At 45.6% G+C, this 108,899-nt stretch overlaps 2 protein-coding genes across 44 annotated transcripts; one reads left to right on the forward strand and one right to left on the reverse strand.

The window, feature by feature from the left end:
- The first annotated feature begins 38,145 nt into the window (after positions 1-38,145).
- Positions 38,146-68,656, forward strand: INTS10 (integrator complex subunit 10). 21 transcript variants are annotated; one of them, XM_081519112.1, is made up of 18 exons: positions 38,146-38,243; positions 39,937-40,004; positions 41,383-41,486; positions 42,242-42,381; positions 44,316-44,397; positions 44,859-44,999; positions 45,568-45,739; positions 46,806-46,975; positions 47,743-47,876; positions 53,541-53,694; positions 55,035-55,117; positions 55,979-56,131; positions 57,469-57,577; positions 61,071-61,150; positions 62,463-62,625; positions 63,496-63,589; positions 66,230-66,307; positions 68,277-68,656. In XM_081519112.1, exons 2-18 carry the CDS (start codon positions 39,943-39,945, stop codon positions 68,431-68,433), a joined length of 2,076 nt encoding a protein of 691 aa, XP_081375238.1. In that variant the 5' UTR covers positions 38,146-38,243; positions 39,937-39,942; the 3' UTR covers positions 68,434-68,656. The 21 variants fall into 21 exon arrangements, 20 of the variants coding, with proteins under 20 accessions (XP_081375238.1, XP_081375239.1, XP_081375237.1 ...); XR_014061886.1 differs by lacking the exon at positions 38,146-38,243 and adding an exon at positions 38,551-38,695 and having other exon boundaries at positions 62,463-62,596; XM_081519101.1 differs by lacking the exon at positions 38,146-38,243 and adding an exon at positions 38,551-38,695 and having other exon boundaries at positions 53,538-53,694.
- Positions 68,657-71,705: 3,049 nt separating this feature from the next.
- HGSNAT (heparan-alpha-glucosaminide N-acetyltransferase) lies at positions 71,706-107,622 on the reverse strand. Of its 23 annotated transcripts, none has more exons than XM_081519121.1 (18): positions 107,417-107,622; positions 101,084-101,199; positions 96,348-96,484; positions 96,013-96,134; positions 93,492-93,561; positions 89,214-89,283; positions 88,452-88,549; positions 86,621-86,697; positions 85,964-85,994; positions 84,670-84,830; positions 83,417-83,532; positions 81,282-81,403; positions 80,779-80,905; positions 79,756-79,842; positions 78,035-78,112; positions 77,115-77,185; positions 76,910-77,022; positions 75,116-76,253 (listed from the first exon to the last, which is right to left on the reverse strand). In XM_081519121.1, the coding sequence occupies exons 1-18, from the start codon at positions 107,619-107,621 to the stop codon at positions 76,072-76,074; spliced, it is 1,983 nt and encodes a 660-aa protein (XP_081375247.1). In that variant the 5' UTR covers position 107,622; the 3' UTR covers positions 75,116-76,071. The 23 variants fall into 23 exon arrangements, with proteins under 23 accessions (XP_081375254.1, XP_081375247.1, XP_081375249.1 ...); XM_081519123.1 differs by having other exon boundaries at positions 75,116-76,344; XM_081519133.1 differs by having other exon boundaries at positions 96,344-96,484.
- Positions 107,623-108,899: the final 1,277 nt, after the last annotated feature.

Consider the following 108,899-nt stretch of genomic DNA (forward strand, 5'->3'; position numbering starts at 1 on the left):
AATATTTGAGAATAATGTCCAGGAGAGAGCGGTGAAATGTTACTTATTGCTGTGCATATGATTCGGTGTTTTGTCTTTTTTTTCCCCAGAGTCATATGGTGCTACAAATAAAATGGGAAAAGAAATAACAATACCACGCTGCAGCTGAATTTCATCACAAGGGAACTGGGCACTCGTCCATTGATTTTAGGAGTTTGCACGTGTGGCCTCTTTCCTGGGGCAGGAAGGGCTGTGGGGCCAAGTCTTCCTGGGGGATCTCCATGAGGCTCAGACAGGCTCATCGCTCTTCCCCGGCTGCCTCTGAGCAGTCTGCCCAGAGGAAAACTCGGAAATAACACTGCAGTTGAGGTGGTGAAGAAGCCGTCACATTTACACAAGAAAGCGTCCACTAGTCAGGGCTCCCTGTGGCCACTTCCTTTCAGAAACTGACACAGCCCTGAATGTCTAGATACAGTTAACAGGAGGCACAATGTTTTTAGATGGGGGTTCGCAAAATTTATTTGTATAATAATCACATACCTAGTCTTAGCTTTCAGGTTGTCTTTCTTCACAGGGACCCCTCAGAGCCAGGTAGACTGAGGCGCCAGCCAGGCAGCTTCTCGGAGCAACAATCTATGAAACTAACGTGTCACTGAAAGGAATCAGAGCTACAGCCCCCGTTAGCCCGAGTAAACCATCACTGGTCTCACTACTCTGGAAATATTAATAGATGACATTCTGGAGTGGGAAACACCACACACACACACACACACACACACACACACACACACACCCCTTTATCTATGTTGAGTATGTTGTCAGCGTATATGTGCTAAATATTAATTAGTTGCCTTCAGCTAAAATTCTGAAATCAAAGAATGTATAGCATAATGCTTACTGAAGTGAGTGAGTTGTTTGTTACCCCCAAATTTTAAACCTTTTAATATACCTCCTAAGATGTTGTCTGGTTCAGAATATCGCAAAAGGAAATCGAAGGGCAAACAAGAACGGCAGAGAAATGGAAAACAGATTCGAACAAATGTATCATCAGCCAATGAAGTGAATTAAATAAGCATCTCAAGCTCCATACAGTGTTCATTGCTATAAACTAGTTTCTTCCCACTCCTACGGATTCAAGACTACATAATTATTTAAAGCACATGAATTACTGTGTAATTGCATTACTGGCTTGCTCAGGATGTTCACATGAAAATCTCAAGCCAATGTCAGAACCACTCATGCTTTTTTCACCACACAAAAAAAGAAAAAAATGACCTCTGACACTTTGAAAAACGGTGTGTCAATCTCTTAAAAAATTACATACACATCAACCAGGTTATTCAGCCATTTCACTCCTAGCTATTTACGCATAAGAAACTCAAATGTATGTCCAAAGATTTACACTCAAATGCTCATAGCAATGTTATTTGTAATCAGCAAAAATGGAAGCAATCCAGATGTTCATCAGCATTGAATGAATACAGAAATTGTGTTGATTCCGTACTATGGAACACTACTCAGAATAAAAAGAAGCGAACTATTCAGACAGCAACATAGATGAAACGCAAAACAGTTGTGCTAAGTGAACAAAGCCAAACCCAAAAGTGCACATTCTGTAAGAAAATCCCAATGGACCTTTAGTGACATAAAGCAGATCAGTGATGCCTGGGTGTGAGGTGGCCAGGAGAGGTGGGGGGGAGGATCGTAAAAGGGCAGGAGAGACGTCTTCGGGAACAGATTCATTCACAGTCTTGATTAATGCTCCCGATCTTTATGTTCAACGGCTAAAACAGAGGTTCTCCAAGTTCAGGAGGCATAAGAATACCAAACACGCTAGTTTAAAATGCAGATTCCTGAATTTCACCCAGAAACGTGCTAGAAAATATTTATCAATTAGCTCTCCAAAAAAGCAAAAAAAGAAAACAATGTAGGCGCTCTACAATACGATGTAGGCAATATACAAAAGTATATTGTTTATCTTGCTGGTAAAAAGAGGCATAACACAATTTACAATTAATGATACAATGTTTTTATGGTAAATTTCATACTGCTAATTGATTCCTACAGAATACTTTTTTTTGTTGCAAAACTCTTCTATCTATAGCCAACTTGTAGTGGCAATTGATGAATAAGTGTACTTCCAACATGAATGTGGGTTGATATTTTTGTTAAGATTAATAAGTAAAAGAAAAGTGAAGTATCAACTATTAATGATGTGAGAGACTGCTGAAATGTAATTGTTTTTTGACTATTGGAAGAATATTTTAATCATACTTTGTACTATTCAAAATGTGATGGCCATAGACATGACACACTTTTAATTTCAATCTGCATTATTAACATTTTTCTCCATTACCCTCTTAGGTCTAAATAATCAACAAAACCATAAACCAAGCCTAGTTTATTTTTGTCTACTTCCATGTGTAAATGCTCTCACCTGGCTGATTTCAAGCCTCCACTGAGTACGCCGAGGGAACCAGACGTCCAGCAGCACACGTATTTCCACCAGCCAGACACAACGTGTATAGCCTGGAGAGCACAGATCATAGGGGAGTGTAGTAAAGTCCAAGAAGTGATGAGTTTTAAATATTTGTTACCTTTGTTTCTAATTTACAGTATTTAACTGTTGGCACATATAATTTAATTTTTAATGATTTTTAGTCATTGGCTCATTAAATTCCATAAAATTTAATAGTTGGCTCTTAAGAACCAGGATAAGTTGGCTCCAACAAATGACTGGCTCCATCTCAACCTAAGGAATTAGATTCTCTGGGGTCAGGGCTCAGGAATTTACATTTTTAATATCTCCCAAGATGGCTGCAATATAAGATACTCATGGAGAATCTAATTGCAGAGTTCCTTTTTTTTTTCTTTTTATCAGAAACCAGGTTATCTTTAGAGGCAACATTTTTATGGGGAAACAATATGGGATCAAATATTAAGAACACTAAAATTCTCACTCTGATTCTGCCACTAACTACCTGGCTTTGGACAAATCACTAACCCTCTTAATTTCCTAATCTAATAAGGAGAGAGTGAGACAAAGAATTAATAGATGTAATTTTAAAGGATTTACTTACATACTGAAGTATTTATGGGTTTAATGATCCCATATCTATGGTTTGCTTTAAAAGGCTTCGAGAAACATAGAAAAAAAGTTGGGCTGGGAGGTAGATAAAACAAGATTGGCACACTGGTTTAGCGATGAGAATATGGGAATTTGTTATTATACTATTCTCTCTACATTTGACTATGTTTGAAACTTTACAAAATAAAAATTTTTTTTAAAAGCCACCATGAAACTACCCGGATCACTTCCACCTTTAAAAATAATATTACACATCATCCTTGTGTTTCTAAACTCTTTAATGGGACGGGGGATGGGGGTGGGAATTAGCATGTCGCAGGCAATGCTTTAAAAGTGAATGTCGCTCTGTCGTGTCCGACTCTTTTGCGACCCCACAGAATGGTAGCCCGCCAGGTTCCTCTGTCCAGAGGATTTCCCAGGCAAGAATCCTGGAGTGGGTTGCCATTTCCTTCTCCAGGGGATCTTCCCAACCCAGGGATCGAACTCACTTCTCCTGAGTCTGTTGCATTGCAGGCAGATCTTTACCAAAGAGTCCCCGTGAAGCCCTAGTCAAAATACATCCCTCTTCTAATTACATGCAAAACTGGGGGCAAATATTACCATGGGCAATTAAAAAGCCAGTCACAAAGAATCCTCTAAGCAGGTTCTGAGTTGTTAAGAAACTGCTTGTACTACTTCCATTTACTCACACAAAAAAAACAGAATATTTTCTGTTTCAGTCAGGCTGGCACCTGATACAGAGTTTAGCAAATTGTAGATATTCAATAAATGCATTTGGTGGAATCTAGGTAACCTTAAACGTTTTTAGGTATTGATGCTAAATGGTCATAGGCAACATTTACCACTTTTATATTTTAGATTCATTTAGTAATTTTTGATTCATCCAACTATTAATAAATTGTTATATAAACAATGCTACTGTTTTTCAATTATAAAATTAAAAAAAAAAAAAACAATGCTACTGAAATTTTCCAGTTTGGGAATCTTTAGGCCCTTCTTAGGCTTCCCTTATAGCTCAGATAGTAAAGAATCCACCTGCAATGCGGGAGGCCTGGGTTCAATCCCTGGGTTAGGAAGATCCCCTGGAGAAGGAGAAGGCTACCCACTCCAGTATTTTTGTCTGGAGAATCTCATGGACTGAGGAGCCTGGCAGGCTACAGCCCATAGCGTTTCAAAGAGTCAGACACGACTGAAATGACACAGGATTTCCACTGCGGGAGACATAGGTTTGATCCCTGGTTGGGGAACTAAGATCCCCCATGCCACATAGCAGGCCCCCAAAATAAAATAGAAATAAATAAAAGCATCAGTGAAAGACAAATCCTTATATTAAAATAATAAAAAAAGCAAGACTCAATTACATGCTGTCTATGAGAACCAACTTTAAATATAAAGAGATAAGCTAAAATTAAGAGGATGGGGAAAGATATACCATGTAAACTCTAACCAGAAGAAAGCTGGAGCAGCTATGTAAGTGTTAGACAAGATAGGCTTCAGAACAGGGACTATGACCCTGAATGTAGAGGACATTACACAGCAACAAAGGGGTCAGTTCACCAAGAAGACAGAACAATCCGAAATGCGTGTGCACCTAGCAACAGAAGTTCAAAGTACAGGAAGAGAAAATGCATAGAAGTGAACGTAAAATAGTGAAAGGTAAAATCCACAATTCCTGAACTCACCGCAGGCTCTGAGAGCTAAACCTCAGAGTCTCACATTTCGCTGGTCTTCTGAGGGCACCCCTGGCACACATCAGAGGATAAAACAAATTCTTCCTAAAGAGAGCATCCTGGACTTAGGCTCTCAGAATTCCAACGGATTAAAAGCAACCAAATCTGATCTCACAGTACAAGATCACCAAACACATAAGGAAGTCAGCTACCATGACCAAAAGTCCAGAAGCAGGGAACAATAAACTTGGAACGCCAAGAACCTGAGTACTGAAGTTATCAGAGACAGAATACCAAATAAATTTCTATGAAGAGGGAAAAATGTGGAAAAGAGCGATAAGGAAGTAACAAAACCTAGAATGAGCCAATAATTTTTTTCAAAGAACCACATAGATCTTTAAAATAGAATAATTGACACTCAGTGTCTGGGTGAAATGGCAGATGAGGTGTACCCGAGAGACAATCGGCAAACTTGGGGGCAGGTTAGAAGAACAGCACAGATTCCTGCAAACAGGAGAGTAAGCAGCGTGCCACGCACGCGGGGAGGGGCAGGAATGACAATAAACCTAAGTCGAGACACATTTTATGAAACTGAAGACCATGCAAGAGAAAAAGAAGGTCTTGAGCACAACGGTTGCCATGTTGTTGGACAATGCTGTTTCTTGTCCAAACAGGGACATTTTTTTGGAGTCAAAGAGGCATTCTTCATCACTGACCTAACGCAACAGTCTTAATTATACTGGGCTCTCTGGGCATATGCAAGGTCACCCTGTTAGAGCAGCCGGTGAGACGAGATCACCTCCTCAGAATGACAATGAAGACTGCTGACACCTAAAAGTGCTCAGAGCTGACTACGAGCCCAGAAAGGCTGCGTGTCAGGAATCAAGCTGAAATAAAGACATTTTCAGAAGGAAAGTAATTTTTCAGTCTTTGTTTCCAGTGCGACTCCACTAGAGACATTTATAAAAGAACTTCCGAGGGGGAAAACACAAAAATGAAAACCAAACCTGCTTCAGGAACAAAGTGTGAGATGGAAGGAAGAATGCAGAACAAAACAATACAGGGAATGGCATGTGTGTGTGCGTGTGTGTGTCTAAAGCAAATACAATCTGTATAAAATGGTAACGTCTCAAAGGAATCCTTAAAAAGACGAAATGCTGGACAACAACAGCATAAAGATTGGGAAAGAGTGATCCCAAGCATGTGTTCCAAAGCTCTTTTATGATCTTCAGAGAGAAAATCCCTGATTAACATTAGATTAGATGTGCATGATATAATGCTGAGAGTAACCACTAACATAAAAGAAATAAAGTATATGACTGCCAAACCAATGGAAAAGGTAACATAGGACAAGAAGAAAATTCAATTAAAAAAAGAAAAAGAACAATAACAGGTCTGACAATAGCAAATGTTGACAAGATTGTGGAATTATGAGAATTTTTTACATGCTTTGGAAATATATTTGGCATCATCTTAAAGTGAGATGTGTTCCCTGTACATTTTGCTCCAGTGCGCACAGTAAAAAAACTCACATACACGTGTACAGGAACAGGATGTTTTTAGCAATATACATTATACATATATGTATAATACATATATATGCCTTCCCTCATGGCTAAGTGGTAAAGAATCTGCCCGCCAATGCAGGAGGCATAGGTTTGATCCCTGGGTTGGGAAGATCCCTTGGAGAAGGAAATGGCAACCCACTCCAGTAGTCTTCCCTGGAGAATCCCAAGAATAGAGGAGCCTGGTGGGCTACAGTCCATGGGGTCGCAAAAGAGTCAGACAAGACTTAGTGACTAAACAACAACAAATCTATATATATACTTGCTAGGGCTGTCATGACAAGATATCTTGGGATGGCTTAAACAACCAGGTTTATTTTCTTGCAGCTTTGGAGGCTGGAAGTCAGAGATCGGGTTTGACTTCTCCCAAGGCCACTTTCTTCTTGGCTTGTGGATGGCTGGCTGCCTTCTTGCAGCGTCTTTACACGGTCTTTCCTCAGTTCACGTCTATCTCTAGCGTCTTTGTGTGTGTCCAAATCTCCTCTTTTTTTTCTTTTACACTTAACAACTAATTTATTGCAAAATAGACAAACTATTGTTAACTGTAGAAATAGTAACATAACAATTTCAAATGTACAGTTTCAACCAATACAAAAAGCAATAAAGCACTATCTGAAGACTTATGTAAGAAATCTCAATACAGGCTCTCTGAAGTTCCTTAAATTCTGACACTAATTTTAACATGAACTTATTAGCAAAAGACCCAGCAATGTGATAAACCCTTGACCTAAGAGCTAACTGATTTGTATGATATTCATGCAAAAATGAAAGAGCAAATGAGATCAAGCTTTCTAGTGCCAGTGTTATAAAGATAACTGTCAAAAAATAAGTTTGCAAATTAATTGAGCACAAAGTAAAAATTTTTTTTCTAACAAATAAGATCATATTTTTCTCCTCTTTTTGTCAGGATACCGGTCAGGTTGGATTAGGGTTCATCCCAAGGGCCTTGTTTTAACTTAACATCATTTTACTTTAAAGTAAACCATTACTTTACTTAAAATTCTCCAAATCCAGTCTCATTCTGAAGTGCTGGGAGTCAGGCCGTCAACTTAGGAGTTTGGGGAAACACAAGTCAGCCCATAAAAATCCCAAGTATATGTCAATAGGAAAAGAGATACATTTTGGAATAATCAAATATTATACAGCAGTAACATGGATAAAGTAAAAGGACATGTGAGAAAATGGATAATTTGAACATCAAAAGCAAGTCACAAAAGATGACCTCCATTATAATACCATTTGTATATAGAAAAAGCAAGATTTAAAAAGTATATAATTTAGGGAGGTATGCACATGCTATCATTATTCTTAAAAGGCAAAGGAATGATAAATATAAAATTGAAGATGGTGAATTCTGGAATTCTTCTTGGGAAGAAGCAGGAGGTGGAACTTGTGAGGAGCCCACATTACTGATAATGTTTTAATTCATAAGTTGGGTGGTGGGCTTGTGGGAATTCATTTAATGCATTGTTACTTGTACTGTAATCTGTATCATCATATATATAATATTCACACATATAAATGTACATAATCACCTATACATATTCTTTCAGTTCAGTTCAGTTCAGTTGCTCAGTCGTGTCCGACTCTTTGGGACCCCATGGACTGCAGCACGCCAGGCCTCCCTGTCCATCACCATCCCCCAGAGCTTGCTCAAACTCATGTCCATTGAGTTGATGATGCCATCAAACCATCTCTTCTTCTGTGGTCCCCTTCTCCTCCTGCCTTCAATCTTTCCCAGCATCAGGGTCTTTTCAAATGAGTCAGTTCTTCACAGCAGGTGGCCAAAGTATTAGAGTTTCAGCTTCAGCATCAGTCCTTCCAATGAATATTCAGGACTGATCTCCTTTAGGATGTACTGGTTGGATCTCCTCGCAATCCAAGGGACTCTCAAGAGTCTTCTCCAACACCACAGTTTAAAAGCACCAATTCTTCGGCGCTCAGCTTTCTTCACCATCCAACTCTCACATCCATACATGACTACTGGAAAAACGATAGCTTTGACTAAACAGACCTTTACTGGCAAAGTAATGTATCTGCTTTTTAATATGCTATCTAGGTTGGTCATAACTTTTCTTCCAAGGAACAAGTGTCCTTTAACTTCAAGGCTGCAATCACCATCTGCAGTGATTTTGGAGCCCAAAAGAATAAAATCTCTCACTGTTTCCACTGTTTCCCCATCTATTTGCCATGAAGTGATGGGACCCGATGCCATGATCTTAGTTTTCTGAACGTTGAGTTTTAAGCCAACTTTTTACTCTCCTCTTTCACTTTCATCAAGAGGCTCTTTAGTTCTTCTTCGCTTTCTGGCATAAGGGTGGTATCGTCTGCATATCTGAGATTATTCTTTTGTATATGTCAAATATTATCTAATAATACTAAGTATTAAAAATACCTCTTGCATGCTAAGTCCCTTCAGTCATGTCTGACTCTTTGTGACCCTATGGACTGTAGCCTGCCAGGGATTGTAGTCCATGGGATTCTCCAGGCAAGAATACTGGAGTGGATTGCCATTTCCTGTGCCAGGGGATCTTCCCAACCCAGGAGTCGAACCCTAGTCTCCTGCATTGCAGGCAGATTGTTTACCAGCTACAAGGGAAGACCCTTGCAGAGTACTGAGCAGCATCTCCAGCTTTCACCGCTAGATGTCAGTAGCGTCTCCCATCCCCTGTCCCCCACCCCCAGTCAGGAGAAAAATGTCTCCAAACATTGCCAACGGTCCCTTGGGACACAATCCTCCTGGTTCAGAACCACTGTTCTAGAGCATTCCTGATGTAAAGGACACATAAACCACACTGGAAATACCATTTTCGTCCCTTACTCCACTGTTCTGTCTTGCCAATAAATCCGTTTTGTTCCTTAACATAAGATCTTACTTAGCCACCCAGTGTTGACCACATTATCACATTGAGACACTGGATTATTTTTTTTTAAATGTTTCACTTCACAAAAGAACTGTGGGTGCAAGTGAAGAGAAGGTGTCTGAAGTTCTCTGTGTTGTCCTGGTAGCAAACTGAGACTTTAACCTTCCATAGCTGTGGACAAATCCACGCTCTGGCTTAACCTTTTCCAATCATGTCACAGAATGTAAAATACAATGCAGAAACTTTTCTGCCTCTTCATAAAACTATTTATATATTTAAGATAAGTCCATTCCTTGGAATGGATAAATCATTCTTCAAATAAAATTACTGGCTCAAGGTTATGAACAGCTTTAGAGCTCTTGAATGTAATAACAAAGGACTGTACCATTTTGTACCATCATGTCTGGTTTGAAACAATACCATTGACTGGAGGACTCTACTAAGACAGTAAGACTTTTTCCATCCCTCTTGAGGCTTTTGGCTTTCTCAATTCTTTGAAATGGTTTCCAATTTCTAGAAGCTTAATTCTAGAAGCCTAATTTCTAGACAGAAATTTCTTCAGCATGATGAAGGCAATACACAAAAACCCACAGGAAACATCACATTCAATAATGAAAGACTGAAAGCTTGCCCCCTAATAAGGAGCAAAACAAGCATGCCTACTTTTGCCACATTTATTTAACGTAGTCCTAGAAGGCCTCACCAGAGCAGTTAGGCAAGAAAAAGAAATAAAAATTTGACAGAAGTGAAACCATCTGTTAGCACGTGACATGATCATCTCCGTAGAAAACTAAAGATTCCACACACAAAAAAACAGGTTAGAGACTTCCCTGGTGGTCCAGTGGTTAAGAATCCACCTACTAATGCAAGGGATGTGGGTTTGATCCCTGATCCAGGAAATTTCACATGCCAAGGGGCAATTAAGTCCCTGCACCATGACTACTGAAGCCTGCATGCCCTAGACCCTGCGCTCTGCAGCAAGAGAAAACTCGCCAGTAACAAAGACCCAGCGTAGCCATAATAAATAATTAGATTTTTAATCAAAAAAAATAAAAAACAAGCAAACAAGCAAAAAAAAATGTCCTGCCACATATTATACTAGCTGGAGAATGGGAGTGGTATGTGCCACCCTGAAAATCAAATCGAATAAATTTTTTAAAAAACAGTTAGAGCGAATAAGTGAATTCAACAAAGCTGTAGAATACAAAGTCAACACATGAACATCAATTCAGTTTCTATGCACCAGCAATGAACAATTTGAAAAGGAAATTTAGAAAAAAAATTTTCAATTACCATAGCATTAAAAAGAATAAACACTTAGAAATAAATGTAACTAAGGAGGCAAAAAATTGTATGCTGAAACTACAAAACATTCCTTAAAGAAATTAAAGAAGATGTAAATAAATCGAAAGACAGCCTGTGTTACTGGAATGGAAAATTTAATATTTTAAAGTTGACAGTTGTGTCTAGGGTGATCCACAGATTCAGTGTAATCCCTACTAAACTCCCTAACTCCCAGTACTGTGTTTCGAAAAAATAAAAATAATCCAACTTAAAATCTGTATGGAATCTCAATGGACCCCAAATAGACAAAACTTTAAGAAAAGAACAAAGTAGGAAGTTTTCATACTTTCCGATTTGGAAACTTACCACAAAACATCAGTAATCAAAACAGTGAAGTACTGGCATAAGGGTGGGCATATAAACCAATAGATTAGAACACAAAGCCCCCAAAATGAGCTCTCACATGTATGGTCTGTTGATTCTTAACAAAGGTGCCAAGACAATACGATGAGGAAAGAATGATCTTTTCAAAAGATGGTGCTGGGAAAACTGGATATCCTCATACCACACACAAAACTTGAATCAAAAGTTAACCAAAAAAATCAAAGAACTAAACTTGTAAGATAAAACCATAAAACGTTTAGAATGAAACATAAGAGAATACCTTCATAACTTGAATCGGATGATGATTTCTTGGATATGACACCAGAAGCAGAGGCAACAGAAGAAAAAATAGATGAAATAGGCTTCATCAAAATTTAAATCTTTTGCACATCAAAGGACACCACTGAGAGTAAAAAGACAAGCTCAGCAGGTAAAAAATCCACCGGCAACGCGGGAGGCCTGGGCTCGATCCCTGGGTGTGGAAGATCCCCTGGAGAAGGGAAAGGCTGCCCACTCCAGTATTCTGGCCTGGAGAATTCCATAGACTGTAGAGTCCATGGGGTCGCAAAGAGTCGGACTGGACTGAGTGACTTCCACTTTCATAATGGGAGAAAATATTTATATTCGCAAATCTAATAAGAGATCAGTATCCAGAATATATAAAGAATTCCAAGTCAACAACAAAATACAAGCAACTTGATTCCCAAATGGGCAAAGGACTTAAATAGACTTTTCTCCAAGAAAGAGCTGCAACAGCCAATAAACATGTGAAAAGATGCTCAACATCGTGAATCATTAGGGAAATGCGAACCAAAATCACAATGTGCTATTACACAACAGGGTGACTATTATTAAAAAAAAAAAAAAAAAGGAAAAAGCAAGCATTGGCCAGGATATGAAAAATTGGAACCCTTGTTCATTGTAGTGGGAATTTTAAATGGTGAGGATGTGGCAGAAAGCATTTTAGCAGTTTCTCAAAAAGTTAAACGTAGAATTATCATATGACTGAGCAAATCTACTTCTAGGCATATACCTAAAATAATTGAAAGCAAAACTCAAACAGATACAGATATTTGTACACCAGTGTTCACTGCAGCGGAGAAGGCAATGGCACCCCACTCCAGTACTCTTGCCTGGAAAATCCCATGGACGGAGGAGCCTGGTAGGCTACGTCCATGGGGTCGCTAAGAGTCCCACTGCAGCATTATTCAGAATAGCCAGAGGCAGAAACATCTTTGTGTCCATCAATAGGTAAATGGATAAACAAAATTTTACTGCATGGATGAACCTGGAAAACATTATGCTAAGTGAAATAAGTCAGGCACCAAGGGGCAGATATTTTATGATTCCACTTATGTGAAATTCACAGGCGAGGAAAATTCAGAGACAGAAAGTAGTATAGAAGTTACCACGGGTAGGAGAAGGGGGAGGGAGGTACCCATTACAGTTTAATGGGTACAGAGTCTCTGCTCAAGGTGATGAAAAAGTTCCAGAAATGGACATATGGTAATGGTTGCACATCACGAATATAATGCCACTGAAGTGAACACTTAAAATGATTAAAATGGTATTAACAAATTTTATATTGTATAAATTTATATTTATACAGTAGGAAAAATAAAGAATGAACAGATAGTTTGAGAAGTCAGCTGCCCAATTAGGCAAAATCGAAATAGAAATCACGGGGAAACATTAAAATTGTTTTAATTGATAAACCAAAATTTGAAAATCTACTCACCAATAGTTCAGCTGACTGTAGTTAAGCCCTGGTCTTACATGATCTGGCCATGATCCATCACCCCAAGTTCTTTTAAAACCTTTAGATGGCAAAAATCTAGGCATTGACTAATCTTTAAAAGAAAAAAGATGTGATTCTTCATTAGGAAACAAGAGAACCTAACTCTTTTTGAAAGAAGCATTTAAGATTACCCTGGTGGTCCAGTGGTTGGGAAGTTGCCTGCCAACGCAGAAGACATGGGTTCGACCTCTGGTCCAGAAAGATCTCACACGTTATGGAGCGATTAAGCCCGTGCACCACAATTCCTGAGCCTGTGCTCTAGAGCCTGGGCACCACGCCCACTGAGCCCACATCCCACAACTACTGAGGCCCATGGGCCCGGAGCCCACGCCCCAGGACAAGAGAAGCCTCCACAGTGAGAGGCCCGCTCACGTCAACTGGACAGTAGCCCCTGCTCCCTAGAGAAAAGCCCACACAGCAACAAAGACCCAGCACGGCCAAAAATCAAGAAATAAAGCTATTTAAAAAAAGAAAGGCTAATGAACAGAATGTACTGCTAGCAAGTACAAAAGACAAAGGGGAATATCTTTGCTTCACAAAGAACACCTATCAAATTCATCTCCCTCCCACCCAACACTGCGAACGAAAAGAACAACTCCTGAATCTTAGATAAAGGTCTGAGGATGCACCTGGCCAACGGTCCTGCAGGAGTGAGATGAAGCAGATGGGGAAGAAGTATCTGCTCTTAATTGCATTCTATACTGTTTTAATTTTACAGTAAGTATATAGGACTCGTGATTTAAAAAGACATTACAGTTTTGAGGATAAAATGCAACATCACGACAGGTAATTCATTAAAAAAGGGAATGATACTGTTAAATCATTAAACTCGGTCATAATCAAAGAGAAACTAATTAAACACAGTCTATTATTTTGCTTCTCTCAAACTAGAAAAGAACAAGAAACCTCCTGGTATTGTTATATAATGAGGATGCCAACATGAGTAAGCACAATCTTTTGGTAAAGCAATTTGAAAACACATTTCAGAGGTCTAAAACTACCCTTAATTTGAGCCAATAATTTAATTTCTGATAGATTCATCCTAAGAAATCATCTATTCTAAGAAATAACATAAAAAGAGCATTATATGAAAAAGTTAAAATAATGTGTCCAACAACATGGAAATAGTTAAATTAATTGTTTACATGCCTTCAATGAAATAGTAAACAACCAGTAAAAGGGCATTTTTATAACACTATCTGATAACATACTATGAAAGTGACAGCAAAGAAAATGGAGCATCACAGAAAAGAATTGTTATAAAAAAACAGAATTCAAAACTGTTTATACAGTACAATTAAAACTACATAATTTTTTAGATGTCTATATACAGAAGGAAAGAAAGGATCAAAAATTAACAATAACATTTCAAATGTTACTCAAAAAATGGTTGTGTTTTCCTGCGTGTAAGCTAAGACCACAGGCTGGTGTATAGGGAACATTCAATAAAGACCAGCTGTTATTATTGTCCTTATTGTCATTATTAATGAGACTAAGTATTTTTTTACTTAATGAACATGCGTCACTTTAACGTAAAATTTAATTCTTTTGAAAAGCATTAAAAATTAATATATAATTGGTGATTTCAGGGTAGTGAAATTGTGGGTAATTTATTCTTCTTTGCCTGTTTTTTCTGAATTTCAAAGAAGTACATATTGTTTATATAAATTTTAAAGAGTTTTAAAAAGTTTATTTTTAACACATTTAACGTGGTTTTTTATTAATTTTAATATACTGTTGTTCTAAAATTCACTCTAAGTCAATTTACTGAATCACATTCACTTTGATATGTTGATATCAGTCAAGATAAGCATCTTGGATATCGAGACTTAGACTTTTTATGCGTGTGTGTGTGCATATGTGTTCACTTGCTCTGTCGTGTCCGATTCTTTATGACCCCATGGACTGTAGCTCTCCAGGATCCTCTGTCCATGGGATTCTCCAGGGAAAAATACTGCAGTGGGTTGCCATTTCCTACTCTAGGGGATCTTCCCAACCCAGGGATGGAACCAACGTCTCATGCATTTCCTGCATTGGCAGGCAGATTATTTTACCACTAGTGCCACCTGGGAAGCCCTTTTTACCCCCAGATACTTCCAAAAAGTTTCATGTTCTTAAATTTAACATGTACAAATTACCTGTGTATCTTTAAAATAATTTAAAATAAAACATGATGATACAACAAAAACTGCTTTGTTCTCTAATAATCAGGGCAAGTAATACTCTTGCTAAAAAATTAATTCATTAAATACTCAAGTAGTAATCTCAAACAGATACACAGCTTTTAGGATGAAGATTACTGTATTTGGAAGGTAGTTCAGAGAAACAGAGAAAAGCCAGTTATTTTTTTGGTTTGTTGTCTTGGTAACTAAGGCAGCTGTATGACCTGTTTTCTATTATTTTCCAATCCTGTCACAGAGAGAAAATTTTCAAATGGGAAAGCAGATGTGCCAAGGGTATAATTAATCTCCCTGAAAACGGCCCATTAAAATAAGTCAATAAATAAATATGTCAGTGGACACGAGGATAAAAATGAATCCCAACAGAAGAACTAGAAAAATAAAAGCCTAAAAACACGGAGTGTCACACATTTAGTTCCCTTTACACCGTAGTATGAAAGAGTTTGCAACTGGCCAAAAATCTCTACAGCTGGACTCTAAGGAGGCCCGGGCAAGCGCGCTCAGAAAGCAGGCAGGGTGGGAAAAAGCATCCCGCAGCCAAAGTCACTAATACAAAGGAATAAAACGCTCACTGGCGAAAGTGCCAAAGGGGAAAGAGGATGATTTCATGGGATAAGTCCATCTAAAGAGAGTCTGTTTTCAACAGCCACAAGTAAAATGAGAAATTAATTCTACCAGAAGTAGCTCAATTAGGAAAACAAACCTGGGACAACTGTATGCAATTAACATTCCAAGGCTGTATTATCGGTACAAGGATACATCACAAGGCACGTACCTGTACATGCGGGCTCAGTCATGTCCAGCTCTTTGCAACCCCATAGACTGTATCCTGCCAGGCTCCTCTGTCCATGGGATTCTCCAGGCAAGAATACTGGAGTGGGTTGGCATTTCCTCCTCCAGGGGATTTTCCTGATCCAGGGAGCGAACCCGTATCTCCTGCATTGGCAGGCAGGTTCTTTACCTCTGCGCCGCCTGGGAAGCCCACGTACCTGTACACAGTGCCCTAAAACAGATCAATTATAATCAGCTGCATAGATTCCACCGAGGTCTGTGAAGTCGAAATTTACACAGAGATGGATTGCTCTTAGTTAGGCTTGATTTTTGGCTACTTTCAAGTCAGCTGAACTTGATGCAACTGGAAATGTTAACAAGTTTTTACTAGACTTTGAGAGTGTAAAAAAGATCAGGGACCTTATTTTCCACTTTTTTTTTTTGCTCTCCACTTTGCCCAGCACAGATGGATGATCTCTCTTTTACTGCATCAACAAACCAGCTGGGGAAATGTCAGCAATCTTAGAGACAGAAATCCTCAGACTCAAGCAGAGAGCAGATTAAATCAGTTGTACTATCATCTGGAAAAGTTAGTTTCAAAACAATTTTTTAAATTAAAAGAAAACTCAGGTCATCCTGAGAACTATACTTTTTGAATTACTCTCTACCCAGGAAGAAAAAACTTTGAGTTTAATTATAAGCTTTTAAAAAAAATGAAGTCTCCAGAGGATGTTCACTAGATTTATTGTAGTGATCACTTTGCAATATATACAAATATCAAAGTTTTATGTTGTACACCTGAAACTAACTATATCTCAAAAATAACAAATTAATTTTTAAAAATGAAGTTTCCAATTGTTTTTCTTGTTGCAAAAAGTAAAGTATGCTCATCGGCCTCCCCTCCCAAAGAAGAAAAGGCGGAAGAGGAGGAGGAAGAGGAGCAGAAAAGAAAAGTGAGACAAGAAAAAGCAAAAAGAGAAAAGGTCACCGATCTGGGCAGGGGTCCCAGCGGCAATCACCCGGGGGACCCTCCTGCCGCGGGCGCGCCCAGGTTCTTTACCTCGTGTATACAAATTTTCCCTCAAATCATATTAATTCACAAGTTTTTGCACTTAAACATGTATGTCGTGTTTCCTCCTCTCCCTTTTCTTGCCCCTGTTTGGCAGGCTGGGCCACGAGTCCTCACATCATGATGTGGGGCTCAGCAAGGCACGCGGTGGGGGTGGGGGTGAGGGCGGGGGGCAGGGAGCGGGTCTGACCCGGGAGGAGTGGACGGCTCGGGGAGGACACGGGCAGCCCTGAAAGTCGTCGGAGGCCACGTGGGCGAGGGGGCTGCAGCGGGGGAGCAGCCTGATCGCAGGGGTCCTGGCGGAGTGGCAAGGGCAGCTGCCAGGGGTGGCTGAGCTGGAGGGGAGCGTGTCTGCACACAGACTCCAGTGTGCTGAGGGTGTCGGGAACCAGATGTCTTGCTGTCAGGGAGGCGAGATCCTACTGTGGGAATGGAGAAGAGTAGACTGGAATGGGGGTATCAGTGTGAATTTCTGACTTTTTAAATACACGTTTATGAATGTGTGTGAATTTATGTCTTCCTTAGCTCTGGGAACAGGGGTCTCCAGATAACCATGAGCACACCCGGCGCTCGGATGTTGGTTTCTATACCGTTCTGCACTGAAAGAAGCCAGGGCTCCTGCAGAAGTGACTAATTCTGGGCCATTTCTAGTGCAAGGCAAGGACATTGCGTTCATTTCTGAGGCCGCTCTAACCAATGACCACAGACCTTGTGGCTTCAAACAATAGAAATGTTTCCTCCTGTGACTCTGGGGTTCATCTTTCAGTGCCGTATCTTCTTGCCTTTTCATACTGTCCATGGGGTTCTCAAGGCAACAATACTGAAGTGGTTTGCCATTCCCTTCTCCAGTGGACCAGGCTTTGTCAGATCTCTCCACCAAGATCTGGAGCCGGAAGTCCAACCCCAAGATGTGGGCAGGGCTATTCGGCCATGGGAGCCTCCAGGGAAGAATCCATCCTCACCTCTGCCCCTTCCCTGCTCCAGGCATTTCCTGTAGCTGCATCGCTCTAGTTTCTGCCTCTGTCTTCAGAGGCCTTCTCTGTCTGTGATTTCTCCTTTTCTGTCTCCGGTAAGGACACTTGAGATTAGCCTTAGGGCCCACCAGATAATCCAGGATGCTCTCCTTACCTCAAGATCTTTAATTTAATCACATCTACAAAAAATCATTTTTCAAAAAAGTGTTAACTTTTAAACTCACTGAATCTGGGGATTTGGACATGGATAGATCTTTGGAGAGGGTTACCATTCAACTTGCTCTAAACCTAATGATTCTGGAATATCTATTGTGCCAGAAAGTAAAAAAGAACCCAAAGAATGATGGTGATGTGTCAAAAGAGCACAGATGACTTGAAAATGTTCTCCCTGCTCAAATATGGGACTAATTGAACACCTAATAAACAATGAGAGACAGATTGCAAAGCAGGGAATGAAATAGGAATCCCTGTATCCATGTAGACATAAGTGAACAAATTGGGAGTTTGATAAAGAATGAGAGTTTACATACTCTCAATGGACCTCTGCACACAATACTTATCAATTACACAGTGAAAAAAAGAGTAACTTTACAGTGGAGAAGACTGAGAAGATTAATCTGGGAAAAGACTGAGCAGATTAATCAAGTGTCCCAGGAATGAGACAACTGATACGGAAAGCAGCAAGAATCATCACTTCTGAGACCTTCTTGCCAAAGATTCACGTGGCAGTGATGGTGCTCAGTCGTGTCTGACTCTCTGTGACCCCGTGGACTGTAGCCCCCAGGCTCCTCTGTCCATGGGATTTCCCAGGCAAGAGTACTGGAGTGGGTTGCCATTTCCTTCTCCAGGGGATCTTCCCGACCCAAGGATGGAACCCTTGTCTCCTACAACTCCTGCAAAGAAAAAGACTGACTACTCTTTGCTGCAAGTTTGAGATTATTTCAAAATGAAAAAAAAAATTTTAACTCAAAAGTGCAGCTTTTAAAAGTATATTTAAATACTCTTCACATTCACAGATGCTTTCCTATAACATCACTTTAAATAGTTTCATATACTGCAAGTATTGAATGGGCTTCCCTGGTGGCTCTCAGGTGGCTCAGTGGTAGAGAATCCGCCTGCCAAGCAGGAGACCCGGGTTCAATCTGTGGGTTGGGAAAATCCCCTGGAGAAGGAAATGGCAACCCACTCCAGTATTCTTGCCTGAAGAATCCCATGAGTGAGTGAGTGAAGTCGCTCAGTCATGTCCGACTCTTTGCGACCCCATGGACTGCAGCCCACCAGGCTCCTCAGTCCATGGAATTTTCCAGGCAAGAGTACTGGAGTGGGTTGCCATTTCCTTCTCCACGTGATCTTCCCAACCCAGGGATCAAACCTGGGTCTCCAGCATTGCAGGCAGACGCTTTACCGTCTGAGCCACCAGGGAAGCCCAGAGGAATCTGGCAGGCTATAGTTCATAAGGTCGAAAAAGAGTTGGATACCACTTAGCGACTGAAACAACAATAACTTTGCTTATTTAACCAAACCTTCCATTATCAGACACTTATTCTTTCCAACTTTGCATTATTCCAAACTATGATCATTGAGTATTATCACAGTGATCTGTTTGAATATAGTCTTAATTATTTTCTTAAGACAAATATGTGAAAGTGGAGTTTCTGGGTCAAAGGCATTCACTTGATACTTTTGCTCACATAAATTGCCAAACTGCCTTCTGAAATGCCAAATTCCCTCGCCACCCACAAACATAGAATTACTATGAGTAAAATGATCACCACTGTTCAGTCAGACACTATTGACCTACTAAACACCAACAACAAACCTCATTTGGGGAGTCAGCAATCCATACTTTGGAACCAATCTTGCCTCTTGAGGAAAGGAGATAAATGATTACACTTTTCTAATCAAAAAGAGAGGATATATGTATACATATGCCTGATTCACTTCATTGTACAGCGGAAACTAACACTATTATAAAGCAGCTATGTGTTGTTTAGATGCTAAGTCATGTCCAACTAAAACTTCCTGGTGGCTCAGATGGTAAAGCATCTGTTTACAATGTGGGAGACCCGGGTTCGATCCCTGGGTTGAGAAGATCCCCTGGAGAAGGGAATGGCAACCCACTCCAGTACTATTGCCTGGAAAATCCTATGGACAGAGGAGCCTGGTAGGCTACAGTCCATGGGGTCGCAAAGACTCGGACACGACTGAGCGACTTCACTTTCATGTCCAACTCTTTGCAACCCCATGGACTACAGACAGCAGCCAGGCTCCTCTGTTCTCCACTATCCCCCAGAACTTGCTCAAATTCATATCCATTGAGTCGGTGATGCCATTTAACCATCTCATCCTCTGCTGCTCCTTTCTCCTCCTACCCTCAGTCCTTCTGAGCATCAGGGTCTTTTCCAATGAGTTAGTTCTTCACATCAGGTGGCCAAAGTATTGGAGCTTCAGTTTCAGCAACAGTCCTTCCAATGAATAGTTAAGGTTCATCTCCTCTAGGATTGACTGGTTTGATCTCCTTGTAGTCCAAAGGACTCTTAAGAGTCTTCTCCAGCACCACTATTCCAAAGCATCAATTCTTCGACACTCAGCCTTCTTTATGGTCCAACTCTCATATCTGTACGTGGCTAATGAAAAAATCATAGCTTTGATTATACGGACTTTTGTTGGCAAAGTGATGTCTCTGCTTTTTAATATACTGTATAGATTTGTCTTATCTTTCCTTTAAGGGTGCAAGCAACTATATCCCCAATGAAAATAAATAAATAAATTCCTTACACACACACACACACACACAGACTGTTGGCCTGAGATGGGCAAATGATTATTGTCTAGCATAAAAATTACAAAATTTAAAGTCATATTTATTTGTGTTTATGCCTGTTTTCTGAGCTTCCCAGGTGGCGCTAGCGGTAAAGAACTCACCTGCCAATGCAGGAGACATAAAAGATTCAGGTTCCGTCCCTGGATTGGGAAGATCCCCTGAGAGAGGGCATTGGCAACCCACTCCAGTATTCTTGCCTGGAGAATCCCTGGGACAGAGGAGCCTGGCAGGCTACAGTCCATACGGTCGCAAGGAGTCGGACACGACTGAAGTGATTTAACATGCATGCTCGGCAAAAGGGCCATGTGTTCACTCAGGCTTGTGTGATGATACCATTGCTTAACATCTGTTAGCATCTGCTCTGAACTCAAGTCCACCCTGTGACTGCCAGAGGACCTGGAATCAGTAAATAGTTCAATTGATTTCTCTCTGTCAGTAAAAGCATGGGTCACTGCGTGGTGGAATGGATTGGGACGGCCAGGGACCAGGGGTGATGGGCCCATCGGGTGGGCTCTGTCCTGTGTCCTCTGTGCTCTGAGAAATCTGGCAAAACAAGCCTTCAGATAGATATTTTCAGGAGAAGACTTTATGAGCCCAATTTCTTGCATCTTCTCATATCTAGAGAATCATTAACAGAGGTACCTGCTCCTCATGAGTAGTATCAACCATCTGCCAAAATGTGTACTTGATTACATTTGTACCCCCTTCACCAAAATCATGTGTATCCTGAGCTACTCCCCTACCTCTTCAGGACAGTTCCTCAGAGCTGTCTGAGCAGCTGTCTCCCAGGCTACAGCCCTCATTGTCCCAAAGAAAACTTAACTCACAACTCTCACATGGTGACTTTTTTCAGTCGACAATGCAGATACAAGCAGAGGAAGACAAACCACCAACAACCACAATACCTGCGTGGGCTTCCCAGGTGGCTCTAAAGAACCTGCCTACCCTTGGAGAAAGACATAAAGGATATGGGTGGGTTCGATCCCTGGACTGGGAAGATCCCCTGAAAGAGGGCCTGCACCCTACTCTAGTATTCTTGCCTGGAGAATTGGACAGAGGAGCATGGTGGGCTACAGTCCAAGGGGTCACACAGAGTCGGACACGACAGAAACAATTTAGCATGCACTCATTAGCATCTTTGCAGGAGGAAGCAGAGGGAAGTCATGAGGCATCTCACAGATCTGAGAACCGCAACATCATAAAACAGCCAATAGATATTCACTGTAAACGCCAGCAGATCTCCATGGGAACAAAGGCTGACTCTGAAGGGATTTCATACAGTCCAGTGTAGGTGAGAGTGAGAATCCATGTTTAGGTCTGAAAGGGCTAGATCTTTCCAGACCCTTTGTGCTCTCAAAACTGACCAGCAGGTACTCCCTTCCAGAACTGGAAAGTGAAAAGTGAAAGTGAAGTCGTTCGGTCGTGTCCGACTCTGTGACCCCGTGGACTGTAGCCCGCCAGCCTCCTCCATCCCTGGAATTCTCCAGGCCAGAATACTGGAGTGGGTAGCCATTTCCTTCTCCAGGGGATCTTCCTGACCCAGGGATCGAACCCTGGTCTCCTGCACTGCAGGCAGACTCTCTACCAGCTGGGCCACAGGGGAGGCACAAACTGGACTACATGCTAAAAAGAAATGATTGGACAGAGAATCAAACTGAGTGCGAGAAGGACAACATAGGCGAAGGGAAATCAAGGCACAAATAAAATGGGAGGGAGAACAAAGCCAGGCAACTTCAGAAGGTGAACTGTCATACTTTGTCAATACGACACAGAAAACACGGAAGAGGGAGCCCTGTGAAGTTAGAAAAACTTGACTGAATCACTTCTCCTCCAAAAAGTTCAGGAAAACTAATTTCACAAGAAAATGAGCAGCTGACAATGATTAAGGTTAAAGCCCATGTAAAATCTCAAATGAAAATAAGGGACAGAATAACAGCAATGAAAGCATTCCAGGAAGACGTGCCCACAAAACACACCAAGACTCTTGCCTGTTGCTTCATAATAAGTGAAAAATGTAAAAACTCTTTGGAAATCTGGGCAATTGAGCCACTGACTAAATAACGAAGGTAAGAAAGTTAGATTTTTATCACGACACTTCTTTTTCATCATCACACTTTTTGAAAGCAACACTTTTTAGTAGAAGTAAATTTAAGACCCTCAAGGAAGGAAAAGGTGAACCAAAAATTTCAAACCCGGTAAACTTTTAAGTACAAAAACTTAGAAAGAGTATTCTCAAAACATACAAGAACTTGGGGAATGTTTTTTCAGAAATATCTACTAGAAAATAAAGTTCAAATAAATACTTGAGAGACATTGACATAAGAATTGGTCATACAATCTAGGACACAACTGAGGTGACTTGCAGGCATTCACGCCTAAAACCTAGAGGGGTGGGATGGGGGGAAGGTGTGAGGGGGCATATGTATACCTGTGGCTAATTCATGTTGATGTGTGGCAGAAACCAACACAATATAGTAAAGTAATTATCCTTCAATTAAAATAAATAAATTAATAAAAAAATAAATAAATAAAAATAATTAGTCTTGAGCATTAAATGCATGGCTACTTTTAAACTAAGTCTAAATGGGGGTAAAAAACCTAAGTTTAGTATTTAAAGGCTATATTAACAAGGTAAAAATTGGGATACTCAATGCAGAAGAAAGAAAATACAGCCATATAGATGAGATCAAGTAAAAATTTTAATTTTGTAAATAGTTTCAAGTGGAACATAGTTTACAAACAGATAAACAAATAGGTGTAATTCCTAGATCTGTCCATTGAAAAGGTTTATAAACAATAACCATCCCGGTGGCAGTGGGAATCCATCAAACCCAGATTGTCTTCTCAAAGCACCATTTCCCACTAAATCACAGCATGAGACAAAACAAATAAAACCCCAAGGCTTCTTAAAGTAAGGGCTGAAGATGTAGAAGATAACGCTGGAGCATCTTGACATGCCAGGTAAAAAGGAAGCTGTCACAACATTGAATAGGTTGGACCTTGTTTCCAGTCCCAGGTGGTGACACAGGAGGCCGCTGAGCCCACCTGCTGCTGAGGACACAGCTCTGTGTACAGCAGTTTCCTCTGAAAGAAAGCAGGACCCTGAGTGAGTCACTGATACACACTGACTGAATGAGGAAGGACTCACATCCAAACGGGTAGGAGAGGGTAAGATGCAATCCCACCTTAGACCCCATCTCTGGCATAACAGCATGCAATCAGGAGAAACTCACAACTCTCTTTATCCTTTAAAATTATTTATTCATTTATTTATTTATCGGGGTGACCTCCTGAAGGGTCTTCTCAGCAGCAACTTCTCACAAGCTGTCTATTTCACACGTGGTAGTGTATTTACATCAATCCTAACCTCCCGGTTCATCTCACCCTCCCCTTCCCGCCCTGCCATGTGCACGTGTCCACTCTCCACGTCTGTGTCTCTTTTCCTGCCCTGCAAATAGGCTCATCCATACCATCTTTCTAGATTCTGCAAAAGTGCATCCATATATGAGATTTCTTTTTCTCTTTCTGACTTGCTTCACTCTGTATGACGGACTCTCAGTCCGTACACATCACTACAAAAGACCCAGTTTTGTTCCTCTCCATGGCTGAGTAATATTCCACTGTGTATATGGACCATATCTTCCTTACCCATTCATCTGTTGATGGATATTTTGGTGGCTTCTACGTCCTAGCTATTGTAAATAGTGCTGCAATGAACACTGGAGTATGTGCATCTCTTTGAATTATGGATTTCTCAGGGTATGGATATGCCCAGGAGTGGGATTGCTGGATCACATGGTAGCCCTGTTTTTAGTTTTATAAGGACCCCCCATACTGTTCTCCACAGTGGTTCACAACTGTCTTTAAAGAACCCATTTCAAAAGGGTTTGTGAGGGTTCCCAGCTTTCCCCCCAGGCCTCAGAGCAGAGACAGCACACGGCAGTGCCCAGGCTTTCCCTGAAAAAGGTGTCTCTGTGTGTCTTGAAAGCTGCAGCCCGTCTCAGGCCTCTAATTTAGCACAAGATGAGGGGCTAGCTGCTACCCCACCCACCCGCAGAGACCAGGGGGGCCGGCGGGTCCCCCCTTTGTGCCTCCCCGTGCCCGGATCTATGTCCTAAGCGTCTCCCTAGAAGGAGCTTATGCACACGTCTGGTGCCCCAGCTGGTGTGCCGCCGCCCAGGGGACATGCTCCTTCACTGCCTGTCATCTGGTTGCTGGCAGAACTTGTACTCTCAGATCCCACAGGCCCAGATGAGACAGAGAAAGCGTTCCTACGAGCCAATCCCCCCAAGGCTCAGTGCAGAGGCGCCAATGGGAAACGCCCAACCTCCAGGCTTTCTCTGAAAAAGGCCTATTTGCTTATCCTAAACAGTCTGAGAGTCAGGCTTCTAATTCAACACACATCTCGAGACCAAGGACGACGCTTCGTGGAGACTGGGGAGGCCAGCAGGAGCAGTTTCCACACCGTCTCTGCCCCGTTCCCGGTCGACCATGCCCGGGATGCAGCAGAGAAGAGCTGGTGCACATACCTGGCACCTCCCCCCATAGCCTGCTTCTGATGGCCAGGGAGGCTTGTGTCCATGGGTTCAACCGGACTGCAGCAAACAAAGAAACAGTTCTTCACTGACTATGCTCTCAGAGGTCGCTGCAGAAGGAGCACAGAAAATTCTTCCCTGTCTTTTTCCCATAAGAGGTCTATTTCCATATGTTACAAGCTGCTGCCTGAAGGTCTAGCTTTTTTTTTGGGGGGGGGGGTCCTTTTTAAAATTTTTAAATGTATTTATTTATTTATTTCTGGCTATGCTGGGTCTTCATTGCTGCGGGGGCTTTTCTCTAGTTGCAGTGACTGGGGGCTACTCTCTAGTTGCGGTATGGGGCTTCTCATTGTGATGGCTTCTCTCGTTGGGAACACAGGCTCCGGGGCTCGGGAGCTTCAGTAGCTGCGGCCCGTGAGCTCAGTAGTTGTGACTACCAGGCTCTAGAGCACAGGCTCCGTAGCTGTAGTACATGGGCCTAGTTGCTCCGAGGCATGCGGGATCTTCCCGACCCAGGGATAGAACCCATGTCTCCTGCACTGACGGGCAGATTCTTTACCACTGAGCCCCCAGGGAGGCCTGATCCGGCTTTCACTCAGCCTGAATCTAGGCGTTAACTGAGATCCTCTCCTTTGGGACACCGACAGGTCTTGGCTCAGCCTCAACTACTGGAAGCCACCAGAACAAAGTAGTCTGCTTAGACAATCACCAAGATTGGGAGACAACCTAGAGTGAGGACCGGCTTGAGGACTAAGCTTCATTTCCTGCAGGAGGCCACTCCCCCCGAACTGGGCGAGCTGGCTGTTTCATGAACGCACAGAAACCAGCAGAGGGAGTCAAGGAAAACTTTTCAAAAATAGAAGACTATGTTCCAAATGAAAGAACAGGGTAAAACCCCACAAATGGGTCTTAATGAAACTAAAATAATTTATTTACCCCATAAGGAGTTCAAAATAATGGTCCTAAAGATGCTAACCAAGATCAAGAGGACAATGCATGAAGAAAGTGAGAATTTCAATGAAGAGATAGAAAATAGAGTGAAAGTGAAAGTCGCTCAGTCGTGTCCAACTCTTTGTGCGACCCCATGGACTATATAGTCCTTGGAATTCTCCAAGTCAGGATACTGGAGAGGGTAGCCGTTCCTCTTCTCCAGGGGACCTTCCCAACCCAGGGAGGGAACCCAAGAAAATAGAGTACCAAGCAGAAATCACAGAGCTGAAGAATACAATAGCTGAACTGAAAAATTCAACAGCAAACTAGGTGTAGCAAAGAAAGAATCAGTGAATTTGAAGACAGCAGTGGAAGTCATTCAACAAAAAGAGCAAAGAGAGAAAAGAATGAAAAAGTGTGAGGAGAGCTTAAGGAATCTATGGGACACTGTCAAGAGGACCAAAAATCGCATTACTGAGGTCTCAGAAGGAGAAGAGAGAGAAAGAGGCAGAAAGCTATTCAAAGAAATAATGGCTAAGAACTTCCCTAACATGGGGAAATAGACATGTAGATCTGGGAAACCTAGAGAGTTCTAGATAAGATGATTCCAAAGGGGCACATTCCAAGACACAATATAATTTAATTGCCAAAAGTTAAAGACAGAGAATTTTGAAAGTAGCAAGAGAAAAACAACTTGCCACATACAAAGAAAACTCAGTAGACTATGACCAGATTTTTCAGAGGAACTGTGCAGGCCATAATGAAATGGTAAGATATATTCAAATGCTAAAAGAGAAAAAAAGAAAAAACCTGCCGGCAAGAATACTCTACTTGGAAAAGCTGTTCTTCAGAAGTGAAGTAGAGATAAAGAGTTTTCCAAACAAGCAAAAGCTGAGAGTTTATCACCACTAGACCAACCTTACATGAAATGTTAAAGTGACTTCTTCAAGGTGAAACAAAGGACACCAATTAGTCACAGGAAAACATATGAAAGTATAAATTTTGCTGGTAAAAGTAAATATATATTAAGTGCAGAATACTCATGTAATGGAATGTGTAAATCACTTTTAAATTTAGTATAAAGGTTAAAAGGCAAAATTAGCAAAAACAACTATAACTACAGTGATTTTCCTGGTGACTCAGATGGTAAGGAATCTGTGAACCTGCCCACAATACAGGAGACCTGGGTTCAATGCCTGGGTTGGGAAGATCCCTGGAGAAGGGAATGGCAACCCACTCCAATATTCTTGCCTGGACAATCCCATGGACAGAGGAGCCCGGCAGACTACAGTCCCTGGGGTTGCAAAGAGTTGGACACGACTGAACAACTAACACACACTTTCACACACAGTGATTTGTAAATGGATGAGCAAGATAAAAAGATATAAACTTTGGCATCAAAAACATAAAATGTTTTAACAAAAAGAGTACAAATGTAGAGATTTAGTATAGATCCAAAGTTAGTTGTTATTAGTTTAAAATAGGCTGTTATAAATAAGATGTTTTGTGTAAGCCTCATGCTAACCACAAAGGAAAACCTTAAGTAGATTCACAAAAGATAAAGAGAAAGGAATCTAAGTACACCACTACCTAAAAATCAGCAAACATGAAGACAGCAAGAGAGGAAAAAAGAAACCAAGGAATGACAAAGCACCGGAAAACAATTTTCAAATGGCAATAGAAAGTGCATACCTGCCAATATTTACTTTAAATTCAAATAGACGAAATTCTCCACAAAAGACATAGAGCGGCTAAATGGATAAACAAAACAAGACCCAACTATATGCTCTCACAAGAGACTCACTTCAGCTTCAAGGACACACACAGACTGAAAGCATAGGGATGGGAAATAATAGTCCACGCAAAAGGAAACGTAAAAAAGTTGAATCTTGTATCCGACAAAATAGATTTTAAACCAAAGACTGTATATAATAAGAGATACAGAAGGTTATTGGGTATTAATAAAGGGATCAGTCCAATAAGATACTGTAATATTTATAAAACTTATGCACCCAACATAGGAACACAAATATAAAGGAAATATTAACAATACTTTTGTTTGTTTTAAACATTTTTATTGTTCACTATAACATAAGAAAGTTTATCGATGGCTCAGGCAGTAAAGAATCCACCTGTAATGCAGGAGGCTCGGTTCAATCCCTAGGTGGAGAAGATCTCCTGGAAGAGAAAATGGCAATCCACTCCAGTGTTCTTACTTAGAGAATCCCCGTGGACAGAGGAGCCTGGCGGGCTACAGGCCATGGGGTAGCAGAGAGTCAGACATGACTGAGCATGCACGCATGCACATGAGAAACACATACACTGACTTGTCACAAAATGAGTATCTTGCAACCACCACCTGGGTCCAGAAATGTTGAGTTGACCTAAAATTTCTTTTGTGTTTTTCGTAACATCTTGCAGAACAATCTGAACAAACTTTTTTTCCAACCCAATATATAGAAAGGTTCAAGCATCCCAGAGTCCTCCCGCCACCTCCCAGCTTTCACCCCTCCCTTCTCCCTGAATGAACACATAAGTGTAATTACTCCCTTACTTTCCTTTGTAGATTTACCACTTGTGTATATATCTATAAACATTTTGTTTTACTTTAATCTGTTTTCAAACGTTATGTAAATGGAATTACACTTTACATCTGGCCTCTTCCACTTCCCACATTGCATGAAATAACTGTTTTTCATTGCTGTGTATCGGATGGAGAAAGCCTTTCTAAGTTCTTGCGTGAATAGACCATGACATTTTTATTCATTCTGCTCTTGAAGGACACTTGGGGCTACTATGGATAATACTCCTATGAACATGCTTCTACATGCCTTTTATTCCGTAGGAGCACACATTCTGTTCAGCAAATATTTAGCAGTGGGATTGCTAAGTCAATGATACGTGAATCTTCGGTTTTAGTTCAGTTCAGTTCAGTTCATTTCATTTCAGTCGCTCAGTCGTGTCCGACTCCTTTGTGACCCCATGGACTGCAGCACACCAGGCCTCCCTGTCCATCGCCAGCTCCTAGAGTTTACTCAGACTCATGTCCATTGAATCGGTGATGCCATCCAACCATCTCATCCTCTGTGGTCCCCTTCTCCTCTTGCCCTCCATCTTTCCCTGCATCAGGGTCTTTTCAAATGAGTCAGCTCTTCGCATCAGGGAGCCAAAGTATTGGAGTTTCAGCTTCAGCATCAGTCCTTCCAATGAGTATTCAGGACTGATTTCCTTTAGGATTGACTGGTTGGATCTCTTTGCTGTCCAAGGGACCCTCAGGAGTCTTTTCCAACACCACAGTTCAAAAGCATCAATTCTTCGGTGCTCAGCTTTCTTTATAGTCCAACTCTCACATCCATAAGACTACTGGAAAAACCATAGCCTTGACTAGACAGACCTTTGTTGGCAAAGTAATGTCTCTGCTTTTTAATATGCTGTCTAGGTCGGTCATAACTTTTCTTCCAAGGAGCAAGCGTCTTTTAATTTCATGGCTGCAGTCACCATCTGCAGTGATTCTGGAACGCCAAAAAATAAAATCTGTCACTGTTTCCATTGTTTCCCCATCTATTTGCCATGAAATTTTAGTAGACAATGTCAGTTTTCCTAATTTCCTGCAACTGTTTGACATATCAGCAGTGCAAAAGTTTCCATCGTTTCACGTCCTTAAATAACACTGGGTATCACCAGTCTTTCTTCATTTTCATAGTTGTATGGTTACAGAGCAGTATCTCGTGATTGTACTTTGCATTTTTCTTATTTCTCATGGATTTATTGGCCATTTACACATAGTCTTGTATGATGGGTCTGTTCTAACCACTTGCCCATTTTTTTCTATTGGATTATTTATGTTTTTCTTTAATAAAATGCAAGTGGAAAAAACTAATGACTGCATAGATCTTGGTAAGATCAGTTATTTCTGAGTGATGGAATTACGAGTGGTTCACATTTTCTTCCTTGTGCTTTTCTGCCCTTTTCTAATTTCCTATAACAATTATATATTATTTTCAGAACACTTAGTGTTTCTCAATCCTAATGAATAAAAACAATGGCTTTTACAAAAGATGTTATCTAGGGAATACATTGTGAATGTTAACTGTTAAATTTATGGGATATTTGGATGATTTATGGTAGTGATTCTTCACCATTCCAAGGTGTTCTACAGCTAAACTTGAATAATTGTGTTCTCTTCCAATTTGCAATGGTCTCATTTATTTTGTTTAATGCCTACAACCAAATTTAATATATCAAGCTATCCATCTATATACACATCAATGAATTATTAATATTCCAAATAGGATTCAGCAGCAAAAAAAAAGTTATGAGAGAAGTTTAAGCCAAAATTAGGAAATCACAGTCCTTTATCAAGAAGAATTTCTGCTTTCACTCCCATCAGAACTCCTATTAATGTAGCTACTTCCAAAATAAAATTACTTGGTTCCCAAATCACACATGAAAAGGCCTTAGATGGCTCTGAAAAATTAAGTATAAAGTAGTAATTGAATAACAACTGTTCCCAGTACTGTGTAGCATTAAAAAGAATGAAAGCATAATGCCTGACCTCAAAAACCTAGCCATCTAATTGGAGAAATAAATCAAACCCTTATGAAAAAAACAAAATGCATGATGATGTATAAATGATGTAGTGAGTCAAGGAAAAATTTAAAAGTAGGATGAAGCCTTAAGAGAATGCCTAATATGAGAGGAACATGACTGTGGGTAAGAATTATTTCATCACTGCTACTCTGCCTGAGACCTGCAAAATATGTTGTTGTTTAGTCGCTAAGTCATGTCTGACTCTTTTGTGACCCCATGGGCTGTAGCCCACCAGGCTCCTCTGTCTGTGGAATTTCCCAGGCAAGAATACCGGAATGGGTTGCCATTTCCTTCTCCAGGGGATTTTCCTGACCCAGGGAATGAACCCATGTCTCCTGCATTGGCAGGTGGATTCTTTACCACTGAGCCACCTGGGAAGCCCATAAAAGATGTTAACGCACAGCAGTGTGAGATTTTTTTAATCTAAATTTATGCTACCTTCTTACTGTTATCATAATGGACAACAAGATGGTTTTAGGATAGTCTCTAAGCCCAGGATCCCAATCCTTTCTCTACTGCTTTGCTATGCTCTACATCCTATTCATATACATAAATGTGCTTTCTTTTGGCCAAGTGCCAAGTATGCCTTTGCATAATCTGCAGTATATCGTGAAGAAGACCTTAAAATCTGTGTACAAATTAATTTCCAGCTATCATTCTCAATAATTTTGAATTCCACTTGGCAACCTGAAGTCAGTTTCATATATTTTCTCTTTTTTTGGCTGTGCCAGGTCTTCATTGCAGCATGCAAACTCTTATTTGCGGCATGTGGGATCTAGTTCCCTGACCAGGGTTCGAACCTGGGTTCCCTGCATTGGGAGCATGAAGTCTTAGCCACTGGACCTCCAGGGAAGTCCATGAAGTCAGCTCTTATAACAGTTAAATGAGAGAGTTGACACTGGGAATTTAAAATGCACTTTACAGAATGGAAGACGAAGTAAGCCTGGGAGGGCAGGGAAGATGGCGGTGTAGGAAGTGCTAGGAATTTGTCTCCCCACCTGCACAACGTGGAATTGGCCAAGTCTGTCTTCTGTAATTATTTTAGAATTTCAGAGTCTATTCAAAGGCTTGCAGCTTCCAGGGGGAAGACGAGCCTGGTGGGGGGAAGACGAGCCTGGTGAATTGTGCTTAATTTTGGTCAGTTTCAGCCTCCTGCGACAGGCGATCTGCATCCTCCCGCGCCCCAGCCCACGGCCACCAGCTGGACCAGCGCTCTTAGAGGGGCTTGCAGGAGCCAGAGTGGTGATAAGGACTTCGTCCTCCAAATAAGGGGTCTGGGTTTTGATCAGCAACAGCTGCCTCTGTCATGGAGGGGCAGACACAGAGACGGGCATGCAGCTGCATTTTCCACCATCATTGTTTCATGCTCCTCTACCTGAAGCACCTTCCAGGGGATTTAAAGAGACAGTGGCTATTTTATGTCCTTTATTTTTCCATTTTCCCCCTTTTGGGTTATCTAAGGATTAGTTACACATACGGGGAAATTTAGAAAGTTACCACTCATGCCCAGTGTGCAGGCTTTCCTTAGATCTGAGAAAACCTTAAGTTCATATACTTTCAAGCTGATCCCTAACACAGAGACACCTACACACACACACACACACACACAAAATTTTTTTTAAAAAAGAACAAGAAATTCTAAAATTTGCATGGAACCACAAAGGACTTCGAATAGCCCAAGCAATTTTGAGAAAGAGGAACAAAGCTGGAGGCATCACACTTTCTGATTTCAAACTATATTACGAAGCACTAGTAATCAAAACACTGTGATACTGGCATAGAAACAGACATATAGATCAACGGAACAGAATAGTGAGCTCAGAAATAAACCCATGCATATATGTTCAATTAATTTACAACAAGTTTACTATTAGGAAAGGACAGTCTCTCTTCAGTAAATGGTGCTGGGGAAACAAGCCACATGGAGAAGAAGAAAACTGAACCGTGATCGTACACCAAACAGTTACACAAAACTTACTCAAAATAGATTAAAGACTTGACCATAAGATTAAAGACTTGGAACCATAAAAATCCTAGAAGAAAACATAGGCAGTAAACTCCTTGACCTTGGTCTCAGTGATGACTTTTTGGATTTGACACCAAAGCAAAGGCAACAAAAGTGGGACTATATAAAACTAAAAAGCTTCTGCACAGCAAAAAATAAGAAATCACCAATGCAATGAAAAGGCAGCATACTGAGTGGAAGAAAATATTTACAAACATATACCTGATGAAGGGTTAATACTCAAAATAAAGAAACTCAAGCAACTCAATAGGATTAAAAATGGGCAGAGGAAGTGTGTAGACATTTCTCCAAAGAAGACATGCTGATGACCAGTAGGTACATGAAATTTGCTCGACATCACTAACCATCAGGGAAATACAAATCAATACCACCATAAGTTATCATCTCACATCTGTTAGACTGGCTATTATCAAAAAGACAAGGGCTTACAAGTGTTGGTGGGGATGAAGGAACCACTGTGCATTGTTGGTGGGGATGTAAATTGGTACAGTCGCTATGGGAAACAACATGGAGTTTCCTCAAAAAATTAAAAATAGAATTACCATATGATCCAGCTATCCCGCTTCTGGGTATTTATCCTAAGGAAACAAAAACACTAACTCAAAAAGACATCGGCAACTCCAGGTTCATTACAGCATTACTTACAATGGCTAAAACATGAAAAAACAGTATCAGTGTCTATCAATGTATGAATGTATAAGGAAAATGATCATATATATAGAATGGGACACAACAGAAGAGAAAGGATTAGTAAACTTGAAGAGAGCTCAAAATAAATCATTTGAACTGAAACACAAAGAGTAAAATATTAGCAGAGAAAAAAGAACGAAGCCTCAGTGGGCCTGTGGGTCTAATACAAGTGTGGTCAGGATTCCAGAAGAAGGGAGACGGAAAATGAAGTTGGAATAATATTTGAAGAAACTTTAATTAAAATTCCAAATTTGATCAAAAAAGAAACCCACAGACAGGAAAATCAGTGAATCCCAACCCAAAAAGAAAAGACACCAACAAAGAAAATCACACCTACACACATCATAGTCAAACTGCTGAAAACCAAAGACAAAGGTAAAATCTTAAAGGTGCAGGGTCTTGAGAGATACAGATTCCTATTAGTATTGTATCCATCAGTGGGTGAGTAAAAAAGCAAAACGTGGTGATGGAATATTATTCAGCCTTAAAAAGCAAGGGAAATCATAACACATGATACAACATGGATACATTTTTAGGACATTAATCTAACTTAAATAAGCCAATCACAAAAAGATAAATATGGCTTGATTTCACTTAAGGGAGGAACCTAGAGTAGTGAAACTCATAAAAACAGCAAGTAGAAGGTTGGCTGCAGGGGCTGGGAGAATGGGAAAAGGGAATTGTTTAATGGACACAGAATTTGTTTTGAAAGATGAGAAACTTTTGGAGCCTGGCTATATAATGTGGAAAATACTTAACACTAATGAACTCCACACTTAAAAATTGTTAAAATGGGGTCTTCCCTGGTGGTCCAGTGGTTAGGAATCTGCCTTCCAAAGCAGGGGATGTGGGTTTGATCCCTGGTCAGGGTTCCCTAGTGGCTCAGACAGTAAAGAATCTGCCTGCAAAGCAGGAGACCCGGGTTCGATCCCTGGGTTGGGACGACCCCCTGGAGGAGGGCAAGCCAACCCACTCTTGTATTCTTGCCTGGAGAATCCCATGGACAGAGGAGCCTGGAGGGCTACAGTCCAGGGTATCAGAAAGAGTCAGACATGACTGAGCACTCCTAGACTTATTGGACATGTTGAATCTAGAATTCTTGGTAAGTGCATCCACATTGATAGATCTGGTCCCATCTAGTTTTGTAATTTGTCCTGTTTGGTCAATGCCCTTGTTATCCATTCCAGGCATCTTGTGTACGTGAGTTGGTAGAATCCTGCAATTCTTTTGGGATATACTTTTTCTCTTCCTGGAGTAGGTTTTGTGATTCACTCTAGGCCATGTAGAAATTTCTTTTTAAAAAATGTTTTATTTGGAAATATTTTCAAACTTACAGAAAAACTACAAGAATAAAAATAAAAATTATCTCAATACCTGTTAGGAGTAGAATTGTGTCCCCCCAAAACAGACATAGAATGCCTGAACAACTATGGATGGAGGTTCATGACATCATACAGGAGACAGGGATCAAGACCATCCCCAAGAAAAAGAAATGCAACAAGGCAAAATGGTTGTCTGAGGAGGCCTTACAAATAGCTGAGAAAAGGATAGAAGCCAAAGGCAAAGGAGAAAAGGAAAGATACACCCATTTGAATGCAGAGTTCCAAAGAATAGCAAGGAGAGATAAGAAAGCCTTCCTCAGCGATCAATGCAAAGAAATAGAGGAAAACAATAGAATGGGAAAGTCTAGAGATCTCTTCAAGAAAATTAGAGATACCAAGGGAACATTTCATGCACATGGGCACAATAAAGGACAGAAATGGTAAGGACCTAACAGAAGCAGAAGATATTAAGAAGAGGTGGCAAGAATATACGGAAGAACTATCCAAAAAAGATCTTCACGACCCAGATAACCACGATGGTGTGATCACTCACCTAGAGCCAGACATTGTGGAATTCGAGGTCAAGTGGGCCTTAGGAAGCATCACTATGAACAAAGCTAGTGGAGGTGATGGAATTCCAGTTGAGCTATTTCCAATTGTAAAAGATGGTGCTGTGAAAGTGCTGCACTCAATATGCCAGCAAATTTGGAAAACTCAGTAGTGGCCACAGGACTGGAAAAGGTCAGTTTTCATTCCAATCCTAAAGAAAGGCAATGCCAAAGAGTGTTCAAACTACCGCACAATTGCACTCACCCCACATGCTAAAAAAGTAATTATCAAAATCCTCCAAGCCAGGCTTCAACAAAATGTGAACCGTGAACTTCCAGATGTTTAAGCAGGATTTAGAAAAGGCAGCAGAACCAGAGGTCAGATTGCCAACATCCGTTGGATCACTGAAAAAGCAAGAGAGTTCCAGAAAAACATCTACTTCTGCTGTATTGACTATGCCAAAGCCTTTGACTGTGGATCACAACAAACTGTGGAAAATTCTTAAAGAGATGGGAATATCAGACCACCTGACCTTCCTCCTGAGAGCTGACTCATTGGAAAAGACCCTGATGCTGGGAAGGATTGAAGGCGGGAAGAGAAGGGGACAACAGAGGATGAGATGGTTGGATGGCATCACTAACACAATGGACATGAGTTTGAGTAAACTCTGGGAGTTGGTGATGGACAGGGAGGACTAGTGTGCTGCAGTCCATGGGGTCGCAAAGAGTCGTACACGACTGAGCAACTGAACTGAAGACAAATACTGGATTGGCCAAGAAATTTGTTCAGCTTTTTCTGCTACATCTTATGGAAAAACCTGAATGAACGTATTGGTTAACCCAGTATTTAGTTGAAGACCTTTCAAAATTAGTAAGTTGGCTGGAAAATGGCCAGAAATCTTATGTTAAACTGGCAAAAAGTCAGCGGCAATCTAAATTAATTGGCATCTAAATTATAGCCAGAGTTCCTTTATTTAGCCCCTAGCTTTCACTAGAGAACTGAAGACTCAAGAACAGGTACACAGTTTTGTTTTGGTTTCTGTTTTGTAATCCCAAACCCAAAACATAATGTTTAATGATTAAAGTTTAAGCAGTCATTTTTGCCATATGCTTCCCTTGTGGCTCAGCTGGTTAAGAATCCACCTGCAATGCAGGAGACCTGCGTTCCATCCCTGGGTTGGGAAGATCCTCTGGAGAAGGGAACGGCTACCCACTCCAGTATTCTGGCCTGGAGAATTCCATGGACTGTATAGTCCATGGGGTTGCAAAGAGTTGGACATGACTGAGCGACTTTCACTTCACTTTGCCATTTGAAAACCTTATACAATTTATACATGCAAATCAATGAAATAATGAAAAAATGTTCAAGCCCTCAATTTTTTTTTGATCTTCACTTTATAAGATAAAAATTATCAATTCCGTACCTTCTTTTTTTCTATAAAGCCAACAGAATTCTATCACCAAGCGATCCATCCCAGCCTACAGAGTGCACAGGGAATCAGGCCGTTCCTATGCATAATCACAGGACATGAGACAGCTTTAGGAGCCATAATGCTTTCTAAAGCACTAGTACAGTTCATGTATGGAGGAGCTGAGGGGAAAGCAGTGGCTCTTACTTAAAGATATCACTAAGGATGGTAATGAAACAAAATCAAGTTTTTAAAATTTGGGGTAGGACTTCCTTGGTGGCGCATTGATTGAAAAAAAAAAAAAAAGTACACCTGCCAATGCAGGGCACACAGGTTCAATCCCTGGTCCTGAAAGATTCCACACGCCAGGAAGTAACTAAGTCTCTGCACTGTAACTACTGAGTCTGCAAGCCTAGAGCCAGGGCTCCGCAGTGAGAGAGGAGCCCCCGCTCCTGGCAACTAGAGAAAGCCCAGCGCAGCAACGAAGACCCAGCGCAACCAAAAAGAAATAATTTTTAAAAATTAGGGGTAAGTGGGAAGATATTAAAGTTGCCGTTTGTAGAATGGTACCGATGAGCAACGTAGCAAAACAGAATCCGAACCTTGACAGATTTGGTAAGGCTGGCGCCTTACATGGTGCTGCAAGGCCTGCTCCTCTTGGTACTTCCCTCTAAAACTAGCTTGGTAATTCACCACTAACTTTACAAGCGTTTTTCAATTATTACGATTAGGAAGTATCTATATTAGGCTTCACACACAACCATAGCATTGCCTGAAGATAAACACACAACCTGAATTTGCTAGTTACATTTTATTCAGGGAACTTATTGGGGACCACAGCCCAGGAGACAGCCTCTAGATCTGCAGAACTGCTCCAAAGAGCTAAGGGAGGAATCAGGATATTTGGGAGTTTTTGCTGAAAACAAAACAAAAAAACAAAACACATTGTTAGATGCAAGACTCTGGGCTCATTGAAATACCCTTTAGATACGCATCTTTAGTTGGGCCAGTATGCTTTTTTTCTCCATCCTAAATGCCCCTCCTGGGACACTAATGTAAGTCGGGCTGAGGGTGCTGGCAGGCAACATTCATTGTTTATTGGAATGGCAGGCGGCATCTTTTGTCCACAATAGTGACGCATATATTCACATTTATTTAACATGTCTGTAACTTTTCCAAGTATGAAGTGTATAGTAATTTTTTTCCAGAGAGATCAGTTTTGTATCCCTAACCTTGGTTTTAAATCCAAGATATCAGTGGTACTAGAACTTGCTTAAACTTTTGTATATAGACCCTGGATTGAAAACCAAAGGAAGGTTCACAACCCACATTTTGGAACATTCTTCCTGTTTCGGCAAATAAATACTGCTTCCTCTGGTTGCTAAGTGGGGCCTCCCTTCCCGAGAGCAGGGGAGACTGTTTAGTTTTCATCTGGCGAAAACGACATGGATCCCGGTTGGAAAGGATAATTACAACAGCTACTTTCTGCAGGTCACAGGTCCCTAACACTGTAAACCCGGGGCGCCAACAGGTATACACGACTCAGTAGCTCCCAGCCCGCAGCCAGCACTGGCAAAGCGTTCACGCTGCAATCGCTCAAGAAACGCTCGCGGGAGAAACGAGAGAATAAAGGCGCGGCGGCAGTGACACGTGGCCGAGCGGAAGGTCCGAACAGCAGCTCGATCGCCGGCGGCGCTGCGGGCCCAGAAACCGCGCAGAGCTTTCGGAACGTCCACTCCGCGGGTGAGCCCCGGCCTAGGGGCTCCCGGCACCGCCCCGGGCCCAGCCCCGCCTCTCCGGCGTCCTGGGGCCGCCCAGGCGGCGCGCGCGCAGGCTCCTCGGCGGCACAGCGGTCGCGCCCTGAGCCCGCGGACGAGCGTCCGCTGCTCCGCGGCCTCGGAGATCTGGACGCTCCCCGGCCGAGGCCCCCGCCGGGCGCAGGCGCCGAGGCCGCCCGCAAACCCGGAAGCGCTCGGCGCGGCCCGCGCCTGCGCAGTAGCGGCCCCGGCGGCGGCCAGGCCCGCCGCGTCCCCCCGCCCCGAGGTCCGGCGAGCTCGGGCGGCGTCATGTCCGCCCAGGGCGACTGCGAGTTTCTGGTGCAGCGAGCCCGCGAGCTGGTGCCGCAGGACCTGTGGGCCGCCAAGGCGTGGCTCATCACGGCGCGCAGCCTCTACCCGGCCGACTTCAACATCCAGGTGAGGCCGGGCGGGCGCGCGGGGGGCGCGGCTCCCACTGCCCTGCGCCCCCCGCCCCAGCCTCCCCAGCCTCCCCGAGAAGCCGGCCTGGGGACTCCGGGTCCGGCCGCCCGGGCCGGGGCCACGGGAGCGTCAGCCGCCCTGCGGCCGGGCCCGCGCCGGGTGCCGCGGGGGCAGAGGCGGGATGGGGGTGTCCTGGGTGCCTGCGCGGGCGAGCTGGGGTGCGGGGTGCTGAGCACAGGAGCCCACCTGGGCGGTGGCTGTGTAAAGGGGGGAATGCCGCGTGTCTGCAGTCACCGCCGCCGTGCGTAAAGGTATCAGAGCCGCGGAACACTTCACACCGTTCCCGGCAACCACACAGGGCGCCGGCGACCTGGGAGCCGGGCCTGCACTAACCTGGTCCCCGGGCTGTGAGCGACCGAGTCCTGAGGCTTCATTAACCGGGTGGTGCCCGACCCCAGGACCTCCAGGGGCGGGGACGCGGGGCGGGCTCTGGTGGTCTGGGTCACCAGGTGGTGCCAGACCATAGGACCTCCAGGGATGGGGTTAGGGGGCGGGCTCTGATGGTCTGTGTTGCCAGGTGATGCTCGACCTTAGGGCCTCCAGGGACGGGGCGGAGTGTCAGGGTGGGGGCCTCTGATGGTCTGTGTCACCAGGTAATGCTCCACCTTAGGACCTCCAGGGACGGGGTGGAGTGTTGGGGTGGGGGGCTCTGGTGGTCTGGGTCACCAGGTGGTGCTCGACCTTAGGGCCTCCAGGGATGGGGTGGGGTTGGGGGCTCTGATGCTCTGGGTCACCAGGTGATGCTCCACCTTAGGACCTCCAGGCATGGGGTGGAGTGTTGGGGTGGGGGACTCTGGTGGTCAGGGTCACCAGGTGGTGCTCGACCTTAGGGCCTCCAGGGATGGGCTTGGGGGGCGGGCTCTCATGGTCTGTAACCAACTGATACTCCACCTTAGGGCCTCCAGCAATGGGGCGGAGTGGGGGGCCTCTGATGGTCTGTGTCACCAGGTGATGCTCCACCTTAGGGCCTCCAGTGATGGGCTTGGGGGGCAGGCTCTGATGGTCTGTGTCACCGGGTGATGCTCCACCTTAGGGCCTCCAGCAGTGGGGCGGAGTGGGGGGGCTCTGATGGTCTGGGCTACCAGATGGTGCCAGATTCTCGGACCTCCATGGGTGGGGACGGTGGAGGAGCAGGCCGGGCGGGCAGAGGACCTGACCGCACCCCGGCTGTGTTGCAGTATGAGATGTACACCATCGAGCGGAATGCAGAGCGGACGGCCACCGCCGGCAGGCTGCTCTACGACATGTGAGTGGGGAGCTGACCCGACCTCTTGGGGTGGGGAACTGATTTCTGTCTGTAGAAGAGGGAGTTGGGCGGAGGTCTGAAGTTCTGGGGGTCAGGTACCTAAAGCGTATTTTTTCATGGATCTAGGCCTTCCGTTATCTGCAGAGAAGTCTAACTAGGTCTTGTTAAAACTCTTCTGTTCAGTCATTTATTTTATTTTGGAAATAATACACGGTCTTCTCAGAAGTTTAGACAGTACTGAAGCATAGAGAATAATAAGTGGAAGTCCCTCCTGGCCTCAACCAGAGTTGTGTGTGTATGTGTACACACAGTACACATCAGTAGGTTCTGGGGGAGGGCTTGCAGCAGTGAGCGTTACTGCTCACCCACGGTGATGGACCCCTTTCCAGGTCAACATGTAAAGATCTGTTTAGTTCTTTTTCACATCTACATAGCATTTCACCCTTCTTTTATTGGGGGACATTTAGGGAGCTTCCAGTTGATTGAGATTATATTCAAGAGTGTCAGAAAGTAATTCTGTACTCAGGTTTTGGTGTTTTTCTTTAGATTCTTCAACATAGGTTTGCACAGTCAAAGGGTGCATGCGTTTTAAATTTTGATGCACTATCAAACTGCTTTCCAAAAAGTGCTGTTCCTGTTTACATCTCCATGGCTGGTGTGTAAGAGTGTTGCTTTCCCATAGCGTTGCCAGCACTTGGATATTATCAGCCTTCCCATCAGCTGTTAATTTTCACCAGTGCCACAGGAGAAAGGGCTTCCCAGGTGGCTCAGCAGTAAAGAATCCACCCGCAATGCCAGAGATGTGGGTTCGATCCCTGGGTCAAGAAGATCCCTGGAGAAGGGAATGGCAACCCACTCCAGTATTCTTGCCTGGAGAATCCCATGGACAGGGGAGCCTGGTGGGCTACAGTCTATAGGGTTGCAAAGAGTTGGCCGCAACTGAAGCATCCAAGCACTCATGCACAGGAGAAAACAATATCTTGCTATTTTTAAAAACTTGTGTTCAATGTATTACTAGTAAGACTGAGTATCTTTTCTAAAGATATTTGGCTATTTGTATTTTTTCTATGATTTGCCTTTGCCCATTTTTTCTTTTGGGAGGTCTCTTTTTTCTTCCTTGTTTGCTTTTCGGGAGTGCTTTACATATTATGATCATTTGTCTTTTCACTTATTAAAAAAGCTTAAGTCTATTGTAAGGACCCTTATTTTTCTTAGTTTTTATTTTTATATCTTTATTTTCATTTGTTTTGGTTTATCTATGTTTTCATTTGGGATAAAGAAAAATGTGTTTTTCTCAGATGCTACTGTTTTTACTTTCTTTTTTGGATGCTATGTAGAATCTGACATTTTAATTTAATGCATTCATTTTTAAAAATAGGTTTGTGAATTTCCCAGATCAGCCAGTGGTGTGGAGAGAGATCAGCATTATTACCTCAGCATTAAGAAACGATTCACAGGATAAACAAACCCAATTCTTAAGAAGTAAGAACAAAGTGATAACGTAATAGTGTACAAACTACTACTTCCAGAATGTCAAATTCTTTGTAATAATTTCACACAAAAAAGTCACATCTGTGTTATTGGTACCCATGTATGTGTTTTGTTCTTGTCAGCCGAAGCCTGTACAAATGTCACTTGGTCCCTTGAGCATTTGCTTAGAACCCTTTAAATTTTCTTAAAGGATGTGGATATTAGCATGGGGAACTGAATATATTTTAACAGGTTCTGCAATAATCAGAAAGCAACTGTAGATTATGCAGACCTCCACAGGACAGAAGAGAAACTTTTAGTAATTTATGAACTTTCTCATTAACCTTCATTCTGTGTTGGGTGCTATAGCCAATGCAATATTTCAGATTCTGGACAAAAAAGGAAGTAGATGGTTCATGCCATTTCAGCTTACGTGCATGCTTTTTATCTTAGCCAGCAGCAAGCACTGTTGTGACCCTTCCCAGACATCCTTCTTCTCTTCTAGACCCAGTGAGGCCTCCAGATATTTCACAGTCATTCCTCAAACATCTTATACCCAGTACCCTGACCTGGAAGCCTTCCAGGTTGTGAGTTTGCAATTGCGGTTCTTTTACTTAGTGAATACTAAGTATACTTCACTTACATGCTAAGTGAAGTGGTTCTTCATTCAGTATATCCCATTCTGTGCCCGATGATGCCTTTTTTCCTCTTTCGCTTCTATATTTTCTTTCTGAAAGACTTCAAAAAGTGAAATGTGTTGTATACAGGTTTATTTGAAACTCTTCCTGGACGGGTCCAGTGTGAAATGTTACTGAAGGTTACGGAACAATGCTTCAACACTTTGGAACGTTCAGAAATGCTGCTTCTACTTCTGAGACGCTTCCCAGAAACCGTTGTGCAACATGGGGTAAGATAAAATTGATCAATGGAGTCACAGTATGTTTAAGAGTTAGAGTGTGTATATTATTCTAAAGCAGATTATTCTCATTCTGAGGAGCACCAGAAAAGGTTGAACTCAAAGGAATCCTTGTCGGTAAAGCTAGAAGGATGTCACTGTTACCAGACTCTGAATTTCCAGTAGAAATTGTCTTACCGGTATAAGGAAATTAGCACCAAGCTATGACAGTGCTTTTGTTGTTGTTGCTATCATTCAGTCGCTCGGTCGAGTCCGACTCTTTGCGACCCCATGGACTGCAGCACGCCAGGCTTCCCTGTCCTTCACCATCTCCCAGAGCTTGCTCAAACTCATGTCCACTGAGTCGGTGGTGCCATCCCACCATCTCATCCTCTGTCGTCCCCTTTTCCTCCCACCTTCAATCTTTCCCAGCATCAGGGTCTTTTCCAGTGAGTCTGCTCTCACATCAGGTGGCCAAAGTGCTACTTACTTTCAATTTGTAAAGTACAGTAAAATTTTTAAAGATAACCTATTTCATAGTTTTCAACTCTGTGTTGGAATTTAAAGGAGAGCCATAGCTGGTGGTATGAACGGGCACGTTTTTCACGTGCTTCTGCCGTGTGCTCACTGTTCTTCCTCTGCTCCGCCCTTTCCTCACACATCCGATCGTTACCGAGTGTTGCTGGCAAGTGCTAGTCAGTGTGTGGTCGCTCCTGGAGGTGGGCAGCATCCTGCTTTGCAGCTGTGTTCATCACTTCCCATCGCCAGTAATGGAGAGCTGGGCTTCTGATCATTAACTCTTAATTCAGACCCTTTGGCTTATTCTTTCTGGCTCCATTTTCATGGCTGCTGCCCCCGTTAACCGTCGCTGTATCTCCGTGTGTTAGTTTCAAGGGGCTGCTGTAACAAAGTGCCAGAACCTGGGTGCCTTAAAACAATAGAAGTTTATTCTCTCACAGCCCAAAAGCAAGGTATGGCCAGGGCCGTGCTCCCCATGAGGGCTCAGGGAGGACTCCTGTCCACCTCTTCCTGGCCCCTGGGGCACCAGCGATCCTCGTCATTCCTTGGGTTGTGGCTTCATCTTTCAGTTTCCGCCTCTGTTGTCACCTGGCCCGTCTTTCTGTGTTGTCCCTATGTCTGTACATGACCTTATAAAAACACCAGTCACTGGATTACGACCCACCCTGATCCCGAATGACTTCATCTTAACTAATTACATCTATGAAGACTTTTCTATAAGCTAAATATGTGAGGTCACATCCTGACGTCCTGAGTGGACATAAATTTTTGGAGGGGACAGTGTTCAACCTACTGTCCTTCCTGACTTTAACTTTCAGCCTCATGTAATCATTCACATGGTAACCCCTCCTCTCATCCCCTGTATCACCAGGTGGTTGCAAGGAAGACAATGCAGAGGTTTTGGTGGGTTTGTACAAGCCAGCTTTCCACTGGGCTAGGACATCAGAATAGGAGGGTGGCCTGAAGACCCAAACAGTTCTGTCCTACCTAGTCCAGGCTGTGTGACTGGCTCCTCCTGGAAACTCTTGAAAGTGCGAAGTTTTGTCTATATAATGCATCTTGATGTAGAGAATCAAGTCAGTTTCCGAATTTCTTAGAAAAACCTCTACATCTCTGTTATCATTCTGTCTAGCTCCAGTGCCTCCATTAAGGTTTTTAGACATTTGATTGACCTTTTAATTGTACTGGTTCAGAGGAGAATAAGACGACAGTGGTCTGTGGTCAGATGAACGTGGGATTCCCTTCTGGGCAGGGTTGCTGATGTATTCTTTTGTTTTCTAGCCTTGAAAGTGAGAATTCTTGTTTCTCAGGGAAGTTTGAATATACGAACTATGTGGTAAATCAGTAAATCAGATGCACTGTTTCTTCATGTAATTCGGACATCTGAAACGTAACACATTTAAATGATGAGGTGTGTTTTGAAACAGGTTGGCCTTGGGGAGGCACTCTTAGAGGCTGAGACTATTGAGGAACAAGAATCTCCTGTCAACTGCTTTAGAAAATTATTCGGTAAGAAAAATTGCATCTCGTATTAATTCCTTAGGGTCAGTAGAATGTGCTGGGGGTATCATTTCAGAAATAAGTTCATTTATAGAAAGCAAAGGAATTCTTCACATTATGGGATTTAAATCCTTGTTTTTTTTTTCGATTCAGACAGCATTTTAAGCAACTTCTAAATTTTTGTTATGTAATGGCTAATACCTCTGAAAGAATACATGTAACTGTGTATTTGGGTGTGAAGCGCAGTGGTAAACACCTGTCACTCATGATGCTTCGTCTTCGTCTCTTTGCTGACTCTGTCCACTAGCGTCCCTCTACATCGCAGTTTCTAAATAACTGGGCCATAAGGGTGTTCTTTGCTTCCTGTCTACTCTTGGCCAAGTGCACTAAAAACTAAACTTTGTTTTTGCCAGAACCCAAGAGAAGCCAAACAACTTAATCAGTTTTTCCTCGTTTTCCCTTCTGAACAGTGTGTGATGTCCTTCCTCTAATAATTAACAACCACGACGTCCGGTTGCCTGCCAATTTGCTCTATAAGTACTTGAACAAAGCAGCCGAATTTTACATAAATTATGTCACTAGATCGACTCAAATAGAGAATCAGCATCAAGGTAAGTGGGAATAGCTGGCAATTTATTTTAATTTGTTGTATTTTTTCATTTTGTAAAATTTCCAGCTCAGAAATCCCTCAGTGTTTTGATTATTCTCCTCTGGATATGTACCAGTTTGACAGTCTTGAGGGTTCCTAGAAAAAAACACTACACTTAAGAGATCAGACTTTTCTGGAACCAGTGTTACCCCTCGATTGAAACAGGGAAGCTGCTAAACCGTAAGGTTAGCTTCGTACGTGGACCGCAGCTCACAGGTCCCTTCCTGCTCCGCCAGGGGTGGACACAAGCATGTTGAGATTCTGTGTTCTTGCCTTTTGCATGGGAAGTCAGACCTTTTTTTTCTCTATTAAGTACCAACCACATAAATCGTAAGTCCTGGGGCATCCATGGCGGCCCAGTGGTCAAGACTCAGCACTTCCGGTACAGGGGGTGCAGGTCTGATACCCGGTCGGGGAACTGAGGTCCCACATGCTGCAGGGCATGGCCAAAAATATGTAGTAAAAGCATTTTTTAAAAATAAGTAGTCATGTTAATTAATTATAAACTACTTTTTCCCCCCACATCTCAGGTGCTCAGGAAACATCTGATTTAATGTCACCGAGCAAACGTAGCTCTCAGAAGTACGTTATAGAAGGACTGACAGAAAAATCGTCCCAGATTGTGGACCCTTGGGAGAGATTATTTAAGATTTTAAATGTTGTTGGAATGAGATGTGACTGGCAGATGGATAAAGGAAGACGGTAAAAATGCATTCATTTCCTAGACTGCACAACAAATCATTTGATAGCATAATCTCTAAAAAACAAAATACTTTTTTTTTAGAACTATATAATATATGGGTACACCTCTGCCTAGGACAGATTCTGTAACTGTCAGTATTTATGCAGGGGTGTAGTTTTTCACTTCATTTAAAGATTCCCAGCAGGAGCATGAACTCTTCAGATGCTGTTGAGTTTGAAGCTCTCCTTGATGCTTCAGTTCAGTTCATGTCCGATTCTTTGCGACCCCATGGACCGCAGCACTCCAGGCCTCCCTGTCCATCACCAACTCCTAGAGTTTACTCAGACTCATGTCCATTGAGTTGGTGATGCCATCCAACCATCTCATCTTCTGTTGTCCCCTTCTCCTCCTGCCCCCAATCTTTCCCAGCATCAGGGTCTTTTCAAATGGGTCAGCTCTTCGCATCAGGTGGCCAAAGTATTGGAGTTTTAGCTTCAGCATCAGTCCTTCCAATGAATATTCAGGACTGATCTCCTTTAGGATTGATTGGTTGGATCTCCTTGCCGTCCAAGGGACTCTCAAGAGTCTTCCCCAACACCACAGTTCAAAAGCATCAATTCTTTGGCACTCAGCTTTCTTTATAGCCCAACTCGCACATCCATACATGACTACTAGAAAAACCATAGCTTTGACTAGACGGACCTTTGTTGGCAAAGTAATGTCTCTGCTTTTTAATATGCTGTCTGGGTTGGTCATAACTTTTCTTCCAAGGAGCAAGCATCTTTTAATTTCATGGCTGCAGTCACCATCTGCAGTGATTTTGGAGCCCAAAAAAAGTGCTTAGAGGAAAGAGAACCTACTTGGCACATTTGTGTCAGGAGCTCTTGTCCTGACGCTGCTCTGATTCAGAAGGGGAATCTGCCTCCATCTGCAGACAGTGGAGAGTAATTTTACCTGCCCAGAGCCACATGTGGTAGTTGTCATGGTTCAGTAGTTGTAGTGGTCCTATGGGCGCTTTTCTCCTGTAGACGTTTTGCTGACAAGCTCAGAGTAATTAGATAATTTTTATTGTCCTTCATCTTTCAGAAGCTATGGTGATATTTTGCATAGAATGAAGGATCTCTGCAGATACATGAACAACTTTGATAATGAAGCTCATGCAAAATATAAAAACCAAGTGGTTTACTCCACCATGCTGGTCTTCTTTAAGAACGCGTTCCAGTATGTCAGCAGCATACAGCCGTCTCTCTTCCAAGGTTGGTGGAAGAACTGTGGAGTGTCCCAGAACCCTGGCCTAATTGAGGGTGGTGAGGACAATGAAAATGTTCACCTTCACATTGTTCTTGGGTCCAAATAACTGCCCGTGCTTTTATGAGTTGATGGTTTTTGTGTACGTTTTCACTAAAAACTTCTGTATCAAAGGATCAGTGGTATTCTGAAACTAAATACAGATACTGAATGCCTCTTTTACAAAGCAGCAGATGTAGCTGAGTATTGACGTAGATTTCACAGTAAATTCTCAATAGACAAAGATTTTTTAAATAACATGTATGCATATAAATGCTAGAGGATGTGAAAAATAGAAATATCACAAGATGAACTACCCACAATACTTACAGTATAACGTAGCTCTCTTTTTTTTGCATATTATCTATAGTATTTCATATACTTAGATTATCTCATATATTAGATTATCATATATTTAAATAATGTATGTGTATCCTTGTCGTTTTTCTGTTTTGTTGGTAATTCTGTACTTTGTGATCATTGTAAGAAATTGGTAGATAACATAAGAACAAACACAAAGAAGGAACTTGGCCGTTGTCCATCAAGAGAGACGTTTATTGACAGTTGGGTGTGTATCTGCACAGTTTTTATTTCTGTATGCGTGTGCTTATTTGTTGAGCTCATTGGGACGATACTGGACATGTTTTCACGCGGTGCTTGAGCAGGTCCCCACCTGGTGTTAAGGACTCTTTTCCTCACCACATTGTGAGTGTCGTTCTGTTCGCTCCATCCACAGGTCCCAACGCCCCGAGCCAAGTCCCGCTGGTTCTCCTGGAGGACGTATCGAACGTGTATGGAGATGTCGAGATCGATCGCAGTAAACACGTACATAAGAAGAGGAAACTGGCCGAGGGGAGAGAAAAAACCATGGTACTTCTTTCCCATATAATTATCAGCGGATGATATGTCCGCGGTTTGCTGGAAACGGGTCACCTGGGTCACCGCCCGCTCCCTGCTCCCACTCTGGCTCCCACAGCCTCTTCTCTTTTTATAACGTGAATTAGACATCGCTTTGGTCACTGACAGCTTCCCACCACTTGCAGAATAAAGTCCGAACTCTCTTCTTTGGCTCCAGAGCAGGCACGAGCAGGCCCCTGTGCTGCGGACCCTCCGGCCCTTCCCAGGCTCAGCCCAGCTCACGGCCACCCCCTGGGTCCCGCCACTCAGCGCTCAGCCCGGGTGTTCTTCCTCCCCGAGGCTGCCTCCAGATGGCCCTCGGTTTTCTCTCTCTGTTCCTGTAGTTTAATTGCGTGTGGCCCTTAGTGAGGTCTGTTCTTAAATCTTTCCTGGTTGGTTGTCTTGCCGTCTGTGTCCCTTCACCGGAGCACAAGGTCTTCGGGGCCGCCAGCAGCATCTGTCTCATTCACCCCATGTCCTGGGCATCCGTCCGACGGCGCCTGCGCCCCCACGGGCCTTTGGTGCCGGAGGGGCTCTGCTGTGCCCTCCCCGGGGTGGGTCCAGGCGCGGGACAGCTGTTGAGCGTCCTAGCCGTCCCCTGTCGTGTGCGTCCGGCAGGCTCTGCTCTCACGCTCCGTCCCCCCGTCTGCCCCGCCTGATGTGGGTCCAGCCAGCTCTGTCCCGCTGTGGCAGGGGACATACAGATTATATGTTTATATGTTAAGGGCCCTGGAGGCCCGTGAGCTCAGCTCACATGTCTTGTTTTACTCACAGTGTTTGGTTTTTAGTAACCCAGCATCTAAAACGTGGGCGCTTTCTCATCACAATCCAGATGGACTTCCCTTTACTAACTGATGTCTTATAACTGATGCTGGTCCCTGGTGGAGGCCACCCCTGGAGCCGGGTAGACGTTCTGCCCAAAGCCTAAGTGCCTGCTCAGGTGACCGGCCAGGCGACTGGAGGTGGGGGGGTGGGGAGGGTCCTCCCTGTGGGCAGTGTTCCCGCCCACACACGCCCTGTACTTGCCCTGTGGTCAGGACTCCGGCCTCAGAGTCTCCTCTCAGAATGTGCTTTTGTGTTCCTGTAAATTCTGCAGACCGTCTGGAACTCCGTACCAACCCCCTGCATCGGAGGTCCCTTCCTGATCTCATTTTGAGGCAGGAATGTATTCCATAAGCTGCCACAGCAATGAACACACCACTCCTATTTCTGTATCTCACTAGACTGCCCACCTGTGACTGGGAGATGGCCCTGGAGAGTCAGGATGCCTGAGAGATTGAGGAGCGTGTCATCACCAAGGGGATAAGGAGATGAAGCTAAACAGGGTGGGGCGGGGAGGGTCCCTGGATGTCAAGGAATGGGGAGAAAGGTGGGGAGTAGGAGGGAAGTGCCTTTTCTTTCTGAGATTAGCTTCAGGAGTAGAACTCTGTTTTTTTTAACGCTAGTTGATTTACAATGTTAGTTTCAGTGGTACAGCTTTAGATTCTTTTCCATCCCAGGGTTTTATAAGGTACTGAATACAGTTTCCTGTGCTATATGGTGGGTCCTTGTTGGTTAGCTGTTTTACATATGGTAGTGTGCATATGTCAACCCCATACTTCTACTTTATCTCCCCTACCCCTTCTCCCCCACTTTCCCCTTGGTAATCATAAGTTTTCTGTGTCTGTGAGTCTGTCTTGTAAATAACTTGGTGTCATTTTTTAGACTCCACATACACGTGATATCTTACAGTATTTGTCTTTCTCTGACTTCACTTGGTATAATAATCTGTTGGTCCCTCCACATTGATGCAGATAGCATTATTTCATTCTTTGTGGCTGAGTAATATCCTACTATGTATACGTATAGTAATATTCCACTGTGTGTATATACCACATCTTGATGTTTTCATCTGTTGACGGACACTTAGGTTGCTTCCATGTCTTGGCTGTTGTGAACAGTGTTGCAGTGAACGTTGGGGTGCATATATCTTTTCAAATAGAGTTTTCTCCAGATCAGTACCCAGGAGGGGGATTGCTGGATCATACGGCAGTTCAGTTTGTAGTCTTTTAAAGGAACCTCCATATTGATCTCCATAGTGGGTGCACCAATTTGCATTTCCACCAACAGTGTAGGAGGGTTCCCTTTTCTCCACACCCTCTCCAGCATTTATTGTTGTAGACTTTTTGATGATGGCCATTCCGACTGATGTGAGGTGATACCTCATTGTCATTTTGGTTTGCATTTCTCTAATAATTAGCATTGTTGAGCATCTTTTCATGCGCCTGTGGGCCACCTGTATGTCTTCTTTGGGAAAATATCTTTTTAAGTCTTCTGCCCGTTTTTTGATTGGGTTGTCTGTTTCTCTGTTATGAATTATATGAACTATCTGTGTATTTTGGAAATTAATCCTTTATTGGTCCCATTGTATACGGGTACTTGCTCCCAGTCCATTGGTTACCTGTGTGTTCTGTTTATGGTTTCCTTTGCTGCACAAAAGTTTATAAGTTTGATTTGGCGCCATTTATTTATTTTTGCTTTTATTTCTTTTGCCTTGGGAGACTGGTCTAAGAAAATATTACTGTGATTAATGTCCGAGAATGTTTTGCTTATATTCTCTGATAGGAGTTTATGGCGTCATGTGTTATATACATAAGTTTTTAGGCCGTTTAGAGTTTATTTTTGTCTATGGTTCAAGGGAGAGTTCTAATTTCATGGATTTACATGTACCTGTCGAGTTTTTCCAACACCATTTGCTGAGGAGATTGTCTTTTCTCCACTATATATTCTTACTGCCTTTGTTGAAGATTAATTGGCTGGGGGCATGTGGGTTTATTTCTGGGCTCTCTGTTCGCTTTCATTGACCTGTGTGTCTGTTTGTGTGCCAGTACCAGGCTGTTTTGTACTACAGCTTTGTAATATTGTCTGAAGCCTGGGAGGTTATGCTTTATTCTTTTTCCTCAAAATTGCTTTAGCAATTCTAGGTGTTTTGTGGTTCCATATAAGTTTTAGGATTATTTGTTTTAGCTCTGTGAAAAATATCATAGGTAATTTGATAGAGATCACATTAAATCTTTAGATAGCTTTGGGTATGGCAATTTTAACAATATTAATTCTTCCATTCCAAGAACATGGGATATTTTTCCATTTCTTTGAATCATCTTCAGTTTTTATCAGAGTTCCCAACATACAGGTCTTTCACCTCCGTTGTAGGCTTATTCCTAGGTTGTTGGGGGTTTTGTTCATTTGTTTTTGATATGATTTTAAATGAGATTCTTTTTTTAACTTCCTTTTCTGATATTTCACTGTTAGTGTAAAGAAATGCAACAGATTTCTAGCTACTTATCTTGTATCCTGCTACCTCGCTGAATTCGTTAATTAATAGTTTTTGTGTGGAGTCCTTAGGGTTTTCTTTATAGAGTATCATGTCATCCACATACAATGACAGTTCTACCTCTTCCATTCCAATTTGGATACCTTTTATTTCTCTTTCTTGTCTGATTTTTATAGTTAGAATTTCCAATGTTGAATAGGTGTGGTGAGAATGTTCCAAATTGTCTTGTTCCAAATATTAGTGGGAAAACTTTCAGTTTTTCACCTGGAGTATTATGTTGGCCGCGGGTTTGTTGTAAATGACTTTTATTACATTTGAGATATGTTCCCTCTATACCCACTTTGGTGAGAGTTTTCATCAAGAATGGATGTTGAGTTTTATCACATGCTTTTTCTGCATCTGTTGAGATGATCATGTGGCTTTTGTCTTTTCTTTTGCTAATGTGTATATTACATTGATTGATTTGCATATGTTGAATCATCCTGTGACCCTGGGATGCATCCAACTTGGTCATGGTGTATGATCCTTAATATGTGTTGTTGCATTCGGTTTGCTAGTATTTTGTTGAGGATCTTTGCGTCTGTATTCATCAAAGATACTGACTTGTAATGTCTTTTTTTTACAGTGTCTTTGTCTGGTTTGGTATCAGGGTGTTGGTGGCTTCCTAGAGTGACTTTGGGAGTGTTGCCTCCTCCTCAGTGTTTTGGAGGAGTTTGAGAAGGATCAGTATAAGTTCTTTTTTGTATGTTTGGTAGAATTCCAGAGTGAAGTCATATGGTCCTGGACTTTTGTCTGCAGGGAGTTTTTTTTATTACAGATTCTATTTCACTTCTAGTGATCGGTCTGTTCAAATTGTGTTTCTTCCTGACTCAGTTTTGACGATCTGTATGTTTCTGGAGACGTGCCCATTTCTGCCAGGTTGTGCAGTTTGTTGATGTGTATTCATGCCAACAAAATGTCTTCATAGTATGTTCTTAGGATTTTTTTGTCTTTCTACTGTACTGGTTGATATTTCTCCTCCTTCATTTCTTGTTTATTTGGGTACTCTTTTTTTCTTTTTAGTGAGCCTGACTGAGCTTTGTTCTTTTTTTTAATGAGGATTGGATATATTTAGCTGAAATATAGGTACTTTTTTTTTATTGAAATATAGTTGATTTACAATGTTGGATTAATTTCTGCTGTACAGCAAATTGATTCAGTTATAGATATTTTTTTTTTCAGATTCTTTTCCATTATGGCTTATCACAGGATATTGAATAGAGTTCCCTGTGCTACACAGTAGGACCTTGTTGTTTATCTGTCTCCTGTATATAATATGCATCTGTTAATCCCAAACTCCACTCCTTCCTTCCCCAACCTCTCCCCCCAACAACCACAAGTCTGTTTTTGTTTCATAGATATGTTTATTTCTACATATTTTTAAAATGATCTTAGGGGGGTAAAAATCTACAGGGAGAATTTAATTTGGGTCATTGAATTAATAAAAATGACTTTGGTGGAATAAAAGATTCAAGAAATTTTCAGGAAAATTGAGTGGAGCTGTTTTACCTTTACTTGTTCTCAGCAGAAAGTCTGACCATCTCAGTGGCATTTACAATAGTTGCCTTTCCCTGAGACCCTCTGGTTTCTTCAACTTTATATTATCTGAGATGAAAAGCAAATTACAAATCTTTATTATTAAATAAAGTGGGTAAGTGCAGACAAATGGACTCCTAGCCAGACACCTTGCATTGGGTGACTGTTGGAGAAGGTACACGCAGTGAACAAAAGTTCACTTTTAATAATTCAGTTTCTCTCAATTATTTCTCAGAGGACTCAGGCTTTAATTTTTATTCCACTACACAGCAAACTGTTTTTTGGAAGCAAATTAAATAATGTCATGTATTGGAAAAAAGTAAACTATAAAATAGGTACTACTTAATTAAGCTGTATCCCTAAACATAAAGATGTAAGTTTTGGCTTTTATAGCATTAATATGTTTTTAAGTTATTAGAAGTTTTAACTCTGTAGCTTTACTTTGAGGCTGCCATAACCTTCGTATTTTATCCTTAGTATTTATTTAGCCTTATAATTTTATAATCAGAAAACCGTAATTTTAAAAATAAAAATTGAAAGGATGAAAATTTTATACTATCTTTTAATATTGTTATTTTATATTGTCTTTTAAAATTGTTAAATTCAAAATCTTTTAGTATACTCATGGTCGTATCATTTGATATAAAATTCATGCAGTAATCAGAATTGACATCAGCAATAAACATAATAATGTTCAAGTAGTGAGTATTTCTGTAACTTTAATCATGTTCTTCACATTCTCTAAGCAGAGTTCGGACGACGAAGACTGTTCAGCAAAAGGAAGGAACCGTCACATTGTTATCAACAAGGCAGAACTTGCTAACTCGATCGAGGTGTTGGACAGCTTCAAGCTGGCCAGGGAGAGCTGGGAGCTGCTCTGTTCCCTGGAATTCCTGGACAAGGGTAAGGCGTCCTTGTCCTGTTGGGATAGTTCAGTTTTTATATGGAATCATCACACCAAAAGAGACTCATTATTCTACTCGAAATGTCAAGTCACTAATAGCTAAGTAAACTGATTATGGTAGTTCACACATTTTAGGATCATTTTTGAGCAAGAAGTCCACAATCAGTTACAAATATTCAAATGACCATTTTCCTCTTAACTGCTGCACTGGCTATTGTATTATAATCAGAGTTGGGGTGGAGTTGGAGGGAGAGTTTTTGGTCTTTTAAATTTATATTGCTGGCCCTTTGCTTGCTGGGTTTGTTCTGTGCTTCCCGTTGTTCAGTCCACCTGCATCGTATCTTCCTCCAGCCACATGTACTGAGGTTACAGGAGGTAGTGCTGCTCTGTCTGCAATGATTCCATTGCCTGAGAGTGAAAAGCTCAAACTCCAAACACTGCGGGAAGACTGTTTTGAGTATAGATGTCAATAAGAGGGAGTTTCTCTGTGTAATATTTACACTAGTGAGTATTTCAACGTTACTTAGAAATGACTAGCACTTGGCTAACCAGCATACTTGGGATCAAGGCCCTGACTTTCCTTTTGGCCAGTGGACATTGGTCCCTGGCCTGCTTCTGTCATGTGCCTCTACAGTTGCTTTGTCTAGTTTGTCGTCATGTTTTCTAGTAAACGTCGCGTTACCCGATTTGTCCTTATCACATCTAGAGTTGTGAATAGGTTTGTGACTTGGGGAGGGGATTTTTTTTCTTTTGTTATAGGTCGGCTTTTAAAAAAATGAATAAAACTCTTGGTGTCATGTGTTGATTATTTTAACTAGGTGAAAGCAAAGTAGCTTAAAAGATAAATGAAGTAATGAGTGAAAAGCACTTTGAACAGCTCTTAGCACGATGTGCTTAGTGAGTGTCAGCGCCTAATAAGAATATTTCTTACGTATTACTGGTAAGTATTCTTTCTCAGTGGGTAAAGAATCCACCTGCCAATGCACGAGATGCAGGAGACCCAGGTTCGATCCCTGGGTCGGGAGGATCCCCTGGAGCAGGGAATGGCTACCCACTCCAGTGTTCCTGCCTGGAGCATCCCAGGGACAGAGGATTCTGGCGGGCTACAGTCCATGGGGTCACAGAGTCTGACACAACTGAGCGACTGGCATTGTCACTTCCATTCTGCCCTAACTTTACCCTCTGATTAAAAGTTCCGACCATTGTTTTAGGAATCAAAGTCTAAAGTTACATCCGTGTTTTGATAATTTGTCTCTCTGACTGTTGTTCTCTTGGTGGGTATATCAGATGCTTCTGTGTTACATATCTTTGATAAATGTGTTTTTGAATTCTTGCTCAGAATTTACAAGAATTTGTTTGGCGTGGAAGACGGATACTTGGCTCTGGCTGAGAATCTTCCTCAATGATATGATCATCTATCAGGTATTGTATGTTTATAAGTACCTGTGTCCACACAGGTCCATGATTTCCTGAGAACATTTTGAACGTGAAGGTGTGCGTGTCCCCTCCTGTTCGGAAGACGAGGGTTCTGTCTTCACTGGCGGGGGGACTCTGCTCCACCGCCATCTCGGAACAGCTCCCACCGACGGGCCTATATCTCCTGTGTTACGTGTGGTGTGTCCGGTCACACCTCTCTGTAGACGTCAGAGTTTACTTTTCAATGAAAGACGAGCCCTGCTCAGCCCCCTCTGCTCTGGCGGAGCCCTGCCGCCCAGCTCCGCTGTCCTTGGCCGGGACCTGCCCAGAGGGGAGAGAGGACTCAGTCCCGAGACAGGCTTTGGGCCTACATTGTGGAAATGGGCAGGTTGCTGCTTCCAGCCTTCACGAAGGAGGAATAGTGAAATATTTATCAAGAAATGGCATACCCAAAATGTACTTTTATCAGAGAGCTTGTGTTATTTTATTTCCTCAAGAATTAAGACCAGAAAGAAGAATCTTTGTGTTTGTAAGGTACCTCCATAAAGATCCTCCACTGGCTTTAACCAAGTGGGTTTGATACTGTTGCTAAGTCTCCTTCCCCTTCTCACTTTGCTCAGCAGAGGTACCTGATTTGGAGTTGCTTGCTATTATTATTACTATTATTATTAATTTATTTGTTCTTATTCATTTATTATTTTATTTTGTATTCTTAAGAGGATGTATGAAGATTGTTTGCGAAGATACATATCGTAAAAGAGTCCTTTCTCAGGACAGTTCATGAAGGCACATAGAATATAGGAGCAAAAAGGAAGGGTTTTTTTTGATGGCCTTGTTTTTCCCTCCTTGCTGTTGTGACTTTCTCAGGGTCAATATAAGAAGGCCATCGCCAGCCTGCATCACTTGGCAGCTCTCCAGGGATCACTTCCTCAGCCACAGATCTCGGGGCAGGGCACCTTGGAGCATCAGAGGGCACTCATCCAGCTGGCCACCTGCCACTTTGCTCTGGGGGAGTACAGAGTGAGTCCTGGGTGCCCGCATGGGGACCGTCCAGCGTGCCCTCAGCAACCCTGGGGCTTCCTCTCTTTCCTGGAGTAGTGTTTTAATTCCAGGCATATTTACTTGAAACTTGCTCTTTCTGCCTGGATTTTACTACCTGATCTGCTGGTGAGAAAGCTCAGTGACTGTTTTACTTTGTTTCTGACTTTCCGTCACGTACCTGAAGTCAGGAGATGGGTGCTGAGGAATGGCGGCATTTGATTCTGCGTTCACTCTTGGCCCCACCACTTAACTGGCTCGCTCTCTGCCTCCAGAGTTTTAAGTTTTTAACTGCCCAGCTGCCCATCTCTCGACGCTGGAGCCTCATGACCCTGTGGCCATGGGTGGTTCTGGATGTGCCGGAATGCCAGCCCCTCAGCCCAGGCAGTTAGCTAGGGCTTGGGCAGCTGAGCCCCGGTGTCATCTGCTTCCAGCTCTGAGCAGCCTTACAAGTATTTTCTGGACGTGCCAAGATAGGAAAAAGGCCAGGAAGCAGGGATTTAAGATTGCACTTCCTCGTCTATAAAATGAAGGTCATAGGAGGGTTGTGCCTGACACACAGGAAATGCTCTCTGCACGACCCTGTCACTCCTGGAGTTTGATGGGTGGACCAAGGGTGATGCCCTGCTCTCTGTGGGTCGAGACCACCTGCTCAGTAGGGCGCGGGGGCCGCCTCTCCTCCACTGGTGTGTCCTCTGTCCAGTTTCACACCTGTTTTCTAAACCACACCCTTAGGTGGCTCTCCAAAGCCAGTGCATAGCCCTGCCCTCATCTTCCTCTCCTCTGAAAACCCTTTCTTCTCTTTTCTACATATCAAAACCCTCCCTGCTTTAAGGCTTACATCAGGGTAACCATCCTGCCTAAAACTTGTCCTGGTAGTTTATTATCCTGTGTGTGTTTCTACTTTATTTTAAATTATGCTCCTTTACCGTCTGTCCCATTTTGTTAATTTCTCTACGCAGTGAGTTAGTAAATGTCTTTAAGACAGGGGTGTACTTCTTTTGGACTCCACGGTGCTGTCAAACACTTTAGTAGTTCAGTTAGTACTCGATTAGTTTTTAAGTTTTGTTCTTTTGTTGTTTAACAGCAGAGAGTGGGTTCCATGTTCCCTGAAAGGTCTAGTGCATGGATTTAATCTTAGTTCTTTTTCCGCGTTCACTATCAGGCAAACAGCAGTGACCACGTGGGGTCCTGGGCCCACCAGTGCTCCCCAGCCTCTGTGCCCAGGCGGCCTGCGTGTGCTGCAGAGGCTTTAGTTATGGAGATGAGGTTTCCGTCAGAAGCTTACAGCTAGTTCCTTCTGGTCTCGTCTTCTCCAGATGACGTGTGAGAAGGTCCTCGATTTGATGTGCTACATGGTCCTCCCCCTCCAGGACGGAGGCAAGGCCCAGGAGGAACCCTCCAAAATAAAGCCCAAGTTTAGAAAAGGTACAGTGGCAAATCCTATTTTTATTTTCTAGAAATAGCTTTAGGGCCCACCGCTGGGAGTTTTTTTTTTTAATAGTTCCTACAATTCCTGACAAGGTGATGCCATGAGGTCTGCGGAGCCTGGCAGGTTGTGTAAGAAGCAGAGTGCTCGCCAGGCTTCTCTGGGCTCTGGGTTCACGAGCAGCCATGCGTCTGTCCTCCTTCTGACAGTCTCTTCCCTTCCTGAATGTGCTCTTTTCGAAGAATATCAGTGAACTCCTGTTCCTGTCTTTACCAATTCCAGGAAGCTTTTTGATGATTAGTGGAGAAGGATCGCTCAGCGTATCTCAGGCTGCTTTGAGCTTCACTCCAAGTCTCTCATTTGTTGAAAAATTACATAAGTTGAGCCGTGACGCTTCACAGGGAAGGAAGAGGGCCCCACTGTCCGGATCTCGGTTCCATCTTAGAGGTGGAAAAAGATGCCGTCAAACCCCAGCCAAGTAGAAGACAGGGAGTGATAAAGACAAGAGTAGAAATCAATGAAATAGGGAAAAAAAGAAGAAAAAAACAGAAGGAAATTAATAAAGCCAAAAGTTAATGAAACTGATGAACCCCTAACAAGACTGACCAGAAAGACAGTGGTTACAGATGACCAATATCAGGAACGGAAGAGGGAACATCACCCCAGATCCTGCTGAAATCAGAAGGACAGTAAGAGCATAGGTTGTGAATAACTTTATGCCAATAAATTCAACAATTTAGATGAAATGGAAAAATTCCTTCAAAAACGCAGCTTACCAAAAGGGACATGAAATAGAAAATCAGAATATTTTATATCTATCAAATTAAATTTGTCATCAAAAACTTTCCCACAAAGAAAATTCCAGGTCCAGTTGGCTTCACTGTGAATCCTGTCAAGCATTTAGGAAGAAATGACTTCAATCCTATACATAGTTTTTGAGAAAATAGAGAAAGAGAGAACACTTACCCCTTCAGTTTTTAAGACCAGCATTAACCCTGACAGCAAAACCAAACAAGAGCCTCACAGGAGAAGAACATTAAAGGCCAGTGTCTGTCACGATCACAGATGCCAGAATTCTTAATACGAGCAAATACAGCAGCATATAAGAAAGATAAGACATAACAGCTGAGTGACTGCAGACGTGGTTTAACCCAGGAAAGCAAGTCACCACAGTTCACCACATTTGCTGATTAAAGGAGAAAAATCGTAAGATTGTCTTAATAGACGCAGACAGAATTCAATTATGTCTGCATTTATCATTCACAATTAAAAACAAAAAAACCAAACAACTCAGTAAACTAGAAAAAGGAGGAAACTTCCCCGACATCATTCTTAGCTATGAAATACTGAGTGCTTTCCCCAAGACCAGCAGCAACGCAGAGGTGTCTGCCCCCAGCACCTCCGTGCAACATCCTGGGGATTCTCGCCAACATAATAGGCAAGAAAAAGGAAGGTCAGAAAGGAACCGTCTTTATCCACAGCTACATATTTAGCCATGTAGAAAAGCCTAAGGATTCTCTAGATTGAATAACATCAAAACCCATAAAATACTTAGAGATAAATTCAATGAAATATTGCCCAAAACTACTTGGAAAGATTCTCCACCTACTATTAGTACAGGAAATTCAGGTTAAAACAATAAGCTGTCATTTTACATCAGGATGCAGAGAGTAAAGGGTGGCTGTGTTGACCATCAGGACGTGAAGATCCACATCACCCATGTGCTTCTGGAAGGCGCATAGATTCATGCGGTTGGTTTGGAGACCAGCTTAGCAGACCAGGTCACACATCTCACTGCCTGGGTATGTACCCCTTCTGGATACAGACCTATCAGTGATTTCCAAATGTGGGCCCTCACCTCCTGGGTCGTGGATTTTCAACTAGAAATTTTCTCTTTTAGTGAGACAGGCTGTAAATATATTATTAAAATGAATGTATCTCCAGTAAAATGGATAAATTTTATTTCACGAACCTTCTGTTTTAGGTATACAGTTGACCCTTGAACAATGCAGGAGTTAACCCAAGGGCTCTGACCCCCTCCCCCCGCCCCCAGTACTAAAAAATTCAGGTACTTTTCTCTCTCTGCCTTAAAACCCAGAATTGACAAATGACTTATCCCCAGGGCAGGAAGCTGAAACAGTTTGGACAGAATCAGGGCTCAAACCCTAGTTCTTTTGATTACACACGCTGTGATCTGTAATCCCGCAGTTAGTTCATAGAGATCTGTAAAGTGAAAATGCCGGTACTGTGTCTATTGAAAAATGCACATACACGTGGCCCCATGCCGTTCAAACCTGTGCTGGTCCAGGGCCAGCGGTGTGAACGTGTGGAAGTGCGTGTGCACGGGACCACACGAAAGCAGTGCCTCTGTTTCCTGCTGCTGCTTGCCCTTGGGGTAGAGAAGGATTTAGGATGTAAGGAGCACACACCATAAAGGAAAGAACTAAGGTCTTGGTTTGAAAAACAGCCACTGCTTTTTCTACAAGTATACAAGAAAATATATATAAGCATGTTGCAGCATTGTTTGTAATAGTGAAAAATGGGAAATCCCAGTGTTCGCTGGAAAAGAATGGATAAATCAGTTGCGATCTGTGTTACCAACAGAACATTACGTAACATGGAAAACCAAGAAGCTGGAGTCACAGGTGTCGGTACTGCAAACAGCGGAGGGATGCGCAGGCTGAGACACCATTTATACAGCAGACTGGAAACAGGAGGAACTTGCCTCTGAGGTGTATGGATACAGATTCCTGTGTGACGAGCACGCAGTGTGTGTAGGAATGCTGAGCCCCTCATTCAGAAAAGCACTTACCTCCACGGCTTCCCTCATAGCTCAGTTGGTAAAGAATCCACCCGCAGTGCAGGAGACCCTGGTTCGATTCCTGGGTTGGGAAGATCCGCTGCAGAAGGGATAGGCTACCCACTCCAGTATTCTTGGGCTTCTCTTATGGCTCAGCTGATAAAGAATCCACCTTCAATGCGGGAGACCTGGGCTGGGAAGATCCCCTGGTGAAGGGAAAGGCTACCCACTCTGGTGTTCTTGCCTGGAGAATTCCATGAACTGCATAGTCTATGGGGTCGCAAAGAATCGGACACAACTGAGTGCCTTTCACCTTCACTTTCTTTCCAGGGAGGGAGGCGGGGAGCAGAAGAGGCTCACAGAAGGTGAACTGAATTTGTGATGCTGTATATGAGAATCTAAAAACTAAACCAGTGTCAACATTCTCTAAAACTTGAGTTATAAAGCACACTGGTGTTTGTGATAATGTCTTGTCATTTTCTATATATTTCAAAGGTTTCATAATAAAAAGTATTTAAGCAATTTGAGAAATTTAGATTGAGACATGAAATCCAGAGACTATTCAAAAACCAATTTCATGTTCACTAAATGTAACTGTGGTTTAACTGTGTCTGAGACCCTTTTTGTGTTAAGGAAAGCCCCTTATCGTTTGCCCCTCTAAGCTCTCTCTGCCTGTTGTGGACTTTTCTTAGGTTCGGATCTGAAGCTTCTGCCTTGTACCAGCAAGGCCATCATGCCCTACTGCCTGCACTTAGTGTTGGCTTGCTTTAAGGTAAGCTTCACGTTGATCAGCCTGTCACTGTTACTGTTCAGTCACTCAGTCATGTCCGACTCTTGGCGACCCCATGGACTGCAGTAGCCAGGCCCCTCTGTCCTCCACTATCTCCCAGAGTGTGCTCAGACTTACGCCACTGAGTCAGGGATGCCATCCAACCATCTCATCCTCTCTGCCCACTTCTCCTTTTGCCCTCAGTCTTTCCCAGCATCAGTCTTTTCCAATCAGTAGTATCTTTGCATCAGGTGGCCAAAGTATTGGAGCCTCGGCATCAGTCCCTTCCAGTGAATATTCACAGTTGATTTACAGGATTGATTGCTGTGATCTCTTTGCAGTTCAGGGGACTCTCAAGAGTCTTCTCCAGCACCACAGTCCGAAAGCATCCATTCTTCAGTGCTCAGCTTTCTTTATGGTCCAACTCTCACGTCCATACGTGACGGCTAGTAAAACCACAGCTTTGACTCTGCAGACCCTAGATGGCAAAGTGATGTCTCTGCTTTTTAATACACTATCTAGGTTTGTTACAGATTTTCTTCTAAGTAGCAAGCATCTTTTAATTTCATGACTGCAGTTACCATCCGCAGTGATTTTGGAGCCCAAGAAAATAAAGTGGAAGTCACTGCTGCCACTGTTTCATGATTAGCATGAAAGGAATTTAATTCAGAGGATTGTTCTGATGATCTGGAGTGACTCAAGTTAACAGCCTTGAGCACACGTTAGTTTAGTCTTTTGACAGCACATTGGTATAGCGAGGGAAGCAGTGGGAGGAATAAACAAATATTTATTAAATGTCAGCTGCACTAGGCAGAGAAGAGTAGGAAATAACCCCCGTCCTTGAGACGCAATATTACGTATTACTCCAGGTACCAGTGGGGCAGACACGCATGTAGCCTTGCCTGTCGTGGTGTCCCGTGTTTTATGAATTAGCCTGCAAGTCAGGATGTACTCGCTGCAGCAGATGGGAGCACAGGTGCTGTTGGGCTCAGAGAGGGCTGTGAGTTTATCATCCTAGAGTGAGGGCCCCGGGATGACCGCGTGCAGAGCCCCCCAGAGCTGAGGAGTCTCAGGAGGGTTGTCGGAACGCAGGGCTGGCGTGGCTGGGGGTGGACAGGCTGAACCGCCCCACGGCGGCTCCTGAGCAGACGTCTCTGCCTCAGGGTGCGGATTGCCAGCCCTCGCTGTGCCGTCTGCCACGTGGGCCTGTCCTCTGCTGTCCCTCCCCACGCGGGCGACCTCCGTCAGGCGCTTTGCCAGGGCAGTGTGTTTGGGGGGTCTCGGTCACCCCTCACCCCCGCCCCCGTGTCCGCAGCTGAGAGCCTTCACGGACAGCAGGGACGACATGGCGCTGGGCCACGTGATCGTGCTGCTGCAGCACGAGTGGCCGCGGGGGGAGACGCTCTTCCTGAAGGCCGTCAGTAAGATCTGCCAGCAGGGAAACTTCCAGTACGAGAACTTCTTCAACTACGTCACAAGTATCCTTCCCCTTGTCTGAGCAGAAGAAGCTCTTTTTCTTTGAAAGGATAAATGCATGGGACAAAAATGAGTGAACCCTTTGGGGGAGAAATAGTGGTGTCAGTGATGTGGGGGAGAAAGGAGGAGTGGTGATCTGAAGTGGGATCGTGGCAGTCGGTCGTGGGGAAGTCAGGAGAGACCTCAGAGAGGAGTCGGGAATGTCGGCAGCCCTGGTCCATTTTCCACTTGGAGCGACTTCTTCCGAAGGTACCCGGATCCCTGAAGGGCCCCCAATGGCGGATGGGCCACAGGACGTAGTCGTCCACTGGCCTCCACCCGGGGAGGGGCCCCGGGGTCCGTGGTCACAGGCGTCACAGGTGCGCTGAGCACCCGCCAGAGATGCTGCCCCACCAAGCACCTGCTTTCAGGACAGGGAGCGCTGGACTCGGTACTGCTGGTCAGGGAGAAGCCACCCTAGAATCCAAGCTCTGGTGTTCACACTTGATTCTCTTACATGCTAGTTTTCACTTGCAAGGAGTCTGACATCCCTGTCCAGGTGCCTAGAGCAGGATCCTTAACCTTTGGGTAGAGGTAGAGGGGTGGAAATAACACCCCTACCACCCCCTTCTTTTTTTTTTTCATTTCTGATCAAGAAAGCAAAAGGTATTGTTTTTACGACCATATAGACTGTTTAACCATTGATATGAAAACCATAATTCTCTTTAGGAGGGAGTTTGGTTGGCATAGGAATCGTTGGTTTGGACTCATACAGGCCCAGGTTGCCGGTGGGGTGGCCGTGGGCCAGTTACCCAGGCGCTGCGAGCCCATGTTGGCCTCCGAGAGAGCAGGGCTCCTGGCTCTCACACGTGGTTCCCTGACTCTGGTCTCAGATATCGACATGCTGGAGGAGTTCGCCTACCTGAGAACTCAGGAAGGTGGGAAGATCCATCTGGAACTGCTGCCCAATCAAGGAATGCTGATCAAGTAAGCCCCCCCGTCTCCCACTCTGTGTGCGTGTCGGAAATGTTTGCAAGTTTCTGTAGCTTTCAGACATTCAGTAGGGAGGAATCCAAACCTAGTCTGTTTTTAAGGTTTGACTCCAGGGATCCTTTTGAACTTGGCATTCCCTTAACTACATTTCTGATGGAAGCGTGTTTAAATTGGGGTAGTTCTGTCACTTTTGATACTTTTTTCACCAGACAAAAGTCTCATTCATGGAATCTTTTTCCTTTCTAAAACGTAGACTGATCCTATAATTTCTGATTAGAACACTTTTCATTAAGAAAAGCCAGGCTTCATCACAGTTGTGCTGGACTTGGAAGACAACTGCAGACTTGATTTACACACTGCACTTGGGTTTCGGTGGTGAGTCAGGCCCTCCCCAGCCAGCCGCCCGCCCACTCACATCAGGTGCCTCCCCAACCTCTGCAGCGAGGCTGGCGCTTGGTCTGGGCAAGTCCCCCTACACCTGATGAAGTCAGTGACCATGTATGATTTTTAAATAGCTCACGACCCCCGCTTCTGCCCTCCAGTCCTCATTGCGGTGTGGACAGGACATCCTCTTCGCTGTAGACGGCCACGCATGGTGTGACGCGCAGTCCCCCTCCGCGTCCTGCACAGTCCGCGTGTGCAAGTCAGGGTCTCTGCAGGAGACCGAGACCCGAGGGAAAGAAAGTGCTGCTGAGGCTCAGACCACCTCCTTTTCCTCCCTCGGACAAGTTTTCAGTTGAAAGCAGGAATTTGCATCTTGTTCCATCCATGGAGGGTGTTAGAAATGTCAGGAGAGGGAAGTGAGAGGTGTTCTTTCTGGATTCCCTAAACCTCAGGGTTGGGCACAGCTCGCATGGCGTCCTGTCAGGAATGGGAAGATGGGGGCCGGGGGGGTGCTTGTCCTTCATCTTGCAGATGTCGTTAAATATTCTGAGGATATAACAGGCAGACACAAGACCTGTATACGTTAGGTGGCTTAGGCAAGTGCACCAGACACGCTTATCTTCCTGCTCCGTTAGCTTCCCTCAAACGTGGGGAAGATAACTGCCTGGTTCAAAATATTAATGGTGTTTGAGAACAAAGATGGCTTTTTGACACGGGAACCTATGGTAACCCGTTTTGTGTTGTGACTGCCCGGTTTTGAGGCTGGATTCACAAACATAACTTTGAATAACTTTTCCTTTAATTCCCATGAACACACACCATACAAACTGTCATAATACAGAGACAGCTTCAGTTGGATCAACTCCATTTAGTTAAGGTTAAGCCTAAGTTGAACAATCCTCCCACCACTAAGCCGATGCTCAGCTGTGGAACGTGAGAGACAGGGTTGTCAGACAATCAGGACTGACCCTTCCTTCTTCGGTCAGTTTTATTGAGCTGCTCAAGACATGGGGACGTGCAGACCAGCTCTCGGACGGGGTGAGGGCGGGCGTGTTGGACAGCCAGCGTGACTGACTGGTGTTCAGGGTGAGGCAGAGACACAGCAGGCATTTCTAGGCTTTTGAGGATGAATTGTGCCCCCCCCCCCATGGTTAGTATAACCCTTAGTCTCTTCTAACGCCCTACGCCCTGTAGAAGACCACTCAGCTTCTTAGGAAACCTGCTCTTCCGTTGGTCTGGAAGCAGGCCTGGGGGCTCCTGCTTAGTGAGCTGACTGTGAGTCTCAGAGATCGCTTGAAACCTGCCTGTCAAATTTCTGATGAGAAACTCCCGCAGAGAAGCGGGCTGCCTGAGCCAGTCGAGGCACAGTTAGAATCTCGAGTAAAACTATCCCATTCCTCTTCCTTTTGGTTCGCAAACAAATCATCCTCAGCCGTTACAGATCTTCTGGGGGGGCCCACAGCTGAGTGCAGAGGTGCGGGGAGCAGAGTCCAGTCCCTCCTTGCCCCAGGCCTGGGCGAGGGCGCCCGTCCGTCCTGGTGTGGGGCCAGTGCGCCGGGGCACCGGGGCCTGATGGCAGGAGGGACCAGCTCAGTTCTGCGCTCCGCGGGCTGCCCTCTCGTATCTGAAGGAGAGAAACGCTTCCCCGCGGATGCTGGCCGTGCCCTGGAGGCGCTCGGCTGAGCGACCCAGGACGCTCTGTCCCCCTGTGTGCTCTTCAGAGGTGACCCCAGCCAATGTGCTTGTCTCTGTTGTCACAGCACCCCGCGGAGCCGCGGCCCAGACTCACGTTGTCCCCCCTCCCATTCCTCTTCTCGCTCCTTTGTGAACTTGAAACTCAACCTTCACCAGAAACACGGCCAGTCCCGTCAGTCTTCTCTGAAGGGCCTCTTTCAGGTGGGGCTTCAGTCCCATCAGAGATGGTTCAGAAACGTCGCCAGGTTTCTCTGTGGGACTGGCGTGGTCATGACAGGCATGGAGCACGCAGGGGCTGCGTCTGAGCCCTGCCCCTCCGTGGCCATCCCGGGGCACCGCACCAGCCTCTTCCCCAGCGCCCCTTCTACCCCGGATCTCAGTGGGCTGAGCCGGGGACTGGGCCTCCATCCTCCCCAAGCTGCCGCGCGGAGCCTGGGGCTGCCGGTCGTGTGCAGCCGGCCCCGCGTCTCATGCATTTTCTCTGGAGTGTTGTTTTTTAAGTGCAGGCTGAGTCGGTGTGGGTGTTTGAATGCCGCTGTTTGCTGTTTTTTAAAGGCCTTCTAGCCCTCCCATGGGGTTGCTGCAGCAGGAATTCTTCCCTGTGCTTCAGCCCAGCATACAGACTGCCGACAGGTACCACGCGGACACGCCTGCTCACACTGTGCTGTTTGTCAACATGTCTTACCGCCCATGGTTTTCAGCTCTTCGTTCCTCGGTGCCCTTTTTTCATGCTTTATTTAATTTTTTAATTTGTTCCGCATTCCTTGGCAAGCCATTTGGTTGTAATATTGTTAACATTTCTTATTTTTTTCCATAAGTTGCCAGTGTTTTTGTGTTCAATTTAAAAATCATTATGGATCTGGAAATAAGTCAACATTATATGAAAGTGTGTCAGATTAAGCACACATCAGATCAGGCACTGAACTACGGTTCTCTTTTCATAAAACATAAGGCATTTGGTGATAAATGTTTAAGGATAGCAAAACTTAGAGGAAAATTTTTATCCTCGGATTTCCAAATTCGTGCCCAGGGTTGAGGTTTCGGCCTCAGTGGGCTTTCTTTAGCAGAGTTATTTTCCTGACACTGACCTCACCTTTCTGAATTGAAAATAACTGGTAGGCAGGACACCAGTTTTATTAACTGGTTTATTCTGGTCTTAAACCACAAAAGCTCATTCATTCTCTTCTTCATCCAAACTTACCAGAGCGATAAAAACTCTGATAGAAATATAATTGAGTTGTACTGCTCTTCGTGTGTGGGAACAGTCTGGCCTTGGGCCCACGCCCAGCGGGACACGGCATTTTGTGATTACCAGCATGAAGGGGAGCCTTTGGTTGGACGCACCCATGCCGTGCACTCAGGGTCTGCAAACACCAGTGTCTTTCACTGGGTCAGAGAGCGGCCTCTCATTTGGGGCCGCAGGCTGGGTCCCCCAAGAGCCGTATCTCAGGGCAGCACAAAGGGGCTGCTTGTGCTCCCAGTGGGGCTCACTGCCCCTGTGTCCTCACTGCCGAGGTCAGCAGCCGGACCCAGCTAGAAGTGTCCACCGAGACCCGAGTTTTGGTCCGTGGCTGCGCTGGTAAACGCTGTGTGGTTCTATAAACCGCCCACGGCACGTAGAGTGTCCTGTAGTATAGCACTGTTCTAACCAAGCCTGGGGTGTTTTTCCCCTTCTGTTACATTGCAACTTTTCACTTCTGTTGTTCTTACTTTATATGATTCAGGTTTTAAAAACAGAAACATTTTGAGAGTGGACTCAAACCTTTTAATTTTGGCCAGTACCTCCAAGTCTAGTTTTAAATCCCTGTGCCTGTCTGAGGGGAGTTAGGCAGAGGGCTGGGGCTGGAGGTGCCTTGTGTTGTTGGCCTGAATCCACCCCATCACTGAGTGGGTGGTTACAATGCCTTTCCTCTGACTTGAACCCAGTGAACTTTGCTAGGTGTTTCTTTTCCTCCCTTCACGTTGGTGTCCGGGGTTCCCTCTGTGACCCCCTTCCCTGAAGCACACCCTCCAGGGCGCCCTGAGCGACCCGCCTGTGCTCCCCCAACCGGGGGCTCCCGGGCCCCCCCAGACCTCGAGGAGGCTCTTCAGCGACTGCTCCCCTGTGTCCGTGCCAGACCCTCGTCTCAGGACCCCAGCTGTGCCCGCTTCCCGCACGCAGGCCTGGCATCGCGGGGAGCAGAATCGTGTTGGTGACCCAGGCTGTGTGGGGACCCCGGCCGCAGCCCCGCTCGCTCGGGCAACCTGCCCCCCGAGGCCGGCCTGGCTGGGCCCGAGAGCCGTGTGGCCTGAGCGGTGAGCCCCGCGTGCGAGTCACAGGGGAGCCCAGCGTCAGAGCCGCAGGAGTCAGAGCCACGCAGGCGGCGTCTCGCCGGACCTGCCCAGGCGTGTGGAAAAGCCTTGTCCCGAGTGGGGAAGGTGACGCTCCAGTTCTCAGTCTTTCCGAGAAGGACCGGGCAGGTGGGGCTATTTGGTCAGGGCATTTTTCTTTCCAAAGCTTTCCGCTAGGTTTGAGGCAGGCTGTTCTCCTGCCCCGGGACCGCGGACCCGTGCGGCCGTGCTAACCAACCGTGCGTTTGTCTCCCTGTCGCCGCCCCGCCAGGCACCACACGGTCACCCGGGGCATCACCAAGGGCGTGAAGGAGGACTTCCGCCTGGCCATGGAGCGCCAGGTGTCCCGCTGTGGGGAGAACCTCATGCTGGTGCTGCACAGGTTCTGCGTCAACGAGAAGATCCTGCTGCTCCAGACCCTGGCCTGAGCAGCCTCCTGCCGGGGCGGCCGGGGCCCCGCACTTGGACGGACGCGGTCACGGTCACTGCGCTTCAGGAGAAAAGGGGGCCTCCGGGTTCTGACTCCTTGGTTACTTAGAAGTAGTTCCCAAGAGTCTGAGAAGCTATTTCTATTTTTGTCATTTTCTTGGGTAATTTTTGTAAAACAAAAGAACTTGTTTTGTAAATAAATTGGGAGGTTTTCGTTTTGTTTCTACTTTTTAATTCTTATAAGTGTCCAAACAAGAGTGTCCTTTATTTAGAAAGACATTTCCTTCCACGATCTCAAGATTTTCTTTTGCACAGTTGGTTTAGGCTTTGGTGAATATTAGGTGTCAACACCTAGACCTTTTCCTTCAACAAGTTTTAATACCAAAAACCTTCATGCCAAAATGAATGAGTGAACTTCCGCTGAAGGTGCCGTGGGGGGCCAGGGTGGGGTCCTGCCCAGAGGCCAGGAAGGCTGTGGAGGTCGCCTCCCTGGCCCTGCAGCCCCCAGGCCACTGTTGCCTGGAGCCAGAGGGCCTACCTACCAGCCCAGCTCCACCCGGCTTCTCCTTTCCGAGTACCAAGGAGGAGTTCCTGCCTCTGCCTCAGGCATGTCATGAGAGCAGGCACTGGCTCTTCCCCCCAGGTGGTTGTAAAGATGGAGAGAGACATGCCTGGGACCAGGGCCTCCCACCTCTAAGTCCAGCACTGGTGTCAGGGGCCAGGTTGGTTTCTCTCGCTGTTCCTGAAATATCTTAAGTAAGCAACACACGAACAGTTGTTTCTCGGGAGCCTAAAGAATGAAAGAGCTAAGAAGTTCAGTCACTGCTGGTGAAGCGGGTCCACTGGCTGGACGTGCAGCGGTTTGCAGCCAAGTGAGGAGGCAGGAGAACAAGTCTCGGAGCCGCCCGCAGAGGGTGAGGGGCACATGTGGTGTGAGCAGGGGGGCCGCAGGCACGGGGACGGATGAGGTGATGGCTCTTCTGTGCGGGGGCACCTGGGTTCCTGCCTCTGCACATTCACACCTGAGGCCCCGAACGTGTCTGAGGGTGGAGGCTTCTGATGGCAGAAGGCCAATCACAGGAATCCCACACGGCCCACTTTCAGGGAAGGGTCCCAACTAGGCTTAGCCACCTTGTGCTGGGCAGGAGCTAACTCCAGGCTCCTGGGCTGCGAGAAGCCAGGAGGCTGTGTATTTAGAGGAAGAACAGAAAACAACCAAAGTGAGCTTGTTGAGTGAAAACAGGCCACAGGTGGAGCGGTTTTAACCTGTTCCTTCACTGGAATTCTGAGAGAAGCTCAGGAACTTTGTTAGTCACCGGTTTTGGTCAACCCTCTGGAGCATGGCTTCATTACTTTGCATGAGCAGTTTATATAAAGGGACTTCCCTGGTGGTCTAGTGGTTAAGAATTCACCTTGCGATGCTCGGGGACACAGGTTCAAGCCCTGGTTGGGGAATTAATAGCCCACATGCCACAGGACAACTAAGCCTACTCACCACATGAGCCCAAGTAAGACCTAACACAGCCAAACAAATACATGTTTTTAAAAATATTTTTAAAAAATTAACCATACTGCTCAAGACAATTTACAGATTCAGTGCAATCTCTATCAAATTACCAATGGCACTTTTCCACAAAACTAGAACAAAAGCTTTGAAAACTTGTATGGAAACACACAAGACCCCACCCAAATAAGCCAAAGCAACCATAAGAAACAAAAACAGCTAGAGGAATCAGGTTCCCTGACTTGAGACTATACTGCAAAGCTACAGTGGTCAAAACAGCATGGTACTGGCAAAGAAACACACACATAGATCAATGGTACAGGACAGAAAGCCCAGAAATAAGCCCATGCACCTATGGTTAATCTATAACCAAGAAGGCAAGAATATGAAATGTAAAAAAGGCAGTCTCTTCAATAAGTGGTGCTGGAAAAACTGGACAGCTACATGTAAAAGAACAAATCCAGAACATTCTTAACATCATATACAAAGATCAACTCAAAATAGATTAAAGATCTAAATGTAAGACCAGATACTATAAAACTCTCAGAGGGAAATATAGGTAGAACAGTCTTTGCCATAAATTATAGTAATATCTTTTGGATCTATATCCTGGAGTAACAAAAACAAATGAGACCTAATTAAATTTAAAACCTTTTATACAGAAAAGGAAACCATAGACAGGATGAAAAGATAACCCAGAGAACACATTTGCAAATGATAACAACTGACAATCTTCAAAATACAGAGACACCTCACACAACTCAAATCAAATAACCCAGTCAAAAACGACAGAAGACTTAAATACATTTCTCTGAAGATGACTGATGGCCAAGAAGCACATGGAAAAAATATTCAATATAACATATCAGGGAAATGCAAATCAAAACTACAATGAGGTATCACCTCACACCAGTCAGAATGGCCATCATCAAAAAGTCTACATATAAATGCTGGAGAGGGTGAGGAGAAAAGGGAACCCTCCTCCCTGTTGGTAGGAATGTAAATTAGTGCAACCACTATGAAGAACAGGGTGGAGGCTCCTTAAAAAACTAACGATAGAGCTACCATATGACCCAGCAATCCCCATGGAGCCACTGAGCCCACATGTCACCACCACTGAGCCTGTGCTCTAGAGCCCGGCAGTCACAAGAGAAGCCGTCACAAGGAGCAGCCCAAGCACTGCAGCCAAGAGTAGCCCCTACGCAAAAAAGAAAGGGCGGTAATAAAGACCCAGCACAGCCAAAACCAAACAAAATAATTTAAAAAAACATCATCCTGTTGTTTTCACCACCGTGTGTATTGCCCCTAGCAACTTTCACAGTAAACACTTGACACATTTTGGTTTCATAATCCCTTCCTCAGATCAGTGTTTGGGGGCAGCGCACATCAGAACAAGACCTTCTAACACCCACAAGTGTGGGTACCAGATAAAAAGGGACCGGTCATCTTTTTTTTTTTTAATTCAGTGGTGCCTGGGGTTTGTTAAACTGACGTGAGCTGCCTCCTAGGCAGGCAGGATTTGGTACCACTTTACAGGGCTTCCCAGGTGGCACTAGTGGTAAAGAACCTGCCTGCTGAGGCAGAAAGACATGAGACGTGGGCGGGTTCCATCCCTGGGTCACGAAGATCCCCTGGAGGAGGGCACGGCAACCCACTCCAGCATTCTTGCCTGGAGAATCCCATGGACAGAGGAGCCTGGCAGGATATAGTCCATAGGGTTGCACAGTCAGACACGACTGAAGGGACTTGGCACGCACACACCACTTAACAAGCCAAACAACATATGGAGTTTAATCGGAAGAAAATTTCTAACGTATCAAAGTGGAAAGGTGTGACCACTGGCAAGATAAAATGCAACAATGAACAGTCATGAAAGGTGAGAAAAACAAAAAAAGAACTGACCTCTGTAGAGAAAGTCCTGGAGATCAGGACAGAATCCCACTGGACCTGAGATGGTAACAGACACTGTGGGAAGCCATGTGCTCAGCCCTGCGGGACGGAGGCCGGCTGTCCTGACAGCTGTGCTCAGGATGGATTCTGCCAAGGAGAGCCGGGGGGAGGCTGGCTGCTTCTGCATGTCTGCACATCCGCAATTAAATCAGGCGTTAGAGAGTCGGAGGCATCTTATGACACGATGCAAACATGTAGCATGTCTAATCAACTTTGAATTTGGAAATGCATTTAGCCTGGAGAAAAACAATGTTTGGGAATTAATGCCCAAGAAAAACTGATTATCAGGAGAAAAATGTTGGCTCGCCTCATCCGTGAAAACAGGTTACACAAACACACAACGGAAGACCACCACTGGCAGTGCGTTTTCCTGCTTAATTTCAAACTCTAAACAAAAGGTGTGTTTAAAACCCGAACTGCATTGTTCTAGGGTTGTGGCTCTACTGCTTGGGAATTTTTCTAAAGCTCTACCCCTGGATTTTTACAATTGATGGAAACCTCTTCTGAAAGGCAGTTCGAGATGCTGACAAAATTTCTCAAAGTCCTTTTGCCACCCCTATTTATCTGGGACTACATTAAAGGAAAAATAAAAGCTAGTATGTTGACTTTTATTTAAGCTGATAGTGGGTGACACAAACTCAATTACTGTGCATTCATGGAAGAGGCCTTTTATGGGCCAGAGTGAAAGTAGTAAAGTGTAAGAGCAGCAACTTACTGACTTCATTATAAAGAGGAATTAGGGATACACGTGCGCAAATGAAGACACGATGTTAGGTTACGAGAGCCCCGCGATAGAACAGCACGTTTTGCTTTGTTACTCAAGGATTCCACCCGACTTCCCCCAGAGGCCCCGTGACCGGTGTTTTCTGTGGCAGGCACCGCCCGGGTGCGTCCCCACCCCTCCCCAGGGAGATGCCAGCTGTCCTCGCTCAGCCCGGGCCCAGCCAGGCCAAGCTCCCTGTCATGGCTGGTCTTGCACACTCTGGGGAGGGTTTTCCGGCCAATAACATTACCAGGCACCGCGGGAACGCCTGCTCCCTCTGGCGTGGGGCTGAGTGTGTGCGGCCTTCCTGATGCTGATGGGGCAGCATCTGGGCCTCGAGGTTGAACTGGGGCCTGTTTGCCCCAGGACTACTTCCAGGTGATGCTCCCAGGACTACTTCCGGGTGAGGCTCTCCTGCTAACCCAGCTGGAGCTGGAGTTCCTGCTCTTTCAAGCTCAAGACACCCTAACCGGCGTTCTCCCCAGCTGGGTGCACTGCCTCTGCTGAGAGGTGTGCCTCAGCCACACCTGCTGAGATTCGGGGGGACACAGCCGTGACCACCTACGAAGGTGCCCTGCCAGAGAGGGGCTTCCTCAGAGAGGGCCACCCCTCACTCCTGTGTGCGCACACGTGCACTCCAGGTAGACGCTAAATTTTATCAGCACTTAAATTAAGAACACACCCACCACCGCTGCTTTGCTTTCATGAATGTTTATTTGGTGTCTGCTCCACATGGGCACAGGGCACAGGGCACTGCGTCTGCCCTTGAAGACCGTGCAGACGGGCGAGGCCTCACCCTCCGCGAGCTCACAGTCAGCGCAGGAGGCCGGTCCAGTACCCAGATAGCTGTCATGCAGGGCAGAAAGTGATAAATGCCGCAAGATTGACCCCAGTCACGTAGTAGAGGACCCAGAGAAAAAAAAATACTACTTTGGGACAAGATTAAGAGATGAGAGAAGGTGCCCTAGAGGCAGGGGGCGAATGTGATAGCTCAGATGTCGACAGGAGAGAATGAAGAGGAAAAAGCAGAACAGGACAACTAGTCACCGTCAGAGGCCAGAGGCCCGGCTCCCTGAAGAGGTGGGAAGTGGACCCGGAACTGGGAAGTGGACCCAAGGGCCGGGAGGAAGCCAGGAAGGTGCTCTGGGCTCAGCCAGGGACGGTTCTGTCTGCCCACAGCGCTGTTCCAGCTCCGGGGGAAGTTCTCATAAGGAGGGCATTTGATCTGAGAGCTTCCCCCATGACTCAATCCGCCTGCCAGTGCAGGAGACACAGGAGACACGGGTTCGATCCCTGGGTCGGGAGGATCCCCTGGAGGAGGGCTTGGCCACCCACTCCAGTATTCTTGCCTGGAGAATCCCATGGACAGAGGAGCCTGGTGGGCTACAGTCCACAGGATCACAAAGAGTCAGACACAACTGAGCAGCTAAGGACAGCAACACTGCTTTATGAAGTATAATCCGTTTCCCCCACCCCCAACCACAAAAGGCTTTTATTGTTGGAAAATTAAAGCAATCACAGCTACATGAACTAACCGATCAGGCCTTGTGAAAAAAGAAGGTACGTCAACTCTGAAAACAGGTCATCTAAGTGCCTCAGTTTCTGAATTTCTACCACCCGGGGCTGACAGTTGTCTATACCCCAAAGGGTAACAGAAACCTAGTTCTGATACTGGGGGAACAGATACGGTAAACAGGATTGAGGGGCAGCCCTGGGTTTACAAGGAGGGGGACACTAAATAATGGCAGTTTCCCACCTACACTGCTAACGTTTTCCTTCTAACAAGTTGTCCACCTCCTCACAGGTGCTGCCTGGGCCTCTCCAACAGTGAGATGCAGCCCAGCCAGGGGCAGTGGACAGTGACTTTGCAGGAGGGACCCAGGGAGAGCGGCCATTTGAAAGATGATTCTAAGAGTCTGGGCAAGAGTAGTGGGTGGTGACCGTGAGGATGAGGACTTCTGAGTGGGAGGCAGAGACAGAACTGAGGAGACTCTGCAACGACTAAACGCGGGAAAGGGGCGGAGAGGAAGGAAGGTGGGTGAGGCCGAGAGATGGAGGGTCAGCTGTGTGCAGAGCTGGGGCAGCCCGAGCTGGAAGGTTCTGCAGAAGACGGGGCGGGGAGGTGCCCAGATGCTGGCCGTCATGCAGGTGGAGGCGTCCTCGGGCAGGTACAAGTTGGGATGTGAGCTGGGGCACAGACGGGGTAGCTGGAAAACACGTCATCCATGCGGGGCGACAGCTGACGCCAGGGGACGGGCTGAGGTGAGCGCACCTCATTATGCAAGGACGCTCTGAAGCGCGACCTTTCTGCCACAGAGAAGCCCTGGACGCGGGACAGTGCACCACGCGAGTGCTGGTCCTCTATGTTCTTGCCCAACAAACGATTCTCTAGTTTGGTGATTCCAAGCAGGCAAGCTGCCTCTGCTGTGGAGGGTCATTCGAAAGGAGTCACTCCAATGAGAGCTTTTTAAACTTATCATTTATTTTGAAGCGTTTTCTGTAACAAAATGATCTCTTCTAAGGATTTCAGGAAAGCCACTGATGTCTCCCACCCCACTGGGTCTCAGGGCTGGAGGGGACCTGCCCAGCGAGGATGGCAGAGCAGGGGCCTGGCCGAATGCGTGGGCTCCTCTCTTCCTAGAGACAGAGGATGGCTCTGGGGACCCCTCCCCACCATATGCACAAACAGGACGGGTGGGAGGTGGGTGGGCACAGAGACGGGGAGCTGATGGGCTCAAGGAGGTGCCTAAGCAGGTAACTGTTGGCGAGGGTGGCCAGGAATCACACGTCTACAGTTTCACTTACTTTGCAAGTGGGAAAATGCAGAACATGGCTTCTGAGGGAAAGGCATTTTTTTGGACCCACCTATACCTTACGGATCTGAAAGGAAATTACTTGGACTTTCTTGGAATATTAAACTGTACGTAACCAAAATATAGTAGACTATGTTACTGTACACGACACCCAATGAGCTTCCTAGACAAAGACATGACAGCGATGGTGGCATCTTGGTCTCTGTGGACATGCGTGAACAGACAAGTCTGCAGGAACCAAGGTCAGTGAGAGCAGACCTGGGTGGCTTTATCCGTCACAGAAGCAAAGTGGCCTGGCCATTCCCTTGTGAAAAATTCAACCACACATCCTTAGAATGAAGTTCCAGAGGCATCCGTTCACACAGCAGATGGAGAGAAAAGACAATTAGGGTTCAGATGTTTGAGTTCCGCGTACACAGGCAGAGTTGGACGAGCCGTGTCCCAGTCAACCAGCCTGAGCATGTCCGCATCGCCCCCTTAACCGGGAGACACACAGCATCGCCCCCTTAACCGGGAGACACACAGCCTATCTGTTTCATAAGCAAGGACTCCTGTCAGTGATCCCTGGGGCCCAGTCTTCTGCCAGAAGCACATCTCGGCTGGGGCCTCAGATTTTCCAAAACACCTTCTTCTTATAGAGGACGTAGGCGATGAGCACCCACAGGGCGGTGGCGACCGTGTTCTGCACGAGGTGCTCCTTGTGCGACTGCTGGTCCCCCAGCTTCCACTGGAAGGGGAAGTAGTTGGCGAAGACCTCGTGGCCCACGTACACCAGGATCGAGTTCATCCCTGGGGAGACACAGCTGGTCATCCACCTAACTCTGGACGTCTGACTTTGGTTCAGTGGAAAGAGAGAAAAAGCACCCACTTCTGCTATCGGCTATGGCCAAAAAAATAAGGGATGGGTATGTTAAGAGATGTGAGTGTAAATTACATCCAAAAATTAGAAAATACTCCTTTTGTTAAGTGTGACTCTGGAATACTAAACCTGAAAGTCAGAAATATTAACTTATCTTCTCTACCCAGGAAACCCAAGCACCAGAGAGAGTAACTGCTACTGGACTCGGGGCTGAAACAAGTCACTGAAATCGCCTGCCGCCTCTCGTCTTGGGCAGAAGCGCGTCTAAACCGCCCCGAGCATCCCCTCCACGTAGCATCACTCACGCATCGTCTACAGCGTGCGTGTGTGTGTGTGGGGGGGTGTTCCATGAGAAGGCACGACCCCTTTTCTGAAGCGCCCGGAACCAATGACCTGCCTGAGGAGGCCAGTTGGGTGCATTTACGACTCCACAAGCTAAATGGTAAAATGGGGGGGGGCTGCCGGGAATGGGGCCAGCAATGCCCTGCCTGGGGCCCCCGGGACACACTCAGCACCGGCCACTCGCGGCCTCCAGCCTGTCCTCTGGGTGCCTTCCTCCGCGCGGCCTGGGGTGGGGGGCGCTCACCCGGGTAGAAGAATGGGGCTCCCGTCCATAGCCCCTTGACATCCACCACGGGGTACAGGGCCAGCAGGATGAGGAAGGCCAAGGCGCTCAGCGTGGTGACGTAGGAGATGGACCTGGGGGACAGCGGGCGTCTCAGGGCTCCGGGGAGCTCGACGGGACACCCGCCCCACCCCGGGTGTGACTGCGACGGGGCTTCTGCACCTACCAGAGGTTTTTGTTTACTGGAATAAAGCCTTCATTTTCAGACGCTTTCGTCAGAGCCACAGAAACAAGCCCCTGGAGGCAGGGGTGGGGTGGGGAGAAAGATGTTAAAAGCTTTTTCTATCATCTCCAGAAACAACGGTGGTTCCAAACGGAAAACCAGGAGTGGCTTCCTTGCTTAGGGAAAGCTGAAAAGTGTGCCCTCCGTTTTATTCTTTTAACTAGAAAAACATTTTTAAGATGTATCAGTATGGGCTCCCCTGGTGGTCCAGTGGTTACGAATCCACCTTGCAATGCAGGGAACACAGGTTCGATCCCTGGTCCGGGAAGAGTCCACACGCTGCAGAGCAACTAAGCCCGTGTACCACAGCGACTGAGCCTGCGCACCCTAGAGCCAGTGCTCTGCAACGAGAAGCCCCGCGATGAGAAGCCCATGCAACACAGCTAGAGCAGCCCCACCCCCCACACCTAGAGAAAGGCCTGAGCGCAGCAATGAAAGCCCAGCACAGCCAAAACAGAAATAATAGTTACATAAATAAAACAAGATACATAGCCAACAACACTCTCCACAAAGTTCTTTTCAGCCTTGCCCTGAGTTGAAGGTTAACAAGCTGATGACCGCAGGGTCAGAGGGGAGAGGAACGGACAGGCTTCTCTTCTGCCCCCTGCCAACCTGCTATGGGGGGCCAGGTCCTGCTGGCAAAGGACCCCCTAGAATCCACACCTCTGCTCCATTTCCTCACAGATTCACTGACTTCCTTAAAGAGACTTCTAAGAAAAACCAACCTGAGCATTTAGGCGTCAAGATGATGAAGTTAAGAATGTTCTAATGCAACAGCTGCGACCCCAGGGCTAAATGTTTTCTTTCTTTGAAACGTGAATGTGTGAAGAGAAGGAACTTCAGTGAGGGAGGGGGGTACTTACAAGAAGACAACCCCAGGCAGCGAATCTGATCAGGATGCCTCTGGTCTGGTCCTTGTAATACAGGAGTATCTTCCCTGCCTGGGGAAGAAAATGCAGTGTGACCAAGAGAACCAGCTGGGGGGGGCGGAGTTCTTATTTCACATTCACTCAGTCTCCAGACTCCCGTTCCAGACAGACTTGCCTGTAGGCACTGAGGTTACCAGGGAATGAATGGTCCCCCTGCCCTTGGCTAGTGGGGGAAAGAGGAGCAGGGACCACTGGGGAGGGAGGGAGGGAGGGAGGGGGGAGGGGGACACACAGTGGATGTGCTGCTGGGCTGAGGACATGAGCGTGAAGCAGGAACAGTGTTGGGCAGCATGGAACAGCATGCTCACAGCATGTCACAGGGGTGAAAACACACGGTCGCCCTACTGGGCTGCAGGTAGTTCAGAAAGGCCAAGGGCGTCAGAGGTGGGAAGGAGGGGGCAGGTGGCACGAGCTTTCGCTCACAGGCGATGGGAGCCAAGGAAAGTCACTCCCCCTGCCATGTCACCAGGGACCAGCTCAGGCTGGGCTATTGGATGGCCCCCTCTGTCAGGGGTACAGAAGGGGGAGAGGGACAGTGTGGACCCAGAGGCAGGGAACACTTTAAAAACAGAAAAGTCTGCACTTTGCATAAACCACCCCCAAATTAGGATTTTCTGAAAACACTGAAGAAAGTGTTAACAATAATTTATAAGAGCTAAAACTTATGAATGTCCTGTTCTTGCAGCCTTATGTGAATTAACTTATTTAGGTGCTATTAACTTATATAAATGCTATTGAAGCACACGGGGTACAGAAACACTCCCCGGATGGCCCAGTGGGTGCGCAGGGTCCAGGCACGGGGGGCGGTCAGCACTCCTTACCGGAGTTAGGGCACGCACAGATTTACCTGGAGAGCATACGGGGGATTAAATGCATTTATGAATAAAAGCACCAGTGTAAACTCTACGGTGCTGCAGACAGAAAGGCAGCATCTCTACCCAGGAAATTAATCACCAGAATGTATGCTGTAGACCTGCACTGTCCCACACGGGAACCGCTGGCCACCTGTGACGATTCAAGTGTAAATTTAAATGAAATAAAAAAACCAGTTCCTCCTTCAGACCAGCCACATCTGGAGGACTCGGCAGCCACATGCAGAATAGTTTCAGGGTCACAGAGGTCCCCCAGGAAGGGGCACGTGGTCTTTCCCCTCCCAGTCATCTCCTCTCAAATAACGGTTTCCAACACCAAACTGGGAGAATTTCAGGAAGGAAAATCTGGGCTGCTCAGAATCTTAACATAATTGCCTGTGAGAAAAACGGAGAGCCACCAGTACTGGCTTGGGCATAGTGTACGCATAATCCGAAACTGTGTGATGTGCACACGAAAGAGAGGTGACAGGTGACCTTCCAGACACGGTCCAGCCCAGCGGGGACACCTCTCGCCCTGGGGCTGCTGTTCCCACCGCCGAGATGAGCCATATGAGTAACAACTTCTGAGACTACCGTGATGACACCTAATTATATGAATGCGCTAACTTTTAGCATCCTCTAGTTTTGACGATCTGTCAAACAGAAGCAGAATTTATTAGGCCTGAACTACACAGAAGATTGTGCTTCCAATGACTTCTTTTAGTCAAACGGGCATGTGGATGAGTGATGAATCAATAGTCACAAACTGTCAGGAACACGCATTCTCATGAAATGAACAAATACCTGAACTCCCAAAAATGCCATCACGATGGAGTTGATGGTCCCCAGGATGCCTTCTGGGTCATAGGCCACCTCGGTGTGATAAAGCACCTGAACAGGACGAGAAGGCAGGACTCACGCACTGACCGAAAAACACACACAAGCAACTCGCAGACGAAACACAGACTTCATTACACCCCAGCAGTCAATGTTTTCAGTTTCGCTGCAGAAATTCACTGCCAACTTGTGGCCAGCATACTTCTGGCCAAGAAAGTATGTGGTGTGTGACACTCTGGAAGGAAACACGGATGTGAGCCCCGGTGCAAGGCAGCCGCCTTGACCTCAGGTGGTCCAGGAGATGGTGCTGGGACCCATGCCCTTGACACAATGTGTCCCTTGACAGCTTCAAACACTACGGGATCTTTTACTTTTCAGGTTTATTCTTTGAGATCAAGCCTATTGTGACACTGACTTCTCCCTTTCCTCTTTTAAGGCAAATAACATTTAAAAATGTATTTGTATTATTTCATTGTAAGAGAAATGGTTATTGTAGAAAGGGCAGAAATTTGGAGCCAGTTATTGTCATGGATGCTGGGGGCATCACCCAACTATCTCATCCGGGCTCGTCCCACCCCTCAGGAAACGAGAGCATCCCAAAGTAGTAACGGCCAAAAGCTCTCAGCTGCTCCTGGGTTCATCCCTGAAGGGAGCCAGGTCTCGGGAGTCACCCCCTTGCTGGGCCGTCCACATCCCACCGGGGATGTCAAGGGCCTGGTCCGTGCTGATCCCAAAAAGCTGCCGGACAGACCTCCCTCACAGGAACCCCCCACCCGCCCTGGACCTGAGACCACGTGAAAGCACCGCGTGCACAGCTGGTACCGGGCAGCCTCACTTTAAAAGCCAAAGAAACACACCGCCCACGACCAACGTCAAAGCAACGTCTCTAAGGTCAGCCAACTCTTCAAACACAGCTCGGCTCCGCCCTCGGCCACCTCTCGGGCGCCCGCTCCCCCCCGGGTCCGCCCTGCTGGCGCGGCGCCCACTCACAGTGGAGGACGGGCGCTGGTAGAGGTGCTGCTCCCCCAGGAGCAGGCGGTCCACGTAGCCCGCGGCGCCGCCCGTGCAGTTCGGGTACCTGCCCCAGTCTCCGATGCCGCCGGGCCCCAGGTAGCCGCTGAGGAGGCGAGAACGCGCGCTTCACCCGCTGCGCACGGGCGCTGTGCCTGCCCACCACATCCCCAGGGGGCCGCCAACTCCCACCCGCCCCACGACCCCTGAGCGCCCTGCACACCCACCCCCTGGCCGCCCCAGGGGTGAGACGGGGGCGGGGGCCCAAAGGCCATCCCCCCTCCCGCTGACCCTGTGAGGCCTGCCAGAGACGGGCGGCCACGCATTCCACCCCTCTCCTCCCCCGCCCCAACACCAGGGCGTCTTCGAGGCGGACAGAGAGGAAGGGAGGTCCCAACATGGGCAGGCTGACAGCTGGAACCCGGAGGCTCCGACGTGGCAGAAAGGGACGTGCAAACGGGGTTTCCCGCAGGGCTCCTCACGTGGGGCACCCGGGAACAGGTAAGAAGAAGGTCAAGGCCAGCCAGATGCCTTCCAGTATCAGCACGAAGAGCCACTGGGGCCAGCCGGCCGTGACGTCCAGCAGAGAAAAGCAGCTTCTCTCCTGGGGGGAGGGGGGCGCACATAAAGAACACGTGTGAGCTCAGCGCGGGCGGGATGGGGAAGAACACGCAGCTGTACGTGTACTCAGGAAGTTCCTGGGAGGCTCCTCTTGGCCTCGATGGTGCTAACACAGAATAGATGTGTGTTTATTCCAAATGCAGATACGCCACCTCTGTGACACGGGCTTCCCTTGGTAGCTCAGCTGGTAAAGAATCTGCCTGCAATGCAGGATACCCCAGTTCGATTCCTGGGTCGGGAAGATCCCCTGGAGGAGAGCACCCACTCCAGCAACCCACTCCAGTATTCTTGCCTGGAGAACCCCATGGACAGAGGAGCCTGGTGGGCTACAGTCCATGGGGTTGCAAAGAGTTGGACACAACTGAGTGGCTAAGCATAGCATATGACATGTCACAGTAAAATGTTAGTTGAGAAGTTGTCAGTGGAAAATTCTACTCTTGTACCCAAGTGATTTAAAAAGAGATGTTCATACAGAAATATGTACATGAATGTACACAGAATCATTATTCATAGTAGCCAAAAACTGAAAACAGGTCAACTATCCATCAACTGATGAATGAATACAAAATATGTTACATTCAGAAAACAGAATATTATTCAGGAGTAAAAAGGAATCAAGTATTCATGGCATAACACAGATAAACCTCAAAAAATATTCGGCTAAATGAAAAACGCCAGACATGAGAAGCCACGTACTGTGTGATTACATGTCTGTGACATGTAATTCCATGTCTATGACATGTCCAGAACAGGCAGATCAACAGACAGACAGCAGATTAGGGTTGTCTAGGGATGGGGGACCTAGGGCTGGGGAGTGGCTGGGAGTGAGACAGGGTGTTTTCAGGTTCAGGGGGTAAAGAGACTATTCCAGAATTAGATAGTGGTGATGTCTGCACAACTCTGTGACTATACCAAATGTCCCTCAATTTTACACCTCAAGGGTGTGAGTTTTATGGCATGTGAATTATATCTCAATAACGCTATTACTTTAAAAATAAATACAACCGAATTTTAAAAGGAAAATGCAATTTCAGCTTTGGGAGCTCTTCTGGTTGAAGGAAGAAGGGGTACAGCCCACCTGCTCCTGGGGTCCCCACAGCCCCTGGCTCCATCGTGGGGGCCTGGACGAGCCTCACAGACCCTCAAGTCCCCCACGGCTACCCAGGTCACATCCGGGTGTGCATGGCAGCCCCACTGTGCCTTCAGGGGCCTGCAGCAGAGGGCATGGGGGCGTGGGCACGGGGCCACTGCGGGGAGCGGGGTAAAGGAGTGCGGGGTAAACGCAGTCCAGCAACATGCAGCCGAGGAGGCCTTCCAGGAAGGCCTGAGGGAACCTGGGGTTCAGGGGTGAGTCTGCTAGCCACACAGGAAGGGCGGGAACAAACACCGCTTTATTAGCGTACTGTGAAGTAGGAGCCACACGGAAAGATTTCAACATTTCCACCTAAAGCTTTGCCTCCACTGGGGGGGACAAAAAAAAAATAGCTGTCATCTGAGTAAACTCAACTCGGCAGTTTATAACAAGACAGAAAGTAGTAACATGAGGTGAGACACTCACATCCACCTTACAAAGAAGAAACGGGGAGCAGCCCAGGGCAGACCTGGCACTTTGCAGGTCGAACCTCTGCAGCCTTTGTGCGGACACTGACACGTTCTAGAGGTTTCCACAAGGAAACGGAAACCCCGGCAGCGACGCCCCCGAGAGGCTGGACTAGCGCACCAGGTGATGGTGCTGCTGTTTAAGGCCATCGAAATGCACCGATTAACGGAAACGGGAACATTCATTAGGAGGGGGGCGCTCACGGTATGTGTTCTTGATCACAATAAAAAAAAGACCGATAGAAAGACTAAATAAAAATAACTACTTGAAAAGAAAAAAAGATGCTCTGGAACAGAGTTAGAGCGTCTCGTTCTCTTTGGTGCTGCGCTCAGAACTAAAGAAGGTTCTGGCACTTATACGGGGACCCTCCCCCCTTTATAAAACGGGGTCGCTCACCGAGGCGCAGGTCTCGGGCACTGGCTTGGCGAAGAGCAGCTCCAACACGGCGACCACGAAGTAGGTGGCCCCCAGGCGCTGGAGCACACCGGGGACGCGCGCCTTCTCCCAGGACACTGCGGGGCACGGGCAGGGGTGTCAGCCAGCACCGCTCGCCTCACCCCGACACGACACCACCTTCTCCCGAGGGGCAGACAGACCTCTACCGCGCCCGAGGAAGTCTGTTTTTTCAGCTTGTGGAGATGGGAGCCCAGGTGGTCAGGGAGGTGGTCAGCAGGGAGGCTGGGCGCAGAGCAGCTGAGGGTCCCCTCAGCGTGGGGACAAAGGGAGGTCCCCTCCCGCCTTCTCCCGTCAAGGGTGAGGATCCAACCGCCAGCCAGCAGCGGCCTGCAGACTGGCACGGGCCGGGCTCGCCCTGCCTCGCAGGCTGCCCGACGACGACCCCAGGAGGCCCCACCGTGTGTGCCCTGCGTGGAGACCCGCTGAGCCCACGTCCCTCGGGGCCCCACCTCCTCCCATCGCCGGAAACCTCAGCGCCTCCTGCCTGAGGGTTTGCTGGACGGCTGCCCGGGTGAGTGTGTCCCCGTCCGCGAGTGACAGGCTGAGCCCTCTGCAGATCGCGGCCTCTGCCTCCCCGGCTCCGTCGCTGCCCCAGCGCGGGGCTCACACCCTTTCCCCGGGGGTCCTGCCCCTCTCACGCCTCTCCAAAACGGCAGAGGCGTCCCTGCCCCCTCGCAGCCAGGGGCGTGCACAGGCAAGGGGGCCGGAAAGGCAGCCTCACCATGAGAGCGGGAGAAACCAAAGCGGCAGGAGGGAGACAACGGGAGCCAGCGGCTGGTCTGGCCTCACCCTGGCCCTCCCCACACTCGGCACAGCACTTCGCTCTCCCCGCCCCAGGGTCTTTCTCTGTACAGAACGGTTTGCCTGGACTTGGAGGCACCTTTCAGGCCTCAAATTCCAAGATCATAATAATACGGACTTCCCCGGCGGTCCAATTGTTAAGCCTCTGCACTTCCACCGCAGCGGGGCGCGGGTTCCATCCCGGGTTGAGGAACTAAGACCCTGCATGCCGTGTGGTGCAGCCAAATTAATAATAATAATGCCCCAAATCATGCAAACATTAGATGTACTCTTCAAGTAACTGTTCTTTTTTGCAGGCAAAACTTGAGGTGGAGGAACTGCGTTTCTTTCAAAGAATAACATATCTTTTCCCTATTTCAACCTGAATATATTTTAACGGGAAAAATACTTACGTGGACCAAGGCAATAATTGGGATTCACAACGAAAATTCCTATACAGATTAACAGGAAACTCCTCCACGCAATCTTCCCCAATAATCTGAATTTTGAACATCCCCGCTGCAGAATGGAAGTCATTGACAGAAAAATCGAAGTTCCCATAATAAATACAAACCTGAAAAAACAACAGCTCTTACTAGGTGGCCACTTCCAACTTTTTTGTCTCTACATCATTAGTATTTTATAACCTAAGATGTTAGAGAAGCAACATATGATTTCTTGAAACCACATCAGCTTAGAGGTGGAGGAAGCATCCCAATGGCGGGCTGCAAGGTTTGTGCCCCTTCTTGTCCCGTCTTAGGAGGAAACCCTTTGGAACTATGGATAATCTCCCCATTCGGTCACCAAAACCAAACTATTACGTATAAAATAAGCTACAAGGATATTCTGTGCAACATAAGGAATGTGACCAATATTTTATCGTAACTATATTTTAAAATTGTGAATCCCTATAGTATATACATGTATGTATACTATATATATATATATGTATGTATGGTACATGTACCATACATACATATATATATACAGTATACACATATACAGCACAGACTTACATAATGTTGAACATCAACTACATTTCAATAAAAAAAAATTAAAATAAACTCTTCACCCGCTCAGATAAACCTAAGTTTGTATCAGCAATGAAACACTGGGGACCAAAGATAGAAATCCATGGCCGGTTCTATGAACACCTCCAAATGATGGAGGGAAGTTGTTCAAAGTGTCAGCAGAGACACAAAACCCGTGCTGTATGGGAAGTCAAGGTCCTTCAACCAGGGGAAGAGCCAGAGACAGCCGGGCTTAGTCCACTATTATTTTAGAATTTAACTCACTACTATCATTAACTGTTACATACATTATCAGAATTTATCAGAATTCCCTGATACGGATGTACTGCGTACCTTTTAGAAGTAAGATTTTCACACGTATTTTCAGGATTAGTCGAATATTCAGAATTTATGACTTTCCACAAGATTCTAGGATCTCCCATATCATACGCACACTAAGGAAATGTTCCCTCCGAAGTCACCCATCTTTTATGCGCACATGTCTTAGACAAGCACTACGCCAGGTGTCAGAACTGTTCAGGATCCCAGTTTTCGGGAGGAGCTCATCACACAGAGCCCTGCAGGCAGCACAGGCCCGCCGCCGGAACTCGGGGCCGGGGTCAGGAAGGTCCAGCATCAGCGGAAAACCAACGCTGGCAGATGGGCCACAAAGAGCGGGTGGTGGGTTTAAACTCACCATGGGAACACAAGGTCAGCCACCGTCAGTCCTGCAGAAGGACACAAGCGTAATGGTGAGGAAGGGACCCGGAACGTCGGCGCTCCCTGACCTGGGACGGCATCCATCTCTCACTGACCGGGCGAGTCCTCAGGAAAACCCCACAAAGCAGTACCGAGCTGCCCTGACTCTGGGGCTGGGGGCTGGCCAGGGGCGCTTCCTGAGAGCAGGCCCGGCACGGGAAGCCTGGACAGAAGTGTGCAGGCAGTCTACGATCTCAGGGACTGCTCCTCAAAACTCATCCAAAACCCACCCCCCTCCCAGCCAGATTCACAGCCACGATTCGGCATTCCTGAGACCCCCCCCAGATCCACCACATCCCCAGGAGGACCACGCATCTCAGGGCAGAACGCCCATGAGGCTGTGGCCCAAGGCGCACCTAGAGCAGGACGAGGACCTTATATCCACGTTCTAACACCCTCTGCAGAGCCCACATCCTGGCCGCACCGCGGAGCCAGGGTACACCAAAGGGAGAATGGAACTGAAGGCTGAGGCAGTGGTCTAAGGCGCTGTCTGTGGGGACCCATCTCTGGAGCCTCTTGGGGGTACTGGCGGGTTCTCCGCCCGCAGCTCTGGAGGGGCCCGAGTCAGCCAGGCCACCTCCAGGCAGGGGCTCACCATTCCAGCTCGAGTGCTTGAAGTACCAGTATTTCCCGCCTCCGTAGTTCACGAAGACCATGAGGATGAGCGCCATCCTGCAAAGCAACAGACACACAGGCTCAGGGCCCGGCCGTGTGCCCAGGACGCCTGGCTGCAGGACACAGTGCTGTCCTGATGCGGGCAGACCCTTCAAAAGCGAGAAACTTCAGCTTCTCAGCACTGCAGGGAGGACCCTGCACGGAAGTCCTCTCTGCCATTTGCGACATGATGCCTGAAGAAAAAGTGCCACTACACCCTGGAATTTGAAAATGGACAAAAACATTCCTGATCACTCCATTTCGTGCTAATTATGTAAGTGTTTCAGGTTAAGGAACTGTAGTGGGAGGGAGAGTCTTTCGGGTCAAGACCTGGCTTCCTCTTTCTTGGATCCACTGGACCTCGGGTGAGCCTCCCATCAGTTCTGTGAGAAGGAGGGACATCCTGACCCGGGGACGATGACAGAGAGTTACATCCATCACCGCACTGAACCTGTGCTTGAAATATCTCAGTACTAAATCAGTGTCAGTCCCTGAACACCTGGGAACATCTCCAGAAGCGAGAGGAATATAGTAAGACAGATTCTGCCTGTGCTGCTGTTTGATGCCAATTCCCCTGAATGTGGGGAATAAAGACAAGAGTGTGTCAACGGGGTGATTTGTGGGAACTCTGGAACCCAGATATCACCTGGTAGCTCAGCTGGTAAAGCATCTACCTGCAATGCAGGAGACCCCAGTTTGACTGAATGGATAGGTTACCCACTCCAGTATTCACGGGCTTCCCTGGCGGCTCACATGATAAAGAATCCGCTTGCAAGGTGGGAGACCTGGGTTCAATCTCTGGATCGGGAAGATCCCCTGGAGCAGAGAATGGCACCCCACTCCAGTATTCTTGCCTGGAGAATCCCATGGACAGAGGCACCTAGCAGGGGCCACAGTCCATGAGGTCACAAAAAGTCAGACACGAGTAAATGACTAGGCACAGCACCCTGGAGCCCAGCCGACTGCATTCATATCCCACGTGGTCCCCGCCTGACCTCGGGCAGCTTATTCAACTCTGAGGATCAACGGCTTCATGAGAAACAGGCCTGTTTTAGGAAGCATATACTTCACAGGACTGCTGAGAGATGAAATAGGTGAAGATAAGTTGGAACTGGGCCTGAGCACAGGAGGACTCTGTGTTGCAATGGTTATTATTGGCATCATTACTGTCACTCCTGCCTGGCTTCAGACAGAGCGGGGCACTCAGAGCCCTGGGGAGGCGGGGTCAGGGGTACCGGGTTCCTCCGGAGTCTGAAAGGCCTCAGTGGGGAGAAGCAGACGACCTGACACCTAGAGGCTTCTTCTCGGCCACACGGTCTCAGGCCTCATTGTCAGCGTCTGGTCCTGGCCGCCACTCTGGACCGCGTGACTCTGGATTTGCCATCAAAAGGGCCTGAAGTTTGAGCTAGTGTGCGAGTGGAGGAGGAGGACAAGGCTGCCCCGCGTTCTGTTTCCAGGCTGGGGCACTGGCCCGTCTGTGCAGCTGCTGAGTGGACAGGGGTGTCCGGGGCAGCTCCTCGCAGGCGGGATGACCCCCCAGCACTCCCGTGCCCCTGGGAGGCGGGTCTCGGCCTCTACCCCCGCTGCTCCGAGTGACCCGTCCGCCTGGCTCTCACGACAGTCTCAAGTCGGGAGAGGCTGCCGATGTAGCCTTACAGCAGGAGAACTTCTCCAGCCTCGAGAGCAAAGGGTGCCTGAAATACCTCCTGCAGCAAGTGTGTGTGCATGTGAACGTGCCACCCGAGGCCGCGCACCACCAGGAGCCCACGTACCCTCGGAACGTGTCCACGCAGCGGAGACGCAGCGGGGCTGCCGACCGACGCCAGGCCTCTGGTTGGGGGTCACTCGCCCTGCTCGGGGACCCCAGCTCCTTCCGGAAAAGGGGAGAAAAATGCCAACAGTTCATGATGCGAAAGAGTAAGCCAGACTTTTCTGCTTTTAGGGCAGAAATCAGCAGAGTGAAAGCTGAGGATCACTGTAGCGGGACGATCCTTTCGTTTGCTTCTGTAAAGACACACCTAGAGATTAGGGTTTCGCTTATTTGGGTTTTGCACCTCTGCTGAGGTTGCAGTGGCCAGGCTGATAAACAACCACAAAGGATGTCTAGGACAAGAACACCAGAGGTATGTCCGCCAGTGGACTCGGATGTGTCCATAAGGAACTGATTAACATGAGAAAGGACGTTCAATCACCATGGCGGGCCATCACGTGTACAGATTTAATACTCCTGTCTCTCATTCTCTTGTTTTAATCTTGACACTCTCTACTTAACCGGGTCGATTCAACAGTGCTGCCTGTGGAGTGGATAGACTCTCCACACTGAGCATCACCATGGAGCCTGAGCTCCAGCCTCACAAAGAAAGAGGAGGGGGCGCCCTTCACAGGGGCCGGAGGGGCCTTCTGGTGATCAAGAAGGCAGGACACTCGACCCGGTCGCGCACAACGTAAGACAGTCCAGACGACTAAATAAGGGACTGTAAATCCCGAATCAACGAAGACACGCAGCGCACACAAGACACATTCTAATCACTCACAGAATTGATGAGGCGATCCGTTTCCCGAGAATTGATTGCTTTAGAAATCCAATTCTGAAAGTCTTCCAAACTGTCAACAAATAAAAGGCCCAGTTAGTTTATTTTCTTGGGCAGAATTTTCAGAATATTATGCTGGAAGAAAATGAAAGCTCACATTCTATAAAGTCAAAGAATTAAGGCTTTTCCATTTTCAAGGAAACGGATGTCGGCCCTGCGAGCAGGACGTGCTTTGAAGAACTGCCTTGTTAACTCAGGGGTTAATTCCAGGGCAACCTGGCACGCAGGCTCTGCTTTGAGAGCTGGGGCCGCCTTTGTTAACTCAAGGGTCGAGTCCAGACATAGTAAACTGTCCCGCCACCTCTTATTGTTTACTAGGGAAACTCCTTGCAGCTTTCTGGAGCGCATCTGACACAGGACAAATGGCTTTTTATGACCTAAGTCCTGACAAACACAATCATGGGAAAATCATGGGAGTTTGGTTAATAGATTTATGTTTTTTAGGTGATTTCTGATGCATGTTACTTAGGTAATTTTTAATAATAGTATTGTATAAGAATTTCCTGGTATAAGGGTATATAATTCTGTGTGTAAGAATAAACAGGTGTCACTGGCATTGCAGGTTGCAGTGATCCTCTCAACGCCCCGCTGTGTCTGTGTCTGTGTCTCTCTGTGTCTCTGTGTCTGTTTCTTTTCTTAGCCGAGGAATCCCGCGTCCGTGCCTACGTTGACTCGTTGGCTGGCTCCGACAAACGGAAGTAGAAATCAACGTTCACAGCAGTAGCACTTTCAAGTGCAGGGCCCTGACAGCATGACCGCCTCAGAGAGGAAGCAGGAGTAAAGACAGAGCCTCCCTTCAAGGATGTCGTGAGGCGAATGACATCGTCAGCCCCATGGCTGGATTCTGGTTAAAGTTAGAACGGCAGAGGGTGCAGCAACCACATGTGCTGAAGGCAGCAACGACGGGTCTCAGCGTCCGCGGCCGTGGGAGGGCTGAGGCACCGCGCCCAGAGCAGCAGGAGCGGAGCGGAAGCAGGAGGGACGCAGAGATGGTCACTAAGTGAAGGAAGCCAGACAGGGAAAGACAAGGCCGCACGGTACTGCTTCCAGGTGGAACCTATCTCTGAAACAGAAACAGACTCACAGAGAAGAGACTGGCGGTTGCCAAGGAGGATGGAGGGCAAGGGAGGGATGCAGTGGGCATTTGGGATTAGCAGGTGCAAACTGGTATACAGTATACAGAACAGAGAAACAACTAGGACTTACTGTATACCACAGGGAACTATACTCAATCTCCTGTGATAAACCAGAACGGAAAAGAACATGAAAAAGGATGTGTATATATATGCATACACATCCATGTATAACTGAGTCACTTTGCTGTACAGCAAAGATTAACATATACTGTAAATCAATTATCCTTCAATAATTTAAATTTCAAAGATATCAATAAACAAAACCAGCAAAAACAAGAGTGTCAAGGTGAATGGGTGCCTTTCTCTCGATTCTGATTTTATTAATATCTGTCCACCCTGAATGTAAATTAATGAAGCTAGAGGCACCCTTGCGCCATACACAAAAATAAAATAAAATCAAAATGGTTTAAAGACTTAAATATAAGACACGACACCATAAAACTCCTAGAAGAAAACATACAGAAAACATTCTTTGACATTAATTGTACCCATGTTTTCTTAGGTCACTCTCTCAAGGCAATAGAAATGAGAGCAAAAATAATTACACTGACAAGCTCTGACGCAGCAAAGCAAACCATAAACAAAGTGAAAGACAACTGACAGATTGGGAGAACACATTTGCCAATGATGTGACTGAGAAGAGCTTGATTTCCAAAATATACAGACAGTTCTTACAATTCAGTAACAAAGAAACAAACAATGGAGGAATAGATAAAGACGCTGCGGTGCATACATACAATGGATACCAGTCATGAAAAAAAAAAAGAATGAAATAATGCCATTTGCAGCCACATGAATGGACCTAGAGATGATCATACTAAGCAAGCTCAGAAAGAGAAAGCCCAACACGGTTGTCACTGATACGTGGAATCTAAAATAGGACACAGGGAATCTCCTGGCAGTCCAGTGGTTAGCACTCTGCACTTTCACTGAAGGGGGCATGGGTTTGATCTTGATGGGTGAACTAAGATCAAGGTTCTGCAAGCCAAGGAGCATGGCCCCCCTCTCCCCCCAAAAAAACCAGCCAGTTCAATTTTCCTATCTTTTTTGCAATTTAATTGCTCAAAACAGTATCCAAATATGATCCATATATTCGATGCATACATTTTAAATTTCTTTTTTCCCCTACAAGTCAACTCCCATTTTTTGTTTATTCAGCACTAATAACATCACTGTCACATGAAAAACTTTAAAAGAGAACCATGTAATTAAAGGTAAAAAGGAGAAGTTAAGATGCTGGAGAAGAAATTTTGAGAGTCCCTTGGAGAGCGAGGAGATCAAACCAGTCCATCCTAAAGGAAATCAACTCTGAATATTCACTGAAGGACTGATGCTGAAGCTGAAGCTCCAATACTTTGGCCACCTGATGCAAAGAACTGACTCACTGGAAAAGAACATGATGCTGGGAAGGACTGAAGGCATGATGAGAAGGGGATGACAGAGGATAAGACGGTTGGATGGCATCATGGACTCAATGGCCATGAGCTGACCAAACTCCAGGAGGTGGTGAAGGACAGGGAACCTGCTGTGCTGCAGTCCATAGGGTTGCAAACAGTTGGACACGACTGAGCACTGAGGAACAACAACAAAAATGTTTAAAAACTAAAGTTGAAAAAGAAAAAGCACTTATTTTCTTATACATTCTTGTTCCCCCAAAGTGAAAAGGAGAGAGACAATGTACTCTTCTCTGACTACTTTTTCAGATTCTTTTCTAGTTCACACACATGTGAACTTTCTGGGGCTTCCAGGGGCAGCTGGAAGCTGATGGGAGAGATACAAGGAACTTCTGCTTTGCCCACAGGAGCATCTGTCCGCAGGCTGTGAAGGCAGAATCATGTGCGAAAGGAGTTTCAGTTCCACTAAGGGGCAGGGGGAAGTTCTTCTCTTTGCAGGAGCCTGGTATCAGCCACCTATCACTGTAAACATGATGCAATAGATGCACTCACATGAAATGCAGCAAATGAGGACTTCTTGGTGGTCCAGTGGTTAAGAATCCAGCTGCCACTGCAGGAGACACAGGTTCAGTCCCTGGTCCAGGAAGATCCCACATGCCGTGGGGCAACTAAGCCCGTGCGCCACAACTCCTGAGCCCGCGCACCCTGCCGGTGCTCTGCAGCAGAAGCCACTGCAGGGAGAAGCCTGCACGCCGCAACTAGAGATTGGCCCTCATTTGTTGCCACTAGAGAAGGCCCACGAGCAGCAACGAAGACCCAGCTCACCACACCAAATGAAAACACTCTCAGAAACTGGAACAGTATTTGTATCTTATCAACATTCAAAGGGATGCACCTCCTCTGCGAGGACGGCATGGTGTCCCTGAATGGCGGTGCGGCTAACCGTCTGCAGCAGGCAGCTCTCCCCCGCACAGCCAGGGTTCTCTGCCATGGAAGCACACTCTTTCTAGGAAGTTCTTTCTTCCACTTTGGATCCGGCTCACCCAGAGAATCGTGTGGTGTTTCCTGAGACCCTCACCAGCTGAGCATGCAAAAATCCAATCCTATTCCTTCTAAGAGGAAAGACCTTCCTTTGCAAAGATGCTATGCTGGGTCTGAGTCTATTTCACTTTCTTTTTCTTCTCCAGTTCACAAATCCACTCACCAGAATGGCAGTTTACCAGCAGAGGGGAAGGAATTCCCTCTCTGAGCTGGGTGACCCTAACCAAGGGAGAGTCCGCCCCAAGGTGGGAGGTCCTGGCCGCAGGAGCTGGGGCCAGAGGCATGGCCTCAGGGCTAAGAGCTGAGAGGAAGAAAAGAGTGTCAACATCTCCCAAAACCATCAGAGGCCACTTCCACATGCCACGAAGCAGGATAGGAGTCCTCCAGGAAACAATGCTTGCTCAAGCATTTTCTTCTACGTTTTAGCCACGTGGGAGAATTGAAGGTAAAGATCCATTCCAACTAGGTTATTATTTCCTTGAAGTCAGAGGCCATCTCTTATTCGACACTGAATCCCTAACGCCTAGGATGGCACGGTGGACACAGCAAGTTTTCATTTAATCCATAAATAATGGTCAAACTACCCTTTCTGAACACATTTTTTTCTATATTCTACTTTCGCCAGTGTGCCCACCCCAACGCCTGCTTACCTCAGCAAGAACCTCAGGAAGGACACCGCGATGATGAGCACCATGCCGATGAGGAACGCGATACCCACAGCTGCAAAGATAAAAGGAAACACGTCATCACCAGAAGTGTGGTCACAAGCATCAAGGCTGTCAGGTCACTGCAGTTAACCTGTGAATGCAAAATCCAAACAGGATATGAAGAATGTATTTATATATACATCTACAACTGAGTCACTTTGCTGTACAGTAGAAATTAATGCAACACTGTAAATCAACTGTACTTCAATAAAATACATGGAAAAGTTAAAAAAAGAAAAAATGCAAACAAATAAAAATGGAACTATGAAGGGAAGGGCTATATCCCTTATGTGAAATTTCTTACTAACAACTGAGAATACGATTCATGACTAAAGTGCTAATTTTCATCATGAGAAATATCAAGCATACTCAGAACTACAGAGCATTGTATAATAAGCCCACATACACTTGTAGCCTAGATTCTAGAATTTCAAACATTGTCACTCTTGCTTCATCTTCATCCCCCCTTTTTCTTTTTGCCTGAAGTCTTTTAGGCAAATCCCTGACATCAGTTATTTCACTCCCACATCTTTGGGATGTACATCTGTAACATCATGCAACCCTTGACCTGACCCCCCACCCCCCAAGAGGACACAGCATCACTTCCCCAGGACTCTGCTAAAGACACACAGCCTCTCCCTGGTCACAGGAAGGCAGCAAGCAAACCCAAGTAAGAAGGCAACTGGCCAGTCTTCTTCAAACGCGTCAAGGTTGTGAGAGACCAAGAAAGCCTGGTTAGAAGAGATGAGACCGGCTTAGAGCAGGCCCGGGAGACCTGAGCACTAAGTGCCCTGGTACCCTGGACAGGAAAGGACACTAGAAAGACAGCTGGAGAAACCTGAGGAGTCCAAAGCTCAGCTAACAGCACTGGATGAGCGTCAAGCGCCTGGTTTCAGAAACCATACGAGGGATGGCGGTACTGCGATTATACAGTTCAGGGGCTTAGGGGAAGCTGGGCGAATGGCATATGGGAACGCTTTCTTGCAATGCCTCCGTGAGTCTAAAACTATTTCAAAATGAAAAGTTTCTTAAAAATGGACTTTTTGCTGTATAGGCACAATGTCATACAAAATTAGTAATTCCACGGCTAACGCTGAGTCCATATTCAAGTTTTTCCAGTTGTCTTGAAGACACGTGTTGTGGTCCATATGTTCAAATCAGGACCGAGGCGAGGCTCACACCTTGCACACGTTGTTACATTTCTGAAGTCTTGTGCGTTCGTCCAGTCACGGGCTTGATTTACACGAGGTTGGCTGTGTCCTATCAGGGCGTCTCATTCTCGGTCTAGATCTGCCAGGGCGCTTCCACCCGGTGTCACTGATCTTGTTCCTCGGTCCTCCGAGTGTTCTGCAGATGGGAATTCACCTGCTCAGCCTCGGCCAAGAAGGCCCACTTTCCCGGCAGGGATGCCTCGCAGGTGTGGCGTCTTCACCAATGTGTCCCATCAGTAGCACCTCCTGCTTTCCACCGTACGCCTGATGCCCACGTTCAGCTGGTGGAGGCCTGACTCCTCCCATGTAAAGTCCCCCTTTCATCGGATGGCTCCATCCACTCACGGTTTTTGCCTAAATCGATGATTTCATTGGGTGTTGCAAAATATTCTGCCACATTATTAGCTGGATTCTTCTGTAAAGAATTTACCCTCTTCACCTAGGATTACTTTGTTATCCTAAAATACAGTCAAAAACAGGAAAGGCACAACAGATGATCCTGCTTTTCCACTATTTTAATTGCACCAGTTAACATCAGGTGTCCCTGAAACCCCCAAAGGCAACCCCCAAATTGTTTTTGTTTGGGGACGGGGCCCTCATGCTTTTTAGCTTCATAGTGAACTCATCAGTTTTTGTTATGTTCAGTGTGTTTCCATCAATTACTTCATTATTCTTTTAATGACTGAATCTTCCCATGTTGGCCCTTTCACATTGCCTCTTACTGATGTTCTTCCGACACAACCAGTCTTCAACGGTGCCATTTATTCAGAACAGCCCCAGGGACTTCTGATACTATCTACTGGGGACCCAGAATGACTCATTTCCTCCAGAAGAGTTATTAGAGACTGAACAACTTCTCCAGAACCGAAGACGATGTCTGAACTGTCAAAGACACATACAGGAAGCACTGTATCCCAAATCCTAAAACAAGGAAAGATACTTGACAGCCAACTGCCAGATTGCTAGCCAGTTTCTAGTTTCTTTCCACTGCAATAACTTTTTTTGGCTTATTTTTGCTTCAAAATTAAACCAATGACAACTGTGAGAATATGTGGAAATATCAAATATTTTTATATACCACATAATTTTCTTAGTACATATCAACAGACAATAAATACACTGTAAATATGCCATAATGAGATAGACAACCTGTAATCCAGAATTTGAATTACACAATATGTTGCAAACAACACTCAAAAACTGAAATGGTTGAAAATGCAAACTCTCAAAATCAAGCAAGAGCGTGTACATACGAAGATTACTGTCAACTGGCTTCTTGTTGATGATCAGGTCACAAGCAATTTCACTGACTCCGTCACGGACGTGCTTTACCAAGAGAGAATAGTTTCCAAATTCTCCAAATTTGTACTCCAGCCTACAGAGGTTAAGTAAAATGAAGAAACACTGTTAGGTTAGGAAACAAGGAGTTGGATGTTGGTAATGCCGTCCAGAGAGAGCGAGAGGCATTTCTGGGCGGAGACCAGGGGAGGCACAGAAAGATATTCCGAAAGAAGAGCTAAAATCCAAACAGGAAAAACAAAGGAGCGGGAAATGCAGATTTCAGCGGGTCCCATCAGCAGGTACGAACCTACAAACTCCCTTGTCCTTCGCGGTGTCGTTCAGCTGCAGGAGGGACCCGTGCTGGGTGCCCACGGCCACGGCTGCGACGCCCGGCTCCCCGGCCTTCCTGCTCTGGGAAACGTTGGCCAGAACCTGCAGCAGGCACTGGAGATGCAAACACAGGCCAGGGTTAGGGGTCTGGCAGTCTGTGTGGTCGGATATACAACTGGAGAGCCTGAGAAAACTCCTTCGTGCTTGTGAAGAACTTTTACATGTTAATAATTTAGGTCAAATCTGTCTATGTAAGTAGGTGCTGCTATGGAACTACACAAACCTTTATTCATAGGTCAGTTCTTCACACCATTAACAAATGGAGCATCCATTAAATATTGCCTTTTATGGTTTTGCCTAATATTAACAAATAAACTTAAATGATTCTACCCAACTTGCGTATTTATAATCGTTGCATTAATTGATACATCATATTCCATCACATACTATAGTTAGGAATACTTCGGCTGCTTTCAAAGCTTTTATTATTTTGTATATAATTTATGTAAATTATAGTTTTGAAAGATAATTTAATAATACAACATAAATATATTTATAATTTATAAAAATTATATTGTTTTTAAAGATCTACACATGATGTTCTTACTCCTTTAAATTCTTTCCCTGAGATAAATTTCCGAAAATGAGATTACTGGCTTAAAACAAATCATCATTTTAATGGTTCTTGTTACACGTGGCCAAACAACATTCACATAAAATAAAAAACTATAACAGATTTACTTCTCAGAGCCTGACCAGGACTTCACATCCTTCTTCCTTTTGTTCAGGCACTAGGAGTTTATAATACCACAGCATGAAGATTACATTTTTAATTATGTTGTTGTTTAGTTGCTTCAGTCACGTCCGGTTCTTTGCAACCCCATGGACTGTAGCCCACCGGGCTCCTCTGTCCATGGGATTCTCCAGGCAAGAAGACTGGAGAGGGTTGCCATGCCCTCCTCCAGGGGATCTTCCAGACCCAGAGATTGAATCCGCATCTCCTGCATGGTTCTTTACCGCTGAGCCCCACAGAAGCTCCTATCAGTAGGTTAAATTCAATTTTCTTTGGTTCTTTTATGTTCCCTATGGTGTGAACCATGTGGTAGACACCGGGTTCCCTTGAACATAATCTTAGAAATCTGTCCTCAAAAACGGTAACATTAAGCTTCTCTCTCAAACACCTCCCCCCTCTGGTGCTTTCATCTTGCTATATTCTGTTGTCTATAAAGCTTTACACAGTCACACTACTCTGGTGTGTTATATCTTCTATTGCTTCATGAGCATAAGGATGTATTCTGCATTTTTAATTTTTAAAAAATTTGTAGTTTTTTTTTAATTTGAATCTACTTGGGGTATTTGATAGATAGATGGTATCCAATAATTCTAAATGCCTTTCTCAGGGTTTTCACTGTAATATGTTAAACTATTATGTGAGTTAGATTCTACTTCTTACCCTTAGTTTGGACCACGGGTCCTTGATTCTCTTTTTTTTGGCTACACTCACCACTGTGCTCTGTGAGGCACCTCATCGGGTAGAGCGAGTCTCTGGACCATCTGTTCACTTTTGGGCCAGCCTCTGATTCACTTGCCCGCTTACTCTTTCACGTAATGTGGAATTCTTTTTATGCAGCTTCTATAAAGTATCCATTGATGTGTTAACAGCAATTGTGTTGAATGTATAAACTAATTTGGGAAGTACTGCCATTTTTCCTATGTTTAATCATCGCATCAGTGTGTGATGGCTATCTCTCCATTTAGACTATAATCTTCCCATTAAAATTTGATCGTTGTCCATATATATGACTTCCTATAGATCCCTCAAGGATGAAAATATAAGTCGTCATAAATCTCTCAGTATGCCAATTTATTCTACCTGATACAAGTTTAAGACTTTTATATCCATATTAATTAGAAACACTGACCTGTATTTATTTCTTCTCGTGTCTTTGATAGGTTTTAAGATTAACACCCTGCAGAATGAATCAGATATCAAGCCATCATTTTTTTAATAGCTGTTATATCTAAGGTGGGTTTATACAGATTTAGAATTATTATTTGAAAATGAAGGAAAAAATATCTATTTTTATGTAGAGAAATTCACTAGAACTTTCCAGATTTCTTAATCAGTTGCTGATCTATTTATGGCCTCAATTTCTTTTTTTTTTTTTTGGCCACACCACATGGCATGCAGAATGTCCCAGACCAGGGATTGAACCCAGGCCCCCTGCACTGGAAGCATGGAGTCTTTACCACTGGATTACCAGGGAAATTGCATGTCCTCAATTTCTTGAATCAATCTTCATATTACACTTTTTAAAGGAATTGATTTTACTTTAAATTGATCAGTTTTAACTGTTCATTGAACCATAATTATTTTAATCTCTGTTGACATATAAATTCTATTAATTTTCATTGCTCTTTAAATATATCAGTAATTTATCAATTGTGTGACTTTTTTTTTTTAATTTTTACTGGAGTATAGTTGATTTACACTGTTGTGTTAGCTTTTGCTGTACTACAAAGGGAATCAGTTATATATATCCTCTTTTTTTAAAAAGACTCTTTTCCCATATAGACCATTACAGAGTATGTGTTTTTATTTAAAAAAAAAAAAATCACTTGGCTCATTGTTATTCCCATTTTTTTCTCACTTTGCAGTTTCCATAGTTACTGTTTTTATTGCTTCCTTTTTTTCTTGTTTGGATGATGACACTGATTTCCAAAACCCTGAAATCCTTACTCACTAGCTTTGCGTTTCCCCCTTTCCTTCCTGATTAACATAAAGCAGAATTTGGAAGGCGGACAGACTCTGAAGCTAGAGCAAGGGGTGTAGACATGACTGCTGGGGGACCCAGGAGAAAGTCCCTTTCCTGCCCTTAATCTCAGCATCGCCGCCTGTAGGATCCTGGGTCGCCGTGAGGATTATATGAGCTGTAACATGCATAACACAGACCAGGCCCTCATTAAACAGAAGCTGCGACTTGTATTAACTGTATTAACATCATCTTTATTGTTTGAAACATTTAGAAACAAATTTTCATAAGAATTGCTTTGGCCAGGTCAAAGATTTTCCATGAAATATTTACCTTTGTATTCTTTCTTCCATCTTCCATTATATTTTTGTTGTGTAGAGATATGAAATTGCAGGGAGTATCATTTCTGCCTGTTGTGTTTATTTAGTCTCTTTTGACAAGACATGATTGATGTTTTGTTAAACACATAAACCTTCTTGTGTGATACACCTTTTCTTGGTCTTGACCTACCTTCTTACTATCACAGATGTTCTGTCTCATGTCACTTTACAGAAGGTGTCACATACTGCTCCATCATCTTCCAGCTGATGCCCATACTGCGGACTTCAAAAATTTTGTCTTTTTAAAAAAAGCTATTTATACTAAACAGGGGATTCCCTGGTGGCTCAGAGGTAAAGAATCCACTTGCAATGAAGGAGATGTGGGTTTGATCCCTGGGTTGGGAAGATCCCCAAGAGAAGGAAATGGAAACCCACTCTAGTATTCTTGCCTGGGAAATCTCATGGACAGAGGAGCCTGGCGGGCTACAGTCCACAGGGTTGCAAAGAGTCAGACACGACTTAGCAACTAAACAACAACACTAAACAGATCACTATCCATGAAAACTCCTCCTCTGACGGTGGCACACTGAAGCTCTCAATTTGGAAGTAGACTATTTCACTTTACACGGAAGAATAGCCTTGTCCTGAAAAAGCAATAAGGTTTAGCACAGGAGTAACACCTTCATACAAAATCCTTTATCATCAGAAGGGCCTCAGCGTGGGCCTCCCTCAGCCCTCACCACCCCTCCGGGGAGAAGCCCTGAGTCTCATCCCTTCCTTCTCTGGACCAGCAAGAGGGTTATGCAGCAGGCAGACAGAGGAGTCAAATAAAACACTATCAGTTCAGGCTTCATAAGGGGTCAAACTGAACCAACTGCAAAGGGAACTAGGCACACCCTGCTGAGACTCCAGTCCTAGCGCATTTTTCCTCCGCTACTTGAAAACCTGTCACACCTTAGGCCCCTGGAGAGTGCTGCTAAGGGCACAGGCTCTAAGAGGTGGCAGAAATGGGTAAGTGGCCCAGACTTGGCTTATGCTCTTACTGTGGCATGAAAGAGCGCTTGCCACATTAAAACAAAAACCCAAAAAACAGGTCTATCAATTTGCTCATCTCACTGGTCTGAAAAAGATGGGCAGGGAAAAGAGAAGATGCAGAGATGTGGCCCACTGCCAGGCGTTCTCCATGATGGCATTCCTTCTGAGCCTTTATCTAGCCTTCCTCACCTGTAAAGCTAACATGTGGGGACTTCCCTGGTGGCTCAGTGGCAAAGAATCTGCCTGCCAATGCAGGGGACATGGGTTTGATCTCTGGTCTGGAAAGATCCCACGTGTCATGGAGCAATTAAGCCTGTGGACAACTACCGACCCTGTGTCTAGAGCCTGGGAGGAGCTGCAACTACTGAGCCTGTGGACGGAGAGCCTGAGCTCTGAAACAAGAGAAGTCACTGCCATGAGACCGGGCACCACAACCAGAGGAAGCCCGCGCAAAGCAACAAAAACCCAGCACAGGCATAAGTAAATAAATACAATTGTAAAAAGACAACAACAAGCTAACATGTGATGGGCTTCATGACAGCATGAAGGTCACTTCAGACTAGCCTCAGAACACACACAACTGTGAGCACACACGTGGCACCTACATGGTAACAGCGATCAAAATTCCAGTAGACAGTCAGGTTTGTCCCGGGCAGTTCATTATGGATGAGCAGCAAAGCCTGGTCCATCTTCAGCTCCACGGGCTTCTTTTTGTCTAAGTCTGGTAAGAAATATAAAAAAGAAAACTGAGGCACTTGAAAGATGTGTCAGAAAGTCACACTGGAGTGAACAGCGGCTTCCCAGGAATGCTTCTCAAATGCCGCGGTTTCTTGTTCCTCGTGGCCCGTCCACATGGATGCACACACGCACCCCGTCCCCTTCCACATGTGCCTCTACTACAAACGAGGGTTCAATTAACACTATCACACCTTACATTCAACAACTGCTAAGGTGAGAAGGGCACCGGTTTGGTAGTTTCCACGCACCTTCTCTTTGACACTATGATAGCCTCGAGAGCTGGGTATTTTCTCCACCCTACAGATGAAGAAATTAGGGCTCACAAGGATTACATCACTACCCATAGCCAGAGTTTTTCTGTGAAATCACTGGAACTCCATATGTGTGATTCCCAAGTCCCAGCTTTCCTGGTCCATGTTACGCAGCTCTGAGCCGGGATGGGCAGCTTATGAGACCTGCAGGACCCCAGACCAAGAAGTCAGGATCCCTCGGGGATCTGCACGCCTTTCACAGTCTGAGGAGCTCTGCCTGAAGTCACTTTGGTTTGGGGTTCAGGATCAACTGGTTCCCATGGCAGATGTGAGGCGGGGAAGGAGAGAGCGTAAGTCTGAAGGACAGAAGAGCTCCCTGGCTTAGAGCTCATCACTTCACCAGATGCTCTTTGGGTTCCACGACGGCGATGCACATTCTCCACCTCACTCTGCCCATTTGCTAGGAAAACAAGGTGATCTGTTATTGGCTACGTATATCTGTTAGAGGGAAGAGAAATTATCCTCTAGCTTCCAGGCAAAAGGAAAAAAGGGATGGGATTTCCCTGGTGGTCCAGTGACTATGATTCTACATCCCCAGTACAGGGGGCCTGGGTCCTATCCCTGGTTAGGGAACAAGATTCCATATGCCACCACTAAGAGTTCATATGACACAACTAAAGATCCTGCATGCTGCAACTAAGACCCAGCAAAGCCAAAAAAATAAATGAAAATATTAAAAAAGAAGAATTTTTCATTAAACTTTTATATTGGCGTATAGTTGATTTACAGTGTTGTGCTAGTATACAACACAACAGGTATATAGAAAAATGATTTCATTATACATATATCCATTCTTTTTCAGATTCTTTCCCCCATATAGGTTATTACAGAAAAATGAATAGAGTTCCCTGCGCTATACAGGACTTTGTTATCTATTATATCTATATATATGTATATATAGTTTGTAATGTTAATCCCAAACTCCTAATTTATATCCCCCCCAACCTTTCCCCTTTGGTAACTGCAAGTTTGTTTCTGAAGTTTGTCTGTTTCTGTTTTGTAAATAAGCTCATTTGTATCATTCTTTTATTTTAGATTCCACACATAGTGATATCATATGATATTTATCTCTGACTTCCTTCACTTAGTAGGATAATATCTAGTTGCAGCTATGTTGCTGCAAATGACATTATTTCATTCTTCTTTATGGCTGAGTAATATTCCATTGTATATTTCTACCACATCTCCTTTATCCATTCCTCTCCTGATGGACATTTACGCTGCTTCCATGTCTTGGCCATTGTGAATAGTGCTGCAATAAACACTGGGGTGCATGCATTTTTTTGAATTATGGTTTTCTCTGGGTATATGCAAAGGAGTGGGGTTGCTGTGTCATATTTTTAGTTTTTTAATGAACCTCCACACTGTTCTCCCCAGTGGCTGCACCAATTTCCATTTCTACCAACTGTGTAGGAGGGTTAAGGGAAACTATTTGATAACACAACTAGAAAGGTAATACCCTAACCTCTCTTCTTTTTGTAATGTGAACACTTAATTCAGGACCATGCGGTATCTCATCTGGTTAATTTGTAAAATTCTTCACTACAGCCAACATAAATCTCTCATTTTTTAAGAGTTTATTCAAATTTACCCTTATTTAGCTCTCTGTGAAGACAAAATACACAGTATGTATCTTTTAATAACCTACTGAAGCTTTTTGCTCCTCCAGGCTAAATAAAGCTTTACCAGTAGCTTTGTCTGTTCTTTGGTGGCCCTCCCAAAAGCAGCCAGTGGGAGCAGTGGACCAGGAATACAACATGGTGGGTTATGCGTGTGGACTTCAAGTTGAGCCAACTTGAATTTGAACTCCACCACACCTCAGCATCCTCATCAATAAATTAGGGATTACAGCAGTGTGTGCTTCAGAGGATTGTTGGAGAGGCTAAAATTGATAACATATGCAAAGTGTTTGGCACAGAACCTCAAAAAAAGTTAGGTGCTCGACAAATGATTATAATGGTCTGGACCACATCCAACCAACACAGGGGACAACGATGTGGTTAAACGTTTTTTATTTTAAAACTGTTTCTTCTTTTTTGTTTAACCTTATTTACAATTTCATTTCACTCCCCATTTCTTCCAGTTATAAGAAATGGTGCTGGTGACTTCCCTGGCAGTCCAGTGGTTAAGATTTCACTTTCCAATGCAGCAGGCGCGGGTTTGATCCCTGGTTGAGGGGTTAAGATCCCACATGCCTTGTGGCCAAAAAACCAAGACATAAAACAGAAGCAATATTGTAACAAATTCAATGAAGATTTCAAAAATGGTCCACATTAAAAAAAAAAATCTTAAAAAAAAATGATACTATATCCTATACTAAAATGGTACTACAGACATCTAAAATCAGCAGTGTCTTTTGACATAGTTCCTTCAGAATGAACTTCCTGGAGTGAAATTCTTAACCCAAAATAGCCTTTCTAATAGTTTTTGATAACGTTTGGCCAAAGCCCTCCCTCAGTTGAGCTGTGACAACTTATAAAGACAGGTGTGGTGTTTATCAGCTTCCAGATGACACAGGTAACTACACAACTTCTGGGTGAGGTGGGTGAGGCCTGGAGAGACCCACTAGTCTGACCGGCACCCAACCTCTGTGCTCCCAGTCTCCTGAGATTTAGCAGAACTGTTCCCTAGCAGCTGGGCCAGTTTAATTTTTTTTCCTTGCTTTTTAACCTGACGTATAGAAAATATAATTTCTTTATTATTCTGCTTTGAATTAACAATTAGCAATTTGAACATGTTTCCAAATGTTGACCATCACCGTTTTTGTTCTTGTGAACTGTTGGAATGTTTACTTAACCACTTGGCCCCTGTGATATTAAATCCTTTGTCATATTTGTCATAATGTTTTCAACTATTTCTCTTCTTCATTTCCTTTGTTCAAGTTTGAGAGCTCCCATTTGCAAATCTGCAGTCACTAGCTGTTGACACTTTCCTTTGTAATTGTTCTATATAGCATCATCCCTTTGGAGTTGTAATGATTGCTGTTTTTAGTCATATTTCTATGAGTCTTCAGTGGTGGGTGGAAAAAGGTTCTTGTTTCATACTTAATTTTTCCATGTGAATTTCAGACTTTGAAAGCTCTTAATTATCATCAACATTACTTATTTTATAAAAGGCTGTATAGAGGGTTAATGCTAACTGAACATCAGAATTACTTGAGAAGCTTAAAAAAACAAAACGCCCCAACGCCTTGGCCCCAACCAAGACCAATTAAATCAGAATCTCTGCCCAACCAGTATGATTTAACTGTCGTATTTTTAAAATCAAAGGATAGCTGACTTATAATATATTAGTTTCAGGTGTATCACAAAGTGATTCAAAATTTTTATAGACTATATTCCATTTAAACTTACTATAAAATACTTGCTGTATTCCTCATGCTGTACAATATATCCCTGTAGCTTATTTTAGACATAGCAGTTTGATCTCTTAATTGCCCACCCCCATCTCTACTTTTGCCCCTCCCCCTTCCCTCTCCTCACTGGTAACCACTGGTTTGTTTTCCGTATCTGTGAGTCTACTCTGTTTTGTTATATTCAATCATTTTACTTTTAGATTCCACATATAAGTTACACCGTATTTGCCTTTCTCTAACTTATTTCACTAAGCATAATACCCTCTAGGTCCATCCACGTTGTTGCAAATGGCAAAATTTTCATTCTTTTTTTATGACTGAGTAGTATTCCATTGTGTATTACACACACACACATATATATATACACACACCACATCTTCTTCACTCATTCATCTGCTGAGGGACACTTAGGTTGCTTCCATATCTTGGCTATTGTAAATAATTCTGCTATAAACATTGGGCTGCATGTATCTTTTTGAATTCGTGTTTTCATTTTCTTCAGTTATATACCCAGGAGCAGAAAGGCTGGATCAATTTTCAGTCTTCTGAGGAAGCTCCATACTGTTTTCCATCGTGGCTGTACCAATTTACATTCCCACCAACACTGCCGGAGGGTTCCCTCTTGCTATCCCCCTCAAAACAACAGCAACAAAAACAGCTCGCAACAGCAAGGAATGTGCAGCCAAGGTTGAAGACAACAGCTGAAGACACTGTGAGTGTAAGGCCAGGGGATTCTGATACCTTTGGACCTTTTTGCATTATTCAAAGATTTTTTTAAAAAGTAATGAGTTTGTAGGATTAGCAGATACAGACTATCATATACAGAATGGATAAAGCAACAAGGTCTACTGTACAATACAGGGAACCATATTCAATATCCTGTGATAAATCATAAAGGAAAAGAATATGAAAAAGAACGTATATATACATATAACTGAATCAACTTTGCTGAACAGCAGAAATTAGCACACTGTAAATCAAGCATATTTCAATCAAATAATTTTTTAAATAAGTCTGCATCTGAATCACACACACACAAAAGACAAAATTCCTAAGCCATCCAATATGGTACCAAAATTGAAACCAACGCTCAGTTTCTAGAAAAAGTTGCCAACTTCCAAACAGCTGACCTTAGAAATCCCAGGGCAGCCTCAAGGAGCTTGACACACAAGGAACAATTCCCTCCTCCTTTTCCTGTCCACAATGTCTTGGTAAGGAAGTAAAGCAAACAAAGTTGCCTTTCAATAGTGATCACATATAGGGCTTTTACTGCATTGCCAAATATTTAATTTCTGGTTCTCCCTCTCAGCTCATACGTGTCTTTGCTGAGCATATTTTAAAAGACTTATTCTACTATTTTTTTCCTTTTCAAAGGAGTCCTCAACTCATATAAAGGTGGAGCTCTTTATTCCTGCGGTAGGAATCACCCAAACCTGGGCTCCAGGGGCCACTGGAAGCCGGGCAGCCCGGCTCCGTGAAGGTGCCGCGGCGCGGGCCTTTTGGAAACCACCGTTTCCCTGCGATGACGGTCATTATCAACGGATACTGAAGTACAACGAATAGAGCGCTGTGCGGACTCTGTCCCTCACAAGCTGGGACCGGGCAGATTACGTAAGCCGCGAGGTCGGCTCCTCAGTTACAACGTCAAGAAGGGGAGTGGACGAGATTGAGGCAGGGCGGGGAGACCGCGTACCAGACGGAATCAGCGCTAAGTCGCTCCTTCAAAATCCATGCCGTCTCCGCCCTGCAGCATCTTGACTGGGGCGGGGGGCAGGTTGAACCACACCCGCCGGCCTCAAACCCGCCGGGTTCGGATACAGGGGGGCTGGGAGGGGCCTGGACCGAGATCCTCGAGGGCCCCGAGTCCTCGTCCATCGGGTCCGGAGGAACGCTCTGGAATTTGCCTTCCCCACCACTTCCCTGGCGAGCTCGGAGACCCAGCAAGCCTGGGAAACGCTCGCGGGCGCGAGGGTCAGCTGCCCGGTCCTCTCGGCCGGACAGCAGCACCGCCCGCCCCCTGACCGCTCCCGGGCCGCACACCTGGCCCCGGATTCCCCTGCAGACCGTGGCTGCTGCGCCCGGCCCGTCACCATGGAAACGGAACCGCCCAGCGGGCCGGGGAGGCTCCTCGGTGTCCGACCCCCGCGCTGCCGCTGCGCCCCTGGCCGCGGTGACCCAGCCCCGTGGCCCCGGCCTCTGAGTCCGCCGCCCTCCAGCCTGCGGCTCCAGCCGGTGCCCCGCAGCCCCTCCGTGCGGCAGACGGATGGGGGCGCCGGCCCCGCTCCGATCGGCTTTGCGTTCGGGGGGCGCCGGTACCCCGGCGGAAGGTTCTCCACGAAGCCCCAGGCACCCCGCTCCCCAGCCTGCGTCCTCCCGCTGAGCGGCGGGCGCCTGCGGGATGCTGGGAGGCCTCCGCGCGCGAGCCCCGGCCCCGCCACGGGCTGCGCGGCGGAAACGACGCGCGAGTTCCGGGCGCCGCGCCTCCCGGGCGGGCCCCGTGCCGCCCCGCGGGCCGGGTCAGAGGGCGCACTCACCTGGCGTCGGCGAGCCGCCGGGGGCCAGTAGCGCGGCGCTCAGCACCGACGCGGCCAGCAGGAGCGCGGCCAGCGCCCGGCCCGCGCTCCCCGCGCCGCCCATGCTGCCCGTCGCGCCCGCGCCGCCGCCGCCGCCGCCGCTCCCGCCGCCGCCGCGCTCCCGGGGCTCGCGCCGCTCCGCCGCGCGCGGCGGCGCGCCCGTCATCGCCCGGCTGCGGGCCGAGCTGCCGCGCGAGCCGCCGCGGGGGCGGGGCGGGGAGGAGCGAGAGCGGCGGGGCGGGGCCTGGAGGGGCGGGGCGGGGCCGGAGCAGAGAGCGGGCGGGGCTAGTGTGGCGGGGGCGGGGCCGGAACGGATAAAGGGCGGGGCGAGCTCGGAGCAGGGGCGGAGCGAGTGCGGTGTGGGCGGGGCGGTCCGTCCTGGGGACGGGGAAGCTCTCAGAGCCCAGGGCCCTCCAGCCGCGAAGGGATTTTTGCCCCGGGATCTGCGGGGAGACGCGTCCGGAAGAGCGGGCACTGCAGGCCCCGAGCCGGTGCTGAGCCACATTCCGCTGAATTCTTCGCCCTGCAAAACGGGCGTTAGTGTTCTCTGTCCACTGTTCTGAGTCCCAGCTCTCGTTTCTTCCAGAAGCCCCCGTTTGGAGGCGTTTGCTCCGGAAGCAGAGTTGCGACCTAAATGCCACCGCGTGCTGCCCCCCACTTGCAAGGGCTGGTTCCAGTCCATCATGCGCACAGGCATGATGACCCCGTGCTTACACTCTTAGCTATGCGCTGGGAGAAACTACCGTTAACTGTCGTGTAGGAAGGGCAAGTCCGGTCATGGTTGAGACAGAGTGGCTTGAGATTGCAAAAACCTGTCAGCGATCTAATGTCCACGGAAAAAAATGGATAAATTGTGGTGTAATGTATGTATACAGCAGTAGAAATGATCCAGAGCTACCTGTATGCACGCGGATGAACCTCAAAAATAAGTCTGAGGGGAAAATGTAAGCTGCAGAAATATCTTTGTAATAACACGTAAAGTGTAAAGCCAAACAAAATAATGCTGTATGTTGATTAGGCTTATGTGCATGCCTAATAAAAGTATGAAAATTGATATGGTAAGTTAAACACTGAATTTAAGCTGAGGTTGGGAACAGGGAGGGGCACAGTGTTGGGGCCAGATTCACAGTGGGCTTCAGCCAGCAGAGTTATTGCTTAGGTACAGTGATAGGCTTATGAGTGCTATCTGTTATTTTTTATACTTTTCTGTATATTGAATTACTTGATAATTTTGTAAAGCTACAATACAGTGTGATGAGTGCCATGTTCATAGAAGGACAAGATGCTAAGGCAGCATTTGATGGAAGCACCTAAGCTAGTCTGGGAAGGCTCCCAGGAGAACTGACATTTAAACTGAGTCCTGAGGGATGTGAGTCAGGGGAAGGGAAGAGGGCATTCCTAATGCAGGTACAAAGGCTGCAAGAAAGCATGGCTCAGTGCAGGA

Source organism: Giraffa tippelskirchi, chromosome 8 (genome assembly GCF_054371585.1).
Source record: "Giraffa tippelskirchi isolate mGirTip1 chromosome 8, T2T-mGirTip1v1.2.pri, whole genome shotgun sequence".
Lineage (NCBI taxonomy): Eukaryota > Metazoa > Chordata > Mammalia > Artiodactyla > Giraffidae > Giraffa > Giraffa tippelskirchi.

What these genes read in the sequence shown, in the direction of transcription:
- INTS10 (XM_081519099.1), top strand. Translation starts at nt 38,567, where the DNA reads ATGTCCGCCCAGGGCGACTGCGAGTTTCTGGTGCAGCGAGCCCGCGAG. An exon ending in AATAGAGAATCAGCATCAAG is followed by an intron (nt 45,000 to 45,567) that starts GTAAGTGGGAAT and finishes CCCACATCTCAG; the next exon opens with GTGCTCAGGAAACATCTGAT. An exon ending in AAAGCCCAAGTTTAGAAAAG is followed by an intron (nt 57,578 to 61,070) that starts GTACAGTGGCAA and finishes GACTTTTCTTAG; the next exon opens with GTTCGGATCTGAAGCTTCTG.
- HGSNAT (XM_081519121.1), bottom strand. Translation starts at nt 107,621, where the DNA reads ATGACGGGCGCGCCGCCGCGCGCGGCGGAGCGGCGCGAGCCCCGGGAG. An exon ending in CAAGCACTCGAGCTGGAATG is followed by an intron (nt 85,995 to 86,620) that starts GTGAGCCCCTGC and finishes GTCCTTCTGCAG; the next exon opens with GACTGACGGTGGCTGACCTT. An exon ending in CTGCCTGGGGTTGTCTTCTT is followed by an intron (nt 77,186 to 78,034) that starts GTAAGTACCCCC and finishes CCCTGCCTCCAG; the next exon opens with GGGCTTGTTTCTGTGGCTCT.